Here is a 132,798-nt window from a genome sequence, read left to right on the forward strand (position 1 = left end):
ACAGAGCTGTAGGGCAGCGTGAACCCTCACTGGAGGTGGGAGCAAAGGGAGGAAAACAGCACCAGCAGCTCAGTTTCACTTTGGACCTCAGCTGAGTGCAGTAACCTTTTAAGTGCTTTGAGCAGCCTGGTCTGTTGGAAGGTGTCCCTGCCCATGACAGAGGATTGAAACTTGATGAGGTTTAAGCTTTCTTTCAACCCAAATCAGTCTGTGGTTCTATGAGCCTCATGATCCCTAGTGATATAACAGGATGTTTGGGGGAAGCATTATGACTCCCACAGTCATCTGCTTCTGGAACTGGGAAACCTTGGTTTTTCAGGGTTGATAAGAGCTGGTCATAAAAAAAAACCTTGGAAGACTTGCAGAGCTCTTCCCAAACTAGTGTTTGTCTGAATTATGAGTTTGGGTTTGGCTCTGTTAGTGCAATGGGGACATGCTTTCCTAGTTTGATTTCATTTTCTGGGACATCTATTGCAGTTAAAAACGTGAAACAAAAAGCTTTGTGTCAGAACTTAGTGCAGAAGCAGTGCAGAACCTGCAGTAAGTGGAGAACTGAATATATGTGTTTAAAGAGCTCAACTTCGCACACGAAGTTTGTAGCAACTGAAATGCATGAAGTTCCAGTTTTGCAAATATTTAGTCAGTAACTGTAAGCATATGAAGACTTATTGAAAACTTCTACATAAATAAGGATCTTTGGTTCTGTCTTGCAGTTGCATGGACTGTTCCGTAACACTTGCTGTACCATGGGCTGCCTTTGAATTCCGCATGGAATTCAGATTTCTGAATGCAGAGTATTTACAAGTGGGTAGCATGGCTTTTGTCTCTGAGATGTAATAACAAACAGGAGGAAGGTGTGAGTAGTAATAAATCCACATTGATTTCTTGGAAGGTGTGGTCGGCTGTGTAACTTGTCAACATCCACAGAGCTATTCACGACCAAAAATGCTGCAAAATGAATTGGGTAGATGTGGGATTTGAAGGGACCTCAAGAAGTCACTGACATGAATTGAATGTCTTCTGTAGTTGGCTGGTTTGTGTACATTATTTTAGGCATTTCAAATAGTGCTTCTAATGTGTGGTTGATTTTTCATTACAGAGAAGCAGAGATAAGAAATACTATTTTAGCTCAAGTTCTTGATCAAGCAGCTCGTGCAAGATGTAAGTATCCAAGTAACTTTCTAATTAAAAATTCCCACCTAGTATGCTCCAGTGCTGTTCAGATCAAGCATGTATGTGCTTCTGTAGAGGCCAGAGCAGAAAAAAAATGGTGCTGATCAGAAGGTAAAACCATTACAGCTTTTTAGTTTGATGGCCACAATTGGAAGGGAGGGGTTAAGTGACATCTAAATGATGGGGTTTTTTTAATTAATGGTAGGAATTGTAGTAAGAATCAAAAATAGATTAATTAGGATCAAATATTTAAAAGTAAGAAATAAAACTGTCTTGTCTTTTTCTATATTTTACATAAATGAAAATGCCTTTCTGAGTTTATTTTATGGCACTGGCATGAAGAAGACAGTTGCATAGGGATATTTGTCACTTTAGTTCCTAGTGAAGGTATTTGAGTATGATTTAAAACAAATGGAACCTGTTTCTCTTACAGTAAGTAATCTAGCACTTGTGAAACCAGACAAAGCAAAAGCAGTGGAGAATTACCTTATACAGATGGCAAGATTTGGACAGTTACCTGGAAAGGTGAGTTATATTTCTCTAATTCTGTCTTGCATATATTTGTTAGCAAACCCACTTCACTCTTAAAAAAGTGGGGGGGAGGGGAGGTGTTTTTAGTATCTGTAAATTAAATGCCCGAAAAAGACAACTGAGAGCTTCTAAGTAGTGTTATATAATTTCTTTTATAAGAAAGCATAACAGATGGGAGCCTAGCTAGGATTTAATTCTCTCTCGTGACTGAGAGACATAAGAAAGTATGTTTTTGTCAAAGTTTATTCAGTAGAGTGTACATGTTTATGTTCATCGTGACTGTTTGTCAGAAAGGCAGGAAAGCATAGGTGTGCAGCTGTTCTCTGACCTTCATACTTGGCTGCACTGTGGCACCCGGCCAGCACTCTAAGCGTGGACAACAGTGAGACCATGAGAGTCTGCGTGGCTCCTCCACAAGTAAACAATTAGAGATCTGGCATAAAGCTGGTTGATTTTCTAAGGGTATAAAGGCAAGACCCTCTTGAGGCTGAATGTGGAGCCTCACCTAAGGGTGGACGCACCACATAGGAATTTTCCCAATTACCTGAGAGTCCTGGCATTGACTGCAATGGGGCTTCCCCGCTTGAAGTGTGGACCTGGATGATGATTCCCTGGTGATTGGTCATGTATTGTTCTCTCTATGCAGTAATGACTTGATGCGTTACTAATTTTGCTCTGTACTTTATCATACATTATTCACATTAGTGTGCTTGTTTGCTTTAGTGTGCTTACCTACTTTAGTGTGCTGGTTTAATAAACTGTGCATATTGTAGAGCTAGTGTATGCTCGTTTTGTGGTGTACCCTGCCTGTCAGCAGAATAGAAGGGGAAATGTGATTCAGTTGTTTGATACAGCATCTCTCAGAATGTGTTTAGATGGCTTTTCTTCTGCTTTCCTAGGTATCGGAACAAGGTTTGATAGAAATACTTGAAAAAGTGAGTCAGCAAACAGAAAAGAAAACAACAGTAAAGGTAAGCTTAGCTTTCTATGTGTAATTTTGATTTGTTACAGGGCAGAAAAATCGCAGGTATTGGACCATTTCTTCCCTGTGAGGGTTGTGAGACCCTGGCACAGGTTGCCCTGAAAGGCTCTGGCTGACCCATCCCTGGCAGTGTTCAAGGCCAGGTTGGACAGGGCTTGGAGCAACCTGCTCTAGTGGCAGGTGTCCGTGCCCATCGCAGGGGGTTGGAACTGGATGAGCTTTAAGGTGTCTTCCAGCCCAAACCAGTCTGTGATTCTGTGAATTTCACTTTGTATTTATTACCTCTCTTACATACACTGGTAAGTTCTGAGATTCAATCCCATCAGTCCTTACCTATAATAAGATTTGCAGATGTTGGCACTGGGCTGTCAGTGCTCTGTTTTGTCTGTCCTGCACTCTTACATGAGGCAGGGACTTGGTGGGTAATGGGGTGAACGTTCTGCTCCCATGTAATGTTTTCAATGCATGGAGGTTGAGAGGCTTGCTGTGTGTTGGATTTACTGTGATACTTCTATTTTCACACGGTGTATTTCATTTTAGTTCAACAGAAGGAAAGTATTGGACTCTGATGAAGAGGATGACTACTGATACTACTGTAGGACTGTCTGCCAAAAAAAAACGCCTGGGAAAAGGCAACATGCTTTTGTCAGGCAGAATGCGGGATCTGAAAATGTTTACGCTTTCTTTTTGGTTTTTTTTGTTTGTTTGTTTGTTTAATTAAAAATGAACTCGTCTTTTTAAGTCTGAGAAGGGGATACTATAACATAATTTTTTGTAGTGTAAGAGGCCTGAGCAGTGTTGGGTTCCCCATTGCTTCATTAGCATGAACAGTTTCTTGCCCTGTACTCATTGTGTAAGCTATGCTTCCAGCAACAGCACACGCTTAACTTGCTGCAGTTGGAGATTTATATCCTAGGTTCAGCAGTAGCAGTCATTTTTCTCCTTCTTAGTAGCTGGTGCAGTGCTGTGTTTCTGACTTTCAGCCTGGGAACAGTTCTGATAACACCGATGGTTTTAGTTGTTCCTAAGTAACGATTATTCCAACCAAGGCCTTTGTGAGTCTCATGCTCTGCCAGGGAGGAGGGGAAGCCAGGAGGAAGCAGAGACAAGACACCTGACCAAAACTAACCAAAGGAGTATTCCATAACACAGCACGTCATGCCCAGTATAGAAAATGGGGGCAGTTACCCAGAAGGGCTAGATCACTGCTTGGTCGGGCTGGGTATCGGTCAATGGGTGGTGAGCGGTTATATTCTCTTCCTTTGTTATTGTCATTATTATCATTGGTGGTAGCAGCAGTGTTTTTGTGCTATACCTTAGTTACTGGACTGTTCTTATCTCAACCCGTGGGAGTTGCATCTTTCGATTCTCTTCCACATACCTCTGGGAGCAGGGGGAGGAAGAGAGAGGAGTGAGCGAGCAACTGCTTGGTTCTGAGTTACCAGCTGGGCTTAACCCGTGACAGTTCTTTGTGGTGCCCAACATGGGGCATGAAGGGTTGAGATAATGACAGATCTGACCAGAGGGTGTCTAATCGTATTTGTGATAAGCATTCATTGTTTTGGATTAGTAGTCAATAGTCATAATGCTGATTTATTGGCACTCAGAGTTGTTGTGCTTATCTCAGAGTTTCAACATGTACCTTACTTACAGCCGGTATTTGCTGTTTTAGTGTTTATCGGCAGGGGGGCCTGGGCTAAGGTTCTTGTTTCACTGTACTTTATGGTAATGACTTGTAACACAATAGACTCATTGATCATGAAACTAATCTGGCTTGCATTCCCAGTGTGGTTATCACCTCTATATTTTGGGAGGTATATAATGGAAGTGTTTAGCAATTACGTATGTTTTTTCCTGTCCTCGGGTGGTCAGCCTATGAAGGAGACATTTTCTTACACCCCCATCCCCCTCACCAGACCATTTACAGCATTGAGAGTTGTGAAGGTTTTGAAGGCCTTTGGGTACCCTTGAGACCTGCCTGCTGATTGTGATGGGGATCACCACGTTGGCACACATACAGAGTGTATTTTACTACCATTTCATCTGATCTCGAAAGTTAAGCAGAGTCGGATTTGGGTCTTGTCTAGGGTTAGGTGACAATATAGGAGGACCAAGAGATTTTCCCCGAGGCTGGACAGTCATGAGTGGCAGGGTGTGTGGGATAGTATGGGCAAGTATCTAGGCCAGTGGGCCCCTCCAGCACTTTGGAACTTCCCCACTGAACAAGTGCAAAATCCAGAAAAATTAGTAAAACACTTAAATGAGGTGTGTTGTCATCCTGGTCATACCAGAAAGGGACAAATCATGGCAACGTGCTGGGGCTTGGCCAGTGCTTACAGAGCCCTGTTCAACACCGTCCAGCACCTTCAAAGGGAAAATGTCTCTGGATCTGCTGGTAAAGCAGCAGACAGCGCAGCTACTCCAACTCCCAAGTACAGCAACTACAGCAGCCCCAGTGACAAGTAGAGCAGCTACTCAGACTCTGACTAGAAAGGGTCTTTTTGGTGGTCTTTTGATCTGGACTTTTGGTGTTGCTGCTTTGGAGACAGGAAATTGAGCAGCTGTCCACCTTGCCTGGTCTCTCAGAGGATCCTTCTGTTGTGGGGTTGCTGAAGATCGAAGAACAACACGTGCCAATCGCAACCATAACAGTGCACCAGTGGCAATATCGCAGTAACCGAGACTCCCTGATTCCAATCCATCAGCTGATCCGTAGACTGGAGAGCCAAGGAACAATCAACATGATCTGCTCACCCTTCGATAGCCCCATATGGCCAGTGCGAAAGTCTAACGGAAGGTGGAGACTAACAGTAAACTATCGTGGCCTGAAAGAAGTCACACCACCATTGAGTGCTGCCGTACCGGACATGCTAGAACTTCAATATGAACTGGAGTCAAAGGCAGCCAAGTTTTATGCCACGACTGATATTGCCAGTGCATTTTTCTCAATTCCTTTGGCAGCAGAGTGCAGGCCACAGTTTGCTTTTACTTGGAGGGACATCCAATACACTTGGAGCCAACTGCCCCAGGGGTGGAAACACAGCCCTACCATCTGCCGTGGACTGATCCAGACTGCACTGGAACAGGGGCAAGCTCCAGAACACCTGCAATACACTGATGACATTATTGTGTGGGGTGATACAGCAGAAGAAGTCTTTGAGAAAGGGAGGAAAACAATCCAAATCCTGCTGAAAGCCAGTTTTGCCATAAACCGGAGTAAGGTCAAGGGACCTGCACAGGAGGTTCAAGTTTGGGGAATGAAATGGCAAGATGGATGTCGCCAGATCCCCACAGGTGTGATCAACAAGGTGACAGCAATGTCTCCACCCACTAATAAGAAAGAAACACAAGCTTTCTTGGGTGCTCTGGGGTTCTGGAGAATGCACGTCCCGAATTACAGTTCAACTGTAAGCTCTCTCTACCATGGGACACGGAAGAAAAGTGATTTTAAATGGGGCTCTGAGCAACAACGAGCCTTTGAACAAATTAAACAAGAGATAGTTCATGCAGTGGCCCTTGGACCAGTCTGTATCTGGCCAGATGTGACAAATGTGCTCTACACCACAGCTGGGGAGAATGGTCCCACCTGGAGCCTCTCTCAGAAAGCTCCAGGGGAGACTCGAGGTCGACCCCTCGGCTTTTGGAGTCGGGGATACAGAGGATCTAAGGCCAACTATACCCCAACCGAAAAAGAGGTACTGGCACCCTATGAAGGGGTTCCAGCTGATATGGAAGTGATTGGCACTGAAGGACAGCTCCTCCTGGCACCCTGGTTGCCCGTGCTGGGCTGGATGTTCAAAGGCAGGGTCTCCTCTACACATCATGCACCTGATGCTACATGGAGTAAGTGGGCTGCACTAATTACACAATGAGCTCGAACAGGAAATCCCAGTCATCCAGGCATTGTGGAAGTCATCATGGACTGGCCAGAGGGCAAAGATTTTGGAATGTCACCAGAGGAGGAGGTGATGCGTGCTGAAGAGGCCCCACCATATAATAAACTGTCAGCAAGTGAAAAGCAGTATGCCTTGTTTACTGATGGGTCCTGCCATATTGTGGGGAAGCATTGGAGATGGAGATGGAAGGCAGCTGTATGACAGTGACAAGGTGCAGAAACTGCTGCAGGAGAGGGTGAATCGAGTCAGTTTGCTGAGGTGAAAGCCATCCAGCTGGCCTTGGACACTGCTGAACGAGAAAAGGGGCCAGTACTTTATCTGTACACTGACCCATGGATGGTGGCAAATGCCCTGTGGGGGTGGTTGCAGCAATGGAAGCAGAGCAACGGGCAACGCAGAGGTAAACCCATCAGGCCTGCTGCACTGTGGCAAGATATCGCTGCCCGGGTGCAGAACCTGGTGGTGAAGGTATACAATGTAGTTGCCCATGTACCCAAGAGTTGGGCCACTGAGAAACACCAGAAAAACCAACAGGGGGATAAAGCTGCTAAGAGTGAAGCAGCTCAGATGGACTTACATTGGCAACATAAGGGTGAATTATTTTTTGGCCCTGTGGGCCCATGACACTTCAGGCCGTCAAAGCAGAGATGCAACATACAGATGGGCTTGTGATTGAGGAGTGGACTTACCAATGGACACTATTGCCCAGGTTATTCATGACTGTGAAATGTGCTGCAATTAAGCAAGCTAAAACAGTTAAAGCCTCTTTGGTATGGAGGACGATGGCTGAAGTACAGCTGTGGGGAGGCCTGGCAGATTGACTGTATCACACTGCCACCAACCCGCCCAGGCAAGTGCCGTGTGCTTACCATGATGGAAGCAACCACCCGCTGGGTGGAAACATACGCTGTGCCCCACGCCACTGCCCGGAACACTATCCTGGGCCTTCAGAAACACATTTTGTGGCAACATGGCACCCCAGAGAGAACTGAGTCAGACACTGGGACTCATTTCCAGAACAACCTCATAGACACTTGGGCCAAAGAGCATGGCACTCAGTGGGTATATCACATCCTCTACCATGCACCAGCCTCTGGGAAAATTGAACAGCACAATGGGCTGTTAAAAACTACACTGGGAGCAATGGGTGGTGGGACTTTCAAACACTGGGATAGACATTTACCAAATGCCACCTGCTTGGTCAACACCAGGGGATCTGCCAACAGGGCTGGCCCAGCCCAGTCAGAACTTTTACATACTGTAGAAGGGGACAAAGTTCCTGTGGTGCACATGAAGAATTTGCTGGGGAAGGCAGTCTGGGTTATTCCTGCTTCAGGTGAAGGCAAACCCACTCGTGGGATTGCTTTTGCTCCGGGACCTGGATGTACTTGGTGGGTAACGCGGGAAGATGGGGAAGTCCGATGTGTACCTCAAGGGGATTTGATTTGGGGGAAAACAGCCAATGAACTCAATTGTATGCTGTAGCCTGCTACGTGGCACTTCTATAGCCCACCAGCTAGATGTCCTCAGGTCACCAGTGACTGGCCCTGACTTCCCTCCAACCATCATCCCAACAAGGAATGAACTTTGATGAAACCAGACAAGCTCAGCAGTGATGTATTCCGTGGTGTCATCAGCAGGCAGCAGTCCAACACTGCACGCCATCTCTCCTTCTCTGACAGACTGTTACAAGAGATGGAGCCCAAGATCATGGACCAGATGAATTCAGCAGCTTTATAGTGATTGGTCCATGCACTAAGTAATGATAGCTGTGTGTGGGTGTGGGTGTATATACATATATGTACATACATATATATATGTATGTACATATACATACATATATATCAGACAAGTGTGATGGTATATTGAAAAATGTGGGATCTGGGCATGACATGAATGGTATGGAATAAGGGTGGATACTGTCCTGTGTTCAGCCACAGCAGTAATTTTTCTCCTTCTTAGTAGCTGGTGCAGTGCTGTGTTTTTGACTTTCAGCCTGGGAACAGCACTGGTAACACCAATGGTTTTAGTTGTTGCTCAGTAATGTTTGCTCTGACCAAGGACTTTCTGAGTCTCATGCTCTGCCACGGAGGAGGGGAAGTTGGAAGGAAGCAGAGACGGGACACCTGACCCAAACTAGCTAAAGAGGTATTCCATACCACAGCACATCATGCCCAGTATATAAACTGGGGGCAGTTACCCAGAAGGGCCAGATCACTGCTCTGGTCGGGCTTGGTCAGCAGGTGGTGAGTGCTTGTATTCTCTTCCCTTGTTATTTCCCTTACCATTATTATTACTAGTGGTAGCAGTAGTGGTTTGTGTTACACCTTAGTTACTGGACAGCTCTTATCTCCACCTATGGGAGTTACATTCTTCTGTTCTCCTCCCCTTCCCTCTGGGAGTGGGGGGAGTGAGCGATCGGCTACCTGGTTCTCAGTTACTGGCTGGGCTTAAACCAGGACAATATACCATAACACAAGGAGGCGCTAAGTGTAAAGCTGGAACAGCCACTCCTAGGAGTTCAAAGACTTACCTCTGGGCGTTAAGTCACAGAAGTGTTATAAGGGAGATTTCCTGAGCCCCTGAGGTACCCCCATCCAGCAGCTCACGCTCTGAACTCCTTATTGAAAATTAATCAAATGAAGTGAGGATATCACAGTGGTACTTGAATCAGAGGACTTCAGATCAGGCACTCTGAGGTTGTAACCAGCAGACAACATCGCTCCCCTATGAAATAATCAAATTGTCTCAAAAAAGGAAGTTAACTCTGTAATACAGCACTGTTCAGACACTTGGTATCCTGTATGTTTAAAACTACCTCCATTTTTATCAAATGGCTGGGGTGTTTCTTACTTTGAGAAAAGAACACAGTTTTCCTAAACTCTCTGCAGCTCCTGCATGCATAAAGTGAAACTGAACCTGTGCTATACGTTTATTCAAGGATATGGTTATGGAAGTAAGAAGGATAAACAATGTGCTGATAAACACTCTACCACCACAGTCCCCTTTGCTGACCTAATTTACAGGAACGTATATGATCCCAACTGCATTGTTTTTTAGGAACAGAATAAAATTGCTTTAAGTGAGCACTAATGTGGTTTTCTTTTTGTGCAAATGGTGCTGAAGAGTATTTAAATGGTTATTTTTGTTTAATATGGACTAGACTGGGCATATGGCTTGTCTATGCTTGTAATTAAGACTCCTTAACTTCAGTACCATCGTGGGTGTATCCTAAATTTCTTTAGACTAATGACCCTTTACCAGTGTGAAGAGTTTCAAGCTATGGTGTGGCAATAGACGGTTTAAGAGTGTTCCCATTAAGGCTACAGATAGGTAGGTCTTTAGCATCCATGTTTCATATTCCCATTCCTGAGTTTATAAAATTATTCTCTACATGAGCTTTATGGCCTTGCTGCTCTGCAGTGGCTGTTCCAGAGACTCAGTTGTTAAAATGTGACTTAATGATGTAGATTTACTTTAACTTACAACCTTTTGGAGATTAAACTGGAGTATGCGGTAGGTAACACGCTTTGCAGACAAGTCCCAAGTGTCATGAAGTTGATGGGTGTATTTGCATTGCACATGGCTGGACAGGGGCATCTTCCAGGGGTACTCCCTTCAAATTCTATTCCTGTTTAGCCCTTGATCATCGTATCTTGAATATTAAAGTATTTTTTAATTACAAGCTTGATGAAGCACATCAAAGGAAACTTGCAAACTATTTCACTTACCTAAATAATTTGTCAGTCATTATCTTTCCATCATTTAGATTAGAGTGGAACTGTCTGGCATTTAAGTGGGGTTTTTTTTAGTACATACTTTATAAATCCAGAATGCTAGGACATAAGCTTTATCCTAGACTGAACACTCAGTAAACCCGAAGCATGGCTTGGTCACTTAAGTAGCCTCAGGTTCACAATGACAACTGTTCTGATTCTGTAGTAGAATGGACAACTCAGGTTAGTTCTAATAAATTTCTACTTTATCTATAAAACAAACAAAAATTTCTCCTGTTAGATGTCTTAAAAAACAAATTTTGTTTAAAAATACGATAGCAAGTATTACCAGGTCTGCATTACATTGCCTTAGTAAGCTACTACTTCCTTTTCTTGCACATTTAATACTTCATTTGTAGGGGAGGTTTTTCAAAGGAAGTGTTACATTAACACTTGGCCAATTCCTTTTTTTTTTCCCAAGTAAATTACCCAATAATTCTATAACCGTATCAAGGCTGAAACTTGGGAGTGTTGCATCTGGGTCATCATTTGAACAGAATACAACACAACGCACTTAAAATGTTAGCAGTGTCAAGTTGTTGTTTGCTTGAATACCTGTTGTATTCAAAATTTGGGTTTAATAGAAAAAAAAGCAAATATCCAAATTCAGAGTTCACAGCCTCTGATAATTTTCTCTAACTCTTTTCAGAGGTGCCTAATAAGCTGTCTTAAAACTTGTTTCCAAAGGTATTCAGCCACACTATGCTTATTATTAAGAAAAAAAGACCTGATACTGTACCTGCTATCCCTGTGCTAACTGTAGTTACAGCAGTATATTCTATGCTTACACTGTAGCACAGTACCACCAGTATTAAAAAGTTAATGAACTGATTTTTCTCATTCATACTATGAAGAATTCTTAAGAATAATACAGTTAAATACACAACATAGTTTAAAACACAAGCAAAATCGTATGTAGTCTGGAAACCAGATCTATGACATTTTAACTTGCATCTTAAACTTTAGAAGTAATACCCAGGTTATTTTTGCTACAGATGAGGATAAGTGACTTACTGTAGGTCATCTTTTTTAGTGCCACAAGAATTAAAAAAAAAACCAACTAATTCACTTCTTCCTCTTGGTCTTTTGGCATCATCCTACCTTTTTAAATGGGAATGTAGAGCTAAAGGATGTTACATGAAAATGTTAAACCTTAAATCTAAAGGCACACAACCTAGTAATAGTAATCCATAAATGTAAGAGAGAAGAAGGTCATATTGAACTTTAGAGTAAATTCTAACAGTTTCTCTTCAATTTACATACAGAAACAAGGTGAAGTCTTCAAATGCCCACAACAAAAGCAAGGAAATCTGCATAAAGGACTAAATGCTTTGAAAAAAAGCACTCATAGAAAACAGTGTTTTCAAGAGTTTTTACTAGTTTTTCTTTCTATCATTTGGCACAAATCCAAGGCACATTAGAAATACAGATTAACTCATAAATTATTAGAAAAATAAACACACAACCCTCATATCTCCAAATGTCCACATGTGCACTTATTGCCCATTTACCTCTTGGATTAAAAAGTTACTTTAAAAAAATCACCAGTATGTCTTCCAGCTTTGTACTTTGCCAGGCAGTTTACTAATAGCACAGTTAAAAGAAATACAAAATAGTTGCTGAAATAAAATGCAAGCAGGATGTGATGAGTCAAGGATAAAAAATACTGCACTTAAGAAACCTGGCTTGTGCTATTTACACATTCTCCTACCATAACTGAAACAGTAGAAAATGAAGTTCAGATCTAAGCAGCCATCTCATAGTTACTTGTGGGCTTTCAATTATTCAGTTATCACCTCTAGGAATGCAACAGTATTTGCCCTATTCTAACAAATTCTTACTGATGCGAGAAGTACGTTTCCTACCTGGAAGTCCACCTTTTAAGGAGCAGTTCAGAGCAGGCTCTAAACCAGTTTTATCTGCAGATGCTGCCAGGTTCAGAACCATGAATATTTATTTGTGCATTTCTGCATGACTTTCTTTAGCGGAAGGGAGAGGGGGGAACCAAAACACAACTGCTTTCTAATATCTGAAGGGGGCCTACAAGGATGCCAGAGAGGGACTCTTCATCAGGGAGTGTAGCTATATGACAAGGGGAAATGGGTTTAAACTTAAAACGGGGGAAGTTATTTACTGTGAGGGTGGTGAGGCACTGAAATGGGTTGCCCTAAGAAGTGGTAAATGCTCCATCCTCAGCAGTGTTGAAGGCCAGGTTGGACAGAGCCTTGGGTGACATGGTCTGGGATGAACATGGCAGTGGGGGTGGAACTAGATATCTTAAGGCCCTTTCCAACCCAAACCACTCTACGATTCTATGTGTCATTACACACACTTGCCTCTGCATCCTGTTTTTGATGAGGCTGTGAGCATTAAGTCCAGAGTTCAGCTTTATCAAGGGCTCTGCTTTTTCCCTTGGATCCTGTGTAAGAACTTGATCTTGCAGATCAATACAGGGCACATTGCAAAGAAATGAGCAAGGATTACACCCCGTCTCATTAACAGCATGTATAAATTTCTAACACAGAGCCACAGATGTTATGGACTGTTGTTTTCCCAGCTACTGAGATATACAGAAATATATACTATAACAGTTTGTAACATACAATAAAAATAGAGACATTTCAATTACCTCTGGCAATAAATATCTAGTTATCCAATATATCTTTATATATAAATATATATGTATTTATATATACTTATCCAATGTAGTGATAAAGACTGAAAATGCAAAAAATTATTCAAAGACTTTTAAAAACAAAGTGGGGGCTGAAAAATACAATACAGGGTTTCATTTGGGTTTACTTGTTACACAGAATTTTTCGTAAGTGCTAAGTAAAATAGGAAACTAATTTTGCTGTCTCCACCTCAGTACGTCCCTGTTTGTTGAGTTCAGTAACAATCTGTCTGTTTAGTTACACCCCCAACATAAATCCAACAGAGAGGACTAAGTCTTCCAAAGTGCCAGGAGCATTCTGTTCCTGCACAGGAGTCATCCTGGATTCTGTCCTGAAGGCAGGCTTGCAAGTGTCAATCAATCCTTGGGTGTACAGTGAAGGGTTACTGAAATTGCCACAACCTCAGCTTTTGACATCAAATTCATACTTACTCATCAATATTCTGAAAGCAAGTCATCACAGCAGTCCTTTGACTGTGAAAAACTTGGATTTCCAGGGCTGGATAAACTATTATCGCTGACATTCTTTGCTGAAAGTGGCATATTAACAGTGTGTCTCCAGTGGGTTAGTTTACTCCTGTGAGGAACTTCTATCACATCATCATGTTTCACAAACTCACAACTGCATCCTGTGCCAATAATCTTCACTTCACTCCAGCGTTTCAACAGGTTTTAACTTGGCTTAACTTGGTCCAGTGTTTCAACAGGTTTTAACTTGGCTTTATCAAAGCTTTTGATAGCTAACTGTGAGGACAGGAAAATGGCACGTTAAGAGCATTGCCCGCTTTCTTCATTACAAAGAAGTAAAATGAATATAGTGTTTCTTGACTACAATTATCACATTAATTACATGGTATTGTTTACACTGAGAGCACAGCCAAGGATTAAAAATAGTGTACTTTGTAGGATACGAATTATATTCAGTCTACATATGAGAGAAAAAGAAGAGGCAAACCTGCCCCAGGCTATACACAGCAGTACCACAAGTGAAAAGATAACAAAGGCTTTCCAAAACTTACTTTCACTGCTCTGTCCCAATATCATCCTAACTCTTCTAAGCACATTATGTAACGCAAGTCTCAAGATACTTAAAATTAACAGCCCTTTCTTTTAAGAAACATGTAAGTACTAATATAAGTAATAATACAGACAGGCTCCACCAGGCCCTACTGAAGGCAAAGGCAAGAGCTCCCTGCTTCCTGACCTAAACTGTCAGAGAAAGTTTTGTGGTTTAAGCCCAGTCGGCAACCCAGAACCATGCAGCCACTCACTCACCCCCACACCTCCTCCCTCTGCTCCTGGAGGAATGGGGAGGAAGTAACCCCACCCTCCCACACCCCTTAAAGTCTCCTTTTGGTCATTCCAACTATTATTGTGTTCCATTTCCCCATCTAATTCTGAGTTTTCCTTTTCAGAGTGAGTGGCTGTCCTTGATTACTGGCCCCTTTGCAAAAGTTATAACCAAGAAAAAAAACCAAAAGAGAATCCAAGCATGCTCATGACAGATTTTCTAAGATGAGAACCAAAGAAATTAATTATAATACCCGTTTACTGAAATAATGCTAACAACAGCCCTCAGAAGCTGTAGAGTTTTCCAAGCCTTGGTATAACCTAGATTTTTCTAGCCATGACACAGAAAACAAGACAGAGATGAAGCCTGCAGTAAGAGGCTTAAGAGGTTTAAAACTAAGAATAAGCTGTTTAAGAGGTGTTACAGAAACACCAATGAAGTTTAAACAATGATGAAACATCAGTAAATTAACAAAGAGGTCAGAACTTTGGGGATTCACCAACAACCACTACTAAAAAAACTTTTCTGTTACATGTATCTATATTAACAGCAGACAAAACAATCAGATTTGCTGTTAACACAAATAATTCAAGCAAGTATTTCCACTTACCTGATGCAATAACTCACAGTCAAAATTAGGGACACTTTTATCTCTTGTTATTGTTCTCCGTAAATGTTTTGCTCTAAAAAAACACTTTAAAGAAATTAAATTCAACCACATTAACTCTTTGTAAAGTCTCTGCCACAGAAAATCCAGAAGATGGCACTACCTCCCCAGAGAAAGGCTGCTCATTGGCACCACAACCTCGGAATGATAGCCTACTAGTATTTCCTCTATTTTATCATAGAAGATGCATTAATGTTTAAAAGATCATAGGCAAGACCCAACCACTGAGTAAAGGACTAAGATAATATTTTTAAAGCATTCTGCTTTGAAATTCTTAATTCATAGTATACCAAGTATTAGTGGAAAACCAATTTTCAGTATAGTTGCAAGTACTCCTTTGCTGGCCAGCTTTTCCCTTCTGCTGCACAGCGCATCAGTGGTGTTGATCACCAATAAGCATGTCATATCACAACATCTGCCTGGTGATGTGAACATGCACACCTCGGAGATTAACATCTACCATAAAATCAGTCGCATGTAATGTGCAATAGTGCCTGACCCACTTTGGGGCTTTTTTAACCATTTTATTTCTTGTTTGCTTGTGAGAAACAGTAAGAAACATTTCTGAGGAAGCTGCTATGCTTACTTGTTAAATCTGTTAATTGACTGGACCAGTTGAAGTTGTCTGCTTATGGGATCATCAACTTTCTCACATGGCTTAGAATTCACTAGGGTTTAAAAGAACAGGCAGCTAAAATTACAATGGAGTCACACCTGAGAATTAAAAAATGTTCTGAAAAGTGGTTCTACTGACATTAGAAATAAAATTTTATAGTAAAACTGTATAATAGTAATAACCTGAATCAAAGTCACAATTTATTTTTGGAAATTTTAAGTTGCAGGAGTAAGCATCCTCCATCAGATTAGCATGACTGGCCATGCTTCTGATGAGTCCATGTAATTCTGGACCTTGAGTCCATTCATTCCAATTTTCACAAACCTGAATTAACACACAGGTGCTATACCAGCTCTGCATCAGTATTACCTACTCATGTCTTCTATTGTTCTTTTAGAACTATTCTCTTAATATTTGAAAGAACTGTATTAATCTTGGGCATCAGCATACTGTGATTAATTTTGGTTTTGTATCAAGGAAGCATTCACAGTCTTTCATAGAGAGCAGGCAAGACTTATTTTCAGAAGCCTAACTGAAACCTTTTGATGCTGAAATGGGTGCTCCTGCTCTTCATCTTCCCCAATTCTTACTTCTACAGCTTCACTGTCATCCTTCCACAGCTCTGGTGACAGCTGGTCCTCTGCTAGGCTGCATTGTCTACCTCAGCATGAAACCTGTTACACCCCCTGCCCCAGGTTAGTGAACTGCACCTGCTTGAAAATTCATCTGAAAAACTGAGCCAGCTAAGGAAAGTAGTGCAAAAGCAAGATCAAAAGTGAAGGCAAAAAGGAAGAGGTGAGGATGGATGGTGAGTAACACCACCTCTTTCAAGTGGCAATAAGCCACTGCATCAGCTCAGATGTACTGTCAAACAGTACCGTCTGTAGCCATGTATCTGCTTAGGCTGTATTATATCCTGCCATTTACTGAAAGTTAGTAATTAACTAACCATGCTTAATAGTTTAACCTTTGTAGCTCTTATTTCTGTCCCATAGTATGAGAGACACTAACTAATGGAAGAGTCACTCCCTAACCTGTTTTAGAGACAATTACTTCTTTTTTTGTTTACTTTGCACTGAAATGTACAATTATATATTGTACATATATATATTAATAATATAATATCAAAGGTGGCATGTTTTTTCACCTTTAAATGCTTTTGTACATAAAATTCCCCCCACGCAAAAAAAAGTGAAACTGAGTTTGTAGCAATGTCATGAATATAATAAAAGTATGCTGCATTTACAGTATTTTAGGCACTATCTGTAACAAATGTGCAAACTATCCTTTAATTATATATACGTCAATTATACAAAATACTTGATGGAGTCACACATGAATTCCTAAATCCCTTTTTATTCATACCAGTGGAAATATGACATGTACCTTTTTTTCTTATCTTGACAGAAGCATGCTGCTCACACTCCTTTGCTCTCTCTGCTGATGCAGGTGCATAGCCTGGTGCCATTTCCAGCAACTTAATGATATTTGAATTCTTAATTTTAAAAGTTTTCATTTTCACCATTATTAAAGAAAAAGAAAAACATGAATACAATTTAGGATTATAGTCTACACAGAGTGTGTTAATTAATTGCTGCTTATAAGAATGTAATGCACACCAAAAAAAACTCATTATAAATACAATTGTATCATTTTGAGTAGGGACAAGCTGCACTGTACTGAAGTGACGATTTTGTAGTCTTGACCTATTATTTTAAACTAAATTATTTATGGTTAAGCTTATTTCAGTTCAGATGATAATACACACACTAAAATTGATTCAGTACAGAATTTTATAGCCATTATGCTACATCTCAGAGGCTATTTAGGCACATAAAGATAGTGACCATGCATCAAATAATTAAAAGAGTGAAATTCTTCATAATTTAGTATTACATATTACATTATTCTGTTAATAAAGGGAAAGGTCAGAGTTATCAAAGACAGGATGAAAGGTATCAAAAGTCATGAAGGGCAAAAACACAGTGGATGGAACAAGAAAGACTGCTCTCAGTGTAACTGATTAGCTTAAGATGTTCATTTTCCTACACTCAACATTTCTTCTGCTGTCTCTGCCACTACCAGTACGTATTTTAATGTCATTTTCGTTCATGTATGTGCTTTCACTCTTTCCAATTACATCCCTTTTGTCTAGGATAACTTATTTTAGAAACACAACAGGTTTCATGGACCACAGGTACTGTATTGTACATTGTACAATGAACAGACATCTTAGACTTTCTATCATGCATAACTGTTAAGTATAGAAGTCTTGGCAAATCCTGGTGTGACAAGCAGTTATACCTGCACATGGAACTTTAGAGAAATTTAATGTCAGACATGATCTTTCTGCACTCACCGGCTCAGCGCAGTCTGCAGGGGTGCAGTTCCTTTCATTCCTGATATGCGTCATTGCACCATTCTGAAGGAGCAAGTCTACCAAGGCTTCGTTCTTCCCTATCACTGCCTCATGCAGTGCTGTATTTCCTTTGGCATTAGAAAGGTTAACAGAAGCTCCGTGCTGGGCAGCAAGATGAAATTGAAGTTATAAAGACAGAATAGCACAAAATGGAGATAGCACATGATTATTCTGGTTTCCTCTCCTTTTCAATGTATGAATGAGAACAATGTAACAGAAGCCTTGTGGATGTATAGGAACCCAGAAAGCATGTGCTAGCAATCAACACTTCAACAATAAGCCACCTGATATTTTCTCCTTTCTCATAGCCACAATTTCATGGATCAGCTCATTTCATTTTGGTATGTTTACATACTCCAAGTCTAAGAGTTACTAAAACAAAAAAGAAAAAAAAAAAAAAAGAAATTGCAAAACCCACAAACCCCCCTATGCGACAGAGTCATCAGCAAGAAAACACCTGCCACAAAAAAAGTTTCCATAAAAAAAGCTCACTGTACAACAGTAATCTTTATCTAATAAAAAACAACAAAGGAAGGAATTGAAAGGAGTGAGGTAACAGATACTCTAATTTTTTTCCCAAGTAGCTGTGACAGAGAAATACGCAACTAAAAATACTGTTCCTGAGTGCTGGATAAGTATCACATGAGAAATATTATTCTGAACATTCTGTTTTCAGTGATCTTACCTGCAACAACAAGGCAGTAGTTTCATACTGACCATTCAAGCATGCGTAAATTAAAGGGGTGTTTCCATATATATCCTTTTTATTTTGTTTAGCATTATAACCCATCAGATACTTTACCACCTATTGACAGAAATAACAACCTTTTAAGATACCAGCCAACCATAATCATGCAGTGAAAGCCCTCCTCTAGAATGAAAGAGATGGAAGAAAAAAGGGTGGAGAAGTCTCATCTTCGCCAAACAGATAATAACCACACGCATCTATTTCTATCATACTCATTTTCACATTCTACCACACACTTTTAAAGCAAACACAAAGAAAAGCAACTGAAAGGCTAGAAAATAAACCTGGAGATACGTGAAAACCATACATAACCAGTAACTTCACAAAACATGAAAACCAAACCACCACAGCAACAGTGTCCTTTCACCCTTTCCTCGCCAGAACTCATCAGAACACTTGGAAGGAATTGTGCTGTAAATACCCCACAAACTAACCTTCATTAACCTACAAGTTTAAGTTGTATTATTGTTTTCTTCTCCCTTCCCTAGTGCTTTGTCTCCCCTTCATCTTCGTAATTCTTTCTTTTTTTTCCCTCTTGCAGGTCTCAGTTCCCTATTTTTAAACCACTCATTTTCCACTTTTCTGCACACTCTCAATTTGCCTGTCTGCATCTACTTCTTCCTAGATCATTGTTTTTCCCCTCATTTATTCTCCCTCCTGTGTTAATATCCTTGCCTCACTAGCTCGTACTGCTTTGTCAATGCTTATGCTTCCCTGACTCAAAAGTGAGGGATGAGGTTGTCTTCTACCCTGAAAGTTCCACTTGGCTCATAATCTACTTAAATGAGTTGAAGACACAGAAAACATTTAACACTGTGGCTATTGAAGATACCAAGTTGCCCACATAACCTCCTTCAATAGAAAGTACAGGCAGAAAATACATAGGAAGATCCAGATCACAAAGTATTTTTAAAATGTTTGGCATACAACAGTAGCTACATTTCACTGTTACTGTTTCTATCATGTTGATAATTTCACACAATTTCTTGGTGGTTAAGTGTTAAATAACTTGGACTTGTGAAGAGGCTGAACTACCTGGAAATGACCCTTCTGGCAGGCCAGATGAAGAGGAACTGCATGGTTTGCATTCTTGGCACTGATACTGGCTCCATGTTTCAGTAAGAGACAGACAAGTTCGGAGTGTCCATGCAGTGCAGCCATGTGCAATGGTGTAAAACCATCTTCGTTGGAAACATTTACTCCTAGTCCACTAGCGGAGATCTTTGAAAACTTCTGTTGAGGAAAACAGACAACGGAACTACAAATATAATTATGCTACTCTCTGCTGACTAAAAAGCAGCCAAATACCTGCTAAGTATATACCGAAGAGGAAAACTGACATTACAAGAACTACAGAGCACAATTTGAGACCTTCAGGAGAAGAGTGAGTAAACCAGAGCAGCTTGGTAGCATTTTTCAACAGAACAATGAGATTTATTTTTATCTCATTTCTTCCAACATGATAGCTTCACATAGGGAAATCCCAAGCAAATATGGGGTACTGTATTTAAAGTTGGACAAACCTTAATTATAGCATTCCACATATTCTGAAAGCAAACTGCAAAGTTTTTTCAACCCATTAGATAATGAGCAAGTCTTTGAATGTTTCCTGTATCCAAAATTGTCTACCCTTCAATTAAAAATAAAACGATTTCATTATATCAGATGAACTGCTTCAGATCGATATATATTCCCTTGCTTTTCAGGCAGAGATACAGAGGTTTGGGGCAGTATCAATGCTAACTTCCCTAGAGCTAAAAGTCACATTACAAAAACGTAATTTAGTCTTTTTACAGAATGAATATTCTAACCTTTTGTACTGGCCCACATCTTGAGCACTGGCATAACGGATGGCAGAATTCTGGTTTTGATGTACTGGCTGTGTCATCCTCATCTTCTAAGTCTTCTTCCACCCATTCCAAGAGATAACGTACCTGGCATAAAAAGCAAGTCCCCCTTTAGAAAGTCCAAAGGCTCCATGTCCTCATAAATTTGCATATGTAGACAAGATTTCACAAACATACACTTGTGAATATCTCAGGGAGACTATACAGCTACCTCCTGGCATCAACTGCCCACAGGCCAAATTAAAAGATCAAAAGTTATTGTTGACAAAGCAGCTACAAACTTCAGCATATACAGCAGTGAAATACATTAGAAATTACTTCCTGCTACCTAATCAAGACTTCAGTGTTCGCTTATTCTCAAACTCTTCCAGTCCTTTTAGCTCAGACGATTTGTGCCAGCTCATATCAATGCAAATTTTGCCTCATCTTTTGCTTTACAAAACTTAAGACGCGGGAAGGGTGATGACATTTAACCCATATCCAAAACTGAGGAGGGGCACTGACTTTTCTCAGGTCTGTCAATTCCCAGCTGCTTGAGAGTTTTGCATTTTTCTTCAATATAAAATGCCCCATTTTTGAAGAAAGAGGCTCTTCAATGTTGACAGTCTTAGGACTCAGACCATTGATGTGCAATTTGTAAACAATGGTGCTTACTGCATGTTAATTTTATATTCAATGCAGCAAAAAAAAAAAAAAAAAAAACAGCTGTGTAAGAAATATATTTTTACCTTGAAATTCACCTATAAACAAAAGTCTAGAATCAGCAGCAACTTTATTAAGTCTCCATGATCACACCATCTGGCAATGTTACACCTGACATCTATCTAGTGTATTATTCCAAGTTTGTATTACGCTCAGTGAGACAAGTCTTTCAGAAACTCAGGACAAATAATTAAATTGGTCTCATAATGTAAGGGACAATACATTAACAGTCGTCACCCTTTCCTAGGTACGTGGAAATGGCTAACATCACGGCACTCAAAAACCAGGAGGAAGATCAGCGTACTTGTGTGTGGAGGCAACACCTCTCACAGCTCCTGCAGATCTTCTGGGAAGGTATTACTCAAAACATTCTTCACTTATTATTGACAAATAATTTCCTCAATTTCAATGAGGTAAATTGGAATTCAATAATATCCAACATCCACCCTAAGACTCACCATTTCTAGATCTCCATCAGCAACTGCTCTCAGGAGTTTTTGCACCTATGTATTAAGAAAACAATTTATTTGCTTTGTTAGTATTGATATTAAGCTGTACACAGGAAACCTTGTGTCCTTTACTAACCTCCCTAAGCTCATGTGGTAGCATTACTGCTTGCTCATTTCGTATTTGTTGATAAAGTTTTAAAGGAAAAGCCTTCTTCCTTTATGAAGTACAAAAGCCATGCAAGGCCATCTGATGATCTGACTTGCTTAGTTAAAGATAAACAGTACTTACCTAAACGGAGGACATGTAGCCCACACATGAACAAAGCCATGTAAGCTGATACATGTTACTATGCCACTTCAGCAGCAGCTGACCTTGCATTTCTGTTGTGAATCTAACATTAAAAAATCCCTGTCAAGACAAATTTCTACCCCGATGAATGCTAGTACTGTTTGGAATCTTCCTGAGCTACTGTGTGCTACCAGAGGTACAGAAGATGCAGATTTTATTTTACTATTTGAGAAACAATAGTTTAAGATGAAAAAGATGCTTTCCAATTGTTTCCAATCTGCAGATTACTGGTTTATTCCTATGTTAAAAACCCAAACATTTACAAATCTAACTTGACTGTAAGTATGAAATCTGCTTTTTTACTTAAAATCTGAAAAAATACAAATATCAAAGGGTATGCATTAGCAGAAACCAGGTCACTTCAAATCAGAGAGTTAATCCAGTGGACCAGCACTAGACCAAAAAGGTATGTGTATGCTCAGGCCAGATAATGCCTGAGTGCAACTACTGGGTGTAAGTATTTTCCTGTTTATGAGCTCTGCAGGGGGGAAAGAGGCAAGTGGGAGGAAGAAGAGATGGAAGGTGCTCTGTAATGCACAGATGCCATTCCCCTGATCCCTTTGACTGCTTTTGAAAGCAAGAGAGTAAGATGCACTTGTCGCCCTGCTTCTCTGATTCTCTACTCTCACATGAAGGAGCTGAGATCTAACCTGCCAGAAATGGGATAGGTGTCCGCAAATGGGCAGGGAGACTTGTCCGGCCTCTGCAGATCTGTCATGGTTTAAGCGCAGCCGGTGACTCAGAACCAAGCAGCCACTTGCTCACTCCCCCCCTTCTTCTCCTCCCCGCTCCCGGAGGGATGGGGAGGAGAATCGAAAGAGTGTAACTCCCACTGGTTGAGGTAAGAACAGTCCAGTAACTAAGGTATAACACAAAAACACTGCTGCTACCACCAATAATAATAATGATAAGGGAAATAACAAGGGAGAGAACACAACCGCTCACCACCTGCCAACTGATATCCAGCCTGACCCGAGCAGCAATCTGGCCCTTCCGGGTAACTCCCCCCAGTTTCTATACTGGGCATGACATGCTGTGGTATGGAATAGTTCAGGTCAGGTGTCCTGTCTCTACTCCCTCTTGACTGCCCCTCCTCCCTGGCAGGGCATAAGACTCAAAACGTCCTTGGTCAGAGTAAACATTACTTAGCAACAACTAAACACATCGGTGTTATCAGCGCTGTTCCCAGGCTGAAAGTCAAAGCCACAGCACTGCACCAGCTACTAAGCAGGAGAAAAACGACTGCTACTGCTGAACCCAGGACAAGACTGTTGAAGAATCAGCTAATAAACTTTGTGAAAGTCTGATTCAGCACTATAGCAAATTATTTTGGTACTGTGTTAGAATCGCCAAAGATTCTGCTGTGTAAACAAAGCTGTTTCAATATTAAGAAACATCCTGCAAGTTGAAGATGTCATGGGGCAACAGCTACAGTTACATTTCAGTCTTTATCTAGAAATTACTATCTTGCTGTGACAGCAGTGTGTGGCAAAGCAAACTAGGAAGGAGACTGAAAGGAAGTTGTGTTTTACTGGTCTGATCTATCTCTTCAGGGTTTTAGCAAAAGGACAGAGCATCCAGAGCTGAAAGATCAGAGGCTAGATTAAATCTCTCGGGGGTTTTTTTTCAGGAAAGCTTCTAAGTTTTATTTTATTATTACTTGCCAATACAAGGTAAAGCTCCTTGAAGTGATACACTGGGCACTCAAAGCAGAATTCCTCTTTGCTAACTTTGAATGACTAAAAGTTAGCCCTCTTACCTAGGTCAGTCTTTTAAACTTCTAACTACAGAATAAAATGCAGTCACCAAATGACAATGAAGTGCAACTCAGGTCAAACTAAGCATGTCTGCGATTAACTCCTCTCTGGAGGTACTGATTTCTCTTCACTAAGGAGGTAAAGTAGACGTCTGAAGTTAGGACAATTGTATTTCAGACATCTGAAGTTAGGTGGGCTGAATCCTAATCTCTGTACATCTAAATCTAAAATTAACTCCTCTCTGGAGGTACTGATTTCTCTTCACTAAGGAGGCAAAGTAGATGTCTGAAGTTAGGACAATTGTCTTTCAGACATCTAAAGTTAGGTGGGCTGAATCTTAATCTCTATACATCTAAATCTAAAATGGACTATATATACTAGGGAGGCCTCTGCTCCCCATATGTCTCCCCTAATCATACAGGATAATGTCAGTGGAGATTGTAAAGGTCTTGATGATCTTCAGGAGCCAATCTTATCACATACAAGATGCTGAACAGTAATAGCAAGCGACCCACAAGCTCTGATAATTTCTTTCCAAAAATAGCAACCTCCTTATAGTTCTAAAAACTGGCTCAGGCCGTAGCAGTGGAGAAGCATACAACATCTGTTATTCAGCTTATAGATAATTTATTAAGAGTACTTAGAGCAAAATGTCTGCTACATGCATTTCCCCATCTTTCTAGTTTGCTTTCTCATTCCTCCATGGAATATAAGTGCCTTTCTTTAAATGTAAAAATAGATGAAATGAATCTACTGCGGTTCACCTGCATGCTCAGTTTTCCTGTTGTTGAAATTGTGCAGAGAGTTTAGTTCTAACAGAGGATGTTCCAAATTTACATGTCTGGCTCCTTTATTCTCTCTTTTCTAAGTTGTAAACAAGCCACATAAAAGACATATACCATAACAGAAAGGAACTAAAGCTGGATTACAGGAGAAAGTTCATTAATGCCAAGAATCTAAGGTGTAAGCTGCTTGTAATCTTTCCCCTGGTTTAAATTACAGTCTTAACTTTTGGGTGTGATAAATTTGTTCCTTTAAGGAAAAATAAGTCCTCAAGTGAAAATAGATAAATCTATGAATTTATGACATTAAATCTATAAGGTGAACTTTTATGCATATTAGACCTTATTTAGAGTACTTGACTTTGTGCAAGCAGGGAAGAACAGACCTGCATTGAGGCTGTCAGAGTAACTGATAATGAAGTGTGAAGTAATATTGTCCAGTCAAACTCTACATCTTTGAGCGTCTTGAACATTTTTAGAAAGCAGAAACTTTTGGCAAGAGAACAACATTTACTAGCAGGAATAGGAAAAATTTTAATGCAGAGGTGATACAGAGAGAAACAAAAATACTAAGGAAGTCAATTTTGACAAAAATTGAACAGGAGAACTGGAAAAAAATGAAGAGAGAAGCATCAGAAGGAGTGGTGATGTGACAGTCTTAGGAGGGGATAAATGGAAAGCAGGGTTCTGAGGTTTCACATGAAAAAAATTCAAGAGAACGACATCTTGTCTGATGTGGATAAAGCAAAATCAGCAACAACATATGTACAAGATATTTAATACATAGTGTGTACTACTTCACATGTTACAAAATGGATTTCCTATGCCTATTTCGAAAGACTGTCTTAACATTCTAGTTTGTTGTTTGTCAATATGCCTCTAATAGTCTCTTTCCCTGACAGATTTTTAAGTTAACAGAGGCATTCAAATTCTGGACAGGACAGCAAGGTCCTTGGGGCACTGACTGCCACTATAATTTTACAAACTTCAACAAATTCAGTTATGTATGCAGTTATGTAGTTAACTACAGTAAATCTGAACAACTACTCCAAATATGCTTTCAGTTTTCCCCCAGAAATAACCAGTAAAGCAGTTGATACCATACAGGTGTTTTGATACTCAGATAACAAGCACGTGAGGATAGCAGCATATAATTTTCCAAAACAGACAGAAGGCTATTCTTGAATAAGCAGTTTAAAAGAGTGCTCCAAAATACCACTCTTCCAGCTCCTTCTCTTTGCTTATTGTTGGAACTTATACCTTAGTCTTACCTCTTTATAACTGTTTTTCACTTCTTCTTGTCTTACATCAGTTGATGCTGATGACAGGCTTGAAACAGATGATCCTCTGCTGAAAGTTTCTGTTGACTGCTGAGGAGACCTAAGTGGCGACTTAAAGTTGGAAAAAAAACCCCAAACAAACAAAACCCCACACAAAAGTTATTTATCAAATTAAGCAGGTTAAACAATGGCAAAAATTTTAGCAACTTGCATTCACTGTTACCTCAGAAGCACTCTGTCCTCTTTCAAATGTTAGAGAGTTTAATTCCATCAATGACAAAATCTGCATAAAAATATTAATAAAGAGAGCCAATGTAATTCCACTTAAAGAAGAATCTACTGACTGAAACACAACTTAGCCAACAACCTAATATTAGTAACAGATTATGACTGAGCAGATTAAAAGCGCCCATTTACAAGTTTATGTTCCATACCACATGCTGTATTTCTGCTACTAGATTTAAAATGTGACCAGTCTCCCTTACAGTGAAACATACACTTTAATTTTAATAACACCAGACCACAAAATCCTATTAGCAGGTAAGCATCTACACCTCCATGGGCTAGAAGATAAAGAGCAATACCTTGGAATTTAATGCACACTGTAGAGAAGTCTCTTTGATCCGGTTTTGAATTTCTGGATTTGCCCCATTTTGCAAAAGCACTTCTATGATCCCTTGATAGCCCCAGCGAGCAGCTATATGGAGAGGAGTATCTCCCTTTTCGTTACCAATATCTAGTCTACAGGATTGCACATCATAGTAGACTAAAGCTTTGACGCACTGGAAAGAGAAGGAGAGCTATCAATAAATTATAGTATTGTCTCTCAATTCACATAACATGCAATCCTAAAAAGGCTTTTTTCATTGCTGTTCATATAAGCTATTGGCTGAAATGCAAGGTTTTACAGTTCAGTGTCATTAAACAAAGAGGTAAATAAATCAGCTGCATTTGCACATTACTATCTTTTATGTGAATGTATAATAAAAATTGCTATGAACTACTGAATAATGTCCTAATTTACAGTGTTAAACAGTTAGCCTCCAAACAGTTTTTATTTACTTTTTTTAATATGCAAGTTTAGTGCAAATTTGCATCACAGTTTAGCTCCATTCCATTAGAATGCCCACTTAGTTTGTTAGAAAACAATTACTTACATCCTCATGACCATAAGTGCAGGCTAAATGAAGTGGAGTATTTCCATTATTGTCCTGAACATCAGTACTTGCCTTATAGTGCAACAAGAGAAGCTTTAAAGAAAAATAAAAGTAGACATTTAAGTAAATAAAATATTAATGGACAAATAATTGCTGGTATCTAGCTTCTGTTACGGTTCTAGCATGATGAAGCACTTCATGAAACTAGCTATGTCCCTCCTATTTCAGACACTACACTCTCAGCATTACAGTACTGGTTTTGCCCTACCCTAGGAACCAAATAAAACTGCTTCTTATATATTTAGAGTTGTCACTGAAAACAGGAATCACGTACTGCAGCAAACACTGCAATACATATACTACATGATAATTTATCCTATATTTTAAGAGCCTATGAAACTGATGACACAGCTTAGTTTCAACAATGCTACCTGAAGAATCTCATATTCATATATATATATAAAATTCAAGTGTATAATACTTAATGTAGTTTACACATGCTATCATAATGCGTATTCACAATGTGAAGTCATTTAATTTATTGCAATGACTGCAATGGTTCTTCTGCCTTAATCAAAGCAGAGATGTTTATAGGCTCTCCATCTGAACTATGTATAAGAGATTTGTGTTTGCAAAATGCATGAATTATCAGATATGCACAGCTGTCAATTGCTTGGTTAACGCAAATGGCTGAAAACTTTGCAGTATAGACAAAAAAAAAAATATCATGCCAACTACAATGATAAAAGACCATCAATTCTACAGCATGTGTGGTTCTGGTAAAAGTTTCCCAGAAGATGTAGGTGACAGCAACAGCAGAAGAGCTTAATAAGAGTCATATATTTATTCTTTAGGTTAAGCATTTCTTCTTATTTCTAATTAAGCCTTTTGGTGCTTACTGTAACATTCTGATATCCCTTCTGACAGGCAAGGTGAAGTGGAGTTGAACCGTGGTAATCTGTAGCATTGACAATGGCTCCTTTGGCTACTAGAAAATCCACTAATGATGTTTGCCCTTGAAAAATATGCAAACATTAAATAGTAAACAAGAACATTACTACTTTTAAAATTCAAACATGAACTATAAACCAAGATATCCTGCATTTCTGTATAGTATATTTACATATACCATAAATTCATTTCCTTGGTATTTGGGGGTTCTGTTGCAGATTATTCAAGGTCAAAACTCTACAAAAGAACCTCCAGCTAAAAGCAAGCTATGCTTTATCTTACAAGTTGGAAAAGAAGATAAAATAAAGCTGTATCACACAAAGCACTCTCCTATTGGGATTCAAAATAATAATAAGAAAGAAAATTATTTAAAAAATTACCTAAGAAAATTAACACATCTTTTAATAAATGTAAGATTAATGGCATAATGAACATTACAAGACAGGAAGTGGTACAGATCTACCACACATAGCCAGATGAAGGGAGAGAAAAAAGATCCATTTATCAATCTCCCAGTTCTTTGAAACAAGTCTGGTTTCTGAAGACACATTTTTTTTCACAACTAAATAAAGAGCTACTGTGGTAACTGCTATAGCAAAGGTAAGCAGCCAGCAAACAAACAAACAGTAACTTAACCATAAGAAACTCAGTCTTAAAGAATATACAGTAACTTCAATCTGTGCCAAGATACCAGTCTCCATAGCAAATAAGCAGAAAATAATTTAATGCAAAATTCACAATTTAATGCAAAGTTAGAAAACATGCTATCATAAAGATAAGGAACAATAAGGAGCAGAAAACACTAGTGAAGATGACCAACAATACTCACCACAAATAGCAGCTATATGAAGTGGTGTATATCCCCGGTCATCTCGAGAAAATGGAGTGATAATGGAAGGATCATTCATTTTCCTTTAAAACACAATGGTTTAAAAGCAGCTCAGTTACCTATGCAGCAGTGGTACAGAGGAGAGAGAACCTGCCAAAACCCCCTGATCTGGGAAATTTTATCCTTTATCCTTTTACACTAGCAAATTATCTTACAGAGAGTTTCAGATTTTGTTCTGAGATGCAGTTTTGTCCAAAATGTGTAAGTTAGGTTCAAGAGAAGAAACATTTTTACACCACATTTACCAAAGGACATAGAGCCTCCATTGGTTGAGCAAAATTGATGGTTCCCAGGCATTCAGTATTCTGCTAGTCTTTCTTCTGCCTCTTCAAAGCACACAAACATACACCCTCTACTCTATCCTGAAGTGCTACCAACTTCCTCTAAAACCAAGAACAGCATACATTTAAAAGTAAATTTCAGATTGAGGCTTTTGCATAGCTTTTGTACATCTGTGGATATGAAAAGTGCTTACCCAGACACTAGCTTCTCACATTTGTCACAGTAACAGAGTGGATGACACATTTTCTGTAAAGTGTCCTTATCACTGTCACCTTGACTTAGTAATCGCTCCACTTCCTCCTGATTACCTGAAGCAATATGCTATGAAAATCCAAGAGGAGAATGAGGAACCAATATGAAAAAAATTCCCTTTAAGGAAAAAATACCTCCCCCCAAAAAAACAAACAAACAAAAAAACAACCCACCAAAAAAACCCACAAAAAAGAAACCCCAGTAATTTACTGAAGCACAAAACGAAAGGAACTGATTATAAAAGACATGTATTCAAGCATTAGAAAGCACAAATGAACAATGTCACAGCACAAACCCCTCTAATGGGCATTTAGTATTAAAAAGAATCTGTTCTTGGCTTACTTCACTTTCTATAAAAAATTGAAACAATTTCTATTGTTCCCTTTAGCCTCAGTCACGAAATTGAGTTCCCTCTGTGCAAAAACATTACTATAAAATTAGCAAGTCTCTAGCTGTAAGCTGTGAACACATATAATTAGAAGCTCTGCTTTGAGTCCCTGTAGAGGCAAAATTCTTTTAGAATGATGTGAGATTAACACATGATATGAAGTAGCTGTCAGGTGACCACATTTAGCTTATTCCAGAAAACTTAATTTCAAGCACTAAAAGCTGTGAGAGAGAACCTGACAGTAACATCACATCTGTGCATTAAATGGGCCCATCAATACCAATAGCATTTCATCCTCATTTGCTCCATATTTTGTGTAACATGCTGAAATCTGTAATATTAACTTGGTAACATTCTGGCACAGAAATCCACTAAATTCAAAACACACTTTTAGCATCTCCAAAAACACACTTCACAGTACTAATGTAATTAACACTGCATTATATTTCAGAAAATCACAGAAAGGAAGGGATATAAATACATACTTATTCTGTCATAAAAGTTACTAACCTTAAATAAGCAGTCTATTGGATCAGCAGACATCTGGGACAAGTTCATCCTTTGTCTTAAAAGCAGCTTGTCACATACTCTCTCAGATTCCTGAAAATAAAACATTCAGGTTGATTATCTATATACTCATTTACAGGCAAAAGTGAAGTACCTTAACAGTTGAATTAACTTTAGAAAAAAGAAACACTGTATTTACCACTTATGAATTATGAGATGCATGCAAAACCTAATTCAGTTTCACATTTAGGATTTTTTAACTGAAAAAAACTGCACACCTGCTCTGCAAAGAAATACATAGATGTTCATCAGCATATTTGTTTACTTGAGCATTAATAAAATTATGACTGCATCAGGTAAGAAAGAACATGGCAAAAGAAGAAAAGACATAAAAACAGACAACAAGAACTAAAAGAGGTGCAATGAAGCTTTCTTGTAAGGAGAAATTAGGATTCTTCATTCTGGAAAAGATTCAGCTCTGCTACAGTGGTCTAGAAAAAAAATCACAGAAAACTCCAAACAAAACATGCAAAGAATTGAGTATTTGCTATTCCTCAAGGGATAAGAACTAGGGTGCCCAACAAAAGCATCACACATTAGGTCTGGGGAGGGAGTAAGGAAAAGAGAGAAGAAAAATATTCTCTTACTGTGGAACTCATGTCTACCAGATGCTGCAAAAACCAAAAGTATAAATGGACTCAAAGAGGCACTAAATAAATTCCCGTAAGACACATCGACTGGTGCCTATGACAAAAGACGACACAGATACAACTCTCACTCGAAGACCCCATAAGTTTTTTGTTTCCTGATGGGGAATAAAAAACTGCACCAGGTGAAGCATTACCCTGCTGTGGACTCATTCACAGTGTTTCTCACTGGTCACTTCTTGACAATCAGAGACTGAACTAAGGTGACATGTAACTACTCTCACAGCAGTACTTCCCAATTCCTGAGAAATCTGAAGAATTCAGAATGCACCAAAGAACACAAACATTTCCAAAACCACGTGAAAATTCTTAAGTGTGAGTCAAAATCTGAAATGGCAACATTGAGCCTCACATGAAATACAATAATAATCTAAAGAAAATACTTTCTAAGAAAGTAGATGGAAACACTCGCAGGTTTTTTATTCTGATCAAGCAGTCCTTAGGGTTGGCAGTGAATAGAATTTCTATGGATGTTAGTTTTGGATGACAACTATTTCCCTACAAATGGAAAGCATGCATCAAACTGAAGACCGCATGTGTCAGATAAACTTTAATGGTTTAGGATCCAGGCTATAACTTCTGCAGTACAGAACAGATGGAAATGAGTAAAAAAATTCCAACTCTGCTCTTGATTTTCCTAAGTCAGAATGAAGCTTAAGAAATTAGTGAACTGCAAATAAAGATGATCACTTGAATACCAAATATAAAGAGTTGAAATTTTCTAGGAATTAGATGACATAAGCTTGAAAATCAACACAGATGCCTCTCATAAAGCTAAAAATCCCCATGCTTTGAGTGGAACTTTCAGGCATTTTAAATATGCATCATCTAGAAACACACATCAAAACATTAATGGTCTTATCTGACACTGCTCTCCATACTAAAGAAGTTAAATATTTATACCTATGAAAGTGCACCTGTATAATGGCCTGTCCAAGGTAACCTTCACAGATTACAACTGATGACTTGGGGAAATTACCTCCACACACACCCCCAGGCAAACACTTTATTAACCTCAGTTCCTGCTCAAGTCTTCCTTTCCCGGCTTCTCCCGGCTTCGCAGCTCCTCCATACTGACTTCATTGCCACCTACAGCACTTTCCATACAAGAGCCAAAATGGTACTTACTCCCTAGCAGCTAATATAGCTCCCTACTTTATACCTAACTTCAAACCTCTGAACTAGAGGGTTTTACTGCACATTAGCTGTGCATAGCAACATAACTAAGGCCCAATACTTGTTAACTAGAATTCTAGTAAGAATGACAACTCCCAGAAAATAGAATTTTTTTGTGCTATCAGTTACCTGCTCCTCTCCTCCCCACAACCAAAATGTCACCCCAAGACTTCTATGACCTTGGGTGAAGGGATTTGGCAAGCAACGCCTACGTGCAATTTTCCTACTGACATGAGGGTGATAATATGCCCATTATCCCACATGGTACGTTAGTTCCCTGCTGAGTTTTCTTTATGTAGTTAGCTTCATTAGGGATTGGACAATAGCATCACTCAGCTGCCAGAAGCTCCATCTGAAGCCAGCTATAAAATGAAGTGTAGCCACATGAGGGGCTGTAATGAAGCCCCAGGGCACAGCAATGTTCCTGCTCACTTAAATCCCATAACCATTTCCAGCACCATCTGGAAAAGGAAAGCACGGGGCATGAACACAACGGCTCCTGCTGTTTTAAGCAGGAAGCTGAGCTCCTCTACCAGAGACTAAACATTAAAATATCTTAAAGGGAAAGCAATGCTGTTGGAAGTTCCTATGCTGCTCCTCTACCTCCTCAACTATTGGAAGTTCCTATCACATTCTTCCACCTCCTCGACACACTTTTTTAATTCCTGCCAGGGGGCTATTTCTTCCTCTTTATTGCATGCCACCTTCTCATCCCATACCCTACGCTAGAGAAAAGGGTGCTGTAGCTCTTTCCTTTCCAGCTGTGCTAGTGGTCAGGGTCAGGGGTCACCCAATTCCTTGTCTTCAACACCCTGCTGTTTTCTACCTCATGCCACGGTGCTACCTCCAAGTCATGCTGACTCTTATGAATGGCAGTTTATAAGTAAGGAGCTCCTGTTGCATGCTCACTGTACATACATTGAAGTGAGGAAGTTAGAAACTAGCACTTGAGGTCTGGAGCTGATCCAGCTGATTTATGTATGAGACTGCCTTCATTTAGACTTCTGAAATACGTAGTTCATCTTTCAGGAGAGATACTGTATTATTTCTTTGGGAGGTACCTTAATGAAAGTGACACTGTTATAAGCACTTGAGGGCAATCCCAGTATAAAATACTTAGCTACATAAGGAGAGATAAGACCATGCATTTAATAGAAGGCAGTCTTTATTCCAGAAATGTAAGAGCAGTATATTCTTTTTCCCCAGCTTTCTAGAATTGTTGAAGCCAGTTCTACTTTGGCTTCAGTTCTCCATCCAGACCACCAGCACTTCCATTTGCATATTGACTGTTCATGAGAGCTATGTGACTGCAAGAAGCAAAACTGATTGGCAGGGTTATATTTTTTAGCTGACATTTATTTCTTAAGCATCATTCAATACAGTATTACAGACAAAAATACAATGGTCTCTTTACACAGAAGTGCTTCTTTTTTTTTTTTCATGTACAAAACCTCATGCATAACAGGTTCATGGAAAGAGCCCAGGACAGAACAAACCCCCAAATTACAAAAGACTAAGTTACTTTAAGTGCTCCTTCTTTTAAGATTGTGCCACAGGCTGTCAAATCCCAAGCACTGAGCACTGAGCCATTATTCTGGCCCCTACAATTAGATTCCAGTGCTTTGCAGCTAGGCAGACTGATACACATAAAATTTATTCTGGTTTTGAGTTCACTCCTGATTTCCACATCAAATCAGGAAAACGTAATTTTGCAGTAGTAAAAAGTTTTACAGGAGCCATAAGACTAGATTCCTTTAATAAACTACAAAGTTCTTGAATCACAGAAGTTTCTGAAGTCATATCAGTATCATCCTTGATTGGCCTGCAGGGATTTGATCTGATTGACAGAAGGTCTAGTTGCCCAGTAGGAAATAATTCATAAATCCACAAACTTCCTCCTCCTGCTTGGTTAGAGATCCCAAGAGCCATATTTGACCTTCAAGCACCTCCTTACGGTTCTGCACTCACATCGAATTATCCACTTAGTGCAACACAGTAAGTGCGCTGCAAACACAACGAGGTTTTAGAGTAGGAAGATTTACTGAGTAATTTGAAATTACACTGCAATCTCCATTCTGCTAGCATAGCTATGCTTTTTTGAAATTATTAAATAAAAATATGTTTAAGCTATGCCTGCTCTCAGGTACCACACTGCTTTTACACGTGACAGAAAAAGTACAAATGTGAGATAATAAGCTTACAAAAGACTCAGCTGTTGAAAACAGTGCTGTGGTGTCTCCTCTACTCATATGAAGAGGCAAACAACCTTTAAGTGCTTCCTCAAGGAGTATACCATGAACGGTAATTACTGCTACATGATTAGAACTTCACAGTAATAATTTAGATTATTTTAGTGTTTGCTTCAGGTATAGTTACCTCAGTTTAGTTCAAATGCAAAAAAGGAACTCATCTTAGCTGTTTGCACCCCTGACTGGATTCATGCCTACAAGCTTAACAAACACGTATTTGACAGACATTAAGAGTAGCTTACTGTTGATCTGTCAGAGAGGTTGCCCTGTCGTATGTATTCTATTGCAGCCTCAATTGAGGTTAGACAGTATCCCAATTCATCCTTCACTGAACTGCAAAGCCTGAAGTTCTTTATGTAACTCAAGTTGGCCATCCTGAAATAAAAGTTAATAAGATACTAGCATTATACACTGGAACTCATCTTCAGCAATCCATACAGACAATAGGTGTGGGTTAAGAAAAAGCTTCTAGAAAGATTGTTAGGCTAGCAATACAATAGCTGTTCGGAGCTTTGCAGATGGATCAGAACACTACTTAACTTTTAATTGAATAGTTATTAATTAGATATAAGGAATATTAAGGACAGCATAAGAACAGTAGTGAGAGATTATTTCAAACGTTTCAAACAAGTGAATATTGCAAGTATTGTAGTCCCAGTATAAAGTGATAGCTAGAAATTAAGGGAAAAATGCTTGAGATATGGGATATACCAACACTAAAATTCAGTTCAGGTACAGGTGAAACCTGTATAGATATACTTTTACTGATAAGCAAGGAGAGTTAAACATAATGGCACAGGCTAGCAGAAGCCATTAAGCATTCAAACTTCTCTATATGAAATGTATTGAACACCTAGAAGCTTCATAAAAGGTTTCACAGCTAAAAGTATAGACAAGGAAGGACCAGTCTGTGAAGTCTACATTCACATGCTGATTTTGTAGAGCAGATGGCATTGTGTTACAGAATTTTTTTAGGTGGCAATCAGAACAGCAAGATGCAGCACATTAATTCCTGATAGGTCCTTAATTTGGTCACACCTGTAATACATCTTCACTGTTTGTCCTACTAAAAATAGTTTTCTGCATTGTATCAGCCCCTCTTGCGCTTCCAGTAAATTCCATCACTACCTGTTCAGTAACATTTACCCCTACTGCAGCATTACACATAAAATAATATGATCATGTTCTGTATAGCCAAAATAGTTACATACCAGTTCGGGATTTCTGTTTTTACAAGCAAATACAGCAAAACAGAGAGTAGATCATCGGCACACATGGTTTCCACATTAACTAAAAAAACCAATTCATATCTAATGTTAGTCATGTCATGGCTCAAATCAAGAGCAATACATACAAATGGGGTTCTACCTCCATAGAATAAGGGCCAGCTCTATTAGTAGAATGCACTGAGTAACCAAGGCAGCCTTTCAAATGTTCTCCACCTCCCTCTGAAATAGGTTGCCAGATGCCAAAAAACAAATACAGTTTGCATTGCACAAATTGCAATATTTGATTAGCATCCCCTCTTTCATATACAGGAACAGCCAGAGCACTAGTTCCAGATTTCTGAAATGCCTGAGGTGAGGAATAAAATAAAAAAAAAAAAAAAAAACACCACCACCACCCACCACCCCCCCAGAAAAACCATTAACCACACACCCCACACATAAAAACGCTACCAAAAAAACCCTACCCTCAAAGTTCATACACTTCTCTAGGTAGACTACTGGGTCATGGAAAAAGGAAAAGATGTAGGGAAAGCGTAAGTTTGTTGTACTACTCCATTTGCTTAGTGGAAGTTACCTTCTCTCTCCAGACTAGATAAAATACCAGATTAAGAGGGCCATGCTTTCCTGTCACAGAATAATTTCTGTAAGCTATGGCAGCACTTTGAATGCAGCATATAGAAAGTTTGTTGTCCCCCACCAGCACTGCATTTTGCAAAAGATGCATCACAAGAGCATCAATTTCAAGATTACCAAGAAGCACGGACAAACAGGCAAGAATGATGAAGCAACAATCATTGATGTTTAAAATGGATCACCTTCAATTCTTATGCATGATAAAACACCCTACCACATGCAAAAAACTTGCATGCTGTAAGGAAAAAAAAATAATATATATATATATAAGCTAACCAAGTACCTCTCCTCACCCCACTAGAAACACAGAAGTACATAAGTATCTATCTTGTCTCTGTTTTGCTTTGTTTAGAGATCTGCAAGGCACACCCTAGCCTAATTGTGTTTAGTCCACAAGTGCTATTCAAACAGCTGTTTATATACCAAAGTGCTTTGCGCATATGGGTTAAGAAAAAGGTTTTAAATTAAATTATTAATTCACTAATTACTAACCTCTTTGGCTAGGAGACTGCATAATAATTTGCACCACCTTTTGTAGACAAAGTAGTTTCTGCTGAGGGGAAGTACATTTGTTTAATTGACTCAGTTCTTGCTTTGCACGTGGTATATTAAAGCTACAAAATAATTTGAAATAAATGGTTAGCATACAGACCTCCTGTGCAGGGTGTCCAAAACCCAAGTTTTAATTTATTCAGAGCTGAAATGAAGAACTGTATTAAAGTATTTCCACCTATACTCCAAGTACACTTGCATTTCTGTACCCTGTAGATGCAGAGGGAAGCATGAAAACATAAAAGCAAAAGAAATAACCGTGAATACAAAGACTGTCTAAAATGACACTTTTTTTACTTTTCCATCTCAAATGAATGAAGTATAAATAAAACTTGCTATTGTCTGAAGGAAGATGCTTTTTGGATGGCTTGACAGGATCCCAGTGACTCCTCAAAGAGTCCACCATCATTTCTCTCACCTGAACTCAGGCTTCACTCCGATGTCTTTTTGCTGCAGGTCTTGAAAGCTCCTTGTAATTTTGTTAAATGCAGCATCCTAAGCAACAGAAAGGCAACAGTTTTTAAAATGCATTAGATTGGTTACATTAATCTTCACAAATCAAGCAAACTTACCTCACTTGCCTCTATAGTCCCCATGTATTTAAAGACCAGATCATATATTGCATGGTGGATATACATCTGTAGAAAAAACAGTACTTTAGGCATGAAAGGGAGAGTTAAAAATAGCTTCTTAATTGTTTTCCTTCATTTCAGATGCTTACTTCAACAGCTTGTTTAATCAGATTCATCTGCTCTTCTTGCTTTGCAAGCATCTTCTAGAAAAAGAAAGCCATACAAACACAAAGTTAGATAATTTATTGCTTAAGTAACACTACATACTATGTATTTACTGCAGTAAGTGTTTACCAAGTGCGACTCTCTCAAAAGATGCTGGAGACATTTGGTATAAAGTGCACTGACAGAATCCTGGGGAGAGAGGAAAAGAAGCAGTCAGATTCAGGTTAATCTGACTTGCAGCAACAAAGCAGATAAATAAACAAAAGAAGCAGTCTTTCCTGCCTTGGAAGTGTGAACTATGGTAAGATTTTCAGCTAGAAAAAATTGCCTTTACCTAGTAGTTAAACTGCGGTAATTTGCAAGTAATTGTGAATTTCTCCCTTCCCACGTTCCTCAACTCTAGCCCACTCTGACACAGAAAATAAGAAAAAGACACCCAAAGCAGTGAATTATGTTTAGCAAATTAAATATCAAGAAGCAAGATACTGACTATGTAGTGGCGGAGACTTTTTCTTTCGTGTTCTTTAAATGTTCTGTGGAAAGATCCTATGTATTTATCAAATCTCTCACAGTGCCTTCCCAAGAATTCTCTAACATCTTCAATATTTTTGAGAGAAAAGGAGTTTGACAAAGCTGTAGATTCACCTAGAATGAAAGCCAAGAATTAACACATAGGCTTAATACACATGCATGGTAAAGTACTTTCTGTCCCAACATACACAGCCAACTTGCATGCAATGAAACACTAATTCACCTTACTACACCTTTAACTGAAGGCACTGCTTTAATTAAAAGAATTTAATGCATCACATTTAGAGTAGGCTCTCTTGCTTTTTATGCCAAATATTTACTCAGAACACCTAAAACTGGTTCCACATGCTTTTTTACATTGGGGTAATTTATTGCCACATACACAACCCGATCTGAGCGTGAGTCAAGCCTGAATCCAGAAGTACATTCTAGGAATGACTGAATGCCCACGCAGGAAGTCAGTCTGCTCTAAGTGAGCTGTAAGACTTGAATTTTCACGTAATATATTCTTTATTAAGAAATGCTTTCTCTGTACGAGAGAGCAAAGTTGCTTCATGTAAACATTACACCAAATCCATTTTCCTTCCGAATAAGACAATTGGATCCCTCACTTAAAATTCATACTGCTTCTCCAGAAATCTTTTTTCTAGGCAAGTCTTTCATTTGCAATCAAAGGCAGGCAACTAGTAACAGGCTTAGATGTCATTCATTCCGAATTACTTCTGGAATCACAAATTATGTCACTTCTGAAGGACTGCTAAACAAGTACATTAAGTAATGGCCAAATATAGAATGCCAAAAAATTTTTTTTAGATTTAGGTTAAAATTTATAGAATTTAAGCATATATGTATGCAGACCAGCACCACAAGAGCTGTTATATAAATGTGCTACACAGCCTCTAACCACTGATGAAGCAATCATGAAAGAATTTACTTCTCCATTTTCTTATGCATCCACCTTGCATTTCAAGATGCAGCATCTCAAGACACATGTCACACTGAAGACTAAACCCCTTTAAGCAAACAAAACTAAAAACAGCACTGCTAAGGAAATCATGCTGGATCACATATTCTACAGATGACTTTCAGTGCTGAGTGGGGCACAGACCCTATAGAATTAAGTTTGCCTGGCAGCAACTTAATATTTCTCTCCAGCAGGCTAATAAACGCCAACTGCTTTCAACCAAGCCAAAGTTTTCCAGAATGAAGGAAGTTAACTGTCTCAAACACACTAATTTGCTCACTGTGCAAACAAGACCACCAAGTTAACACTTCAGTACATACTTGAGCTTTCTATTTTTTCCAATGGATGAGCTATGCACAATATACTAAAGCTTTCTTCTTTTTCGTTGTAAAATGTTTCCTCAAAAAGAACAGGTACTGAGAGACTGTACTTAAAACCAGTTCCTAAAATGACGAGGTTTCCTTGTATGATCATCTCCTGAAACAAAACAGAAACAAGATCCAAGTGTAGAATTCCACCAGAAGAAAGTTACAATTTGCCTTCTGCATTGCAGTTACATTGGGGGGGGGGAGGGGGAGGGGAAGACAATCTTGCAAGAAAAGGAAGCCTCAGATTCAAGAGATTTCATGTTCTCATGCTCTACAGACACTGAAACAAAGACTCCTTCAGTCTGCAATGGCTAAACCTTACCCATACCTACTTTCTTCACAAGTCTGCTAGTAGAGGAGGTTTCAGAGTTTGCAGATTTTTACAACACTTTCAGTAGAAGGGAAGGGACCTTGAAAAAGAACTCATAATTGAGGCCTAGTCCAGCTTCAGAAAAATACCACCCATCTTGTCTACATTTCTCCAGCTCAGCTTTAACTTCTCAAGCAACTCTAGTAAGGACACCTGCAGTAGGAAGATCTAAATGATAGCCTGCAAATGGGTGCAACATCTCAGACTGCACTGAAAAAAGTGATCCTATGAAGTGTTACAACTGGTTATCATGGCTTGCTACTACATTAATCTCTGCTTATTGAACTGAATACATCAGACCTCAGATACAACTCAATACCATCGTTTTCTCTTAAAGCCTGGTGAACTTGCATCTGCAAACAATAGGCAGTCTATTTGCCTGAAACCTAGAGACAGTGATACTAAGTGATAAAGTGATCTAAGTGTTAAAGGTCCTTGTACCACATACCTGAATTCCTAATGGCCACAGAACACAAACTGACAAACTGGAATAGTAAGCAGAAACAAGAGGCAGTGTTACCATCTAAACAGAACAACTATTCTTGTGTATGTGCCAAAACACAGCTTTTCCTAGAAAGCAGTACATCCCTGAGAACTTAGGCTTAGATAAGAAACATACTGCTTTCATCAGTTAGCTCTAACTCCTAGCTACCTCTGCTCACACTATCCATCACCAACAGCAGTGAATCATTTATTTCCACTGTCCCCAGGCTACATTCAGACATCAAAACAGAAATACCTTTCCATTTAAGGTTTGAAAATTGTGTTCTAATGGCTTCAGAACATAAGATTCGAATTGGCAGGTAGACAGGCTGTTGCTTGAAAGGCTTCCTTTGCATGGAATTAACACCTAAAAAAAAAGGTTAGACCATGCGTTACAAAGAAATGCCACGTATCATCAGCTAAACACCAACAGCTTTTGCCCTTCAGAGGCAAGCAATTAAATTTGGCTTATAAACAATTACCAGTAAATGTATAGCAAATATAAGCACTTCTGTTTAAGTAATAAAAAGGTCATTAATAGACACACAGAATCTGGTGATTAACATAGCAGTTTCATTTAGTGACTTAACTGAAAAAGGATGATACATGTAACTAAAGCAAGCAATAGTAAGAGCAGATGAAATCTTAAAATTTACAGCACCAGTCACCCAGATGACTTAACATAAGGTAGTCAGTAAAAGTGAAGTACATTTTCAAGCTAAAATGAGAGTCCATCATAATGAAGAAAAAAAAAAAATCTAAGATAGGAAGCATCTTGGCTTTACTGCACACCAACAGATTGGCAGTTCGAGAAAAATCCTTAATCAGAAAGCAACACATTATGACTACACAAACACTGTACACACGGTGAAGAGACATATGTTTCATTCTCAAGAGAAGCACGAATCAAGTAGTGCCTTCAGTACTCAGCAGCTTTCAGAAATGGTGCTAGACCACAGAAGAACTGGTCAACAGATTGTAGCATTTCAGCTGATCATATCACCATGTCAAGTAATACACAAGTTAAAGAACACCATGTTAAGTAATACACAAGTGAAAGAACCCTGCGTAATTTAAGGCTTAGTTTTATAATCAGGTAACAATGACCTCTAAATTACATGGAGTCTCCAGACGCTTAATTCTGAATGAAGATTAACTGCAGAGTACCCAGATTAGAAATCTTAAGGGCGGAGCTTTTATTCCAGCTCAGTTTCATGGCTGTATTTTGCTATGTAAAACGCTGTCAGAAATGAGTGATTGCCTGTCCACCAGGAATTTCAAAAGGTCAGTATCATTTTAAGTTACAAATGATAGATATGTAACTTTAGTTCACAGCAAAGAAAATGAGCTTCTTGTAGTTTAGGAACAACACCAACTTTGACCTTTTATTACCATGCAATATATCAAGACATCCATATTAGTAAATAACAAGAAACTTAAAAGTTGCTCTACCTCACTTCCCAGTTTTGTAGGCTTTCACTGATCTTTATATGTGTTATAGCAGGCATATGATTTAAATTCATATGGCTGCTATTTAATATCCACTTTTAAATCTACTGATTTATACTTACAATACCATGGAATTCTGCAACTTTGCTGCATAGATCAGGACGTTGCTTCTGAATGGCTAAATAAAATGGATTTTTCAAGATATCTTCATCATACATTGCCATATGTACTTCAGATATTCCAAGGAGATTTTCTAAAATATACATGAAGAATGGTTAGCATGTCATACGTAGTATCTGTTAAAACAGTATTTATGAATACCTAGAGGGCAGTTCAATTTCCCTTGTTTAAAAGCAAAAAACAGGTTCAGGTCTCAAGCAAACAGTCAACAGTATGCTTAACTAATAAGACACTCATAAGTTATTCAGAAATATTATTTTCCATGAATATGCATTTCCAATTACACAGTTATCCTCATAATATCTCCTTGAGCCTTCCAATTGTTGGAGTCTAACCATGCATGATATGGTTGCACTAAACTTGAAAGATGTTAGGATTACATTACTACCATTTTGATAGAGAAGCTAACTTGCACTGTCAAGATCTAAAACAAGCAAGAGACACAAACTAACATCTTTTTTACAGGAGACTCTACTGCATCACAGGACATAGATGCTTTTGTAGGACACACATGTAAGTCTTAAGACTCACCTGTGTAAGGATTACTGACTTACGTATCTCAGTGAGACACCCAGATAGTTTAACAGGAACCCTTGTGTAAGGCAATCCTCAACTTTCCAGGGAAAGTTATAGGAAAGAGGGACACCGAGAAGATATAAATATCCATGTTATAATTAAAATGCCACTGTAAAATGCATCATTTGTGGTCATCTCTGCTCACACAGAAAAAAATTTGAATGGTCTGAGATAGAGCTGATGCATAACATTTGGCAAAACAGAGAGGAAAAAAAAGTGACTGGAAACAGAAAACCCAATCTGTAGGCATTGGAAAAGCTATCACTAGGTATGTCACAGGGAAAACATGATCTCTAGACCTTCGACTGCTTGCTTCCTCAGAATTAATCCAAGACACAACAGAAGGAAAAACCCAAATAGGTACCTCCTGGAATAACTAATTATTTTGTTCAGAATAATTGAGATTAACAGGCTTACAAGTGCTTAAGTAACTCCTTTGTTCCATGTCTTTCCCCCTTACTCAGCTTCCCTTAGGAATCAACATGAGTTGCATATCCTCATGCAATTTTAGCTGTACATTGCAGGAAAGGGTGAGAACAGCAGCAGGACTTTGAGCAAGGCATCCTTACACAATCAGTACCCTCTCGTTTTCCTAAATGCAGAATTATACCTAGCACATTATCTACTCAGTGCGAGCTCCTTACACTTGTTCTGTACCATTTTAGTATCTTACTACTTAATGCTGTACTGGTACTAAAAAATGCCTCTCTGTAGATCATGGAAGAGACATGAATGGCAGTTTAACAGTGGAAAAAGATACACCCAACTTCCAGATTTTTAGATAGCCTTTGAGTTTCAGCTATACCATTAACTTATCTACAGCCTGTTAAATGATCTACTGGTCCCTCCTTATAATTAGGCACAAGGAGAACTCTCTAAGGAGCTAAACACAAAATGATCAGTTAAAGTTACAAGCAATTTCCACTAAGAAATGGTCACCAGTTAAAACTTGGGCAACCTTAATGTGAACCACTCAAGTTTGGCAGAGGCAGATAACTGCCTCAAGCAGAGTACTTCTCTCAAGTTCCAGATAAAATGGTTCATCCACTTACAAGATTTTTTTTTGGCTGTGAACTGAGAGGGTAGATTTAGATATTAGGAGGAAATTCTTTCCTGTGAGGGCAGTGAGGAGCTGGCACAGCTTGCCCAGAGAAGCTGCGGCTGCCCCATCCATGGCAGTGCTCAAGGCCAGGTTGGACGGGGCTTGGAGCAACCTACTCTAGTGGAAGATGTCCCTGCCCATGGCAGGGGATTGGAACTGGATGAGCTTAAGGCCCCTTCCAACCCAAACCAATCTGTGATTCTATGATCTGCCCTACCACAGAGCTCAAGTAGACAGGATGATCACCAATAATTCCACAGCTGATGACTGCTATAAGCATTTCCTGGCAGGCAGCTGCAATCCAAGTTCTCCTGTGGGCTTCCTCAGCCTGTGGTAGGGGATAGGAGAAAAGTCAACACCAGCCCAGGGGCACGTCTGCTGCAAGAACAGATACCTCAATTATTCTCAGTTATACCTAGAACATCAGGGCTAAGACAGACCTTAATAAGCAGGACTATTCAGCTACAACTAAAAATGCCTGCTGAACAGCTGACTAGGCCACAATTCCAAGTAAAACCTTAAATGACTGCAGCTTACAGTCTAAACAGGAATCAGTGATGATTTATACATAATAAGTACTCTACATACACACATGTGCAGCCTGCAAAAGTCTGCCACAGCAAGACTTACTTTGGAGTCCTACATCCTTTTCTGGGTGCTGCACTTCAGAGGAAATGAACTGAGCGAGGAGAATCAGAAGTGAGAAAGGCAAGAAAGCCCTAGAAGCAGGATCCGAACTTGAAATGCACTGATATTGTTCACACTGAAGAAACTGCATGAAACAGGTCAGATTTTTTTTCCCCAAGCACTTAGTGAAGGGTTGAAGTTTTTTTCTATATCTGTAGAATAGGCCTTAGCTGAAGAAAACAGGAACACCTTCCAAAGAGAACATAAAAAACACATTTTAGATTGCTTAGCAGGGCTATCAACTCTCTCATGTTGTAAATCTTTAAGAACCCGTTAAACAGATCTCTGCTAGAGGAGATAATAGACACAGTAAAGCTAGGAGGCTAGATTATATTGTCTCTTAAGGCATTTTCCAAAACAAGGGGGTTTTATTGTAGTTGTCGCACTGAGGCATCATCATCTGCCTTTTTCTTTGGTGAATTCAATTCAATTCATGGTCAAGCAGTAGATGAGACTGTCACTTCAAGAGAGAGATGGAGAAGGTATCAGCGTACCGTGTACTGTGCCAAGGAAAAGAGCACATTGACACAAGACACATTGAAACAATAACCAAGCATCATCAGACAGAGACAACCGCAGTGCGCAAGTGCTTCCAATTGCTGTTACTGTCTTACTCTCAGTTTAACAAAGGTAAGTCCAGGAAGTTTTTCCTTAATAGAAAGGGAAAGAAAATAACGTTCCACAAAAGAATCCTTATCTGGAAATCCCTAGCTGACCATCAGAAAGAAATAAACAACTGATAAGCTTTGCCCAGAAAGGAATTAAAGGAATTAAAAACAATTCATTCACTGGAAAAACAGGTAGAAGACATTTATGGGGGGAGGAGAAGAGCTCCCAGAGAAAACCTCAGCTTATGAATCTTACTGTCTATACAACTGATGTAGCTCTTAAATCATTACCTGTGCCTGGAAAAAAAAAACAAAACAAACAAACAAACAACAACAAAAAAAAAAACCCACACAAGCAATTAGAGTACTTTAAGAATCATTTCAACTGACAGATCACGACAGGAAGAGCTTGAAATTATCATATTCAGTTCCTGGTTCATGAGTTGCATACCATGAATAATTAGTTTTAAAATACTTAGTGACACCCATGTAGATGATTTTATTACAGAACTACTAACAGGGTTGAATCACACTTGAGAGCACTGCATTCAAACATTGAATTCTGGCATTTTTGCTACTCTAATGCAACTAAGATGCCATTGACATGCTGTATCCCAATAAGGAAACTAAAACTTCTAGTTCACCTACCTGGAGCAGAAGCAGATTGCAAACTCGTAACAGTTCACCACATCCATGTTCCTATACAGCAGGAAGTCACCACCACTAGCCAAATGTTTTGAGAATCATAGTTCTGCATATCCTTCCCTTTTCTCTCCCACCCTTGCATCTGCTCAGCACTACATTAGCTGTTAGCTACCATATCTGATTTAAATGTGGGTATGAAAAAGAAAGGGTGGAATACTTATTAACTGAAACAGTTACCATATTCGCTTGGACAACCTTCACCTATCCACAGAATTCTTCAGAGAGTCAGAGATGTGGATGTATAAGCCATCCACAATTCAAGCAATTACAGAAAAAAAAAAAGAAAGGAATTTATATTAAACTTAAATAGATTAAGTCTACAGAGTATAGAGTACATTTGAGATTCCCCAAATTTTGGCTTAGGCATTTTTGAGATTAAGTCAATTTCTTTTCACCCCAAGCGCTAAATGCATCTGAAAATAATGGCTAATGCATTGCTGTAATTCTAGGAATGCATTACAATACTCCATAGAGAGTTTGCTGGCGGAACACAACATCCAATTTCAACCTAATTTAACCTGAGGGAAGGGGGGGAGCACCAGGGAACAGACTTCTAGTTGCACCTCAGGCAGCTTTAGACTTACTAACACTAAGAAAGCAGGAAATGTACAAAGCCTTACATACATTACCAGAACTGTTTAATGCTCAACAGAAAAAACACTAAAAATCGTCATAAGCCATATTTCCTATGCTGTTTATTAAATTCTATCATTCTGAGCTGTAAAGCAATATGCAAGTACTAGAGTCAGATAAAATGTTTAAATGGAATCACTTAAGTGTGTGACTTCATGCCTGTGAACACAGAAATAGCTGAAATTGATGGAAGAACAGAAGCTAGCTGATCAGAGAATCTAATAAGCATTATGTTAGTGTTTAAAAAACCTACAACCATACCTTAAAACAGACAAATCACTTACAGATTAAGAGCAGAGTGATAATTCTAATGATACAACTAATGGTAACAAGGGACAGCTAAAGTTAAAAACACACCATGGGATCTAGGCACATCTCTGCTCTCTATAAAACACTGGAAATGAAGTCTTAAGACCTTTATTACTGAAAACAATGAGTTGGACTTAACTATGACAGTTTATTGTTATTGATGGAGTGTTCCTTTAGAGATAGCCAAGTGAGGTACCTTTCACAGACCTATTAGGTTTCAGTTCCTTTTAAGAAGCATTTTGAAATTTAGATAGACATTAAGGTAATGATGTCATCACATTTGTATTGCTAGTTGGCAGTTACATCATGTCCACATTCAAGTCATTCAACTATTTACTCAGTTCTTAGGCACATCATCTTCTGAATGTCCTGCTAAAGCACTAGTAAAGAACTAACAAAATATACTGCAGAGAAGATGCTTTTCATAACAGCATTAGGGATTCTAATATATAAACATCTACATACAAAATTCTAATATACAAACACTTAATATTCAGTGTTGGACAGTGTAATATTCTGTTTTCACCAAAGCATTTAATAATACTTTGGCAGAACACAGTACTACAGCTACCGAAGTTGGTAAAAATTGTTAGCCTGGCTCAGTAACCTAAAATCTTTCCAGGACGGCAAGTTAGGCTATTACACTGGAATGCTAATATCAGGTACATCAGTGTAGTCTCCACATAGGTCTACCTACAAAGAAGCAGAATGCCATGCTCTCCAAACCCTTCAACACCAGATCCATTAGCAGGTCATGTTCAAAAAACAAACTCACCGAATTTTACTTGCATAACAACACTGTGAAGTTCCACTCCCCCTTAGTTCCTCATGACAAAGTCAATTTCATCTTAGCTTGCACATTTTACAAAAGTAAACAACTAAGGCTTAGTAAACCTGTAACTCAAATACCACTTGCTGAAATGATCAAAATCATAAGAAAAATCAGAGCAAGCAGCAACTTACTACTCAAAGATAGTAGTGGTAGATTTAGCTCGGAGTAGCAGACATACGATAAAGTTTGCATGTGTATTTATCACATTAGCAAACTGCAGAGTTCTGCAGAAGAGGAAGCAATTGTTCCCGAGTTCTAGTTAACTTGAAAGCATTCTGTAAAATAAATAAATTTTTTCTTCCTTTTTAAGAGCATCACTTGTTAACAAAAACAGCCAAAGCTAAGCATAATCTTAAAGCACTCTGCAAAAAGGAATTTAACAGTGTAATTTAACTAGTCTCAGCCCAAATAAAAATCTAGTTGCTACTTCAGCCAGTGTTTTACCTGCACAATTACTCTTAATTTACTCTACTTCTGGGCACAGGTTACAACCCTCAAATCAGCATTCACCTCAAAACAAAAACAAAAGAACCCTTCACTGTTTCTGAGCACACAAGAACCTTTACTCCCTCCCTAAAGGATGAACACTGAGCACTGTATGAAAAACAGCTGAGATGTTCCAGTGCAGCCTGCTCACTGCAAGGGAGCAAAGGAGGAAACCAGCTATTCCTACCGCTTTCAGATTGAGCTTGTATTGATTTCTGTAAGACTGAAATATGTCAGAGCAACATCTCTGAATTATCAGATTATAGAGCAGTGAATCTGCAATCAGCCCAAGGCTTTCCAGCAAGCAGGGAAAATCTAAGTTTTATGATCCCAAAACATCAGTCTGACAGCAATATAACACAATCTGGAAAGGAAGGGTCAGCAGCATTCCAGGAAGATGCTTATTTCTCCCAGCACCTCCCCTTCAGGCACGTATTTCTTCCAGGGAAGGGTTAAGAGATGGCACAGAATCTCATAATTTTGGTTTTGTCTCTGGGCAACATCCCCCAAGCCCCTTTTAGACCTAACAAGTCCAGCCCTCCTACCACTGCGCCCACCCTTCTCAGGGACCCCAGGGACTTTACAACATCTGCCAGCAACAGGGGAGTATAGGCAGATCAGTTTGTATCAATTCCTCATACAGCTTTTTTATTATGACCCCTCACCACCACCTCATAAGCTCCAAAACCAAGCCCATTCTTAAGAGGTAGTAAGAAGTTTCAGATTTTGTACTTTTTACAATGAGGATGGTAGAATACTAGAACAGGTTGCCCAGAGAGATGGTGGATGCTCTATCCCTGGAAACATCCAAGGCATGGATGTAGTTCTGGTCACCCTGATCTAGTTGAAGATGCAGGGGGATTAGACTAGATGACCTCTGAAGGTCTCTTCCAACCAAAAGTGTTCTATGATTCTATTGTAACAGTGTATTAGTACCACAGTTTGCTGTGGATGCATTCTTACTTATCTCAGACTTGAAGGTAAAGTACATACTGTCTTGACTCTCCGGTCACCTGTTTCTTTCCTCCACAGAAAGTACACTTTGATATGAGTGCCTCACTCGCCAACAGGCAAGCTTCCCACATTTAATCAGTCACTTCCATTGATTTTTTTTATATAATCTTACTTGTCAGTAGCCAACTATTAGGAACAAGCTGCATTCTCCTCTTCACAACAGAGAACAGATGCCAAATTCTCACAGGTTTAGAAATCCACCGAAACGGCTGGATTTCTTTGCATTCTTACCACTTTTAAAGATGCATTAAAATCTGAGATAAGGAATCCTGAGCTATTCACAAGCAAGCCCTGGAACTGAGTGCAGAGTGCTGGTCAGTGAACCACAGTTATGAGGAACACCTACAGCTAAAACATTAACAAAGTACAAAGTTCCCAGGCCAGCTGTTCAAACAAGGATGTTTCCTCCAAATATTAGTAAGCTGTATTTAAAGCCACCTGCTCAGGTTTGCAGGGGTGTCAGCACAGGTACTTCTTTGAATGGGGAGGAAAACTAAGGAGTTGAAATACAAGGATTAAAAATGTTTTACATAAGCCAGTTATTTTGATTCTTAGCTACTGAGGCAAGACAGCAGTGTTAATTCCCCAGCCTGTGTATTGAGGGTGCTGCGGGTCTGAACACTGTACTGCCAAGACGTGGGTCACAGTAGGTACCACCATTTCTTGACCCAAAGCTAGACAACCCCTGCTCACAGCAAACCACATAAGGCTGGTATCAGCTCCAAGACTAGCAGCAAGTCTGTAAAGAAACCAAGTATGTGGGGTCAGACCCAGCACAGGCCACCGACAGAAATACAGGGGAACTGAAGCCAGCAGCCCTGAACCTTAGTGCAGATTGTCCTTAGACCAGACAATTAGACAGGAATTTAGTCCATTCTCTGTATACCTGAATAGGAAAACCAAGTCCATGCAGGCCAGCTCTAAGACTTAGGTTTCTTGCAATAGTAAAATAAACATCAGATCATTACTACCATATCTAGAAAAGAGAAACAATGTAAAATTACACTAGTTCCCTCCTCTAGGGAGCAGAGCAAGGGTAAGGAAAGCTGAAACAATTCAGCAGGTAAGTTCTTTTAACTAGCAAAATAAATTATTTTAACCACCACTACTATTTTGAGGCTACATAATGCACCATACACCAGCCTCAGGTAATTAAAAGCTTTCTGGCAGTAAATACCCTCATACAGACATAGCAGTCTAACAGTCTTCCATTATATAAACCAAGATTTTTCCTGTGGATCAAGCCACTTTATCAGAAAAATGCTTAGCAGAAAGCAAGTCACAGATATAAAGTTATCTGGGTGAGGGAAGGGCTCAAAGTCGTGTTTCATTTTCACTGTACCCCATCCTTATTTTCCCCACTCATTTCACAGTGGCTTCAAGCTTTCCCAGGCTACAGCATTCCACAGACTGAATTCTTATATAAGAGCTTTCTCCAGAACTAAGCCACCAAGCAAGGCTCATCAACCACTTAAACAAAACAGACTTGTATTCACCTGAAATTCTATTTACAAGTCTATTAAAGATATAGAATTTAAGAAGTAGTGACATTCAAGAAACATCACAATACTTTGCAAACATTTTTAAGGGTACTGAAATAGGAAGAATATGGTCATTAACATCAATTGCAAGAAAGTCTTTCCACAGAGCCAGGAAACATCCCTACTCATCATGCTGCTCCCCAATTTATTTTTAAGGAGTTTTACACTCCATCCTAACTTCCCAATACAGCATTTCAGTTAGCTGGCATTATCTTTGAAAGCAGTATAAATATCTGGATTTCAGAACACCATGTCTGTCTGATAAATGTAACTGATTTTTAAGAGTTTCCACAATCTGCCTGAATTGTATAATTGCATGCAGCTGAACTTAATTTAGAACTAATCTAAATAACAGCCTTTCTTCCCACATGACACACCTAAAGATGTATTTAGGCATTATCTGATACAGATTACAACTGCTGCCACGCTCAGATTTAAGTAGTCACATGTTTCTGAAACAACACTCCCCCCTTTTCAGCCACTTTCAGAGAAGCAGTTTCAAGATTCTGATGTGCCACAATGAAGAGTAATTTTAGTGGTATGTGGCAGACTAAACACAGCTACTGTACACACATAAACATGCATCATTTAGTTTGCAATAAGCTTAACACTTAAGTCACACAGGACTCCAGATTCAAACCCAGAACTAATCCTTTTTCCACCTGACAATGATTAAGCAATTATAAGACTTTACTTACAATGAGGTCAAAATCTTCAGTGTTTGTTTACTCCTATAAGGAAACAGGCATTACTGGTTCATTTCTAGGCTTCCAACACACAAATTAGTAGAGCTACTCAGTTTACTCTGTAGTAACTTGGCAATCCACAGAAGTTTCTCCCACAGGTGGCAACCTGCAGCAGAAGCTACTTATGGCTTAGAATTAGGGCCAAAATTAAGGCAGAAGAACAAAAAAACCAGCCAGTGGAGTCCAGGCTACTAAGATCCAAAAGGAACATAGTTTAGAAGACTGTACAGGCTAGGCTCCACACCAGAAATGCAGTCTGTCTGAACTGTGTTCTTCACAGCAAGTTATCTTGCTCATAGCACACACAGTACAACGGTGGCATGGTAAGGGGAAGAGTCATGCTTCCCCTTCTCATCAGAGCATTTCTTCATAATTTTTTCAAGCTACTTTAACATTAGAAAACCACAAACATCAATGCATATGCAGCAGCGTATGCTATGTCATGCAAGTTCTCTTTCCAGAAGTCCACATTGGCAAAGATGCCTCATTGTGCTCGAGACAACACAATTTACTCTGTAGCCTTCAACACCATAAAGTCTGGTCTTCTAGGCAGCTCAGATGTACATATAAGCATGGCCTGCTATCCACCACTAACCATAATACCGTGCTTCAACACACTCACAAGACTGTCTATGAGGCATCATTTGGGCCACCAAGGAACCGGTGTGTTTCCTACACTTCGCGATGTTCAATTGCTAACTGCAGGCATTCTCAGTGCACACCAGCCCTCCCCAAACACCCCGTTAGAGAGGGAGGATGCGGTAAGCTCTCTCCCAGCGCTGCACTATAGGGTCTGGTCGGAACTCGACCGCACTGATCCCGTGTACCCAACCTGGCGTTACGTGAAGGGCAACACTACATAGCACTTCTGTAGAGGAGTGAGACAGAAGGCGGCCGCCAATGAGACCGCGGGTACCGTCCGGTGCCGTCTGGGGTCGCGGCCAGAGGTGCCGCCAGGCCGAAGAGCCAGCGGGAGCCGAACACCGCCGCCCCGCCCCGCCGCTCCGTCCCGGGCGCAGGCCGCGGCAAAGCCACTGCCACAGCACGGCGGGCAGGCCGCAACCGAGCCTGCCTGTCACGGAGGGGCGGAGAGGCACCTACGAGACCTCCCTGAGGCCGGGCGGCAGCTTCCCAGAGCAGGTCCCGTAACCGGTGCCGCAGGAAGGCATTCAGTCGCCGGACACCGAGCCGGGGCGCCCGAGGAGGGAGCCCTACTTACACCGATAACATCTCCTCCCTTCCTGCCAGCCGCGGAGCGCCGCTGCTGGCCCACCTCCCCCAACCGCTCCGCGAGCCGGCCAAGCCCTACCGGAATCCAGGGCGGGCCCGGCGCGGCGGTAACAGCGCACGAAGCCAATGACCAGGCGCTGACGGGGAACGAGCGTGGAGCCCGGCGGCCGCGGCGCAATTGAAACCCAGGCTGGGGCGGAGCCTGGGAAGCCTTATAGGGCAGGGCCGGGCCAGCGCGAGCCCGGAGCAGCGAGCAGTCCCCGCGCGGTAGCATGTGACGCCGCAGGCTTCTAGCTAGGGTGAGCTGAACGCGAGTGTCGGCGGTCGGGGACAGACAGAGAGAGAAACAGCGAGACAGCCTCAGCCAGCCGTCGGCTGCCGCCCTCGAGAGCCTTGCTTTCTTTTGATCTGATTTTTCTTCTCTCTCCTCAGTGTTCGGAGCTTTTCAAAGAGCGGCGCCCCATCTACGGGATCCCCGTTTCAGCGCGGTGAGGAATGATCCGCACCGCTTCCCCGGCACACTGGCAGTAGCGGGCTGGAAGCGATGCTGCCTGTCCCTCGGGGCTCCTCGCAGCCCGCCAGAGCTCCCGCAGACGTCGGAGCCGCCTGAGCAGCCGGCGAGGAAGCGAGGCGGGCGAGAGGGTGCTGAATGCAGCGCGACCTGAAGCCACTGCCTGCCATGTGTGCTGGTAGCATCCGGCTTTGGCAGCTCCCTGGTCCCGGTACCGGGTAGTCGGGCGGAGCAGAAGCAGGGCAGACCGGCGGGGAGGCAGCCGCCGCCGGGATCATGGTGAAGGAAGAGTGCAAAGCGTTGCTGGACGCGCTCAACAAGGTGACCGCCTGCTACCGGCACATGGTGCTGACCATCGGCGGTACCTCGGACTCTCAGAACCTGCGCGAAGAGCTCAAGAAGACCCGGCAGAAAGCCCAGGAGCTAGCGGTGGCCAACAGGAACAAGCTCACCACGGTCCTGAAGGACAAAACCGTGAGTAAGGAAGATAAAGCTGAGTTCGAGAGGCTATGGGTGATTTTCTCCACGTGCCTAGAGATCCTGGAGATCGACATGAGGAGAGCCCTGGAGCTGGGCCACGAGTTCCCACTGAACGTCCCCAAAAAGCACCTGATCCAAACAGGCATGAGTGGGGGAACCTCTGGCGTGGCTGCCAGGGCCATGAGCGTCCAGAACATGAAATATGAGGCCGAGCACAATATAGACGTGGTGGATTTGAAAGACCTCGAAAATGAGATTAACCAGGTAGGAGAGATGATGTACGAGATGGAAATGAAGGTCAATGTCCCCCAGTGGACAGTAGAGGCTAAGCAAGACCCGGGAGCCGAACTAAAATCCACCATCAGCGTCGGCGCATCTTCTATTGGCATGATCTCCGTGGAGGAAAATAAATCCTTCTGTGATATCAGCAAGGTTCTAGCTGGGATTATTTTCTCTGCAGTGCTCATTATCGCTATTGTCCTGGCTGTGTGTGTGGTGAAACTCTCTTAGGGTGGTGTGGGGCTGACCACAGTGACCCTGTCAGTCTTTCACACCTCACCTTTCATCTCAGAATGGGTCACTTGGATGAGCTGAGAATTTAAATGTAGCACTTTGAAAAACAAAGCAGAACTGCCTCTCAGTATCATAAAATGCACGGTTTCTTCTTACTATTTGAAGAGATGCACATCAGCCTGCAGCATAGGGTGATGTCTTCATGTGTTGGACTTGTAACGGTTAACTGTGAAGTATCAGGGTATTACCACTGCTGGCTATGGCAGGGATTTGTCTGCTATTAATAGATGGCTATTCGCAGAAGCCTGTATTTGAAGAAGGCTCTAGCGTTTGCTACTGGTCACTGTTTACAGTACTGGAGAGTAACAAGAATTCAGAGGCTAATGCAGGTGTTTTGTAACAAAATGAATATACTAAAGGGGATTTAATCATACATACAAAATACTATTCTGGTGGAGGAAAAGGGGAAGGATGAAAACCTTGAAAAAGCATGTGAACAACCTCTATTTTGGATTTTATAATGGTTGGAGGGGAGGGGGGAAGGAGGGAAAAAACAGCCCAAGCTGTGTTTGATACCAAACTCTGCTGAACTAGACTGGGTTGTACAGACCCTGGTGCATGGACTGGTATTGCGTACATGAATGACTAATCACTTCCCAATTTTTCCCAGGGAGAAAAAAGAGAGAGTTGCATATTCAGAAAAATCCTAGGAAGAGTGCTCATCCACATGTACCATGAGTTTGTCTTCCCCTACAGAAAGGCAACTGGTTCCAACTTTTCTTTTTGTAGAAGTTAATGGTTTGCACCTCACAATTAACTATGGAAATAGGAGCAATGAATCTGCCCACAACAGAGGTGGTCATTTTTGAAAATAGATTTTAGAAGGAAAAAAAAAAAGTTGACTTAAAGCAGACCTTTCTATAATGCAGAGGGATCCTCTCTCAGGTTGGCAGGCAGGGATTGATACCTGTTCATGGACTGTCACATTTCTGCAAGTTCCTGAATTCTTTGCAGAAAACCAGAGATAGATGAAAATGCATCTCAGTTTCCTGCCTCACTCTTGTCTGATTAACCTGGGAAGCAGGGAGCCTTTAGGACTGGTCCAGCTTGATACATGGCAATTTTGGCGGGTAAATGTAAGAGCATAATAAAATTTTCCAGTGCTTCCTTACGGAATTGTCAACATTTATGTGTAAAGCTGGGGGGACAGACACTAACTTTGCAGACAAGCTTCATGTTTTTGTAAAAGGAGCCATGTTTGATGGTGTTTCTTGTATAACTTTATGGAAATACCTCCTGTTACTGTGAACACACACCACCTGATCAAGAAAGCGTGGTTCATACTTTCTAGTGCCATAGGTGTATGAAGCACTCCATGGCCGAATACAAAGGCCCTCTAATATTGGGGATTAGTAATTTATTATTCCTCTGCAGTGATTATTATGGGCACATTATTAAATAGTAGCAACCAGACACGTTTTGTGAAGTTACTAGACAATAGTCTTGATGCTTGTGAAATAAAATGATGTGGACAACACTCAGAAACAGCTAGTATTTTTAAGTTCAGAACTAAACATAATTTGAAAAACTTCAGCAAGCAGTTTATTCTTTAAAACTTAAGAGAACTGGATATGGGGAGAAAAAGCATGTGACAAATTTTAATCTGGTCATTTTGCAGGTGAGAAAGAAAATCATACAGGAGAGAAAAGACCGTAGGTGGAGGCCTGAATTACAGGCTAGAGACTATCATTACGCTGAAGGATATTGCAAGTTCCAACCTTTCTACTGTATTTCACTCCATGTGAAATACATGTATTTCATTTCATAGGATGGGGTTTCTACATGGTTAATCAAGGTCCTCAGACATCCCTGGCAGCATTCTAAGAAAATCAGGCCTGTACTTATTGGTGCTACTGCTTCAATCTGTCTAGACAAGGTGTAATTGTTGTGTGTTGATTTAAATGAGATCATCTCCTTCACAGTCATCCTGACTAAACAAATTCATGGAAAATACAGCAAAAGCTGCAGGAGAACGTACAGATTTGGAGTGCCACTGCTAATCCTTGAGGATCTGTGGGCATTTGAACTCTGCACTCTGCTTTTATTTAGTTCAGAGGAAGGTGGTCAAGAAGTTGGACTCTGTTCTGTGCTTCTGGAAAGCTCCATGTTCCTTCTGAAATCAGATCGCTTAACCGCATGTTCTGAAAACCCAAGTAACGCAAGTCTGGTTTCTGGTGGATTAGTAAATGGTAACACCTACCTAGTGTTCATTACCATATATCTTGGTGTCCTGAAGTGGGTACAGTGTCTATTCATGGTTAGTTGTGTAGAATCTTTAAGAACAGGTAATCTCATCTTCCAAAGTAAGCTTCAGCAAGTCAGTGAATTGTAAATTTTCAGTCAGTTGCAATTTTTTGAATTTGGATTTTTGGATACAGGACTCAAAGAATTCAGGTATGTAGCCTGTAACTATGTGTCTTGCTTCATTATGAATATGCAAACAATTAGTATTTAAAGGACTGGACCTTGGAAAGATAATGTCCTTTCAAATCTTAAGTAAAAGCTGGCTGCAGATTTATTCATTAGTTTGTTCCTAAAAATCTGTATCATCTTATCTTTAGACTATCTAAAATTAATAGATTAAGTCGAATTCTAACAGGATTGGCACTATCTAAATGGATCATGTTCCTGCCACTGATCTCCTACTCTCCTACACTAGATAACAAGTGTACGCTCCATGTGACAGAAGTCAGGCACAACAGTGCACAACACCAAACCAAGATGAAACCACCACTGACCAAAAGTACTGATGCTTCTTCCAAATTAAGAAATAAAGCAATGTTGTAGATTTTCAGTCTTCATTTCTTCCAGCCACTGGAATACAACTGGAAGGAGACTGGAAATGCGATTTTTGTCAGTGAAAAATGGGAGGTCAAACTTAAAAATACTCTAAATAGTATGACATGCAAACACTCATGCTCATCAGTGAATGAGAATGTTACTGTGCTTTTAGTACAGAAGAAAATGGTTATTGCTTCATTTCAGTGTTGTTCTACTTCAGTCCTTTTGTCTTTATTCACAGGATATACACATTAAATTTGCTGTATACTAAAATATTCCTGACTTGAATTATACTAGTTTTGCCTGTGCATGGGTGGTGTTTTCTACACTTTGAATAGTTCAAATTTGTTAATGTCACTATTTATTTAACTTAAAATAAAGTATGTTCTTATGAGTTACTTGTTGGCTTGCAGCAGTAATTAAAACCTACAATATTAATACAGCTTTTGTCAGTAAGCTTTTCTAAACAAAACATCCTTATTTCAATCACAGGAATAAAAGTAACTCTCATTACAGTTCTCTTTATATAAATGCACCCTTCTCAGGCTCCCACAGTTCAATATAGTGATATATCTTAATTTTATTCCAAAATTTCCAGTCTATTACCATGAAGCCCCTCTACACTGTTTTTCAGTTTATTAAGAAAATGACGAGAGAACCATAATTAACGTGATTCTCCTTACGTTTCAAATAATGTAACATCAAACTTCACATTATGTGAAATAAATTAGTTTCAAAATTCATGTAAATATGAAAATATTTTTATGTGAATGCAATTATATAAAAACAATGACTGATGTTACTAGTTTTCAGATTAAAAATTAAATATGCTTATTGTCTTTAGTTTGGAAGGATTCATTATGGGCTTTCTTGTCCTTCTCTTATAGTGTTTAGTATTATGTACATTTTCCATAAATATCTTGTTTCTAAGTGCTAATGGAACTCCTAGTCAACATATTTACCCTTGACAGATTCTCATTATGTAAAAAGTCATTCAGTAAGACCAGTGGATTACAGGTCTCTAAATGCTTTCTCTCAATACGATTATGTAAGTCTTTTAATGCAGGAAGAGATCTGGACAAAACAGAAGTCTACACATGAGCAGCATTTGCTGTGGTAAGCATGCAGTAAGAGTGGGATTAGAAAATTATGTCTTTCGTATAAAACTGTCTCACGTTGAGGGAAGGACAAGAAAGGAAGGAGATGGATGGATGGATGGATGGATGGATGGATGGATGGATGGATGGATGGATAAATATGTCTTCATGTTAGTAAAGCATGCTTTCTGCTAAATACAATAGCTTTTCAAGGTTAAACTATAGCTTCTCTGGAAGAAGGTAGTATTTTATATCCGGTGGGACAAAGAATATAAAATATCCCTGAGTGGAACTCACCACCCATTTTCTGATTAACTCCATGCAGAATAAGACTAAAAATATTTTGATTTGCTACATGTTACTATCAATTTTACAAGACAACCCTTTTGTCTCTCTGTTTCACATTACACATAAATTTCTATTGGAAGAAGGTGGTCCCACAAGGATGGACCTTGTCATCCATCCTGACAACTTGCTGCTGCAGTTGGAAACAGTGGTGAAACCTGTGAACAGGTGGAAAGTCACATAGCCTTTTGCCAGCCTGGAGGCTCTGCTGCATCTTTTCATGCAGCCAAGCACAAGCATTTCATGCTGGAAGAAACGAGCCTAGAAGCCATGCAGGCAAACACAAATGAAATTACATGATCCCTGAAAATCTCTCACCCACAGACACTAGGTAGCAAAAGCAACTTACTGCTCTGTTGCAGTAATTTTGTCATAGTATCTCCTACGTTTTCTCTCAGCATCAGAAATTTGACTTCTGAAGCCTCCACAGTGTCAGGTGTGTTGGGTTGGTTTGTTTTGTTTGATTGGACTCTGTGTTTTGTTTTATTTACGTGGTATTGCATGGCATTATTTATCATATTCTTACTAATAACATCTCTACCAAATCGAACAAAATAATCCTCTAAAAGCCAATTCTAATTTAAGTACAAAGAAATGGAGCAACAATCATACTACAAATGTTTCGGTCTATCATTTTGGTCAGTTTTCCAGTATGTATTAAAACAATCACTGAAGCCTGTGATCAGTCAAGCCTGTCTTCTGCAAACAAATGTTCAAAGAACATGTACAGTCAAACTCATTGATGTGTCCCAGCATTAAGAAATTACATAGCCTAAAGCATGTCTAAGAAAACCATGAGGGTTTTGTAAGAATGGCAAATGTTGGGTGATGCAGCCACATGTAATTGTCCTGAGGAGAGGAAAAAAAAAAAACAAAAAAAACTTCAAATGCAATTCATCCAGAAGAATTTATATATAAGTTACATAAACAAGTAAGAAAGGTGGAACTGAGAAAAGAAGACAAAAGAAAACATTTAACTATTTATACCATATAAAATGACTGTGGAGTAACTGACACACCAAACATGATACTCCCTTAGCAACTTAATCTGATATGCTAATTGCATGTGTAACTTTATATATAAATATACACTTGAGCTTTAGGTCCTAGAGGGAGTGGTCTGATTAATTACTCATATAAGCCATCACTACTCAGTATAGTGAGAAATTACATGTGTGAAAACTATCCATGTAATTAAAAGCTGCAGAATTAGAACCATAATTACATGCATAAGACATGTAATCCATTATGTGTCTGCTGGCAGCAAAACATTTCCAGTTAATACTATCTGTAACCTAGTTTTCTGATCTGCTTTGATTTCCTGGAATATTGTTTTGTATGAAGGTAGCTGTATTTTTATTTTTCTTTGTAGTCAGATCTATATAATAGTGCTATAATAATAAACCCGCATTTCCTAGATGTTACATTTATTCACATTTTGGACATAATACTTGGAAAACTATACAGTAAATTTATTTATATTTATATTATTTGTTAAGTCTGCCTATTTCTTGGTACTGTATGAACTAAACAATTTGAAAGCTTTAGAATGTCATTTTGAAATAAGCCAGTTTAAGAAGCAGCAGACATGCTCAGTAAAATCTATTATTTTTTTTACATTTGAGGTTCTAACAATTTGTTCAATAATACAGCAGACACTATCTCTGCATGGGAACAAAGCTTTTACCAGATGCATATAAATTAAACCAAGACTGACTGAGTATAATCATCTCCAACTCACAGGATAGCATGTGAGCCAAATAATAGTAGACCCTGGTTTTCACCTGTAAATAATTATTAGTGATGTGAGCTGCAATTTATGCAATGAAGCGACAAAAAGGAATTAAGTCACTCTATTGCTAAGTATTCTAATCACACATACACCAAAAAAAAACCCCAGAAAGCTAATTTTACAATCAATTCTATATATCTAGTGACCTTAAATCTTTTTTCTTTAAGCAAACTAATGTTTTCTTTTTTTCATTAGCAGTAACTGAACTGGAGAGAAAAACATTGCAGTAACTTCCCTATTACTGAAATATTACCTCACAATGAATCATTATCAGTGCCATAATTTTATGGCATTTTATTTAATGTCACTTTTGCATCGCTTCAGAAGGGCTTATTTTTCAACACAGCACAATCTGTGTTTGAAAACAACCTGGAATACAAAAGTATTTGGAGTCCCTTAGGTTAACAATTGTCTATTCTGGCATACCAGCAGCAGAAAAGGCAATTGAATCCTTAATTTTTTAGCAAAAACATATTTTTTTTTCCCCATTTAATCTGAAGGGGACCTCTGAGGACCCAGTCTTCTCTTACATCTTACTGTCACACCTATCTCTAGCTAATTCTTGCTATGGGAAGACTGTTCTCTGAACTAAAGCCTCCTGTATTCCCAGCCTCCATCCTGGCCCTTGAGGCATAATGCTGGGGCCCAGCTGAATGCAGAATGCCCTTGTGCTGAATGCTCACATTACAGTAACGGGATAAACTAGCATGCTTGGGTTAGGGTTGGCAATCCTCAGTAACAGGTTTCCTCAAATTTGCCATTCTTTCTGAAATCATACAATGCTGTACAGAGTTTAAGCATAAGTGAGAGGAACTCTGAATTTTAGCACAATATATTGAAAAATGAAATCAGCCAAGTTCAAGACGAAAAAATTAAACTTCATAGATATTAACATCTTATAGATAACCTTACATCTAATTTGGCTTCAGGACATTTTCTATATTCATTTGAGCCATTTCCAGCAAGCTAGCTATAGCTTTGAGAGAGCAGATACACACATACTCACAGTGCTTAGCTTTTGCCTATCTTAGCAGGAAACTGGATGGGGGTCGAACATCACTTAGCACCCTTAATCTTTGCTCACCAAGTTTCGAATTGTCAGAAACACTCATTTTCTGAGCGTTCATCCTTGGAACCTGCTGCCACCTCCAGTCAGAAGAACTGGGTAAATTTAAGACTCTCACACTCCTGGAATTTTGCATGAGATTATTTCAGCTTTATCATGAACAGATACTGAATTATTCTTTGTAAGACAATACTGCAAGGAAGCTAGAAATTGCCAGAAACAGCGCGAATATGCTGACCCTTGGGTTAAGAATGTCATCCTTCTCAGGGGACAGAGGTACCTTATGTATCCCAGGACTGTGTGGAAAAATGTAACAACTGGAGTAGAGAACAATGTTTGCCTTAACTTGCAGTTGCACTTCCCTGTCTCTGGTCCCAAAGGACTGCTTCAAATGCTGAGAACAGTCATGAGCAATGCTATAACCACACAACTATTTCTCTACTGACAGCCCTGCTATTCGCTATGCGTTTGAGGTTGCAAACATCAGTCCACATGCCAGCCACGCATTCAATTTCCAATCCTCATATGAGGTCTCCTAAATTTAATACCACTGGATACCAGCAAAATCAAAGGAACTGTTTTCCAGGATATACCTGCTTTACTCAGTAGCACTTGAGAGACTTTAGACTGTGCTAATACAAAAACATTACATTTAGAAATTTAACAATAATCTGCACTATCCTCTATTACCAGATGTTCCTAAAGATGTTCTGAAATAATGTTCCAGGGGTCTCAGACATTGCATTTTTGCCACATTAAAGCAGTTCTATACATGTGCTGGTATCACCACCGATTCGAAAATGTCACTGTTTGTTACTGATACACAGAACCATAGAATAGTTAGGGTTGGAAAGGACCTTAAGATCATCTATTTCCAACCCCCCCTGCCATAGGCAGGGACACCTCACACCAAACCATGTCACCCAAGGCTTTGTCCAGCCCAGCCTTGAACACCACCAGGAATGGAGTATTCACAGCTTCCTTGGGCAACCCATTCCAGTGCCTCACCACACTTACAGTAAAGAACTTCCTCCTTATATCCAATCTAAACTTCCCCTGTTTAAGTTTTAACCCATTACCCCTGGTCCTATCACTACAGTCCCTAATGAAGAGTCCACCCCCAGCATCCCTATAGGCCCCCTTCAGATACTGGAAGGCTGCTATGACGTCTCCATGCAACCGTCTCTTCTCCAGGCTGAACAGCCCCAACTTTCTCAGCCTATCTTCATATGGGAGCTGCTCCAGTCCCCTGATCATCCTCGTCGCCTTCCTCTGGACTTGTTCCAACAGTTCCATGTCCTTTTTATGCTGAGGACACCAGAACTGTACACAATACTGCAAGTGAAGTCTCACGAGACCAGAGTAGAGGGGCAGGATCACCTCCTTCGACCTGCTGGTCACGCTCCTTTTGCTGCATCCCAGGATATGGTTGGCTTTCTGGGCTGCAAGTACACACTGAAGCTGGCGCATGTTCATTTTCTCATCGATCAACAGCCCGAAGTCTTTCTCTGCAGGGCTGCTCTGAATCTCTTCTCTGCCCAACCTGTAGCTGTGCCTGGGATTGCTCCGACCCAGGTGTAGGACCTTGCACTCGGCATGGTTAAACTTCATGAGGTTGGCATCAGCCCACCTCACAAGCGTGTCAAGGTCCCTCTGGATGGCATTCCTTCCCTCCAGTGTATCAGCCAAACCACACAGCTTGGTGTTATCAGCAAACTTGCTGAAGGTTCACTGCTCATGTCACCGACAAAGATGCTGAACACGACATATGGGCTTTCTACTTAAAATGCCTTTATTTGGACCCTAAATGCCTGACATAATGGACCCTAAATCTTTTTGATCAGCCATCAAGCTCATTGGACATTAGATCTTGAAAAACCTCAGTAGTTTATTAATATTTCACCAGGAAAGCAGCTTTCAGGCAAAACACATTCTTAACACAGTTAAATACGTAAGTATACTAAGAGTGCAGAAAGCAAACAAATATGGGGTGAACATCATGATCTTAGGCTCAAAAAGCCTTTTATGAGGCAATAGGCACGTTAGTGGACTTTATGATTCACTGATGAGCAGCATTCATTAAACTAGTATGAAAAAAAGAGGCTACAGTTACAACATATCCTGGGTTTTGCTTGTAAACTTGGTCACAGGGAAGGAAAGGAGAAAAGAGGGCCGACTTGTATGTCTGGTTATACCACAGCTGGTGTTCTGACAGTTAATCAGCTGGCTGACCTATTCCCTGCTGACTGCAGCCCCATGTCAGGATGAACTTCTGGCCCAGCTGCGTCTGTGTAGATCTTGACTGAATTTTTGGTTTTGCCAATTGACATATTCCATTATCCTGCTAGTTTAATTGCCTCTAAAGATCATTCAGTCATGGTGAGCCACATCTCACAAAGTACATGCTCAAACAGAAAATCAAAAGGAGCTGTCAGAGCCACATGCAGGTAATGTGAGTATTTGCCAAACAGAATTTAGCACCAGAAGGATTACAAATAGGAGGCAGATTCTCTGTGTTACATGCAAACACCATTCTTACAAAATATCTCAACGTGTCTCATCAGCTTTCTTCTGCTCAACTCCTTATAAATTCAAAAAAACCCCAAACCAATCTATGATTTTTGATTAAATGTTTAAAAATCAAATATTAAATGAACAAAACAAAATGTTACCTAAAGTGAAACGTCTATTCAAAAGACTTTTTCAAAATTTTGATATCTTGCCTGAATAGATCTTTTCTTCAGGTAGCAAAGTCCTTAGCCTCAAAGGAGCTTCTACATACTCTTCCCCCTTGAAGCCTACTAGAACAAATACAAAGAACTTGGATCATGACATGTTTAATCAAATACCTAAAATTATTTTGGTTATCAACATGCCTTGACATGGAATTGAGATAAGGAGATTTCCCTGAGGCGTGCTGGTGGGTCAGCAGCAGTATTACCATTACAAATCTGAGTCCTTGGCTCCTGACCCTGTGCTGATTCCTGGGGCTGTAACTACAGTGCCTTCAGCAATGCTGTGGAAGGCTTTGGGGTCCAAGGCGGTTATTCAACGTTTACTTCTTGTCAAGCTGTAAATATGCTCAGCGCTGTGAAACCTCAGGAAGTGCAAACTACTCCAAGCCATAGTTTTTTAAGTAAATTGAAAGCCACCGCTTCGTTTCGCTCAGCCATTCGTCCTATACCCATAAATCCTCGGTATTTCCTTAAGCTTTTGGCCTTAGAGGACACTACTTACCAGCTTAAGGCTGATCAGGACTGAGTCATTACTGACCCTGTCTGACAGGCCTCCATCCCACCAGCTCTGGGCGGAGCAGGCGTTCCCTCTGCGGAGGCTTTCCCACGGCTGCAGTGGCTCCTCCGGGAGCCCAGGTGGCGGTGGCGCCCGGGCACTTCCGCAGCGCGATCGCGGCCGCTGTACCAGCCACCGCTCCTCCGCCCCGCAACATGAACTCTGGGCTGCGGCACTGGAAGGAAGCAGCCACGCTGCTGCTGGCAGCGGGCGCCCAGGGACGGCTGTCGCGCTCCCCGCTCGGCCCCTTCGACTACGAGCTGCTGCTTCTGCAGCGGAGCTCTCGCAGCGGCTTCATGCCCAGCGCCCACGTCTTTCCGGGGGGGGTGGTGGAGGCCGCGGATTTCTCCGCAGACTGGCTGCGGTTGCTGCCCGCCTCGCCTCTGTGCGGGCTGGGCCAAGTGAGGAGTCCGCCGCCCGGTAGCAGCCGGGCCCCCCTCTTCGCCACCGATCGGGAGGAGCTGGGCTCGCCGCTGCCGGGGGAAGTCGCTTTCCGCATCTGCGCTATCAGGGAAACGTTCGAGGAGGCGGGAATCCTGCTGCTGGTGCCGGGGCCAGGGCCAGCGGCGGCCGGCGGGCCGATCCCCCCGCTGCCAGCGGATCGCCTGCCCCCAGCCGCGGAGCTGAGTGAGTGGCGGCGGCGAGTGCAGCAGGACCCGGCCTGCTTCCTGCAGCTCTGCCAGCATCTGCGCTGCGTCCCCAACATCTGGGCGCTGCAAGAATGGAGCAACTGGCTGACTCCCGTCGGCAGGGCAGGGCAAGGCGGCCGGCGCTACGACACCGCGTTCTATCTGTGTTGCCTGGAAAGGCGGCCTCACACCGCGCAGGACGGCCGGGAGGTGACGGCCTTCCTGGTAAGCGGTCCCCGGAGGAGGTGCCGGGTCCTCACCCCGCGCCATCGCAACCCCATGTTCGCCACGCCCGTGTTCGGTGGCTATACAGAGGAAGGAGTCTGCTTCGTTCCCATACAGCCCTCCTCCTCGCTTCTGCCTCAGAACAACCACTGGGCCTGCTCCCGGCACAGGTTAAACAGGCAAGCCCAGGTCTAGCTCTGGGCGTCTTCATATAGCTTTCCCATGGGAGAAAGGGATAGGTGCTTTCACCTTTCAACTGCAACCACTGTCAGAACAGCACAGTACCTGAAGTTTTGGGGCATGGGATCTATCAGATCATTTTCACCTTGCATTACTGTATTTTCCAAATGTGTACAACAAGGAATCACTTTTTAACCATTCATTGGTGCAGTAACCAATGCAAGACTGTCATCATACCCTGAACTTTCACCATGCTTGGAGAGATCCTTGTGGCATGCAGAGCTCTCCAGGGCTACAACAGCTGCTAGGAATTTTTGTCTTTCATTGTTACTTGGAATATTTCAAGTAACACTGAAATACTGTAGTACTAAAACCATTTTGGAGCTATACATTTGGGTTTTTTTACCTTTTTTTTAATCTTCTGAAGAGTTCACATTTGTTAGAATTTTGTTAAGAGTATAAATCTACTGCAAGTGCTTATGCACACATTTGTGTTAGCAAATCCACCATGTGAGATGCAGACTACAAGCAGTTTAAACACACAAACCACCACAGGGTTTAAGCATAAACAGCTGGGCATTCATGCTCTGAAAACAGCATACACAGGAAGCAGATATTAGGTACTTATAATTTTTGAAGTATCAGTAGCGACCCCTGGTAACTGAGTCACACTGGGTTTTAAGGGTTGTGCTCCAAAGATTTTTAGGCCCCTAAAACAAGTATCTGTTTCTAAACTTGGCATGCTGAGGTGTAAAACAGAAGTCTACTTACAGGAAAAAGTAATTTTTATACATGTGTTTTATCGTGGTGAGAAGATGTAGGCTGTGGCAAGCTCCTTTTCTCTTTAAGTATGTTGCTAATGGCTTTTGAAGTTACTGATACTGTCTGCTGATGAAACTATAATTTAAAGGCCTCTTTTCATCTTACAGTGGTCATCACCTCCAGAAATCATTGAACTCTTTAAATCTGAGGAAATATGGCTTGCTCCACCTCAGTTCTATGAACTATGTAGGCTGTGCAACTTCTCTTCACTCCGTGAGTTACACAAGTTCAGCTCTGACCGAGCTCTAGAAGGATGTGAATGCTGGATGCCTGTGATGTTAACTGCTTCAGATGGCTACATCCAGCTACTGCCAGGTAAGTAAAAAGATGAAAGTTCTCTGGAATATATAAAAGCTTGGAGTTGCTATGTACTCAAGCCACATTATATAAACCATCTCTAACTGTAAGGCAGATACTCTCTTAAGGGTTGTTACTGCGCACTTTTCGTACTGTTTGGCTTCCTTCTGCAATACAGTTGATATTGGTGACTGCTAGAGACAAGCTACTGCATCAGACAAACAGCACAATTATTTCTGTGCACCTCAAACTCATTGACATAAATATATTTATGAAGAAATTCTAGCATGTCAGCTTTTCTTAATCTTAAGTATGTATTAGAGCTCCTCATATTTAGTCCTTTTTAGTGGGAATTCTCAGTTCAGTTATCCACTTGCGTTTGTAAGGGCAAGTGGATGAAGCACAGGTGCATTATCAGTCTTCACAACTGTAATGATAGTATAGTGATCTAAAAAGATACACTCATTTTCCTCCTGCCCTTTCTCCTACTTTACTCTCATTAAATGTATATTTTCCTTTTTCTTAAGAAAAGCTGTACATATTGTCTTGTGCTTTAGTTTGCTTTTCTTTATGCTTTTTTCTCATAACTGACCTCCAGAACTTCTGCGTGTGTTATTAGCACTCTTGCACAAGTATAACATGCATTTATATGGCAAAACATGTTTCTTCAACAAAACACAAGTTTCTGTTCTTGGTCCTACTGTAGCCTATCCTTATACACGTGGAACAGTATTTATCTTATTCCCCACCTGTTCTATAAACTCCTGTCTGACCAGCTGTGATTATAGCATATTAGTATTATCAGGAGCACTGGAACAGTTAAATCAACACCTTTTATGTGCACTGCAGCATCCTGTGACAGATACTTCAGACATTTAAGGCTATATATTTAAATCTGAAGATGTTTAGAGGCAGTTAACTTTTGTATGTAAATGTGAAATACATTTTTACTGAGATTCATGCCATGATATTTAAAAATTGCTAGTGTCATTCAATCAAAAGGCTGAAAATTAAGTTAGGTAATGTATAACCAAAACCTTTTTCCCACCCCCAGGAGATGAGTTATATCCTGAAGATCCAGATTATACAGGAGAAAAGAAAATAATCATGTCAACAGACAAGAAGGTTGAAGATCTCATGAAAGGGGGTAGTATATTTCACAGGATAGTAATAAAAAACATCAACAATCTTGCTGTCTACATTAATATTCAAGCAAAATATAAACATATAAATCCATTGACAATAAACTCTGCCTGTTCAGATTACAATAGCAAATTATAATATGTTTGGTTTAAAGACAGAAATTTTTTAATTACGTATATATTCACTGTGAGGTTTGCACTTTTCTAATCAGTGCCAAATAGTCAGGAAAATATTCCTTTCTCCTGCCAAACCATTTTGTGTGTGCAATTTGAGTTATCAGAGTAACTAATTCTTTGAAATAGAACAGGTGTGCTAGTTACAATGTTCAGAGGCCACTGAAAATTTAATGTAATCATCAATTGTTGTGATTTCATATTAACTACACTGAACAATTACTATCATATTCTACTTACATACTAACTTTAGGAATAGCTGCAACACTGGTCTGCTGGGTTACACAGGTCCTTTTCTCCCTGAAAATTTAAGTATATATTAAGTTCAGACCAAGTATGTTTTGAGTTGAAGAACTGATTATGCTTCCGAAAGTTACCCATTAAACAACTGTAATGTGCATCTAGAAATTAATGAAATCTCCTGTTCCCTATCTGCTGACATCTCCCTATTCTCTCTTTCATTCTGGGGAAAATCGGCATATATGCATATACAGATTTATTAGCTGAAAGTCACTTTTTAAAAAGAATACTATAAAATTAGTATAATAATATATTAGATACACCTAAAAAACATTTACTAATGGTAATCTAGTCAAAACTACAGTTTTCAAAGGTAGGTAATTTACGCAAAGGTACCTATCAGATTGAGTGCATTCTCAGGTTGGTTCTCAGGGATTTCGGGTTGGTTGGTGTTGTCTTTTTTTCATGCAGTGCGTGGAATAAATGGAGCAGTGATGCGACTTCCTTTACCTGGAAGAAGTATGATGACTTGACATTAGCTAGTGAAGTTCTTCAGAAAGCTTTGTTTCAGCTTTTGTTCTGTATTTCAGTTAGAAACATCTGCAAAATGTTAATTAAATTGGTTTATTGGATTGGAAATAAAACATGCCTTTTTCTTCTCTCTGAACATGCTCAGGCTGTTCTTGGATTTTCAGACCTTACTGAAATTTGTATACCTCTACAAAACATGGGTCACACGAAGCAGAATATTATGCAGTATGTTATCTTCTTCAGAATATTCTGGCTATCTCTTCTGCACATGAAGACAATGGGATAATTAAAATGGAGAGTAGAGGAAACAAAGAAAATACCCTGTAAAGCTGTCTTACATGATATGGGCAGGGGCATCTTTCACTAGACCAGGTTGCTCCATGCTTTGGCCAGCCTGGCCTTGGAACACTGCCAGAGATGGGGCAGCCACAGTTTCTCTGAGCAATCTCTTCCCTTGAGTCACCACCGTCACACTAAAGAAGATCTTCCTAATATTAATCTCAACTTATTACCCTCTGTTAAAAAAAAAAAAAAAAAACCACAAAAAACCCCACAAAACAAAAAAGCAAAGCAAGCAAACAAACACAACACCAAAAAAAAACAAAACTTGAAAGCATTTGAACCGTTTTATCTGGAACTTGAGAGGAATACTCAGCTTGAGGCAGTTATGTGCCAATGCCAAACTTAAGCGGTTCGTGGTAACTTCAAGCTAGTGACTTCAGAGCAGAAGTTACCTGCAGTTTTAATTTACCATTTTGTGTTTAGCTCCGTTAGAGAGCACAGCTTCTCTGGGCAACCTGTCCCACTGTCTCACCACTCACAATAAAGAACTTCTTCCTTACATACATAAACTAAAGCTACTCACTTTTAGTTCAAAATCATTAACCCTTGTGCAGTCACTACAAGCTAGTCCAATCCTCTAGCTCCCTGAACAACCTAAAGTTCAGTCTCCTAAGAACTCAGGGATTTCACTTTACTTTACTTTATCCAGTCCAAATCCATAAAGATCATTAATTCAAACATACAAAACTATATATAAGAAAATACAACAAATTAAGAAATTATTTAATCTGAAATGGCTTTGATTTCACAATACAGCCTTAGAGTTCCTCGAGAGCTTCCTTGATGATCTTTTTATTGTTATATATCACAGTTGTTCTGTCATTTTACTTTTGTGGTAGAAAGCAGCTATTAGGAGAAGATAGTCTTAGGAAACAAGTTACTCTGCAACACAGATACAGGTTAGATTCTTACGTAAGTTTTTACACCCCTGCATGCAGCGGTAGATTTATACGTTTAATTGTAGGCTTTGCTGTGTCAGCAACAGTTACTTCAATATTAAATCTGCATCTTAAAGTGAGCAGTCTGCCTCTCCAACTTTAATTGACGCCCGTAACTTTTTCTTTTCCACCAACAAAAGCAAAATGGTCCAGGAGGGGGCGCTCGAAGGCCACGAGACAAGAGTTGGAGGAAAAAGTATATAGAAAAAAATATATATATATACACACATATATACACTATTTTAGACAGAAAGTTATGATGAAACTTAAATGCAACCCTGAAAGGCTTCTAAGCCTATATACATACAGCGAATAATAAGTATTCAGTAATATTGAGTTAAAAATATTAAAGCTGTAGTTCCAGAATACTGAGGCCATCTTAAGCATGGGCTTCTGCCCAAAGAGGTGTGGGGCTTCACGTCGTAACTGTACGTTTCATCCCCTTCCCTTGGGCCAGCACCCTGTCCATGCCCCCTTGTGCAATATTAAGTCAGGCCTAAACCACTCTATTTTAAGCCTGAATGGAAATGCTTTACAACTGAACTTGAGATAGAGACTAAGCATTTCCCTTAAGCCCGAAATAGGAGTTAAACTTCTGTTGTGGAAACGCACGTATTTGAGTAGCACAGCTAAACTCCAATATGGCACTACCACGGGTTTTTTTTACCCCATCTACCTATTTTTACACACCTTTGAAGAACATGCTCCACTACAGTCTGCTTCCCCTGGTAACACACGTATCACAGCAGCCCCGGCTACCACCGCTTAACATGCTGCCGGACGGGACCCCACCTCAGAAGCACCCTCAGCCCGCTGGTCCGCCATATTCCCGCGCAGCTCCCGTGCAGCTCCCGTGCCCTCCTCGGGCACCAGCTCAGCCAGTCTCACCCCCTCAAGCCCGCAGCAGAACTAGTAGTAAGCTTGTCGGTTAAAGCTCGTTTATCACAACAACACGCTGAAGCACGTGAAAAAAACCCCACCTCACCGCTACCGCCAGCCCCCTCCGGCCCCTCCTCACCGCCCGCTTATGGCTGGTTTGCGAACGCGGGAGCGGCGATTTCTGGAAGCCTCGGGGGCGAATGAAGAGAGAGTGCTTGTGAGTTCTGGTGGCTCTGGTGGCTTAAGGTTAGCGGGTTATTTTTATGGGGGGGCAGAGCGTGAAACTAAAGCAGAATATGAAGGAAGCTTGGGGGAGGGAGGAAGCATAGCAAAAAGTACAGGTTCTTAGTAGCGTTCCACATTTTACTGAACTCTTCTTTGTGCTGTGCTTGTGATATGTGGGCCTTTTAAGTAAAAGCCGACTAGAGGAAAGGAGATTGGGGTAGCAAGTTGATTTTTCTAGGTGTGTGTGGGCCAGCCATATGTTGACCAGAGGCAATCTTTTCCCATCCAGTACGTCTTAAAGCAGCAGTTTGAGGTGAGAGGGTTAGTGCCCTCTTGTATGCTTCTTTATAAGGTAAATAGTATTAGGTAGGGGACTTGAGTAAACGTTTGTCAATACTCAGTTCTTACTAAAAAGTAAGAACTACGTAATGTGTTAGTAATGAATGTGTTAGGAGAGCCAGCCTTTTACATGGGTGTGCTTTATCCTTGATGCTTTTATGTTCAAACTATTTATGTAGTTCTTTAACCTGGTAATGTTTGCCTGCAGCACTTCTTGAGCTCTTATTTCAGGGCCTACCAGTTATTTTGCTCAATTAATTTAATGAGTTATGACTTTAAAATTTAAGTGGGTAGAAATGTAGTATCACTCCTTTAAGTGACTGATACGTAATTCTAGTAATATCAGATAACTTAATATGTGTGTTATCTCTATGTCTATTTACACTAGACATTAGGAAGAAATTTTTTACTGTGAAGGTGCTGAGGCGCTGGCACCGGTTCCCAGAGAAGCTGTGGCTGCCCCATCCCTGGCAGTTGTCCTGGGTTTAGCAGCAGCAGTCATTTTTTCTCCTTCTTGGTAGCTGGTGCAGTGCTGTGTTTTGACTTTCGGGCTGGGAACAGAGCGGAAAAAAATGATGTTTTGCTTTGGCCAAGGACGTTGTGGGCCTCATGCTCTGCCAGGGAGGAGGGAAGCCGGGAGGAAGCAGGGACAGGACACCTGACTCAAACTGACCAAAGAGGTATTCCATACCACAGCACATCATGCCCAGGATGTAACTGGGGTTACCCGGAAGGACAGGGGGTCTGCCAGGTCGGACTCGTTCGGCACGTGGTATTGTACTCTTTTTTTCCCTTGCTATTATCTCTTATCGTTGTTAGTGGTGGTAGCAGTGGTGATTTGTGTTGTACATTGGTTGCTAGACTGTTCTTATCTCAGCCCGTGGGAGTTGCATTCTTTCGATTCTCCTCCCCATCCCTCTGGGAGCGGGGAAGGGGGGGCAGCCCCTGGGGAGGGGGTGGGGACTGTGGGCCTCGATTGTTTCCAGCCTGGCACCACTCACTGGGAGTGAGTGCACAAGTTGTCTGGCTGGGGTTAAACCACGACAGTTCTTTTTGGCGCCCAACATGGGGCTCGAAGGGGTTGAGGTAACGACAGATCTGACTGGATTAATAGTCACTCGTCACAATGCTGATTTATTGGCTCTCAGAGTTGTTCCTCTTCATCTCACAGCTTCAGAGTGTTGTAATTTACTTAGAGCCGGTATTTGCTGTGTTAGTGTTTATCAAGTGTGGGGCTTGGGCTAGGGTTCCTGTCTCAATGTACTTTATGGCAATGATTTGCAATACGGGTGGGCTCCAGCAGCAGGGCGGGACGGACGTAGCCATGGACTGGTACCTGGCTGTCCGGCTGCTCCTCACGGTCCTGGCCCTGGCCCTCGCCCTTGCCTCCGTCTGCGTGAGGCTCTGGGAAGCCGAGGGGGAGCAGCCCTGGGAGCCGGCAGCTGCTGAAGCGGCCCAAAAGAGCGGCCCCAGGGACCAAGCGGGAGAGGGACCGGAGGCCGGCAGGGAACAGCTGCCGGTGGAGGAGGTCGGGGTGGTCGAGGAGCGGAAGGAGGCGGCTGCCAAGCAGCAGGTGAAGGCGACGGAGGAGCTGAGCCCCGCAGAGGAGCCGAGCCCCGTGGCTGAGCCCTGCCCTGCAGCAGCCGAGAGCATTCCCTGGAAGCCGCCCGCTGAGCCCCAGGAGGACGCAGGAGACCCCGCAGCATTTCCCAGCAAGGCAGAGGAGGAAGAGCTGGACTCAGGAAAAGAGAAGCTGGTAGTGGGAGAGCCGGCAAGCACAGCAGCTACACCAGCCCTAGTGACAAGTACAGCAGCATTGCTTGAGAGTTCTGAAGGTTTTGAATTGCCTTTGGGTATCCTTGGGACCTGCCTGCTGACTGTGATGGTGTTCACCATGTTGGCACACACACAGAGTGTGTTTTACCCACCACCATTGTGTCTAATCTCAAAAGTTAAGCAGAGTCAGGTCTGGGTCTTGTCTGGGGTTAGACGACGATATGGGAGGACCAAGAGGTTTCCCCCAAGGCTGGACAATCATGAGTGGCAGAGCATGTGGGACAGTACGGGCAAGTATCTAATCCACTGCGCCCCTCCAGTGCTTTGGAAACATTGGAGATGGAAGGCAGCTGTATGGAGCCCCCAGCAACAAGCTGCAGAAACTGCTGGAGGGGACAGTGAATTATTTTGAGCCTGGTGGGCCCATGACCCTTAAGGCCATCAGAGCAGAGATGCAACATAGAGAGGGACTCATGATCAAGGGGTGGACTTAGCAATGGACACTATTGCCCAGGTTATTCACAAGTGTGAACACTGCACACAGTCTCTCCTGCTCTGGAAGAGTGTTACAAGAGATGGAGCCTGACATTCATGGACCAGACAGACTCAGCAGCCTTATAGGGACTGGTCCATGCACTAAGATAAGAGTGTACTTAGATAAGAGTGATGGTATATTGAAAATGTGGGATCTGAGCATGACGTGAATGGTATGGAATAAGGGGTGGATAATGTCCTGGGTTTAGCAGTAGCAGTCATTTTTTCTCTTTCTTGGTAGCTGGTGCAGTGCTGTGTTTTGACTTTTGGGCTGGGAACAGAACTGAAAAAAATGATGGTTTGGTTTGGCCAAGGACTTTGTGGGCCCCATGCTCTGCCAGGGAGGAGGGAAGCTGGGAGGAAGCAGGGACAGGACACCTGACTCAAACTGACCAAAGAGGTATTCTGTACCACAGCACATCATGCCCAGGATGTAACTGGGGTTACCCAGAAGGACAGGGGGTCTGCCGGGTCAGACTCGTTCGGCACGTGGCATTGTACTCTTTTTTCCCTTGCTATTATCTCTTATCGTTGTTAGTGGTGGTAGCGGTGGTGATTTGTGTTGTACATTGGTTGCTAGACTGTTCTTATCTCAGCCCGTGGGAGTTGCATTCTTTCGATTCTCCTCCCCATCCCTCTGGGAGCGGGGAAGGGGGGGCAGCCCCTGGGGAGGGGGGGAGGATCGTGGGCCTCGATTGCTTCCAGCCTGGCACCACTCACTGGGAGTGAGTGCAGAAGTTGTCTGGCTGGGGTTAAACCACAACAGCAGTGTGCAAGGCCAGCTTGGTGGGAGCTTAGAGCAACTTGGTCAAGTGGAAGGTGTCCCTGACCATGGAAGGGGGTTGGAATTGGATGAGCTTTAAGGTCCCTTCCAGCCCAAACCAGTCTGGGATTCTGTAGGTCATTTAATGGTTTCGTATTTCTCAGAGAGATCAGGAGAGGTTATTTATTCTTCTTACATGTTATTCCTGAAATGAAAGCATTTATTTTTTAATTGCTTAAGGCAGCACTATGTATCTCATGGTATAGTTCAGGCTTACAGACTTAGGTGAAACCTGGAGGGTATGCTTTTAACATGTGATACAAAGGTTCTTAAGTATAGTTTTAATTCTTACATTGTAGTGTCATGCTGAGAATAACTAGTGCCATCTATTAGCAAAGCATATTGCTTGTTATGACCACAACATAGAAGTATTGCTTTTTATGTAGTATGTCTGGGGACAAGTAGCAAAAATACATAGCCTCGCTTTAGGTGTGTGCTCTGTAGATAAGCTTCAAAACAAATGATGTCTTTAAAATGGTTGATTAAACGTGTGATTTTTTTACAGTAGCTTGGAGAAAAACTTATCTGAAAAACATGGAAGTCTTTGCATTAAAGGTATGCTGGCAATTTTTAAAGTGTAAAGAATTGCTGTTTGCTTATTTCAGCATAGTTCTATAGAAGCCAGATTTACAAGTAAGATAATGCCTCTGTATTTCCCTTCAGCAGCACTTTCTACGTTTGTGGGGTTGTATGTGGAATATATGTTGGGTTTTTTTGCCATTTCTTCTGGGTGTTTATGTTGGTCTCATCTCAGAGGAGGGTGGTAGGGATACAGCTGAAACCTAAAATGGAAGATGTGCAGCATGATTTTAGGTGAAGCGTAATACAGTACTAGATTTTACTGAATTCCACAGAAGAGCATGGAAAAATTTTCCCAGACTACATCCAGGACAGCTGACCCAAGGAATACTGTATGATGTCATTCTTAGCAATAAAAGCCATGGGAAGCACAAGGAAAGGGTGGGGTCTGTGGTTATCAAATTTGTTTTCCTAAGTCAGCATTATGTGTGATGATGCCCTGTTTTCCTGAAAATGGCTAAACATTTGCTTGCCAATAGGAAATAATGAATTCATTCCTTATTTTCCTTCGCTTGCATCTGCAGCTTTTGCTTTACCTATTCATCTGGGTTTATATAAGCCCATAAATTTTCTCACTTTTACCCTTCCAATTTTCTCAGACATCACACTGCAGGGAAGTGAGGGAGTAGCTGTGTGGTGTTTAGCTGCCTATTAGGATTAACCTAGATTAGCTGAAAGACTGGGATATGAAGGTTGACAAAGGCTGAGCAGAAAGCTATGACCTGGTTTTAAAAAATCTGCCTTTTAGACTCTCTGAGCATGAAGAAGAGTCCACTGGTGAGGTTTGAGGTGTGTTTTGTGTTTTTTAAACATACTTCTTGCATACAATATGGAAATAAAACACATTATGTGTTTGCATTTTACCCACTGCTTGGTTTATTCAGCTTCTTAGGTAATGCTACTGCTAGACTCTTAATTCCAGTGCTAAAGACACTTGGTAGCTAAGAAGTCATTTAATGAACTAATGGTCTGAAGTTGAAAGATATTTTTGCCTGTATGCCAAGTATCTGTTAACAATAATTTTTAAGATGCCTCACTAAAGATTTTAAATTTTATTTTTACATTTGCTGATAAGAGATTCTTAAAAACATCTTACTGTTGTAGCAGGAGCTAATTATACTTGTTATCTACTCCTTGCCCTAGGTTGAAGATCCAGGTTGCTTTTGGGTTACTATGAAAGAATGTGGGCCTTTTGTAGTTGATGAAGTGGCATATAAAAAACTGAATGATGAAATGAATCAGTTCTATGACAAATCTTACAAAGATGCACATGAAGTAAAGCCAGTAACAGTGGCAGAAGGCCAGGTAAAATTGTTGCTATATTGTGCCGGTAGAATAATTTGTTGCTTACGTTGATCTGGGTATGAGGTATCTAAGACACACATTAATCGTCTTAAATATTGCTATATAGAACAGTAGGTAATGGCATTTCTATGGGTTATATCTTCTTACCAGTAAACTCCAAAGTTACGTAAGCCATGATGCTTGCATTTTAAAAACAAAATTGAGTGCTATATAATAAATACTATATTCTTGCCTCTAAAAGGAACCTTTTGAGTGTAATTTTTCTCCATTTACAAGAACCTGTTGTTTTGTTCTTTCTTAGGTTTGTGTGGTTTTCTGTGAGGAGCTCAGATGTTGGTGTAGAGCAGTTATTAAGTCGGTCATGTACTGTACAGATCATTATCAAGCGGAATGTTTCCTTGTGGATTATGCAAAATACATTTTTATTAAATCAAAGGAGTAAGTGTTTGGGGTTTTTTACACTGTGACTGAAATACTTTTATTAGTTAATGCGTACAGGTAGTATTTATTTAGATTGATAGTGACAAGGCTTTGATTTAAGTGTTGGTTGGGTCCTCAAGAAACTACTCACAGTATGATAGGCCCTTGCAAGTGTAGATGCAAGCCAGGCTTTGTTTTCTGAATTTGTAAAGATGATTTCTATTGTAGGGTTTTGATTTTTTTTTTTTTTAAGATTTGAAATAGAAATAATGTCAGCTTGTTATAACTGAAATGTATGTTTGCTAGTTAACATTAGCTATGTATACTTTCCTCCCTTGTAAAATGGTTATATGTAGCCTAACCAGTTTTTGATCTAGAAAAAAGTACATGGGTTTTATAACTTGTTTATTAAGATATGACCGACTGTCTTGTCGTGGTGAAAAAAAGTTGAGTTTTTGCAAGCTCCATGTTTTTAACAAAACCACTGTGAAACTAGCTTTTCCTAAAACCTTAAAAAATGTGTTCTATAAAGTAACTATTCCAGCTTTTGGCTAGATTTAGAGCTCATTTCCTGAAAAAAATACACAATTTTGAGTAAAAAAGCTTTACCAAAAGTTTTCCTGTAGCAGTCTACAAAATTAAGAATGATTATTTAAAGTATTTTAAACTAAATCTGAAGTTTAATGCCATGAGTTTAAAATATGTTGAACTAGAAGTTAATGTGATACTTGCTGCTTTTTCATTATAGAGAAGAAAAAAATGTTACACACAAAAGTGTAAGTCTGACGATATTTTTGTTTGTTCATTTTTTATAATTTTATATGGATCACTATATATGGTGGCTTGCTGGTTATTAAATGTCTCCAGCCAGACTAAGTGTAAGGGGTGAGATTGATGTAGAAACATAGAATAGTTAGGGTTGGAAAGGGCCTTAAGATCATCTAGTTCTGACCCCCCTGTCACGGGCAGGGACACCTCATACTAGACCATGTCACACAAGACTCCATCAAGCCTGGCCTGGAACACTGCCAGGGATGGAGCATTCACAACATCCTTGGGCAACCTGTTCCGGTGTCTCTTTATAAAGAACAAATTCTTTATGAAAGTGAGCACAAATGAAAATGAGTGTGTATATTAGAAAGGTGGATAAGAGACAGTGACTTCTGGAGAGTAAAATCTACTCTGTAAATGAGATTATGTCCACTTCTGTTTTAAGCATTCGAGTTGCTATGGAACCATTTATGCAGCTCCCATATAGAGCAAAGAAGTGTAGACTGTATCGCACAAGGCCAGTGACACTGCGTATCGACTTGTGTGAAGGGACTGCAAAAATGGTGTAAGTAGAATTTAATGATTACATTGTGTTCTTAGATACCTTAAGTGTGAAGTTGATTTGTTGTTTTGGGGGGGGTTTTGTAATATTTCAGGAAGAACATAGAACCAGTTTTCTAAATCTTTCTTGCTGTTTCTTTAAACAGAACTGCTTCTTTAACAATTCTTCCTTAATGATTTGGGGTTTATCGTTCACCTGTTTTGGTATTTATTTAGAAACCTGTGGAAGTTCATACAAGTTTCTGAAACCTACTTAGTAATCTAATCTATCCTTACGTATTGTTCTGTACAGATGTTCATCTTACTCCTGATACTCCTTCTCTTGTGTGTGTGGTAGTTACATGTACCTGAAGTAAAGTTCTATACCTGTATATAAGTAGCTTTAGTTTTTCCTATTGTTTTTTTTTTCTGAACATATTTTGGATTCCTGTTGTGCTTTTTTTATATTCATGTTAGTACTATAGTCCTTCAAAGCTGCGGGGGGGGGGGGGGAGAGGGGAGTTTTCACTGGAGTCTGGTGGTAAAGAAAAATGTTTTTGTATCCTTGAGTTACAGGGTGCTGTTGTCAAAGATCCTGCCAACTTGAGATGGACATGATTAGATCACAGAGAAATACAGCTCTGCAGCAAGAAAGCTGCTTTAATTTGTGTTACTAAAGAATACTCAAAACAACATGTAGTCATGCAGGTTTTTGTTGGTTTGCTTTTTTTAATACTCTTGTTTGGAGGAAGAAATTAGTATCTGACTTCCTGTATTCTGACAAAACAAATACTAGCCAGGTTTGCATAGAAACAACGTATGTCTTCAATGGGCCATCATTGGGAATTACCAGAAAAAGCAGTAAATAGACACATTTTGTTCACAGTGCTGTTCATTTAATTCTCTTTTTTAAAGCTGCAGAAAATGGTGAAGAGTGAACCTGATTTTCTGCTACAGACTTTTCAGTCTTCAGCACTTCAGTATTTAAGTGCTTGTTCAGAATTGCTCAGTATCTATTAATGCTTTACAGAAGTGGATTCTTCCTTTCTTTTGGGTTATTCTGTTTCATTTGTAACCATATTTTACATAAGCCATCATACCTTGACAAAGCAATATCCAGTAACGTCAGCTCATTTTATTGGTGAGCTGAAAAAATATTATCAAGACTAAAGATAGATTCTAAGTAGGAAGAGTCTGATGATATGTCTATTTGATGTGCTTCTAAGTAGGAAGAGTCTGATGATATGTCTATTTGATGTGCTTCTTAAGATCTGGTGTGGCTTGGAATAATTTCTTTACCTACTTCCAAAGTTAGTTTGCCTTTTATTTTTTTTTTCCCCAAAACTGCCATTTTAATTTTTTATGATGTGGGATAACTGGTTGTGTTTGTTTTCCTAGACCAGCCAAACGATGGGATATTGCTGCTACATGGTATTTTCAGAACCTTCTCAAAGGTAAATAAGACCTGCCAAAATCATAATTGGCACTATTTTTGGAAAAACAAACTGTTAGAGAAATGTAGTACTTGTGCTTATACATTTTATTATATGTAAAAATGTGCATTAAAAAGAGCAGTTACGTACAGATTTTTGGATGGACTGAAAAAGGCAAAAATACTTGAGCCGTGTCTTGAGTACTGTGGGCTTCCACGCTGTGTAAATTTTGATAGCTGATCAGATGATATCTGGCTCTTGGATAAGCTAGATAACATAGCACATAGCACTCATGCAACATCTGTTTTGAACAGTGGAGCATTTCTGTGTATTAAGCATAAATCATTGACTCGGCATCATAGTGGGAGTTTTGTACAGACATGGCAAGATCTGTTTTAGGAGTTTATGCATTCGGGTTTTTTTTTGATAAGGAGGCAAGCACCAACTCAGAAAAGGAGCATCTGTTACGTTGTTAGCAAATAGATGAAGCTCAACTAGTTACTTAGTAAGCTAGAACTGCTTTTTTCTCCTGTCTATTCTTGTCCCCATGTTTGGTGTTTCAGTAGGTTTCCCAGTCTTCTTCATACAAAACCCTCTGTTCTGCTCATATGCTTTGACCTGAAAAACTATCTGCTTACTCACAAGTAGAACAAATTCCACGTAAAATGTATTTGGGAAGGAGAGGATGAGTTTATGAAAGCAGCAGAGGATCTTTAGGCTGATAATTTCACAAGCTAACTGAGACAGAGCAATTCTTGCTGTTTACTTCTCTCATTTAAGTGTGACTGTGCAAAGTAAAGGTTAGTAGGGAGCAATAACTTCATCAGTATTCCCAGACTATATCATAAGTAGTAATGCATATATTTTTCTAATTGCTAGCACATCATTATTGTATGCAGAAGTGCTTCAGAATTTACAAACATAATTTTATCAACTTTGTTTGCTTGAACAAAGAGTCTAGCCAAGCTGTAAAATGGTGCAAATATAACTGCTTTCAAGAAAACTAAATGTCAAGTTTGGAAAGTATTTATTTTTACTACAGATAGGGTCTAAAACTAAGACATTTAGTGCAGAACCAAGTCTAGCTTGTGGAGAGGTCATTAATCTGTATTGTCTCAGTCTTTCGTCAAAAGACTAAGGCAAACTTAATTTTTGTATTCTTAATCTTTTACTGCTGTGTTTCTTTATTTTTTCATTTAAAAGTTACAATGTTTGTGCTAGCATCTCTAAAGAAATAGGTTACACATTTAATTGTGGTTTCTGTTTTTGTCTATCTTGGGAAGTACAAGTGAAACATACTGCTGATTTAATTAGGGTTTAATCTTTTTACTTGTTCTTGTGTTTATTACTGTATTTAGCCTCTACCCATATGAAAGCCAAGTTGTGTGCCATAGAAGATAACACATTTGATGTTTTCCTTTATGTGACGATAAAAGACGAAAAGGTAAAATACTTATTTATCTACAAACCTATTCATACAATTTGCTATGTGAGTTGTGACTTTAACGTTTAAGACTGAAAGGCATTATTTACAAGTGAGTTTTGTAATTTCTGTCAGGTACAGTAGAAGCTACATCATAACTTTTTAAGAGTTTTGGTTTATACTTCTGTTTCTTGTAAACTTCTGGAGGAATTCCAAAAGGCAGAAATTCCATTTTATTTAATGTGAACCTCTTTCTGGAAGGCATTGACAGGCCGTTGGAGTCAAGCAAGTACTTCAAATGTGAAGTGACAATTCATTTTGTGAATTATTTAGTGTACTTTTGTAACTTTTTGTGGTATCATGCTTAAAGATGTTTCAATAAGGCAGTAGTATAGTAGTGTAAAAATAAATAGAAGTTCATGCTTGCTTTTGCATAAGATGGAATCCTCAAACTTTTGCAGGTTGGGGGGAATCAAACCAAGCCTGGTTCCGCTTGCCAGAATGTGTAACTTGTGCTATAGCTACTGGCAGACTTAAGCAGCTGTATGGTAGATAGAAGTGAATGTATCTTAATACTGCTTCTACTTGGAGTGCTTTACAGAGGCTTTTAACACTGGAGCCATGGTCTTAACTTTGAAGATACATACTAATTTTTAGAATCATAGAATAGTTAGGGTTGGAAAGGACCTTAAGATCATCAAGTTCCAACCCCCCTGCCATGGGCAGTTACACCTCGCTCTAAGCCATATCACCCAAGGCCTCGTCCAGCCTGGACTTGAACACTGCCAGGGATGGAGCATTCACAACCTCCCTGGGCAGTATCTTCTCTTAGAATCCCAATTGTTACTTATCTCTGAGCCAGTGGAGTTGAAGTTTTAGGTTTGGTATTTTTTCATTTTGCCAGAATTTGATGCACACTGAATCAAAAAGGCATAAACCAGTGTGACTGACTTAAAGGTTGTTGGTTGGGGGGATTTGGGGGTTTGGTTTGGTTTGTTTTTTAAGGATTATAGAAAACGCTAATTCAGACAATAGCATGATGGCTAATTAAGATGGCTAATTAACACCTGTTTGGAGAATGTACAGGAAGATACGAATGACTTTCCTATTCTGGAGTTAATATTCTTGTGGTTTAGCCCAGGTGGGTTAACCTTTGCGTTGCCAGTTGCTCTGCTTCTGTAGCTGCAAACACCGCCATAGGGCATTTTCCACCATCTATGAGTCAGTACAGAAATACAGTACTGTCCACTTTCCTCATTCAGCAATGCCCAGGGCCAGCTGAATGACTTTCACCTCTGCAAACGGACTTGATTCACTGTCTCCTTCAGCATTTCTGCAACTTGTCGTAAGGGACTCCATGCAGCTAGCTTCTGTCTCCAGTGCTTCCAAAGCACCAGAGGAGCCCACTGGTGTAAGTGCTTCCCCATACAATCCCACACACCCTGCAACTCCACCCTGCAACTCATGACTGTCCAGTCTTGGGAAAGATCTCTTGATAGTATTCTTAAATAGTCATTTAACCCTAGACAAGACCCGAGCCATACCCTGCTAAACTTCTGAGATTGGACAAGATCAGGTGTTCTCCGGGTAGTCACGCTGTAAGCGAAACATAGAGAGCAAATGCAGCAAAAAGCTGGTTCCCGCCAAAGGAGCAGGATATTTTCAAGGGCATTGAAAGGATATTCAAGATCTTTAATTTTTCCAGAATCAGCTCCTACTACAAATAGCCTTGTGGGGGAGCAGAGGGTGTGAGGGTGTATCTCTTCCATAAGTTGACCCCCTGAGGGAAGGAAAAAGAAAGATGTGTAATTGTTAAAAATTCTCATTATATGCATCCTATAGTACAGAGGTGATGACCACACTGTGAACACAAGACAGACCAGTTTCATGAGTCTGTTGTATTGCAAGTCATTACCATAAAGTACAGTGAAACAAGAACCTTAGCCCAGGCCCCCCTGCTGGTAAACACTAAACCAGAAATACTGTCTGTAGCTAAGGTACAACATGCTGAAACTCTGAGATCAAGCACGACAACTCTGAGTGCCAATAAATCAGCATTGTGACAAGTGATTATTAACCCGAAACAGTGAATGCCTATCACAAGTACAATTAGACACGCTCTGATCAGATTTGTCGTTATCTCAACTCTTCATTCCCCACGTTGGGTGGCACAAAGAACTGTTGTGGTTTAAGCCCAGCCAGTAATTCAGAACCACATAGCCGCTCTCTCACTCCTCCCTCTTCTTCCTCCCCTGCACCTGGAATGATGGGGAGGAGAATCAAAAGAATGTAACTCCCACTGGTTGAGATAAGAACAGTCCAGTAACTAAGGTATAACACAAATCACTACTGCTACCACCAATAATAATAATGATACGGGAAATAACAGGGTGTCCTGGGTTTAGCAGTGGCAGTCATTTTTCTCTTTCTTGGTAGCTGGTGCAGGGCTGTGTTTTGACTTTCAGCTGGGAACAGAGCTGAAAAACAATGATGTTTTGGTTTGGCCAAGGACTTTGTGGGCCTCATGCTCTGCCAGGGAGGAGGGGAGCCGGGAGGAAGCAGAGACAGGATGCCTGACCCAAACTGACCAAAGAGGTATTCCATACCACAGCACGTCATGCCCAGGAGGTAACTGGGAGTTAGCCGGAAAGACTGGGTGGACTGCAGGGTTGGAGGAGGTATGGGTCGCTGCTTGATCGGGCTGGGGGGGGCAAGTTATCGGTCACCTGGTGATGGGGTGTTGTATTCTCTTCCCTTGTTATTTCCTTTATCATTACTATTATTGGTGGCAGCAGTAGTGATTTGTGTTATACCTTAGTTACTAAACTGTTCTTATCTCAACCCGTGGGAGTTGCATTTCTTTTTCATTCTCCTCTCCGTTCCCCTAGGAGTAGGGGGAGGGCAAGAAGGGGGGGGAGTGGGTAACGAGCTGTCTGGCTGTGAGTTAAACCACGACACAGGGGGAGAGAATACAACTGCTCACCATCTGCCAACCGACACCCAGCTGGACCCAAGCAGTGATCTGGCCCTTCCAAGTAACTCCTCCCAGTTTCTGGGGAGATGTGCTGTGGTATGGAATACCTTTTTGGTTAGTTTGGGTCAGGTGTGTCCTGCCTCTGCTTCCTCCTGGCTTCCCCTCCTCCCTGGCAGAGCATGAGACTCAAAAAGTCCTTGGTCAGAATAAACATTTCTTAGCAACAACTAAAACCATCAGTGTTACCAACATTGTTCCCAAGCTGAAAGTTAAAACCGCAGCACTGCACCAGCTACTGAGAAGGAGAAAAATGACTGCTACTGCTGAACCCAGGACAATTCTTCAGAAAACATTCATTGGTACTGCTTATGTCTTACTACTGTTGTTTACAGCTTTGCATAAATTTTGAACTAGTATGTGATGGTGTAGGTTATTGTTTGTTGATGCTGATCAGTAAAGATCTTGGGTTTTCTAGGTATGTGTTAATGATGATCTTGTCTCGAAGAACTTTGCTTGTTTTGAGGAAGCTGAAGAGAATACAGGGACTTCTGCAGATTGTCAGGAGAATCAAACCTCATTAAATGCTGAGAGTCTTCCAGTGAAAATTGTTAGTCCTACACTTGATTTCAGGCCAGAGCTGTTTCAGAAGATACCAGGAAATCTTGGAACAGGTGGGAACCGTTTGTGTGGGGAAACAAAGAAGCATTGCATCATGTGTCTTTAATTGCATGTATTGAACATGGACCTACTGTCGTGGTTTGAGTCCATCAACTGGATCCAATGGTATGCTGACGAACAGTGCTTATATATCAAAATTTGCAGAGATGATCTCATCAGATACAAGAATACTGTAAAGCTTTTTGTACTCTGAGTCAAAGGAAGGCCAAGGTTAAGTTACACTGGTGTTAGTTAATATGCTTAATAGAAGTGGATATTCCTGAAATTACTTGTGGTGTGATGCATTACTGGGTTTTTTGAGTTTGGGGAATTTATTTGAAGAGGGTTGCTTCTAACATGAGTGTTTATCGTGAGTTGTCTCACAGTGATTCAAGTCTGTCTTTTCACAAGTATGCAACTTTCCATCTTCTGGTTTTGTGTCTACTCAGTTCATCTGCACAGTTATCTTTACGTAAAGATAACTATTTTTAGTGGTTCTTTTGCCATTGGGAAATGATACAAACAACTAAACAAGTCAGTTGTAACCCACTCTAAAATGCTGGCTGTTCAGATAATCAGAAATGCGTATCTGCATTATTTTACTAGGTCTTGCTGTTTCCAGTTCCTCCCTTGAAGACATACACCAAAGGTTAAGAACAGGTCCAGGTTTAAATACTGTGCTGGTAAGTATTTTGTATTTAACTGTCAAAAGATGAACTAAATTAAACACATAGGATGGGTTAGAAATCCTCTAGTCATCTAGCTTGTTCTTCTGTGTAACTTAGATCTGGGGGACTGGACTAATTCTTCATACAGGTGAAAAAGAATGTTGTACTACAGTTCTTTGGTTGGTTGTGTTTTTTTTTTAATTGCAGTAGTTTTTAAAACAGTGTATTACAGTCCTTGAAAATTTTGTGCTGCTTTTTGCACTCCTTAGCTATAATTTTCTGAAGGTGATATTTGTCAACATTACAGAGTTTTCTGAATATATAAAAATGTAAATTTCAGTGATTCCCTGAAAACAAAACAGTCCTTATGCTGTACCATGGTAAACATTCTTTGGAGTCTTATTTGTTGACTTGTGTAATAGTTTAAATGTCTAATCTAGTTTCTTGCTATTTTCTCTTTTTGTTTGCTGTTCTTTTCTGAAACACTTTCAAAAGGTTAGCACTCATTTTTGAGTGTTACATCGTGTACCTAATTGCACAATTGGAAGTATTATAATGTCCATGGGGGAGAGGAAAATTAGCTGATAGGTTCTAGGCACATAATCACTATTGAGTGTATGCCATCACAGGTCTTCTAAAGAGCCTGTGTGCTGTTCCATGTCTTCCTCTTCTAGGTGCTTTAAAAGGAGTTTGCTTTATTATGGCAACAGAGCTACTACTTCTGTCAGTTGGGGGGGGGGGTTTTGCAGAAGTTACTTTTTAACTCTGCTGAGAATTGAAGGATGACAACCACTTCTGAACTTAAACTGTAGATCTTACTAAAATATTTTTGTAAGAATGAGGAAAGTAGTGGTATAGATTCTTAGGGAAGCAGGGCAGGATTACTTTTATAACCTCCTGCAAACAGTCAGCTGAGGTATCTTTACCAGCTGCTTGAGTGATGCAGGTCTTTGAGCAAGTCGCATACTGTCCACTGATGACTGGTAGCTAATGATGAATAGTAGAAAATCCCCTGTTCAGAACCAGACGTTTTCAGGCTAATTGTGAATCCTGTATCTGTTACTGGTTACTCCCTTGACGATTTGTAGTGTTCAGTTTAAGTTCATGTGCATTGTTCTTGTAAGTGTGGACTGGGTAACCTGTTTCTGCTTTTCCTCCCATCTGTGGCATGTAGGATTTGCATGATTTTTCTTAATTTTGTTGTAAAAATAAAAAGGTTTAATAAGTAATCAGTGTGTGTTCATACTAGCTCAGGTCCCCAGTTATGACTATAGCTTGAGATATGACCATGAACTAATTTTTCTTTTGTGTGGGTGATGTTCCTGTTGCATGTTTGATTCTTAGTTAAGAAAATACTGTCCTGTAACAAGACAGACAGCTTTCTGAAATTTGTTTCATAAAAAATCTTGTCTTATTCAGACAAACTTAAAATTTGTACAGAAATTCTCCAAAATATTGGAGAATCCTAGAGTTGGGTAAGCAAACCACATTCAACTCAATAAAGAATTTTTTTTTCTAAAATGTTGGTTTTGAACAGTACTTTGTACTCAAAAGTGTTTGCCTTTTCTTGGTAGGTTGCCAAAGCAGTTCCAGATTTGCCTTTCAAGGAAAATACGGAAGTCCACACAGACAAGTATGGTGCAGTGTGTTCAGTATTTTAAGGGGTTATGTAATCAAAGACTTAAGAGCTGTAGTATATTTTCAGTTTATTCTCAGCCAGCTAAAAGGGTGGAGGGTAAGAGAAGATGCATACACATCTTAGATGCTTTTAGGGACAAAGGAAATTTGAAGCTGCTGGTACTTTATCCAGACTACAATAAAAATAGCAGTTCTTTTAAACAATAGTTTTGATAACAAGGATGTGACGGGGAAGTATTTTTCTGCAAACTAAACATGTTAAATTGTTTTATTCTTAGTGTGATTTATAAAGTTCTCAAAGTTAATGGAATATGACTATGAATTGATTTGTGCAAAGCTTTTCCTCTTCTGCATATCAGTTGATGAATATGTAATGAACCCAAACCCTGTTTCTTTTAATGCAATTTCTAACTGATGCAAAGCTATAATGGCACTTTTTTTTTAACTTTAAGAAACTATTTTACAGTGCAGTCTAATTCTCTTTTAAAGTTGATGGATCCTCCATTTGCCTTCAGGTTAAAAAAAAATATATCTGTAGAATTATTTTCAGGTGCCTGAAAGCTAACACTGAATTCTGTTTTGTAAATGGTTAGTCTGGTTTCTTCTTTTATGCTCAAGGGTTTTCCTTCTTGTAATAGGTACTACATCAAAAATATTTTGAATGAATTGCTTTATCACATTTTAGAAATATCTGTGATAGTTATAAATTCTACTTTTGCATTTATGTTGGATTTAGTATTCGCATGGTTTTCTCAGGCTTCAGCAGTGCTTAAATTCTGATCTTCTGAAGACACATGTAGTAGAAGATGACCAACAGGTATTTCAAGGTCTTTAATTTAAACTTTCATTTACCTTCTCTTGGGCAGACGTGTTGTGTGTCTGTGGAAGGTTGTGGTACTGTTGGGGCTGCAGGGCTGGTCTTTGTGTGGTCTTTTTGGAAGAGGTAAGTGGCTAATTCCGGCTGCATCAGTGACAGGACCCCACTGTAGGCCAAAGCTGAGCCAGCCAGCAAAGTTGGTGGTACTTCTGTGAAAACATGTTTAAGGGCAAAAAATAAAGGGGAGGGAACAAAAAAAAAGTGGGAAGCAGAGGCAGTGCCAAGCTCAGAGGGGTGGAAGAATCTATGCTAGAGTAGGTGTAGCTGAAGGGACTGCAGTCTGTGGAGGCCCCATGCTGGAGTGGAGGAAAGAAGTGAGAGTGAAGGAGCAACAGGGAGAAACTGCCATGTTATGACTGTAGCCCCAGCCTTGCAGTGCTCATTCCTGCAGTGGTGGGATTGATGTAACCTGCACTGACAAAAACAGACGGCTGGCAGTGGGGGAGGAAAGGTGTTTTCCTGAAATCTGTGAATGTTTGTTTCTTTGGGTTTGTTTTCCAATAGCCAAATCAGTACTCGGGTATTAATTGATGACAAATGAAGTTAACCTAAGGTTGAGTCTTACTTGCATGTATCAGTAATTAAGTAACAGTCCTGTCTCTGTTTTGACCCATGAATCTTCTCGCTCACTCTTACTATTTTTCACCCCCGTCCCTCTGGAAGGGGAGAATGAGAGAGTAAGTGGCTGTGTGGGTCCTTGGCTGTCAGGCAAGGGCAACTCACTACAGCAAATTTTACTAGTCATTGTTTTTTAATTGTATTTTAATTTTGTTATAGCTGACTGCTAGTTGTACACAAAGTATCTAGTGCATTCTCTTAAGTGGTTTAAGACAGTTGTGTTGAGACAGTCTTGATAAATCTTTCTATAAGAAATAACTAATAATATTTGTCTCATCACCAGTCTTTATAACTTGGCTATATGTAAGAGTCATTTAAATGTATTTACAGTTTGTTTGACTATTTTTCATCAAAATACCATTTTTTAAATACCACAATCGCTTTTTGAGTCATATGTAAGCTGAAACAGTTTCATTAAGTATTGCCTTTGTTATGGTTCCAGAGTTCTAAAAATCTTAGTGAAGAAAGAAACTTAGTCTTTCTTAGCAACAAAATTGAGCCATCATCAAGTCTGGAAACAGCACCACTCTTTCATGGGCTCAAAAAGGTAATGCTAATGTAATATATTAGATTGAATCTCTTTTAAGTCTAGTATAACATCCCAACTTCAGATAACTGATTATTATAATAATACCTAATTTTGATAGAGGAATGTCTAGGAAGTTCTTGTGGTTGAATAACTGCAGTGTCAGATGCTGTAAGAATTGTACGTACATTCTTCTGGTATATTAGCCACTGGCACAAGTTGTGAGATTTGGATTTCAATATAATTAATTCAACCCAAAATAACTTTTTTCATATCGCATGTTAAGGACTTTCATCCTGTGGGTCAAAAGCTTTTAAATTGTAAATGTTGTGTTTTGTTACTGTTTTAAGTGTTCAGTTTTCATGTGGAACTCTTATTTTTCTCTCCTATAGGAACTTACTCGGAAAAAATTCTTGGGCCCTAACTTCACAGAATCTTACTGTTGGCCTTCAGTAGCTCGAGGATGTGATGTAGTTGCTATCTCGTATCAGGGAAATGATCCTTTCATATATGTTCCACCACTACTTACTTTACTGCAGTTGGAAGGTTGCTACAAAGCCTTTACAAACAGGAGTGGCGTATGTATATGTTGGAGTAGTAACAGGTTTTCTGATGTGCACATGTAGAATAATGATCTGAAAGGTTGTGCATGTTCAGGAAGTATACATTTAATGGGAACTTACTGGGTGATGTCTGTAATTACGTGATGCTTGCCAGTTTAAGCCTTTTGCTTAGAGCCTTACACAAATGGACCACATGAATGTGGGAGTCTAAAACTTACTCATCAAGTAATACCTAACAAGTTGTTAATGTTACATCACTTTGATACTTAATGAAGCTTTGCTTTTAGGGGGATAGTATGTAGTAATTAAACAAAAAATTGTATTGTCTGTTCTAAATATTGTAATTTATTTTTCTAACTTGTATTAGATCACAGAAACAGAATTACTGAGGTTGTTACGGACCTCTGGAAATAACCAGACTCTGAACTCTTGCCTGATACTGTGCTGTAAAATTTTATATATATGTATCTATGTAGCCACTAGCACTTATTTTATGTCCTGGGTGGAAGAAGGCACAACTTGTTTTTGAGCTGCTGAAAACATACGAGAGATGCTCCAGACAGTTTCATCCGATGTTGATAATACTTGGGCAGAACAAAGCAGCAGCTAGCAGTGTGAAAATACAAGGCTGTAAGAATACTTTCTATCTTAATTATGCTTGAAAAACAATGTGGGCTGCTTTAATTGCAGGAAATTGTGAAAGAAGCAATTTATACTTCAGTTTATTTTTTTATAAAGTGATAATTCTGTTTCTTTAATGATACAATTCTGTAGTGTTACATGGAGTGTTAGTAGTGCTATTTAGCATTGCATGGTATTAAAGCTGTTTGAATATCTGTATGTTCAGCATCTTTTTGCTTAGTTTTGAGTAATAACAGCTTTGAAACACATTAGTGGTATGGTTTTGCTGAAGATCATGCTGCATAAGGATTAATTACGGACTAACTTGACTTAGAACCAGATTTATAATAGCTTCATTGATTTATGAGCATCCACTGCTGGTCAGAGGTACTGGGTCTGTCAGAGTTGGAGTTAATTCTCTTCACAGTCTGTATGGTCCTGTGGTCAGGATTTGGAATGGATTTCACTCTTTCAAAACCTCTTGAGTATTACCCACTCAGGTCTCGAATACATGCAGGGGTAGAAAAATGCAAGCAAACTAAAAATGACTGTTGACCAGAAGTTGTAAAGTGGAGTTCAGTGTTCGCTGTATTAAATAGGCAAATAAATAAATACAAACTTACAAACCCCCCACGAAAAACAACAGGACCAAAAAAAAACCCCACAACCCTCTCAACTTGTGGTGCATCTTGAAAAGCAAATGTGGCCTTTTTAATAAAACTACAAGGTCCTATAGTATCTTACTGATATTCTCTCAAGTTGTAAGTTACTGTTAACATTCTTCCTGCTTTTAGGTGAAGTAATCGTGACTACACCATATAGCTTCCTGAGACTGTTTGAACGTCACAATTTGTTTTGTCGACTTTGCCATCTTGTTCTTGATGAGATTGAGGTGCTGTTTTCTGATGCTGCTGAACAGGTAAATGGCTGATATATTCTGGTAAAATGTTATTCCACTTGTGCACAAGTTGTGAAAACAGTGGCACATACTGGGAAAAAAACCAATCTTCCTGACACCCTGTGGTAGGGTTGAGTCAAAAAATGGAAGTTAAAGAAATCACATCTGTATACTTCTGGCAGAAAGAAGCACTGGGAAGGTAGAGATGTCATCTGTTAAATCTGACTTTGCCTCCTATACTTGTCCTTTTTTTGATTATTTTTTTTTGTTTGTTTGTTTTTGTTTTTTAGCTTAGCTCTGTTTTTTCCTGTTCTGTACTGCTGCTCTATTGTTCTGTCTTCATTTGCTGTGGATGGTTTCCCAAGGACTTGCTTTCTTTTTTCAATTTGGTAGCAGTAGTTTGAATGTAGGGATCTTAAATCTGCTTTAAAAACTTTCATCGTCAACTTCTCTCTTACCAGTGCTGTTTGAACAGTTTCAGTTCAGGAACCATCTTTATTGGTAAGTTTCTTGGTCTCTGCAGAATGAAAGGCAGAAGTGAGTCAGATAATCAGGGGATCAAATAATCTTGGAAGCAATCATAAAATCTTTCCTTGGGCCTTAATGTCAGTGCAGTCAAAAGCAGAAACTGATCCCAACTCTGAGAATCTTGGAAGAGCAGCAGCATTAAGTTTCATGTTGACAAAGATGTATATATTGTATCAATTTTAAAATGTTGACTTATGGAATTGTCTCAAACTTGAGTAAGATTTTTTTTTTTATATTGCTGCTTTTAGGCTTTGTAGGACAGATGCTTTCTGTTAGTATTACAATGTATTAAATCTGTGCAAAAAAAGGCTTACCCGTCTTTATTCACTGTCATAGGTTTGTTTTTTTTTTTAATCATTAACTTATATTACCTGTTTAAAAGTTGGTAAGACTAAAGGACTGTTTCTAACTGCGAAAAGCTGGAGAAACATCTTAAATAGACATTGCCTAATTTGCTATATGTGGAGCTGTTAAGTGTGCCCTTGTAGCACCAAAGCAAGTCATAAATTAGATTAAATGTCATCCTTACCCAGTGGGGCATTCTTTTTCTCTGATTAGGCTGGTCATTATGTTGTGTTCCTCTACTTCTTGAGGCGGTGTGCAGGTAGTTTGTAAAATACTGTGTATGTTGTCTGCCATTTTTGTAGGATCTTCTCATCTTCTCAAATGCATCAGCCTTGACTAGAAAAAAGAAGAGTTGCTCTTTCAGAGGGAAGTGATAATTTGATAATGTTGGGGTTGTTGTGGCTCTTCTAAAGCATTGTGTTGCAGAAATGTCATATTGTTAAAAACAGTCCTGCCCTCAACAGTGCCAGTTTGGGAGAGAGCTCCTATAATTGTGGCAGACTGCTTGAATACTTCTTAGTTATCTTAGTATGGTAGTGCTTTGCCAGAAATCCTGATGTTGTTCCACAACTGGACTGCTTGTCACTTAGGTCAAATAATTTCATCAAGAATATATTAATTCTTAGTGATTCCCCCCACCTCTCCACCCCACCCCACTTTTTTTTATAAATGATTTTATGGTAACTCACCATTTGAGGGAGGGGTTACTGCACTGGCAAGTTTGCTTGTCTTCTGTTTGCTTCCTAGTTTTTGCTGACTGCCTCTGACCTCTTGGTTCTACTTTTGCCTAGGTGTAATTTTTTTCAGATTTGTAAAGATCATTTTCCTGAGATTTTCTTCTCTGGACAAAATCCTCTGTGTGTGTATATGCTGTTCCTCCATGCTGTTCTGTTGCTTTGTTCTTGCTTTAGAAGTTGTTCAGATGATAGGACACATACAAGTGCACAAATCAAATGCTTTGGTTTGGGATGTAAAACGCATGTTTTGCTCTGGTGGTGGTTTTGAGACTGGGAAAAGTAATGTGCTGAAAGTTTACTTCTCATTACATACTGTCTGGAATAGGATAAGAGACTAGAAAAGAAACTTTTCTTTACAGGTTTTTACCATATTAGATTGTTACAAGAAAGCCACTATTACTGAAGAGTGGCAGTATTCACCCCGTCAGATCATTGCTGTTGGAACTCATTGGAATAAACACATAGCACACATGATAAAGGAGTTCATGTATGATCCTTATGTTGTGATAACAGCTATGGAAGAAGCTTCCATCTGTGGAAATGTGCAACAGGTAAAAATTTGGGTATGATGTCACTTTGTTTACTAAGATGTTTTGCTGTTTGTACCGATCAAGGTCAGTATAGGTGGTCGCTGATAGTTTATTTTAAGTGGGTAGTGCTGCAATCCTAACTCAGACTGTTCAGGTGCACCTTCCACATATGAACTGAAGTAACTCTTGGAAGACCTCTGCAGGTTAGTCACTGGAAAAGTTGAAGGTGTTTTGCCTTCCTTTGTAGAACTAATGTGAAGATATTCCCTCAAGAAATTCATTGTTTATGCAAATGAGTCTGAATTTTATGTGAAGTATTTGCAAATGGTATAGTTCGTGACCAGAATTTTACTGAGTGTTTTTACAGCTGTTAATTTTGTAATGGCTAATCAGGCAGCGGCAGAACTACAAGGTAAGTTATCCCAAGACAGAGCTCATAAAATACTTGTTCTACTGCTGTGTGCAACACAATACAGAATTTAACTTGACCTGAAATTTCCAGAAAGTTGTTCTATGTTCTTAGGTGTCTTATCGTTTAATTTCCAGTCAGTGTGGTGTAGCCCTTAAGAGTAATACAAAATACTGTAACTGTGATCTGAATTATTCTCAAAATATAATAATTTTGAGAATACATATTAAGTATCTCAAAATGTAATAATTCAGGGATTAAGAATCCTTAAAACTAAGCATTCTGAACATGTCATGAAGTTGAAAAAAACACCACTTTTTGTGAGAAGTCTAAATAATGGTTTGACAAGACTGAAAATGTCAGTGTTTTGGTGCTTTTCAGTTATTAAGAGTATTTCAGGTGGTACAGAATGCTATTCTGTGTGCGAGAGGGTGTGAGGCTTTTTTAGTGGCACTTGAAAATGCCAAATTCAGATTTGTAATTCACCTAAAACTAAATTAATAAAAACCCTACTGTGGGATTTTGATTATGTGATGAATTTTAATAATACGTATATCTAGGAGAATTGAATCTTAAAGACAAGATGTGCCACTTACTGCAGCTAGCATTTACTAGATTCACTTTGGTAGAGTGTAACAATGCTTAGTGCTTATTAAAAGGAAGAATTAGTAAAATACGTATAGATTACATTACTTACCAGCCCTCTGTTTTGTATCTATTTTTTAGGTTGTGCAACGTTGTGTGAACAGTGAGAGAATTTCTGTGTTACTCAAAATACTGGATTTTACCCACAGTAATCCTCAGAAGGTGCTGGTATTCACTAATTCAGTAAATGAAGCAGATGTGATTCATGAGGTAAGAAAGCATTTAAGTAGAAAAGTGTTTGGGTCTTTTTTAATTGCCACGATGTAACAAACTAAAACACCTTATCTTCTGAGAATAGAGGAAGTACGTGAATTTGGAAGTTAATTATTTCTGCTAAAAATAGCCCCCAAAACTGCCCTTGTGCCAAGCAGAAGAAAGCCTGACAGACAGTAAAGTCTGGCAGAGAATGCTTCATTATTCAATTATTCACTATGTTCTGTCTGTCAGACTGGAATTTTGAGTTGACTGGACAATCTTTTCAATTGAAAGTTCTGACAGTTTCTTAATTTTATTTACTCTTTCCAGGAGTGGTATGGGAAAACTTAAGCCACCATATTAAGAAGTTACACTCTGTTGCTTTCTCCTCTGGAATATTTGAAATTGTAGTCAGCTTTCTCTGATTTGAAAAAAAAAAAAAAAAAAAAAGGCAAAAACATTTTCTGTCATCCTCTGAAAGTTACACCAGAATTCAGTTAAGCTTCAAGTTGTAGGGTGTTGGGAGGAAGATAGCACGTTTAACATGTGTTTTCTTAAAAGCTGGTATAAAACTGCCACAGTTGCCTGCAATGTGCTCCATTTTTACACCTTTTTTGTAGAATGGTATAGTCAGCATATCAGGGATGGAGATTAAGACTCCTTCTGCAAGTGTTCTTTCTTCAGGCATTGTAGCAATGAAAACATGTAACAACAGCAGTAAAAAACAATCTTTCTGCACTTTGTCTCTTTACTAGTTCTCTAACAGTGCAAAGTGAGTGCAGTGTGATTTGACTGGGAAGCAAGAGATGGGAAGCAGTTCTGTTAAGACCGAATAGGGTGATGCTGATGATGGGGATGATATTGCTAAAGGTGGCAAGCTATGAGGGTATTTTGACTTAAAATCTTCAACTGTAGTTCAGGGATGGGATAGCAAAAGGATATGGACTGGATTATTTAGATGTTATAAGAAGACATGTCAGTCCTGAAACATGGAATGCATTCCCTTCCAGAAGCTGCAGTAGATCCTGTGATATTTAAAGAATTATTCTTATGTAAATGTTGATGTGTTTGGAATGTTTGATCTTTGGCTATAGTTAATGGAAGCAAATCTGGTTTGTCTCACAACTTTGACATGTTTTCCTTGAATATTTGGTGGTTAATTTCTTCAAGCATACCAAAATGAACCCCACCACTGCATAGAGTGCTTGCTGATGCTAAATAAGCATTGAAGCTGTTGATAGTAATCCTTGAGTACATCAACTTCAAATATCTTAAATAATCTACAAAAAAAAAAATTGTTTAGTTCATTAGACATGCCTGTTTATCAAATAACAAAGGATTTTGTAGTGATTCATTTGTGAGCATTGAACTTGAGAAATACATAAAGCCTTTGAGAATACTGCATTCATGCAAAGTAAGTATGGGTAGATCAGTGAAGAGCTTTTAGTGCTTTTTCTGAGAGACTGAAACATGAGCCTGCAAGTTGTTAGAATCTGCTTAGAGAGGACACCTTAATGGTGGGAAAAGCTTATGTTTCATATATTAACCCATAGAAACCTGAGTTTTTAGTTTGTTTTTATACAGGAAATTAGTATAAATCTCCATCATCTTGAAATTTTCTTTTCATATTAGTATCTTACATTTCACTCTTTTACATGTCTGTTTTTTTTACAATAGCTAAGGTATGCTAGATACTAGTAAGATATACTGTTTATTAGAGTTTTAGAGCAGTTACTGCTGTACTGGAAGAATGTGTACCTTTTTACTTTGTCATCTAGGCACTGAAGAGCAACTCAATATTTTCCTTGAAAATACATAAAGAGAGCGATTCCAAGTATATCTTAGAGCAGTGGACAAAAAAGTATAATTCTGGCAGTCCTGTTCTGCTAGGTGAGTGTTTTTGTCTAGTTGTGATTATGTCTTCATGGTCCCTCATGGTTTTGCACTAAGTACTTAACACTGGGTTATTTCATCACCTCCACAGGGTCAGTTCCGTGTGAATTCTTTCTAGTTACCCCTCTACTTACTAGTGCTACAGCTGATACAGCTAGTCTTCTTTTCCTTTTTTTTTATTTTTTTTATTGTTTCTGTGTCACAGGATTAACTGCTCAGAGCAAAAAATTTTATTTGTTAGAGGGAACGTAAAGGGGGAGAGTTTTAAGCATTAGCTAGCAGAACTACTAGTTCTTTCAGAGAATTCCCATGATTTCACAATTATCTTGTACTACAGAGGATATTTCCATTGGAAATCATTTAGCAACTCTAAAGACTTCCTGTAATAATTTCCCATACGTTCTGGTGGAATTGTATTTTGCATTTTTCAGGTTATTCACAGTAGCAAGAATTCTTACCCACTTTCGGACTTAATTTTTATCATGCATCAAAAGCAAGATTGACTTACATCTGCTTTTGTAGGTTCATACAAAGGTGTTAGCATTCCTGCATTACTTAAAGTGTTTGTCTTACTCTTGTGAAGTACTTGGCTGTGGGCAGTTCTGTTTATTCTGTGATACTGATACAAGATACAGAATTATGCTGGATTATTACAGACAGAATTGTATCTGTCATACACTTACGAAATGTATTGACTGAGGAAGTACAGTGCTTTATGTAAGTGTATTGGGAAAAGACCTTTTAAGTCAGTGCATGCAGAGAGGGGAACGGCCGTTGTTAGTATAAAACTTCAGGTGCTTTAAGTACTACAGTTACCTTACTTATGTGTATAAAATATCTGCTTAGTCTCAACAGATGACTGCATGCAGTCTTTGGGAATTACAGATGCAACTTGTGTGATACATTTCAGTTTTCCTTCTCCAAGAATCTTTGGTCAGCGTCTACACACCATGTCTGACAACTTCTCTAATGTGAGTAAATCTTTAACAGGTAAAGAATACATTTGGTTATTAAGTGGTGGATACATAAAAGCTTTTTAAAAATGTGGGGTTTTTGTTTTTTGGTGGGTTGTTTGTTTGTTTTTTTTTTTGTAGGATTCTTCTGTAGATCAGGAACATACAAAGGCAAGGTCAGTCATTTTGCTCACAGAAAACAGTGGCTGCCATGCACTTGGGATCCTGCGCTTTTTGCAGCACGCAGAAGCTGAAATTCCACCAGAACTTCATGATTTTACTGCCAAGATGCTAGAAGCTGAAGAAGATAAGAAATTTTCAAGGCCACTGTGTGCCTATCTTAAAACATTTGGGATTTGCAAGTAAGGAAATACCCAGTTTTCTTGAAACCCATACCAGGCATTGTACACCCTGGGTGATGACTGCTTCTATTGCCTTGATTAATTTTCCTGTTGGATATTTTTATTCAGACCAGGTTCTGTTCATTATTTTCTTTTGCATCTGTTTCACTTCTCAGGCACCTGCCTAAATGTACTTGAGGGAACTTCTAATTGTTGTTTTGGTTAGGAATTTACCAATAATTGCATGAGGTTTGTGCTTTACTCTCTCCCCTGTTGTCTTCTGTCCCTCCAGGAGTGTGTAGGTAGATAATGACTTCTCTGAGTTGTAACTCGACTGTAAGTAGTGCCGGAAGGAAGAAGCTAGTGTGTTCTCCGAAGTGACTTCTAGCATAGATAACAGTTGTTGCAAGTAACAAAAAATTCAATGTTAGTGTTTACTTTGTTCTGAAATAATTTTTCTGGTGTTTTTTGTTATGTAGACTTATCCATCAAGAGTTTTTTGGGTGTTTCTGTTTAATCCCCAGAGTTATGGCTGCTGTTTGAGACAGAAATTGAGTATTGAGGACTGATGAACTTTGTGTTTTAAGCCATTGTAAATCACATCAAAATACTTTAAAACTGAAGAGAGAAAAAAAAAAAAAGGTTGTCTTCTAAACCCATGTTTTTAATACATAGGAATAGAACAGCTTGTCCAGATCGTCATCAAATTAATATGCAAATGGATATACCCCAGAATATACCTGATAAAATTCTACAGGCACCTGGATATGTGACAGTAAGTTATTATTTTCCTTGGTTTTAGGTACCAAGAAGACAGATCTACTTAGCATATGACTTTTTGTATTACATTAATATTGCTGTAGTGTGTATGCTATACGTTTTGAATATGTTATAATTGAGCCTTTTTCTGTTTCTCCTCGCATAAATAAGCGTACCAGACTTCTTACTTTACCTCAGTTTTTCTTCTGCATTGAAGATTCCCATTCTGTGGGAAGAGGGCTTACATTCTTTTTATTCCTTCCCTCTATAAGTTGAGATCCTATATCAGAATTTACGAAGGTTAACATTCCTGCGAATTTCTATTATGTTTATGGTAGAGGAAAAGAAATTTATCTTTTGGAGCAAAGTGGAAAATGATGTGTGTTTTGTTGGAACTGAGAAATTTTTTTCTTGGCTCATCTGTTCATGCAGACTTGCTGAAAAATGAGCATATGCTGGCCTTGTCATTTGAAAGTAGCATTTTCATTTGCAGTATCCGCAGAAAATGGGATACTGCAAACTGGATAAGCTCTTCACTTACCTTCTAGATGGAGCAGTTATTGCTTACTCTTGCAAGTAATAGAGGAGCCAAAAAGAAGAGGTGCCATGCTTGACCTCATGCTCACCAACAGGGAAAGGCTGGTGGGGAATGTGACACTCCAGCAGCAATCTGGCTGCAGCAGTCATGAGTCAGTGGAGTTCAAGATCCTCAGGACAGTGAGAAGAGCACGCAGCAAGCTCAGTGCCCTGGACTTAAAGAGAGCAGACTTTGGCCTCTTCAGAAACCTGCTCAGTAAGGTCCCATGGGATACAGCCCTAGAGAGCAGGGGGGCTCAAATCTGCTTTTTGATATTCAAGGATCACCTGCTCCAAGCTCAGGGATGTTGCATCCTGACTAGAAGTAAATGGGGCAGGAAGCCAGGAGGCTTTCACAGCAGGAGCTGCTGTGAAAATTTAGAAGGAAAAAAGAAGCTTATAAAAGGTGGAAGCAAGGACGTGCAGCCTGGGAAGAATACAGGGACGTTGTCCAGGAAACTGGGGATCAGGTCAAGAAAGCTAAGCCGCAGCCAGAACTGAGTCTGGCATGGCATGTGAAAGATAATAGGAAAGGCTTCTATGGGTATGTCGCAAAAGAAAAAGACAGACCACGCATAATGTGGGCTCTCTCCGGAGAGAGAACTGGGAGAACAGGCTACCCTGGATTTGGAAAAGGATGAGGTTCTCAATGACTTCTTTGCCTCAGTCTTCAGCAGCAAGTAGTCTGACTCTACTCAGCAACTGCTTCTGCTGAAGTCTTGGAAAGCAGATGCAGGCACTGTGAGAATGAAGACCTAAGGCCCATAGTAAAGAAGGATCATGTTAGAGATCATCTGAAGAACATGAATTTGCACAAGTCCATGTGATCTGATGAAATTCATCTGTGGGTCCTGAAGGAGCTGGTGACTGAAAGTGTTAAGCCACTACCATATTTGAAAAATCATGGCACTCAAGTCAAGTTACTGACCACTGGAAAAAGGGAAATATAACCCCCTTTTCAAGAGGAAAATGAGACTTGGGATACTACAGGCCAGTCAGTCTCACCTCTGTGCCTTGCAGAGTCCTGGAGCAGATTCTCCTGGAAAGCATGCTAAGGCACATGACAAACAACAAGGTGGTTGGTGACAGCCAGCATGGCTTCACTAAGGGGAAATCCTGCCTGACCAATTTGGTGGCCTTCTATGATGGGGCTACGGAACTGGTGGATAGGGGCACAGCAGTTGATATTGCTACTTTGTCTTGTGCAAAGCGTTTGACACTGACCCACATGACATCCTTGTCTCTAAACTGGAGAGACATCAATTTGATGGATGGACCACCTGATGGATAAAGACTTGGCTGGACAGCCACACTCATGGAGTTCTGGTCAACAGCTCAATGTCCAGATAGAGATGGGTAACAAGTGGTGTCCCTCAGGAGTTGGGAGTCGGGACCCATCGTGTTCAACATCTTTGTCAGTGGCATGGGCAGTGGAATTATGTGCACCCTCAGGAGGTTTGCTCATGACTCCAGGCTGTGTGGTTCAGTTGATACACCAGAGGGAAGGAATGCCATCCAGACGGACCTGGACACACTTGAGAGGTGGCCAGTGCCAACCTCATAAAGTTGAACCAAGCCAAGTGCAAGGTCCTGCACCTGAGTCAGGGCAGTCCCAGGTACAGCTACAGGTTGGGCAGAGAAGAGATTCAGGGCAGCCCCTAAGGAGAACTTGGGGGTGTTGGTTGACAAGAAACTTCACATGAGGAGGCTTCAATGTGCGCTCACAGCCCAGAAACCAGCTGTGTCCTGGGCTGCATCAATAGGAGTGTGACCAGCAGGTTGAAGGAAGTGATGCTGCCCCTCTGCTCTTGTGAGACTCCACTTGGATTACTATATGCAGTTCTGGTGTCCTCAGCATAAGGATATGGAACCGTTGAACAAGTTCAGAGGAGGGGCACAAGGATGATCAGGGGACTGGAGCAATCAGCCTGTAGAAGAGAAGATAGTGGAGACCTCAGAGCAATATCTGAAGAGGGCCTACCAAGGATGCTGGAGAGGGACTCTTCATCAGGAACTGCAGTGGTAGGACAAGACGTAATGAATTTAAACAGGGAATTTCAAGTTAGATACAAGGAAGAAGTTATTTACTGTGAGGGTGATGAGGCACTGGAATTGTTAAATGCTTCATCCCTGGCAATGTTCAAGGCCAGGATGAACAGAGCCTTGGAAGACGTAGTCTAGTGTGGGGTGTCCCTACCCATGGCAGGGGGTTTGAACTAGATCTTAAGGTCCTTTCCAACCCTAACTATTCTATGATTTTATACTATGATGTCAGTGCTTTTTGAAAATCATTCTGATACAGACTGTTGTTCTAGCTGGGCCTTGTTGGGGTTTTTTTGTGTGTTTTTTTTTTTTTTGGTTTTTTTTTTTTACATTTTGCAGTCATTAAACCATTGTGGTTACTGGGTTGACTTTGCTATGGTGGTTTTTCACATGCCGGTAATAGCTTGTATCTGTAGCTCCCTTCGCCTGGCTTTTAGGTCCCTTCTATACTGGATTGTCTTCCTGTACAGTAGTATTGTACAATCTCTCTCTTGTCTCCTTGTTGGATGATGATTGCTGAGGGAAAGCATGTAGACATTGGTCCTTCCAAAGTTTCAGCCCTTGGGTCTAAGGTGTGCTGGATGCCTTTTTCCTGTCCTGTCTTCTGCAGAGTTTGTGTGCCTTTATGTCATGCAGTTAATGGGTGTTGTCCGTTCCCAAAAGTACAGGTTATGAGAACAGAAAATAAGGAGAACTGGATGGATTCTTTAGTGTCAGTCCATTTCTTCCTAATAAGCTTTTGTTGAAGTGAGTTTTCAAACCCTTTGACAACCTACATGTATCTGGTTTTAGTGCCTGAGACCACGACAGGTTTCATGACACTGTTGTTAGAAACATGCACTTACATGTGATGCACTCAAGGCAGCAGGTATGCCTTACACTGTTTCCTCATTTAATTCTGAATTCAGAATTATTCATGAATAATACACTGACAACTAAATCTTCTGAAATGTGTGTATGCAGCAGCATCTTTGTCTCCTCTTTAGGATGGAGAGAGGTAAGTGGTCTTCAATATGAAAGCTTAACATGTCATTTTTAAGAAATCCTCTAGTCCTTCTTTCTTCTCAGGTGTTTTTTGTTTTCAGATACTGCCTCTCCACATTGTAAGTGCAACAAACTACTTTGGTCGAATAGTAGATAAGGAAAAAGACCAATACACAATTCTTGCCGAAGAAATTAATGACTATTTTGAGAACCCAAGTAACAGAATTTCTGTTAAAAACGTGGAGGCGCAAGCATTGTATGGATTATGTGAGAAAAGACTTTTTCACAGGTAAATATGTTGGGGGTTATTATCTGAGTCACTTTTTTAAACTCTCACCGTTTCTAGTTAAAAAAAAAAAAAGTAGGCCCACCTCCAAAATCAGGGAAAAAAATAGCTGCTATTCAGACCTTTAAAAACGTATTTTTAAGTTACTGAATGCAAAGCAGAATGACTACCCATGCATGTACACACACAGTTAAATGTTTTGCTATGAAAACATGGTTTTCTGAATGAGTAGATTAAACAACTTTTGCAGCTAGTTAGATGAATAATAATTCTGTGTTCCTTTTCCTACTGTGTGAAGGGTTCAGGTGTTAGAGATATACTCAAAAGAGGAGGAAAATCTGTTCTTCAGTGTCAAAATTAAATATATAGATGAAGGCAGAATAACTCAAGTTCAGAGCTGTCAGCTTCTTCATTTGCCTGCAAGGTTTCAGTGCCTGCCACCTCAGGCTGTGGAATTTGTAGTTTGTAGAGTGAAACCCATTGATAAAGAAACTGAATGGAACCCAAAGGTAATATTTATGTTTCTGCATGGTATTTCCGTTGTTCTTTAACTTCTGTGCATTATTTTCTACAAGAAAACAGTAATGAACTGGAAACTCAGTTATCAAATCTCATTGCTTGTTAGTATTAGAAGTAAGTATCTGCTACAGAGCCAAATTCTATTAAGTCACTTTTCTTGTTTGTTTTCCTACAAAATAATAAAGTGGTGTTTGTGGGGTTTTCTTCCCCGATTTAAATGGGTTTTTACAGAACTGGCTATTGCTACTTTTGAATCTGGGGGGTGTAACAGCAGAAGAGTAGCCTCTGTAAATTGACCTGTGTTGGAGTATTCTTCCATTAAGTAAGATCCCTCCTTAAAGGCTAATACTATTTTAACCTATGGTAAAGTTGGAGTATTTCACTAGTTTACTCAAAACTCTTTTTTATTTATTGAATATCCTTTTCATTGTTAAGCTCAGAAGATTGTTTCATTGTAATTAAAATAATAAAATAAAATTAAAATAAAATAATAAAAATGTTGGTGTTCTCAAATACAGCGAAAACTTGTTTTTCATAGGTAACTCAATACATAAATTACAAAATTAAAGGAAAACCACATGAAGCAAAAATAGTACATACCTTGGGAAATACAGCTTGGGTTGACCAAATGGTAGGTATAGAACCGTACCATAACAAAATATTTGTATCTAAACTCCTTTGTAATAAAGCGCAACTCTTTCCTCTGTCTTTGCCTATTTTAACTTCCTGTGGGGTGTTGGTTAATTTACTGTGATGGTGTCTGAACGGTGGAACAGGCTGCAGGCAGATTGTAATATCTCTGTCTTTAGAGATACTCAGAAGCATCTGGGACATGGTCCTGACCAGCTAACTCTAGGCAATCCTTCATTTTATGAACAAGGATTTCTGTGAGGAATCGGTATCAAAGACAGCTCAAAGGCAAATTGAGGGATTTTTACTTTCAACACAAATGTGCTTAGGTTCCTGTTTGCAAATAAGCTGCTTATAAGTATAAATAAATGAGGTTTATGTAAATCTTAGATTTGGAGAGACACTGTTTATGAGCTATGGTTTCCATTTAGTATGCTTTGTCATTCAAGGTTCGGATAACCAGACTGTCAGAGTTGAAGATAACAACCAATGAATACAACGTTCGATCTGAGATTTTGTCTACGGGTATGGGGACTGACAATCCCGAACATATAATGCAACTTCAGAAGTTGTGTGGACACCTGAAATTATTAGATCACACAGAGAACTTAGAGTCTTTGTAAGTGTTTACAAATTTTTTTCAGCATATAGTTTACTAGGGGAAAAAATTGCGTTATTTACTGGGTATTTTCATCACTGATATTACTGAATGCGATTTTGATTTGAACACAGAATCTAGTGTTTGTGATATGTCTGCTTTCCTTTAATTATTCTTTAGCCACATAGAACACAGTCACAGAATAGTTTGGGTTGGAAGAGATCTTAAGATCCTGCATCATGAAAAGAAAAAAATAAACTCTAGGAAACATTTAACTGGTATTTGATGCAGATATAATTCAGAAATTATTTTTAAGAAATACACAAGTTTAATTTGCTGTGTTGTATTTTACCTGGCCTCAAATAATTGTTTAATTGAAATTACTCAGAAAAGCTGAGAAGCATTTTCTAAAGGTGAAGTGATGAAACGTATTTCTCATTTAGGACTAAAATTACTTCAGTCTTACCTTAATTACTTTGGAGGTAAATTAATAAGATGTGTTGGTTCTGAATAAAGATGGCTGCACAGGTATTTAATAGTGAATCTTCAATATGAATTAATTGAAAAGTATGTATTTATGTGAACTGAAACATTAAGTGGTAGCTTACTAGACTGGTTTTGGTTCTCTTATGCCACTGGGTGTTTGTAGGTGATGGAAGGATAGTTCATTTGTACAGACAATTCAGTGTTTCAAAAATAATGTGGTGCTGTGTTCTCAGTAATGCTTTGACAGTGAGTTCCAAGGCTGTTTGTTGCTGATCATGGTGCCTATCTCTGAGCTCTCAAGTAAATTGACTCTGCTGCAGTATTTCATTCTGCTTTAGCCCAACTAGTGGCTGTACAGCTGGGAAGCCATAGGTCTGTGGCTCATAAATTAAGAACTTTGAGTATTCTGAAATCTTTACTTTTCCAAAATTAGAATGAAATATGACCCAAAAACCCCCAAAACTACTGGTATTCTTTGTGAAAGAATCATTTTACTGTCTAGGACTGTCACACACAGGAGCATCAATAGACTTGTTTCAGAGGAAATGCTAGTGCCACCAGGATTTTAAATGTTCTCCTATCTCAGATTTCTGTATAAGTGCTTCTTTCTGAGTTACTGAATTTCAGCAACCCTGTGGTGATATTTATAGTTTATAGAAGTGCATTTTGTCGGGGATTTTTATATGTATTAAAATGAAAAACTTCAAAAGGATTTCCAGCTATGATTAGGAATCCTTTAAATCTTAAACATATTTAGATATTTTCATTTTAAAATGTATTTTTCTGTGTTCAGAAGCATAAAGGAAGATACAGCTGATCCAGAGAACACGTCCAATGCAGAGAACACGTGCAATCCACAGAACATGTCGGCACAAGAAAACTCTACAGAAAACTGTAATTCTTCTAAGATTATATTCAGGACTCATTCATGTGGGAAACATTTTTAGGATTTCCAACAATTTTGAAACTTTAAGGATAGGGGCTTAAATGTCAACCTAAATCTCATATTACAATCTCATATTCTGTGCTGCCATCCAGAGGGACCTGGACAGGCTGGAGAGCTGGGCGGGGAATAACTTGATGAAATATAACAAGGGAAAGTGTAGAGTCCTGCATCTGGGCAGGAACAACCCCAGGTTCCAGTATAGGCTGGGGAACGACCTGTTAGAGAGCAGTGTAGGGGAGAGGGACCTGGGGGTCCTGGTGGACGACAGGGTGACCATGAGCCGACACTGTGCCCTTGTGGCCAAGAAGGCCAATGGCATCCTGGGTTGTATTAGAAGGGGGGTGGTTAGTAGGTCAAGAGAGGTCCTCCTTCCCCTCTACTCTGCCCTGGTGAGACCTCATCTGGAATATTGTGTCCAGTTCTGGGCCCCTCAGTTTAAAAAGGACAGGGACCTGCTGGAGAGAGCCCAGCGCAGGGCAACTAAGATGATTAAGGGAGTGGAGCATCTCCCTTATGAGGAAAGACTGAGGGAGCTGGGTCTCTATAGTTTGGAGAAGAGGAGATTGAGGGGTGACCTTATTAGTGTATATAAATATATAAAGGGGGAGTGTCACGAGGATGGAGCCAGGCTCTTCTCAGTGGCAAACAATGAAAGGACAAGGGGTAATGGGTACAAATTGGAGCACAAGAGGTTCCACTTAAACCTGAGAAGAAACTTCTCAGTGAGGGTGACGGAACACTGGAACAGGCTGCCCAGGGAGGTTGTGGAATCTCCTTCTTTGGAGACATTCAAGACCCGCCTGGACACGTTCCTGTGTAACCTTATCTAGGTGTTCCTGCTCCGGCAGGGGGATTGGACTAGATGATCTTTTGAGGTCCCTTCCAATCTCTAACCTACTGTGATACTGTGATACAAAGTACGGACCTCTGTGAGTGTACAGAGTAGCGCCATGTAGCTAATGTTTAGCATAAGCCACAGATACCTTGTAGTTAGTAGCCTGGAGATGCTGTGGGGGTAAATCTCACTAATGTGGCTGTATTGCTATTTGAGAAACAGTTATTCTTTCAGAAACTAAGAACTGAGTGGAATGTGGGAGTAGGAAATCTCTCCTGTAGACAGGGTTAGCATTTTGTTGTCAGAAGCCATAGGGTTTAAGGAAGTTGAAATGTGTTGAAAGTTGAGGTTCTCTGGGAGCATTGTTCTCTGGGAGGTTGTTTTTAATTTTTCCAAGACTTAGGATGGCTGAAAAAGATTAAAGGGAAAAAAAAGCCAAAAGCTCAAGAATGTGGTATTCGGTCAGAGGATTAAAAGCTCAGAGCTTTGTCAGTTGCAGGAAGGGGACCTTGCAGCAGTTGGTGCATGAGTTTAGAGCGGTCAAAGCTCAGTGATTTTAAAATGTTGCAGCAGGCAAAATTCAAATAAGATCATGGAGTGCTTATCATAGAAAGCATTTTTTCCTAGTGTAGTAGAGTGACTGTAATGCCATGTTGTAAGTTGTGATGGTAACAGCAGTATTAGTTGTTCCAACCCTGAAACTCTTAGTCAGTGTCTAAAATCACATGCTTTGGATTTCAAGTAAGTAATGTCTTGAAATGGGAAAAACCTTTACCTGACCTGAAAAACTGTGCAGTTGTGGTGGATTTTTTAAATTATACCAACCATAATACTCTTTTTAGTTAAAACTTTCAGTTGAATTACTAACTTTATAAAATCTTTCCAAATACCAAGTACCCAGTATAAATGGCAGATACGGTCTTGTGGTAGTAATTTGCTTGCTAGCAAGCTATGTTTATGGTGGTACTGGAGTATTCTGGAAGTATCTGGTTTCTGTAGTATAGATAAGTATAAAATATCTTTCTGATTTTTTTTTAGATGGTGTACGTCCAAGTAAGGAAGTAGAAGACACTACACTACATCAGCGCCAATGGTACAAAAATTCAGAGTGATTTTTAACGTGAACTGCCAAACAGGACAGTCGTCCTTACTGAGATTAATCTGTTTTGTGGGTAAATAGGTATAATATAGGTAGAAGTATTCTGTTACCTCAGTGTTGAACTTGAGAGATTGACTGTTGCTGTTAGATACGTATGTATATACACACACATCATCTTGTGAATCCCTTAAGTAATTTCATTGTTCTTTAGTTTACTCCTGGAAGCTTACTTTATCTGTTGAAATTGTGTATCTTTGATGAGGCACCACAGTACTAGGAATGAAAACAAAACACTCTTTAAGCTCAGTTGATGGGTATAAATTCTGATTTGCACTTTGTCTAGTTTATGTTTTAACCAAAGACTGTCCTATTTGGTGTCTGAATTACAGCTCAGATGCTTCTGTCTCTCCAGATTGGTATTTGATGGGATGAATCAGTTTTGTTTCCCCTTAATGTAATTCTGTTCTTAAAAAAAAAAAAACAAAACAAACCTGATTTTATTCTGAGAATGTCTGCAACGCAAAATTATGGCACATTTCTTTTTCTCTTTGTTTTCTGCTTTGTGTTTGTTTTGTTTTGATTGGAAGTGGATCCATTATCCCTAACTGTTTGTGGATAGGGCAGTTTCTGTTAAGTAATTTGAGAAGCATGCAGTAGAAATTAATCCTAGGTTTAGGTTTATTTATAATTGAGGGTATGCCGAGAGAAATCTTAAGTGTGGTTTGTGGCCAAAGTCAACTGACAGTGGATCCTGAGAAATGTGTAAGTTTCTCTCTTTGGGACTAGGCAGTGCTTCTCTTTGGTGGCTTATAGTTTTTCTTCTGTTAATGCTAGTTACGGGTGACTGACATTTTCTTGTGCAAGGTTCAGAAATACTTTATATTTTAGCCTATTGTAAAAGTTCTTGGTAGGGTGATTGGTTGTGTTTAGTTGTATCTCCTGCAGCTTGGCTAGAACAATTGCAGATTTTCTCTGTTATGCAATAACACATTGAGATACAAGATAGCAGTTAAATAAATGGGGGTTTGGATTTGACTGAGGGCATAATAAGGGAAGTAATCTTAATGAACAGATGTTACAGTCTGTTAACAGGATTTATCTTTTGCTGGTTAAAACCTTTCAGTGTTTGGAGGAAGACTGAGGCATAACAGCTGTAAGAGGAGCAGTTGAAAATATTGATGAGATGTATATTTGTGTCTGTAGTCAGTTGAAAAGTTGGGTTTGTCTTTCAGAGGTTGGTCTTGCTACTGTTACCATTTCTTTCGTTGTTTCAAGATCAGGCTATGATAGCATCCTTAAATGAGGCAGTAAATTTGATTCCTGTAGATATCAAAGTTAATTAGGTGTCTCCCCCCCCCACTTGGACTAGTAGATGTGCTTCTTCAAAGACAGATCACACCGCTTTAGTAGCTGGCTTGACTGACATCCTGTCATATACTTTTCTGTCACTTCTGTTCAGCTGAAAATCAGCTAGTTGCTTGTAACCTAATGGGAAAATTCTAGCTTATGCAAAACAGCTTCTCTGAAAGTTGGCGGGTTTTTTTCTGTTTTAGAAAAAAAAAAAAAAATCCAATTGTGCTTTCTTTATTTTAGCTTTCATCCACAAATAAAGTGGTTTCAAAATGAAGACACGGTTACAGTGAAGGTAGAAATAGCAAGTGTAGCTGACCATAAATGTGAGTTCTCTAAAGAGAAGCTGATTTTCAGGTAAGTTTAACAAATCTAGTATAATTACTAAATGTTTGACTGTCAGCTTGCATTTAATTTTTTAAACTTTGTTTATGATGTAGTGCTTGTTCAGGAGACAAATTTTATTTGGCTGACATGGAGCTGCATCAGCATATACTTGCAGAAAAGTCTACATGTGTGATAAAGGATAAAGAGGTTGTTATTATTCTTGTGAAAGAGCAAAAAGGATCATGGTGCAAATTACTGAAGAACAAGGTGAAGTGGAAGTTAATTTGAGAGTTACTGCATATTCTGAACATACCCACTGTGTGCCAATGCAAGTATTTCAAACAATGTTTTTGTCAACAGAATAATCACGTGTCTCTTGATTTTGAACACTGGAAAGACTGTGAAGATGATAGCCCTTTTACAGGTGGTAAGGAGTGAACAAGTTGGTGTTTATAATGCATGAGATGATTAGCATCCTCGTTTCTGCATAGTTTTTATCTCAAATATTCTTTAAGTTATGTGTTACACTTCACTTGCTCAAACTCTCTGAAAACAGATGAGAGGACCACTGATAGCAAACTATAGACAGGAGAGTAATTTTCTGTCGGAATGGCACAGACAAGCAGTTTAAAGTAGTTTTCAGTGGTTTGGCGTAGTTTGTAGTTTAAAGTCTGATTTTACTGTTTTGGTATTTTTTTAATACTCCTACATATTTGTTTTGAGGTTTTTAATTTTTTCTTGCTTTATAAATGTTACACTTTTATAATTACTTCTAGGTACTAAAAAAATGTATGTCACTGATGCAGTATCAGAAGATTTGGTTGACTCCTCAGAAGTCAGTGAAACAGAAAGTGATGACTAATTTGGATACAGATCTTTTTCCTCTGATAAGAATTATTCTTCAAAACAGTTGCTTGCATGAGTATTTCCAGCAAAATTCATAAAACTAAACACATAGGTTGCAGAACTGTCCTTCATTTTAGGAGAAAACTAGTGAACAAATTCCTTACCTCTGGGCTCTGAGAACCTAAAGAAATAACTGCTTAGAAGAACATTACTTATGTGTTCTGGTGCCTTCACTTCAAAATTGTTGGTTTAATGTAAGTGTGCTGTCTAAACAGTAAAATCTAAAGAATTGGTTGAATTTATTAGTAATTACAGAGCTTCTGGTTTGAGTGAATTTGCTGTGTTAGCTGTAGTTAGTAATTTGTCAAAGTTTTCAAAGTTTTCAAAATCTGAATATGTCAGTTGTTTCTACTATATTCATACTACTCATATGTATCAGCTTGTTGGCAATCATCACATTTGTCAGTTCTGCATGAAGAAATTACACTGCAATTCCATCAGCGGTTTTTGTTACTTCCTTGGAAATACATTGACTTGGTATCAAAGATTGTACAGGGCAGTTTGCTATAGTAACTAACTGCTGCAAAACTTCTGTGACAGTAGATTTAGTATTTGACATTTTGATTTCTTACAAATGCTCTTTCACTCTGAATTTCTTACAAATGCTTCTTTCCCTCTGAATTTATCTGAAACTCTTTTCTACTGTGCAAATGAACAATAAAATCTTGTCTGTTTAGTCTGAGGCTTTGCCTGTTTATATACCATCTTCCAGTAAATATCTGTCACTGTTACATTTGTGCACATGCAGAGCATCTTGCAGTAAAGTAGTCATGTAAAAGAAATACATAATAAATTAATCTGGTATTGATCTCTTTGCATCTTTAGATTTTAAAGCACGTTGTTTTCCGTGATGTAACTATATGGTGATTTAGAATAGAGATGAGAATTTGCATGTTTATTTAAAGAAGACTGAAACATTGGGATGCCTTTACTTCAGGAACAGGAGAAAGACTGTATCAATACCTTTATAGAATCATAGAATAGTTAGGGTTGGAAAGGACCTTAAGGTCATGTAACTCCAAACCCCCCTGCCATGGGCAGGGGCACTTCACAATAAAATGACAGTTTATTTTTCTACTTATGCTGACAATTTTTCTAGTATTAGCATATAATAAAGCTGCTTCTTTAAGAACATTTAAGAATATTGTTAATGCCAGTAGAAAACCACCATGTGATACAAAAAGTTGTTAATGTATGCTTTAAAAAAAAAAAAAAAGTGCTGTTGGAGGAACCTGGTGACTACTGAGCTTAATTAAAACCTTCACCTGCATACAGGTACTTGGAAAGCTATAATTGTTGTAGAAGAACTTAGGGAAATATCTAATGTAACTGTGTTTTGGTCTTGCTCTGTGTTGGGGTACAAACAGAAGACTCTCAAATCACCTAATTGAAAAACAGAGTGATGGGGCTGGATATTTTTCTTTGACTTGTTCCTTAATAGGATGATGGTCCTTAGACATTGTTGAAGAGACTTGTGCTTTCAGTATGAAGTCTTTCTCAAATTTAATTACATCAAAATACTGATAAGTGACTTGATAAAATTCCTTTCTTTATCCATTTGCACAGAGTGAATATAGGAGCAATATGACCTAGAATCTGTCTATACTTTTCTCCGCAGGGGAAGCAAAAGCTGCTTAAATCTGTATGTTAATGTAGTACCATTTTTGTATTTTTTTCATCAGGTACCAAATAGTGTTTCTAGGATGGTGAAGTTACCTTTGTAAAGTCATGATGCTGACAGTAATTGTTTTAATTAAAAAAATCAGCCTCTTCCTGTCAACTCTGCTTCCCATTTTCATTTGATTCTCACTTCTTCCGTCTTCAGTTTTTTGATAGCTGGTGTTTGGTCTGAGAAAACTGAAAACAGTTAGCCTTGGTTTATGGTACTTCTGTCCTTCCTCTGTGGTCTGTTGAATGTGATGCTGATTTCAGTGTGACCAAAAGCATCTTGGCAATGCTGCTGGTAAGTTGCCATCTTCATAATTGAGAAGTTCCCCTTGTTTATTTTGAGTAATGTCAGTGCAGAAAACAAGATACCATAACATACTTGTGAAAAACGGAAACAGCTCTGCTGGACATTGTAATCTGGCTCAGAAATCTTTTATTCTTGCATATTTAACATTTTTCAAGTACTAAAGTGTTGCAAAAACAATACACCAGTATGAACACAATTTTAGAAAGTATAAATGTGTGCAAAACTCAAGTGAATCTCCTTTAACCACTCAAAAACAACATAAAAAATACACTATTCAGTAACTTCCTCTGCTGGAGCAACTTCCAGAAGCATCTGAAGGTGCATAGTGATGGGCTCTGAGGGGAGAAAAGTTACTGTTAGAGGCTTATGAGAACAGTATTTCTATTCAGACTTGTACTATTTTCCGAAGAAAGTTTCCTGAAAAAATGATCATTGTGAGTAGTTGTCTGTGTTTGCTGTATTGATATCTCAAAATATAGGGGGTGTGGAATAAAAACCAGATTCAAGATACAACATTGTAGGATTTCTAGACTTTGCATTAGGGTACAGTGCTTCTGATTGTATAATTATATTTCATAATGGGGGGGCAGGAGAGACAGGGGTGGATATTTTTTGCGTCTTTAGAACTACTAATTCTGCCCTTTTAAGCTGGTTCCCCTTTCCCTCTCAAAAGTATATGTGTGTCCTGGTTTTCCATAGATAATTGCAAAGAGTTTCTCCTGAGATTACACAAAACCATTTTATAAATGGTCACACTGGGTTCTTGCAGGTTTCACTTTACTCAGCAGCACTGTCGTTAATTTTGGTCTTAAATGTTGTTAACATTTTCTTGAGTATAGTGAAATTGCTAACTTGAGCTCAAAGTGGTCTTTTGTGGCATGAGAATGAATGTCTGCTAATCCTTAGTTAATGGCTAAATCCAATGTTTCAAAATATGGAGAGTTGAACTAACTTTACAGATAAAATACTTCTGTTCCTTTTAGGTCAGTTTCTTCATGCTACTAAAGATATGTATTTCTTTTTTGTAAATGGAGTTTCATTTTTCTTGAAGTCAGACCACTTTTTTTTCACAGGAAGGAGTAAAATACACCCTCCTTTCCACACCCCACGCATGATTCAGATGGGATGGCTTATTTAATGAGCAGTTAATCAATTACAGCAGTTAATCAAAAGCTCACAAGTACTGTTTTGAACTTGGAGATGGCTATGTGAATTATACTTACTTGATATTTTTTGGGGCCAGTTGAATTTAAAGTAAACAAAAAGTACATAAACTATAAGTCCACTACCTATAAATAAAACACAGTACAAATAGGCCAGTTCAGGTGCACTGATGACTGGTGCCAGTATCAGTAAAATGGAGGCTAATGTCACTGCAACTGGAATGATGGTAGGTATCTGCAAGATACAAAGCACAAAATTACTTGTTCTTTTGCTGTTATTAAAGTTGCATGTATGGAAGAAAAATAATTTCATTGCCTTATGCATGTTTTCCTTTCCAAATTTCTAGCATCAAACAGGGCAGTAGAGTAGCAAGAAGAATGATAGGGAAAACTCTTCTCCTATATCGTTGACCAAGATCTCTTTGCCTAAATGGGAAACAGAAGTGTAAAAATTTGCCCTGACGCGACTGAAATGACCTGGGGTCTTAATCTGGGTACTCTTCCCATGGTATTCTGCTAATAGATTCCCATTCCTGAAAACCTGGCAAAAGGATGTTGTAAAATATGCAGATATTTAGGATGGGGTCGTGCTTCATTATTTCTGGGAATGGAGGAAAAATCATTTTGAATGCTGAACTTACCTTGACTGGTCTGTTGAGGTCCTTTCTTGTAAACCTCATAACAATGAGTCCAAGGACAGTTAAACCATAAAATATCCATATTGCAAAACTGCAGTAATTTATGAGTGTTTCAATGTCACCGGGGATAATATAAATAATAGCAATGATCCCCTAAAAATGAAAAGAAATATTAATATAGTCTATTATAAAAGAAGGCTGAATTTTACTTGTGTCAGTATGGGTGATGATCTGTGAATGCTTTTCCTTAAACATTTGAGTATAAGTGTATTGCAGCACCTTTAAAGATAGTGTCCACATCCTGCTAACATAATAGTATTTATTTTTGTGTGCAATCTTAATTACATTTTATATCAAGACTTAAATTTGAATGCATTACTCTGTTCTGCTGTTGACTGTGTATCTTTAAGTGAAGTGCTAAATACATTTTTAGGTTATTAAGGTTACTGGGAGTCAACAGAGCAATTGAATTTTCAATTTATCTTGGTTTACTTTGAAAATAAATGGGTAAAATAAAAAGATATTCTAGATTTATTTTAAAATGTATTGAGTATATGTTTGTGAGATGTAAATGCATTCTTACAGGGAGGAAATACAGTGGGAATAGCTTGCTTTTAGCATCCTGTGAAGTTAATACTGCCTAATAGTAATAATTTAATTTCTTAATTTGTTTTCATGCTGTGGATTCTTAAACATTTTTACTTTAAAATCCAGTTCTCCAATGAAACTGTTAAAATTAAGAAGTTGGGGGTGGATATATAGTGGGGTTTTGTTCTAATATATGTTTAGTAATTTTCTTGTCTGGTTAGTCAAAGATAAATGTCAAGACTGCAGGTAAGAAATTGTGGAAGTGTGTATTCCTAGAAATTTTTGTTTTCTGTACATAAGAAATATATACTTACATAAAATATGATAGCGGGGGCTGGTGTTAAACGCTTGACACTAATGTAAGATAGCAACTTTAGCATGTGCCCTTCACGACCTGCAACATAAACAAGTCTGACAAAACAAAAACCAGGGAATCTAGTTAGTGTAGCACCTAGACTTTCAACACCTTCCTGGAAAAAAAAGAGTACACTCACTTTGAGGTATGTTTTATTGTGTGACTACACCCAACTATAAATACTGATATTTCCCTTGATACGCAATGGAATCTAAAATATGTTACAGGCTGGAATAAGGGAAGTAGCCAGTATTACTGGTGAAACAAAGCAGTGAATTTGAAACCAGTTCAGAAACAGTATTAAATTAGTGAACTTCAAACTAGTTTCAGAATCATTAATTTGCACATCAAAATTATTTTGGAAAAAAAAAAAAGTGTTAGCTACTGTGTCCCTTTAAATATTTAATTTTTTAATTTGCTTTATATCAAAAAGCTGTATTGACAACCTGTCAAAAAAAATGGTCTTTACAGCCCTCTGTTATTCAGCTGTGTTTGAGATTTAAAATATTTATTAAACATTAAACGGAAGCATTAATAGAAGCAATAAGGGACCTTACTTTCTTATTTTCTAAACCTCCATAGCCAGTTTCTTTTTGAAAATCAAACAATATAGTTGGATTTGCGGGTAATTTTTAATTACATGTTTTACATACGGATCAAAAGAATGCCTGTATCTTTGTATGTAGATACATACATATATAGAATTCTTTCCATCCTTCAAAAATTCTCACTTTAAAGTATTTGGGATGAGAGCTTACCTGCCTGCAGTAAAACAGGTCCCATTGGCAGATCCAATTGTAGAAAAGGCCACAAAGAGAGGAACTATCCAAGAGGCTGGATAAAGGACTCTGTTTCCGAATGTCTGGGATATGGAATTAAAATTAATCATTTTTGTCATTTCAGTTTACCATTTGGTATATTGAGTAATGTTGGAGCCTCTTCAAAAGTACAGTAAACGAGTATCTAAAGTATGTCACCATTAAAAACATCAGTTGTATATTTTGTATGGTTACTAAAAATTTTTTTGCCAGTTGAAAACCTGGATTAAGTCATGAGCCACTCTATAGAGTGGAGTATTGTGGTGTTTGAGATGCATCATCTGTAGGAAACACTGGGAGACATGTAAAAAATAAACACACATTCTGTTCAAGACACTTGATTTGGGAATGCCTGCAGAACAGGAAGATTGCCACACATGCATGAGCTCTTTCAACCTGTGTGGAAGGAGTTAACACTGGCAGCAGCAGCATGACAGCCTGGGCCTTGTGGGTGCACCAGTGAAAGGCAATGGTCTCTCAGCACCCTTCAGTTTTTACCTGTGCCATGGTATGTGGGCTTCTACTTCAGGATGGAGTAGAGCTAATATAAGTACTGTAAATGCATTTGAAATCAAACTTTTGAAAGGTTTTGGGGGTTTAGTTGAGGGTGGTTAACCTTTTATAGCAGGGCAAGCATTAAGAGTAACATCAGTATTTCTTTGTCCAGTGGTAGGACACACCAGTGCCAAGCAAAAGTCTACTTTCAGATGTGCAGACCTGATTATACTGTGCACTCGTGCTGTTTGCCTTTCTGCTGCTCAGTGGCAGTTCTGATTTTCTTGTTAGTCTGACAAGTTCAGTGCTAGCTGATGTGTGGTGTTTAGATTGTAAATTTCGTGTTACGTTGAAGTCCTTTAAGTCAATGGATATACTGCTGTACCTCTTGATGCAAGCAAGATGTTGAAATGCACCAAAGTTCTGAATTTTAATAACTTCTTTTAACATTGTAACTTTTTTTTTTTTTTTAACATACTTCAGGATTTCTAAGTTCATGTACTTCAGTGTGCTGCACTGCATTTGGCATGCATGGGACATACTGTTTGTTTTCCCCAAAAACTAATACTAGGAAAAGTTGCTGCATGATCTCAACAGGTGAGAACCATGTCCCACAGAAAATTCACTGAGTGGAACTGCAGGGACAAATACACCTGTTAAGATTTTAGAAATCTCTATCATCTTTAATTTTATCTGTAATAGTCTTGTAGTAATACAAAAAGGGTAATTCTTCGCTTTGTTAAGAAAAAAAAATGAAGAAGTGAATTATGGACTCCTTGCTGCCATCTCCAGCATGACAAACTTTGATCTGGCGTTTTTGCATGTGCTTTTTTCTCAGAAATACTGAAAACACTGAAAAAGGCAAAGCAGCAGCCATGTGTTATTTTTCCTTCCGTTTTCTGGTGCTTATGGAAGATAATCAACCTCGGAGCTGCAGTGCTCACAAAATGTTAGCTGCAGACTGCATTACTTCTGCTTCCTTCTGTTTTTTTTCCTTCGGATATGACATAACTACTCTTGCAAGCATCACTGAAATAACTCTTAGATTAAGAAATGACAGTGGATGGTGGGGTTAAAGAGGACACTGACAGCTTAGAAATTGACTGTATCCTAAAGAAAAATTACAGGTTCCTTTTTTGCTCATGACTTTAATGCACACAGCCTTCTCCAGATGCTCTATTACAAAATAAAATGGCTTACCACAGCAACTGCCCGGGACTGCAGGAGTTCTGTTGAAGTCATTACGGTGAAATATGAAATGTTTATCAGAACGTAACAAACTGTAACCAAGGGGATTCCAATAATTATAGATAGCGGTAGATTTCTAAAGGATGCAAAAGTAAGACTCCATCAGCATTGCTGTATCACTGGTAGAGTTGTCATAGTAAACTGTGGGATCTTACTTTCCCCCATATGCTCTTTAGGTGTATTTACATTTCCTTATTGTAGAGCCACGGAAATCAGGACTTTAAAAAAAAAAAAAAAATTACAAACTTATGAAGCTTTGTCTATTAAGTGCTCAAACTGAATAACCGTTGCTTTAAAAAACAAGGCAAAATATATGCCTGCTTGTACAGAAATAATAGTGTTCAGTTTTTGTCATTAGAAACACTGCTTTCCTACATGGTTTTACCTGTAAGGATTTTTAAGTTCTTCTGTGATGTAATTGAGTTGATTCCTGGAAGGAGAAGCATTCATACAATGTTATTAGCAGTCAGGTGTTGAAATGCTAATACATTATGAAGTCTGGCGTTACTTGTGCTATTGGTTTTTATCTTTGCAGTTAGAAGGATTTGTGTTTTGGGTTGTTTTTTTTTTTTTCTTTTGTTTTGTTTGTTTAATGTGGTGGGGTTTTTTTTAGTGGTAAAACTGCAGGACACAAACCTATGTGAGCTTCTTATCCAAATGTCATCCTCTTGATTCGCCATCTTTCCCTCCATTAGCTTTTCCTCCTCACAGTTTTACAAGTGTCTCTTGAGAGTTTGAAATGAGATTGTCTTAGTTCTTGGATAAAATAATCCCAGAAGAACAAAATAGAAATTTGGCAGACATTATCTCAAATTACAGGACTGCCTTTGAGCCTGAAGCTTTGCAATATCTGAGTCTCTTCAAATGAAAGCACAAGCATACCCATCACAAGGACTGAAGTGAGTCATGTTGTCTAGAAAATGAGTGAAAACCTTTTTAAGGATTACACCAGTCAGAATTGTAATTTCAAAATACTCATTTTCCTTGAGTGTGTGGGCCACATTAAAACAAGATTTTTACATGTCCACTTCTGAAAGTGTGAGGAGTTGGTATTTACAATTCAAGAGATCAATCTTCAAACATCAGTGCCTGGTAGTTATATATACTGAAATAATTAGTTAGGCACCAGCTGCACTGTTGCCTTAAAACAGGTGAATTTCTGAATTAGCAGACTTGAATGCCTGAGTTGGGAATAGAACCTGAAAGAGTGATCCCTTTAAAAATAAATTCAGTATAAAGCATCTACGTTGGACTTGCTTTGCTGGAAGTTAACAGTTATGTTCTCACCGCCTTCCAAAATACAGATCTGATTGCAAGCCTTTACAGTTTGAACATTTAAGAATAGTATTAATGGATCAGATCATGATACTAGATTTATGCCAGCAGAGTCTGCGACCAACTGACATTCCCTTTAGTTGCAGGAAGTGAAATGTGTAAATTGTTTTCTGGATTGTGGTAGAGATTAAATATTCCTGCCAGTAAGTTTATCCCTGTGGAAATAATTCTGAAAAGCACTCTTCTGGGTACTAAATATAAATGCCTTATGTAGAGCATAAATGTAAACCTAAGTTCATCCATATATGTGAGTATTTCTGAATGTGTCTTCTTAAATCTAGTATGGTAGATAACAGATAAACAGATGCGGAGAATAAAATTGAAAGTGTCTCAGGGAAGAAGACTTGATTTTTTTACATTAATTCCAAATGAAAATAAGAAAAAAAAAGAATTGGAAGTTGAACCTTATGAATTCTGACCTTTTTTTATGTCCTCCTGTACTAATCAGACACCACATTTCACAAGAAATGGAATTTGAAGCTGCAGGGGCTCTGGGAAGGCTATCTGGCCAAACATAGTGGCATTAAACTTTGTATTAGTTATTTATATTATATTTATATTCTCGTTACCACAGTATCTTAAGTACTTCAGCAACAAAGCAGCAGCTCCTTTTAGGATCTAGTATAGTTTCTTTCCCTTATAAACAGGAACTTGAGGGTTTGGGGGTTTTGTTATTTTTCCAGAATTCATTAAGAGATTCTTAATAACAAGTCAGATGTTAACTTTTTCAGATCTCATCTGAGTTGTACAGAGGGAGAGTAAACCAGTTATAGGATGTTAAACTGTAACCGTTAAGTAAAGATACTTTACCATCCATCATATGCCCAGAGTCCATTATAAAATGCCAAACCAATAGATCCAAAAGAAACTGAACTGTCCTTGTAAGAATCTTTAAAATTTTCTGTTTTTCCTGCAAATAAGACATAGATTATTGGTCAGTATTGAAATTAATTCCTTTAATCCCCACCAGGTGAAGAAACATTCTGACAGTTTAATTAATGCCAATTTTTATTAGTTGATCTGTAGTGCTACATTTCCCACCCAGCCTTTCTCTAAAAGAAAATACCATAGTTTTAAGAGATCTGGAACTAAAACTCTGAAAAGAGAGGTTTATTTTACACCACCTCTGTCAGTGGGAAATTGTTTAATGTCATAGCAGAAGTTAAAATAGTTTTTGCAAGTAGTGTGTTTAATTACCTTGTGCAAGGAGAACAATTCCACTTACAATAATGATTGTGACAATGATCATTTTAGCAGCCGTGAGAAAATTCTGGAGATAGCTTCCCAGCTTCACACTCAGTGAATTCACTGTTGTAATTATCACTGAAATACATATTCATGAGTTTCTGTATTAAATTTGTCAGAATTAAAAGTTGCTTCTTAAATCCTTCCCCCTTTCCCCTCCCTGCCTTACTTCACTGCATTTCCATACTGCTGTTTGTCTATTATTGTTGATAGAGGGAGTTTTAACAAACCATGTTTGGATAACTTTTAAAATTGTGGGGAAAACCAGTTTTCTGAGTCAGGCGCCGGTGTATCTCGTCTTAAAATCTTACCGATGGCAGCTGCTGCAAGACACTTGATGGCGACTTGGGGTGGATCACAGCCGGGATAAAAAGGAGCTAATGTGTATTCCGCAAAGCTGAGACAAATGATTGCAAATGAGCTGGGTTTGGTGACCAGTAAGCTTGTCCAAGAAAACAAAAACGCTGGAATTGGGCCGAAGGCCTCCATAAGGTAAGGGTATTCTCCCCCAGATTTTGTGATCATTGTACCGAGCTCAGCAAAGCAAAGTGCACCTGAGTAACAAGGAAAGAGTTACTAGCTTAGTTCACGCGCTTTCTAAACCAGATTATCACTTCTTAATAGGTAAAAAAAGTTGAGAAAATAGATACATACAATGCATCACTACTCTGTTCATGTTTTAGTATATTTTACTTAGTATGTTATATGCAAAATAAAATTTTAATTACTTGTGAGCAACTGGAAAAAACACACTGAAACTATTAAGTTACAGACCAGAACTGACTACTGTTGCTGTTACAGACTCCCAACAAAAAAAGTACATTCTGATTTTATATTACATTTCTGCTTAACAAACCAACACAGTAAGAAGCATCTAAGTGACAGCTGCACTGAGTGACCTACCTTTGGGAAACTTGCAAAAACAGACTTGCTGCACAGTTTTAAATTAAAATGTCAACTAAGCTTTGGAGTAGAGTAATACTTCTTATCTTGCATCTTTCTCTGCTGTGTACCTGACAGAGTGCCCATGGAATTCCCTTTTTGGTTATCTTTTTGAAGCTCATTTTGAGGTGCTTGGCACTATATTTTCAGAATTAAGTTCACAAGAAGGAAAATGGCAGAAGTACCTAGCTCACGACCGGTGAGTGTTTCACTCACTGTGATTTAAGTAGCAAAATACTGTCTTTATTAGTTGCTGGATGAAGTAAGCAAAATTAAGACTTGCTTTCAGAATGAACTGTAAATGTGCTTTGCAGTCTTAAAAATCTCAATTTATCTTTTATAAATAGCATATACCTTATTTCTCTTTGCTGAGTACTGGGACACTTACCACGATATGTTACTTTGGTCTAGATGCTAATGGCTAATTTGTGAAATGAGAGTAATATGCAGTAACAGTAGATACAAAGATTCAGTTCCTTTGTTGACTCATTTACCTAAGGTTGCAAGAATTCCACAGGCTGCCCACATGGTTAAACAAGGACCCACAGCTCCCACATTGGCAAGTACTGATTTTGGAGAAACAAAGATGCCTGAGCCAATAATTGTTCCAACAATCATACAGATTCCACTGATGAGGCCAACCTTAAAATAAAATGAGGCATTTTGGTAAAATAACTTCTGATAATTCAATAATTGCTTCTTGGTATAATGCAGTTATAGTAATTGTCATTAGTGACTTACCTTTTTCAGCTTTCAATATGCAACTTCTAAAAAGTAATACATGAAAATGAAGTTTCTCTTTTCCTTGCATACGCACCCTGTGGTGTAGTCCTGCTGTTCCCACAAGTCCAGTTATTTGGACTCTGCATGAGCATGTATTTGCTGTATTAATACATGCTTTGACTTGTGTGGGGTTCAAATCTAATGTTGTACAGGTCAGCATCCCCTTTCCACTCTTCGATTAAACACTGGAATTCTTTTATGAGCACTTGAGGAATTCTGAATTCTCTAAGCTTCTAAAATCTGATTTCTTGGATGGAGTTGGGTTTTTTGTTTGTTTGTTTGCTGGTTGGTTTGTTTTTCCAGCAGTTGATTTCACTTCATAGCTTCCAGTATTAGTGCACAGGAATTTACTTGATGCTGCTAAGTGGTGAAAGAATCATGTTACTTCAAGTTTGAAGAGGAATTACGCTCCCTCCTGAGAGCAAGCGGCATATCTGATTTCTATGGCATCTGTAATTTGGTGGAGGAGACACCTTTTTACTTGTATTTCTGTATTTCTGTACCAGTGGCTATTCTGTGGCAAACTTCCAGAATCAATGAGCTGAAAAACCCACTTCAGCCTCTGAGAAATACATGTGGAAGGAAAAGGCAAAATTTCTGAAGTGTCTCACTTGATCAGCTTCAGTTACCAGATAGCAAAATAATTCAAAGGCTTAAAAAAATACATATTCTTATTTTTTGCGTTTTTAACAGAGCTTTGAGCAACCTGGTCTAGTGGAAGGTGCCCAACCCACAGGTTGGAACTAGATGAGCTTTAAGGTTCTTTCCAACCCAAACCATTCTTTGATTCTATTTGACTAGTAATTAGTTTCCTAAACTGCAAGGCCCCTACACTGCAAAGATACTAGCACATCGCAGCTAAACTGGGACACAGCTGCAGGTTTTGCATGCTGATGACTGTGCACAGAGCCTCCCTTTGCCAGGCCCTCACACACCAACAGACCAAAAGGGGAAAAGAAAATGGTTTACCTCCTTTTGTAGGCTCATCGTTTGGGGCTCATGGCTCTGAATGGACTGTCCATCCTCTTTTTTGTTGTCTTCTCCCTTTCTTTTCTTCAAGCTTGCTTCACCCATTTGGTTTACTTGCTGAAATCTCTAAGGAAATACAAACAAAATGTTGGTCTAGCATATGAGTGTTAAAGTGTGCATTGCCAGAAAATACAATGCATGCGCACACACTTTCTCCCAGGCGAAGGCCTTCCACCCAGCTATCCTCTCAGAGATGAAATCCAGGAGGCATAATAGTTGCATCTACTTCATCTCATCCATCCTACTTGCTGTAGATTTTCCTCATACCCACCTAGCAGTGGATGTCTTTGGCTCAGGTTACCTTCAGGTGACAGGATGTCCTTCCTGGAACAATCTAGGTTTTATAGCTACTCCCTCCTTTGAACTCTTCCAGAGGTTCAGACAGATTTAATCTTTCTCCCCAAAACTATTCTGTTTTCTTATCTAGGACACCTCCTCTCACCTTCTTGGTTAATTTAGGCCTTATCTCATTTCCTTGTACGTGCAAATACCTGCTAAATCAAAGGTGTTTGCTGTGATTGATTGTCTTATTAGCAGCTCTTTGCCTCAAAGAGTTACAGTCTTCTCTGTATCGACTCAGAGTGAATGTCTCCTACAGAACTTTTTGTTCTGTTTAGAATTAGAATGTAAACAGATTGCTTTCAAATTGAGTCTCATCAAAAGATGTCTAGGTCAAAAGTCTCTTCTCCCCTGAGAACCTACAGATATAATTCATGGAATCTGAATGCTGAAGATCGTTTTGCAGTTACACAGACAGTAATTCAGGAATGCATCATGTTTAGGCAGCTTATCTAGTATACAGAAATTCTTGACTACAGAAACCACAGCTTTCTACATTATCTCAGAACACCTATCGCCGTATCAGTGTTCAAAAACATCTGAGCTGTTAGTACATCCAGTTTATGTTTTGAATTAAAGATTTTCAAAAGGAATCCATAATGAAACCAACCCTTAAGATTAAACCGTGAACAGAAATTTGCCCCAGTAAGGAATGCGGGGCCTGGGTCACTGAATTTTATTACAGCTTTGTGCCCAATTTCTCTCCTTTAAGTCATGTATTTGAATGTTTTAACAGTCATCTTTTAGCAGTTATACATTCACTTACCTTTTCTTATTTATGTTTGCTTGGTGTTAACTTGGCCCAGGAATCTCTGTGTAGTGTCTGTCTTTATTTCTCCCGTTAGATTTAGCAGCCACTTAAGAGAGTGAGAGATGTTCATGTCAGAAACCAGAATATGCAGAAGCAGCAGTGGCTTAAGTACAGAGGTTATAAAAGGTAATCATTAAACCCATTCTCAGCCAAGAGGCTTTAAGATAGGAACCACAGGTAAGCCAAGACTGCAGTTAGTTTATCTTTGAAAAAAAGAAAAAAGTCTTTGTTCCATTACTGAGAATGTTTGTCCAGTACCTAAGTGGTATATTGCATAGTGAGAGTGAGCCATAATTTGAAGAGTCTATTTTGATGATTTTATATCAATCAATTTCTAACTTAGAAATGCCTCTGAAAGATAACCTTGAAGAAGTTGTCACATTATGGGTGCATTAAAAACATCAGTCCAGATGTTAGCTGTAAAACAGTTGATGTTTCTATTTTGAGAAGGTAGAGAAGTGTAAGCAGAGATTTTTTCCTTTGTTTTTCATTAACCTGGAGGCAGCTGAGTGCACAGCTTGTGTTCCCTTCACTTGCTGTTCCAATTAATTTTTCATTTTTGTAAATGTTTAAAAGTCCTCCTTTACTAAAAAGTGCCATTCTCTCTCTTTCTCTACAGCTGTGTAGCCTGCAAAAATGTGTTGCTACCCTGAATGCTGAAACCACGGTACCACCTTTCATTCCGGCTAGTCATTCCTAAAATACTTGCAAAAAACACACCTTAATCATGTTTCACTTTGTTGTTTTTGGCAGCACAGCTCCACAGCTCCTTCCCTGTTCCAAACCAGTAAGTCCTGATCAACCTGATCTAACTGCAGCTGACTTGACTTGACTTTTGTTTTTTTCTTCCAATATCTGCTGTTAACAGTAAAAGATACACTGGTATTAGCTGCTGGTGTTAAATACAGGTTTATCTTGTTAAGATAATGCCTCCTGAACAGTAGCAGTACAGGACTGGAAATAAGGCCATGTGGTTGGACCTTACTGCTGTATCAACAGCAGTATCCTGGTGATATGGGAATAGACTCCACAACTTGTTAAAGTTGTAAAGTAGGTATGCTTTATTCAGTGCTGAGGTGCATGGGGGATAGCTCCTCCAAAAGCATACGCGCCCCGGCGTTGTTCTCTATATTTATCCTCTAAACTATTCACATATGCATTAGATTATGCAACACACACATATTCATGCCCTATCCCCGCTTTTTATTATAATGAGGTAAAGGTTCTTGCTTGCATAGGGTCTCCTGGGGGTCTTGAGCGGGGTCTCAAGATGAAGTAAACGAGTCTTCCCTGAACTTTTCATCTCTAGTCATTGTGCGTGTTCCCTGGTGATTTAGTCACTGTCCAAACAGCAAAGCTGATCTCAGTCAGTTTAGGGGTCCAGAGAGCAGGAACCGAGTTACTGTTCCTTCCTCCTACCAATAGCCTTGGTCCTCCCACCCTGTTCCAGCAAGCACCTTAAGTGTTGAGCATGTATTTGTTGAATACGCACGAGTAAGCACTAACATTGTTAAGCAAGTGGCTTAACCCTAACCCCGCTGTACATCAGCTAACCCTTCACATCACTGGCAAGATTTGACAATTGGCGTTATTTATTTATTTTTTTTAACCTTTTGTTTAAGCATGCAGGCTTGATGGGCAGGAATTCCAGTCTCTTGTAATGTAAATGTAAATCTGTGACTAAACACGGACTCTAAGAAAAGGTGGAACTGATGTATGTGGGGTTATGTTCGCCATGCTTGAGCCAGGCTCTGGGCACTGGATGTCCTTCTTCAGACCAGATTGGAAAGTAATTTCAGGACTGAAAACAAAACCAAAGCTGTATTTTTTACATTTTTTTAAATCACCGTCTTTTTCCTCTGTGTGTGTGGGTTTTGGTTTGTTTGTGTGCGTGTCTCTGTATGTGTGTGGTTTTCGTTTTGTTTTGGTTTCATTGTTTTTAATTCCCACTGAATTAGGTTTGAGCCTCAAGAGAAGCTCTTCCCTCTTAACTAACTTCTTGTTCCAACATTACCACCTGAATGATGGGTGGACAAATTGGGTTTTTTTTCCTACAGGTAAAGAGAATAAAGAGTGTTAAAATCAGTCTTACTACATGCATGTGAGTAGCCAGGTATCAACAACTTCCTTCCCTGTATCTTACAGGGACTTCAAATTATTTTTCATTGCAATTGCAGTGTAGAATTAAACTAACATTTTTTGTACCCATCAACTGCAGTTGCTTCATTTGGGATCAGATATTATGTAAGGTACTTCTGTATAGCTGATAATTATGAAATTGGTTTTTTTCCCTGAAATGCCACAGGGACTATGGAAATAGCTAATGTGAAAAGAAAAAAGAAGGGGGGGGAATCATACTATGAGGCAAACCTTGTTCCACAAAATGAAGTAGGCATCCCTCTCACATCATCTTTTTCCTGGAATTTCCAGACACAAAAAAAAAAAAGAGAAAAACTGACATAATTTTGATAAAAATATAATGGAGTTTGTCATATTTAATTCTCCATTAAGAAATGTTTTGCTCAAGATTTTGTTTTAGATGTAGTGTAGGTAATCTTTGAAATTCTTTGTGCAGGTGCATGTTCTACATGTCCAGTGATGTTTTCAGGTGTCTTCCCCCCTCACTGACCCCAATCAGATCTATACTCTTACTTCATTTCCTCAGATACAGTAAAGGCAACATTGCAAGGATGTTGAGTTTTTGTCCAGGTAATCTGTTTCTTTTGTCTATCTAGAATGTGTATTTGGAGACTTCCCATCTGTACATTGGTGTCTTAAACCTCTGCCTGTGACTTCACCATAACTAGCCTGTGTTTCCTTATGAAAATGAAAAAGTAACTTCATTTATTATTAGTTTTGTTTTAGGGATTAATTTTCTTGGGATGCTATAAACTTGTTAAAGGATTTGCAATATTACCAGCAATTCTTCTCCTCAGCCACTGAAGGAAAAAAGTAAACACTGAGTTCAAATATTCTACTGCTATTTTTTGTCATAGGTAAGAGAAATGGCATTTTTACAGCAATGGGAAGAGACTCCTTCCATCTCAAATATACACATAGATGAAGAGATGAAAGAGTTCAAATTCCAATGGGCTACAGAAACAAACACTCTGAGGGCTGGTCCTGTCTAAACAGTGTAATTTGAACCTTTCCAAATGCTATTTACCAATTAAATCATAAAAAGTAATTTTCAACTTCCAATTCGGGAAATAGCAAGGGTGCAGTGTATACGTATACCTTTATTATCATTAGTCACTAATAATAAAGGTTAATGTTTGGTAGGGTTGGTATTTATTGCTTGCAGTAATGCACGTGCTATGCTTTGGCCAATACTTTAACCAAATAGTAAAAGGATCATTGTAACCTGCAGGTTTTAATTGTGGTTTAGCAGTATCTCAGAATGGGAACTTTCCATTCTTACCTTCCTCTTGACAGATTACGTCATTTTAATCAGAGGTTCCATCTGTTTACTTGCACTTGCTCTTCTTTGAGTCTTGCCATTAATGGATATGCTATAAAATGTGATCTCACTACTATCACCCTTAAATGCATTTGAATGTTTTATTTCTGAGTAATTGCAGATATGCTGCAAGTGGCATAGAAAGAAGCAGTCTAAATAGCTGTGTCAGTGCTGGGTTATGCCACTGGATTACAAATTGTGGAAGTCGATAGGAAAGATCAAATGACTATGTAGTTCTTAATCTCCATGCTGTATATGGGTGTATTTCCTCCTACTTATTTCTGGGCTACAGTGTGCTTGGTTTTGCTCCTGTGACACATAAGACTCAGAGATCTTCAGGTCTGCTAAAGGGTTTGCACTAGACATGGCCAAAATAATGTATATTTTTTAGGAAGACAAAGATTTTATTCTATTGCATTCTTTTAGAGCAAAGCCATTCAGAAACTCTTCATAAACTTGCAAGTGCTGGAAACGTAATTCTATCCAAAAGAACAGACACACAAAAAAAACAACAGGAGTCTTTTCTTAAGGAATTTTGCTGCTTTCTGAAGGAAATTAGCTTGAGAATATGGAATTCTTTCAGGAATTCAGGAACTTTTTAAACAGTTAAGGAAGTGTTTAACAGTGCTTCAGAGCCTGGCCAAAATTGCTGACTCAGGGCCCTCTTAAATGGAGGAGCTGTGTCTGGCCAGCCAAGGGTTTGTAGTCCCAGAGGAAAAGATCTTAATAGCTTCTGATGCAAAGTGCCAGTGCAGTGGCATGAATTCTTCATGAAGAAAAATCCTGGGAGGCAGCCTCTTCTCAGCTGCTAAGAGCAGTGCTGTGCAGAGAGGGTTCTGGCTTAAAAATGGAGGGAGGGAGGAAAGAACAAAGAAAAGTTGGGTTTAAATGACTTGTAAATGGGCAGGGGGAATTACCTAATAGGGTAGGAAATCAGAAAATGAATGGCTCAGCTCACAGGACCTTAGGGCATTTCTGCCATAGTGTCTTTGTTGAGTGTTAGAATCTCCCTTGGTATTTACACAACTGAAGCACACTGTGTCAGTACACACATTTTGCTCTGATGAAAGAGTACGAAGTAATGCCAATGCATTTTAACAGAAGTTGGAAAATGCATTGGAACTACTGAGGTTTACTGCAGAATCTGCAGTGGTTTGTTTGGGTTTGAAAAGTGGTGACAGCGTTTTTGGGTTACTGTCACATTATTTAACCCAAATGTTTTTCTAGGGAAAATTATGTTTGGTTATTTTTAAGGTCCTTCCCAACCCTAACTGTTCTATGGTTGTATGATTTGTAGACAGTATATGCTGGCTGTGGACAGGCAGCAATGAACCTTCAATGTGACTGCACTTCCACAGATTCTGAATCAGTTTTTCAGTTTCTTGATAGGAATTGGAGGATGCTACATGGTTCTATGGTGAAAGGAAGCTGGAACTGCTTTTTGGGTTCAATTTACAGACTGGAAGGTACTGGAAATGGGAGGGAGGTGCAGTGTATCGGTATGCTGTGTCAGCAGTGGTTGTGGTAATGTAGTAAAGTTGTTAACATCAGGTGGGTAGCAATTTGCTGATAAATTGGCATGGATAGAGTTTTTGTAGTAAAATGATTTCTTTAGTATCTATATTTAGTACAGTATCTGTGAAACAATGTGAAGTAACATGTTTTCCTCAATACCTGTGCACTAACCAAGCTTACTTGATTATGCAGAATTCCAACACATTCACACTTTAGTGTGTTTGGAACTTGTTCCTAAATACAAGGAGATGATTTACTCGGAACAGAATAGTTGATTCTTCATTCCAGCACTTTAAAGATGCATAAGAATTGTTACCTGTACAAACAGGAAGCGTATTCTGCTGTTTGTTTCTTTGTGGTACAACAGCGCCTGGCATTAACAGCTGTGACGATGCAGTGAGTATGAATTATCAGTAATTCTGTCTGGTTTTATTTCTCTGTAAGCTAAGCTGAAAGGGAAGAAATAGTAAAAGGTATCGATTTTGAAGGGCTTTTATTGGTGAGTCTCTGTTCTCACCAGCAAATTGCAGCAGCAAGGCCTAAAAAGGGTACTTTAAAACATCTGTAAGAGAGTAGATGAAGAGTTAATTGAAAAGGTTGGGCAGAAGGAAGCAGTGGCTCATTGCTAGGCTGGGAAGAGGTTTGTTCTGCAGGAGTGTGTCCTGGATCTGGTCTGTTCATGTTCCTGTTTATATTGCAGCTGACGGAAAATACTGGGAATGACAGATCTGTGAACAGTACAAAATGGGGAGGATGTTGTAATGGAGTGAGCTGGTGAAGGGCTACAACGTTTTGCCCAAGGAAGTTAAAAGGATTCCTTCATTACACACCTTTAATTAAAGATTAATGCGTTATCTGTCAGTAGTAGCCCAGTAAATCCTCTTAAGGATAAGGCTGTTTTTCTGTGATCCTCAATATTCTGTAGTGTGCTGGGAACGACACCAAGCATGGGAGAGGAATCAGAACAAATGTACCAGCTTCGGAAGTTGGAATCACTGAAAGCTGTCACATTTCCTTAGTTAGTGTGTATAGAAGAAACCCTGAAAGCTTTGAATTCATGCTTGTGAACATTGAGCAGGACTCGCAGCAAGTGCTCTGGAATGCGCAAAGTGATTTCTATGCAAATCGTGCCACTGGAGACAGCAGAGCAGAGCAGACCTTTGTGGGTCTGCCTGGTTGCTGCAGGAGGTACAGGTTTCAAAGGTGTACAGTACCCACACAATGTCCACAGTGTGCAGGGTAGTACTTCAGAGTTTAGGTAACAAGCTCTTCATAAGTGTGTGTGACAGCACCTCTGCAGCCTCTGTCACCTTTATGATTTTGGATTTCCAAAGGTGGTTGTTCCACATGTCAGCCTGTGCCTTTGGTACTTATCCCTGATGCTATTTTCTTCAATGAACTTCATCCCATTACTTAGTGTGGTTCAAAGGTTACTTAAAGTAATTTATTTCCATCCTTGATGTTAACAGAACAGTGAAGAATGATTACAAGTTTTGTGTCTTCCTTAGTTTTCACACGCTAGTTAAAAAAGGAATCTGCAACTTTGTGTATCCCAGAAGTTCCCTTTGTTGTGGTTTAGCAGCATCGCATTTTTGTGTGTAATAGCAGCAGTGGAAACGATTAAATTGATCAATGGGTAGTACTGTGTATTAGGGGTAGCTAAAACAAACTGTAGAGGAGACAGTTCTCTTTGACTCCATGGAGAAATGGTAAGATGCCAGACTGTAGCAGTTAACTGGGGTCGGCTGCGGAGATAACATTCTTAAAATGCTTAATCCTGAAAGAACTACCTATAGTGACACACACCATATTGTTCACTTTTTATTCTTTTGCACTGTTTGCTTCCACCATTTGTTTCCCAGATGAAGCAAGGTGAGCAGGGCTGTCTGCTGTGTCAGTGCAGGCTACTGTGTCCTTCTGCAGATGCTGCAGAAGGATTTCACCTTGTGTCAGTTGGCGCCCAGTAGATACAGATGCAGAAGCAGCATCCAGCAGGTGTGCAGTGTGCTGTGACATGGTGAAAAGGCACAGATCCCTTGCAACCAGAAACCCCTTTCAGAACTTCACAGAGTTGGTGAGATCGTATGAGACCAGCTCCTGTCTGGACAGGGAACCACTGCCTGTTGTTTGGGATGTTTCGTGCTCGTGTTCTTGATAGCAGTGCTCAGTGAAGCTGGTGGCTTTGGTCTTAAAACACCATTAAATGACTTGTGACCACTGTCATAACCTCCTCCAGGCTTCATGAGGGTAACGTCTCTGAAACCTAAAGCTTTATGGATGACGCCTTAAGAAAGGCCAAATTCCTACTACTTCTGCAAATGTTTGTGGTTACAATTTATGTATCTTGCTGCAACCCCTGAGTAAGAGCAGAGTCCTGGTGTTAATGCATGCACAACTATGTCAAAGCTGTGAAATAGTTTCCTTCTGCTTTGGTGTCTTATCACCAAAGCAGTTCAGTATCATAAAAAAGACTTGTTTCCCTTTGGTAGAGACGTGCAGATTAATTTTGAATGGGTAAGAGTTACTTTAGTTGGCTTTTGTACTGGGAAAAAAACACCTCAATTACATTATAGGTTTTCCAGCACTGGTGTCTGACTCACCAAAGATAATGTTATTTATGGTGTATAAATGTTTTCATTGGCAGTGCATCTTTATGGAGTGAATTGGTAATGAGAAATTAATACCAGAGAACATTGTCCATTCCAGGAGGATGGATCTTGTACTTGCATGGTAGCATGCATTTGGTATTAAGAAACAAAAAGTTTTCCATTTCTGTGTTCTAACTTAATTCTAGCCTAATCCATTTAAAACTTGTTTTTCCCTTCTGGTTTCATATGGAACCAAAGTAGATGAGGCCCTCACTGACATGGTTTAGTGGTGATCTTGGTAGTCCTGGGGTAATGGTTGGACCTTTTGATCTTAAACGTCTTTTCCAACCTAGTTGATTCTGTCAGTCTAGTCTAATTTGTTTTAGTTACCTGACTTGAATCAGGGTTCCTTCTGCTGGATAAATCCCTGTGTTCTATGGCAATATAAAGGAAAAAATCATATTCCAAGTATTTTCAGTTTGTGACATAAAAGTCTCTAGGAACAGTTAAGGTTAGCCTGTGTGTCATTGTTGTGATGGTTACATTGCATCTTCCTGTGGTTCATGGTAGGTTTATTTGCCTCATCCAAGTTGTATAAAGCATAACAGAGCAGCTGTGTCTAGGCCATTAACCCAAGGAACCAACTGAGCTGACTCTTCCACTGGACAACTCTTCCATAACCTCCACTGTCAAATAGCCCATCCCTACATGTGATTCGAGCTGCAGTGGTGAGCTATGGAAGTGCTCAGTGCTGCTTCACCATGCTTGGTGCTGGCAGCAGGAGCTGGCACCTTCCTCAGGTGGTGTTTCAAGCAGTTGACTTCAACATTGTGTGTGGATGTTGGCAATTAAAAACACATCTAACTCTTATATTATTATATGTTTTAAAATCCTAATTAACTCCCAGTAGTGGTTCCTGGTGGCGTTTGGTTATCAAGTAATGAAGTTAAATCCCCCATGACTGCACCTCCTGGAGTTCTCTCAGTTCTCAATATTCTGAAGCTGTAGGCAGTAATAGTGAAAATACCCAAAATGCCTCCAGTTGGGTCGGTTTCTAATGTCTCATTTGGGGTTTTTCCAGTGCTCAAAGAAAATCAGTTTTTAACTGCTGCTTAAGTGTAGAAGTGATGGTGATCATCCTTTTAAGATGCTGCTTCCAGTTAACTTTTGAGACACTGGATTTTTGTTTGATTATTTTAAGTAGTGGTGTTGCCTGTTGGGCAATCATAACTCTGAAAATTACCAACTTTAGTCATTTCAGTGGGGTATTTGCAGGGGGTGTGTGTGTTGCATTTCTGGGTTGTTTTCATCATGTTTAAATGTTGTATTCTAATAAAAAAGGGTTTATTTTTTTCAGACGAGCATTTCTGTGTGTGGCGTTTTTTAAATGTTTTTTTCTAGTCCTAAAACTAGTGCAGTAAACATGATTTTCATGTTCTTTTTGGACACAGAAACATCCTAAAAACAAGTGTTTTAATGCAAGATGAAGAACATTCAGAACTTCATCTTTCATCTGAAAGAGACGTAAAGGAAAACTAGTTGAGAG

The 132,798-nt window shown here is 39.4% G+C and overlaps 6 protein-coding genes across 16 annotated transcripts in view; 4 read left to right on the forward strand and 2 right to left on the reverse strand.

Annotated features, from left to right (window-relative positions):
* Positions 1 to 3,836, forward strand: part of PDCD5 (programmed cell death 5) — a 5,224-nt gene extending 1,388 nt beyond the window's left edge. The window contains exons 3-6 of the mRNA XM_061345888.1: positions 1,100 to 1,161; positions 1,607 to 1,698; positions 2,604 to 2,675; positions 3,227 to 3,836. Of these exons, the coding sequence (XP_061201872.1) occupies positions 1,100 to 1,161; positions 1,607 to 1,698; positions 2,604 to 2,675; positions 3,227 to 3,274 (274 nt within the window). The 3' untranslated portion in view covers positions 3,275 to 3,836. The remainder of the gene's footprint in view (positions 1 to 1,099; positions 1,162 to 1,606; positions 1,699 to 2,603; positions 2,676 to 3,226) is intronic.
* Positions 3,837 to 13,367: 9,531 nt separating this feature from the next.
* ANKRD27 (ankyrin repeat domain 27) lies at positions 13,368 to 52,661 on the reverse strand. Its single transcript, XM_061345889.1, is given in 29 exon segments — positions 13,368 to 13,776; positions 14,934 to 15,006; positions 15,577 to 15,658; positions 16,993 to 17,101; positions 17,966 to 18,127; positions 18,711 to 18,830; positions 19,809 to 20,006; positions 20,585 to 20,707; positions 21,781 to 21,825; positions 25,931 to 26,050; positions 26,163 to 26,222; positions 26,524 to 26,721; positions 27,097 to 27,189; positions 27,996 to 28,111; positions 28,877 to 28,959; positions 29,412 to 29,539; positions 30,369 to 30,458; positions 34,740 to 34,872; positions 35,709 to 35,787; positions 36,852 to 36,973; positions 37,330 to 37,406; positions 37,484 to 37,549; positions 37,633 to 37,686; positions 37,778 to 37,837; positions 38,139 to 38,293; positions 39,464 to 39,620; positions 40,621 to 40,731; positions 41,936 to 42,066; positions 52,542 to 52,661. Coding segments are annotated over 28 exon segments (3,225 nt in total). The 5' UTR covers positions 42,038 to 42,066; positions 52,542 to 52,661; the 3' UTR covers positions 13,368 to 13,467.
* Positions 52,662 to 52,803: 142 nt separating this feature from the next.
* RGS9BP (regulator of G protein signaling 9 binding protein) lies at positions 52,804 to 55,734 on the forward strand. The gene has a single exon (XM_061345890.1). It carries the CDS (start codon positions 53,250 to 53,252, stop codon positions 53,961 to 53,963), a length of 714 nt encoding a protein of 237 aa, XP_061201874.1. The 5' UTR covers positions 52,804 to 53,249; the 3' UTR covers positions 53,964 to 55,734.
* Positions 55,735 to 64,308: 8,574 nt separating this feature from the next.
* NUDT19 (nudix hydrolase 19) lies at positions 64,309 to 68,298 on the forward strand. The gene is made up of 3 exons (XM_061345898.1): positions 64,309 to 65,252; positions 66,362 to 66,569; positions 67,606 to 68,298. The coding sequence occupies exons 1-3, from the start codon at positions 64,554 to 64,556 to the stop codon at positions 67,830 to 67,832; spliced, it is 1,134 nt and encodes a 377-aa protein (XP_061201882.1). The 5' UTR covers positions 64,309 to 64,553; the 3' UTR covers positions 67,833 to 68,298.
* Positions 68,299 to 75,025: 6,727 nt separating this feature from the next.
* On the forward strand, positions 75,026 to 109,972 carry TDRD12 (tudor domain containing 12). Of its 8 annotated transcripts, none has more exons than XR_009724281.1 (27): positions 75,026 to 75,049; positions 76,217 to 76,378; positions 76,680 to 76,816; positions 78,015 to 78,134; positions 79,508 to 79,563; positions 80,901 to 80,986; positions 84,415 to 84,610; positions 85,203 to 85,279; positions 86,839 to 86,897; positions 87,659 to 87,719; positions 88,840 to 88,944; positions 89,316 to 89,501; positions 89,963 to 90,116; positions 90,902 to 91,026; positions 92,975 to 93,166; positions 94,281 to 94,409; positions 96,173 to 96,284; positions 97,134 to 97,258; positions 97,382 to 97,602; positions 98,257 to 98,356; positions 102,045 to 102,232; positions 102,528 to 102,738; positions 103,287 to 103,379; positions 103,828 to 103,997; positions 107,282 to 107,411; positions 108,936 to 109,049; positions 109,133 to 109,157. XR_009724281.1 is itself a non-coding variant. In XM_061345891.1 (27 exons), the coding sequence occupies exons 1-27, from the start codon at positions 75,029 to 75,031 to the stop codon at positions 109,879 to 109,881; spliced, it is 3,393 nt and encodes a 1,130-aa protein (XP_061201875.1). In that variant the 5' UTR covers positions 75,026 to 75,028; the 3' UTR covers positions 109,882 to 109,972. The 8 variants fall into 8 exon arrangements, 6 of the variants coding, with proteins under 6 accessions (XP_061201875.1, XP_061201876.1, XP_061201877.1 ...); XM_061345891.1 differs by lacking the exons at positions 107,282 to 107,411; positions 108,936 to 109,049 and adding exons at positions 109,380 to 109,446; positions 109,796 to 109,972 and having other exon boundaries at positions 109,133 to 109,286; XM_061345892.1 differs by lacking the exons at positions 107,282 to 107,411; positions 108,936 to 109,049 and adding exons at positions 109,380 to 109,443; positions 109,796 to 109,972 and having other exon boundaries at positions 109,133 to 109,286.
* Positions 109,973 to 112,009: 2,037 nt separating this feature from the next.
* Positions 112,010 to 123,790, reverse strand: SLC7A9 (solute carrier family 7 member 9). Of its 4 annotated transcripts, XM_061345900.1 has the most exons (13): positions 123,645 to 123,790; positions 122,480 to 122,603; positions 121,222 to 121,369; positions 120,097 to 120,339; positions 119,738 to 119,863; positions 119,351 to 119,450; positions 117,591 to 117,635; positions 117,158 to 117,281; positions 115,403 to 115,506; positions 114,604 to 114,700; positions 113,705 to 113,854; positions 113,124 to 113,298; positions 112,010 to 112,235 (listed from the first exon to the last, which is right to left on the reverse strand). In XM_061345900.1, exons 2-13 carry the CDS (start codon positions 122,582 to 122,584, stop codon positions 112,171 to 112,173), a joined length of 1,482 nt encoding a protein of 493 aa, XP_061201884.1. In that variant the 5' UTR covers positions 122,585 to 122,603; positions 123,645 to 123,790; the 3' UTR covers positions 112,010 to 112,170. The 4 variants fall into 4 exon arrangements, with proteins under 4 accessions (XP_061201884.1, XP_061201885.1, XP_061201886.1 ...); XM_061345901.1 differs by lacking the exon at positions 119,738 to 119,863; XM_061345902.1 differs by lacking the exons at positions 115,403 to 115,506; positions 117,158 to 117,281.
* Positions 123,791 to 132,798: the final 9,008 nt, after the last annotated feature.

Source organism: Neopsephotus bourkii, unplaced genomic scaffold, assembly GCF_033783945.1.
Source record: "Neopsephotus bourkii isolate Nb327-2 ecotype Australia unplaced genomic scaffold, CSIRO-AGI_Nbou_v1 NB_245, whole genome shotgun sequence".
Taxonomy (NCBI): domain Eukaryota; kingdom Metazoa; phylum Chordata; class Aves; order Psittaciformes; family Psittacidae; genus Neopsephotus; species Neopsephotus bourkii.

What these genes read in the sequence shown, in the direction of transcription:
- RGS9BP (XM_061345890.1), top strand. Translation starts at nt 53,250, where the DNA reads ATGGTGAAGGAAGAGTGCAAAGCGTTGCTGGACGCGCTCAACAAGGTG.
- NUDT19 (XM_061345898.1), top strand. Translation starts at nt 64,554, where the DNA reads ATGAACTCTGGGCTGCGGCACTGGAAGGAAGCAGCCACGCTGCTGCTG. An exon ending in GGGAGGTGACGGCCTTCCTG is followed by an intron (nt 65,253 to 66,361) that starts GTAAGCGGTCCC and finishes TTCATCTTACAG; the next exon opens with TGGTCATCACCTCCAGAAAT. An exon ending in CTACATCCAGCTACTGCCAG is followed by an intron (nt 66,570 to 67,605) that starts GTAAGTAAAAAG and finishes TCCCACCCCCAG; the next exon opens with GAGATGAGTTATATCCTGAA.
- TDRD12 (XM_061345891.1), top strand. Translation starts at nt 75,029, where the DNA reads ATGGAAGTCTTTGCATTAAAG. An exon ending in CCTTTACAAACAGGAGTGGC is followed by an intron (nt 89,502 to 89,962) that starts GTATGTATATGT and finishes GTATCTATGTAG; the next exon opens with CCACTAGCACTTATTTTATG. An exon ending in ACAGAGAACTTAGAGTCTTT is followed by an intron (nt 103,998 to 109,132) that starts GTAAGTGTTTAC and finishes TTTATGATGTAG; the next exon opens with TGCTTGTTCAGGAGACAAAT.
- SLC7A9 (XM_061345900.1), bottom strand. Translation starts at nt 122,584, where the DNA reads ATGGGTGAAGCAAGCTTGAAGAAAAGAAAGGGAGAAGACAACAAAAAA. An exon ending in TCTTGCAGCAGCTGCCATCG is followed by an intron (nt 119,864 to 120,096) that starts GTAAGATTTTAA and finishes TATGTATTTCAG; the next exon opens with TGATAATTACAACAGTGAAT. An exon ending in CTCTGGGCATATGATGGATG is followed by an intron (nt 117,636 to 119,350) that starts GTAAAGTATCTT and finishes TTCTCCTTCCAG; the next exon opens with GAATCAACTCAATTACATCA.